This window comes from Trichosurus vulpecula, chromosome 9 (assembly GCF_011100635.1).
Source record: "Trichosurus vulpecula isolate mTriVul1 chromosome 9, mTriVul1.pri, whole genome shotgun sequence".
Taxonomy (NCBI): Eukaryota; Metazoa; Chordata; class Mammalia; order Diprotodontia; family Phalangeridae; genus Trichosurus; species Trichosurus vulpecula.
The window spans coordinates 71,598,349-71,738,212 of NC_050581.1; the positions used below are offsets into that span (position 1 = coordinate 71,598,349).

At 44.1% G+C, this 139,864-nt stretch overlaps 3 protein-coding genes across 4 annotated transcripts; 1 reads left to right on the forward strand and 2 right to left on the reverse strand.

Annotated features, from left to right (window-relative positions):
• Positions 1–5,509: 5,509 nt before the first annotated feature.
• On the reverse strand, positions 5,510–27,829 carry RPUSD1 (RNA pseudouridine synthase domain containing 1). Of its 2 annotated transcripts, XM_036738073.1 has the most exons (8): positions 27,711–27,816; positions 24,009–24,071; positions 23,530–23,697; positions 18,587–18,782; positions 17,672–17,795; positions 15,635–15,737; positions 14,711–14,812; positions 10,799–11,688 (listed from the first exon to the last, which is right to left on the reverse strand). In XM_036738073.1, the coding sequence occupies exons 4-8, from the start codon at positions 18,766–18,768 to the stop codon at positions 11,288–11,290; spliced, it is 912 nt and encodes a 303-aa protein (XP_036593968.1). In that variant the 5' UTR covers positions 18,769–18,782; positions 23,530–23,697; positions 24,009–24,071; positions 27,711–27,816; the 3' UTR covers positions 10,799–11,287. The 2 variants fall into 2 exon arrangements, with proteins under 2 accessions (XP_036593967.1, XP_036593968.1); XM_036738072.1 differs by lacking the exon at positions 24,009–24,071 and having other exon boundaries at positions 5,510–11,688; positions 27,711–27,829.
• A 240-nt stretch (positions 27,830–28,069) lies between these two features.
• Positions 28,070–83,571, forward strand: CHTF18 (chromosome transmission fidelity factor 18). The gene is made up of 22 exons (XM_036737533.1): positions 28,070–28,202; positions 30,687–30,941; positions 34,162–34,306; positions 35,732–35,933; positions 38,337–38,429; positions 39,265–39,317; positions 40,552–40,723; positions 42,019–42,237; positions 43,482–43,579; positions 44,295–44,418; positions 45,880–46,025; positions 47,549–47,642; positions 48,773–48,871; positions 51,328–51,458; positions 54,127–54,283; positions 57,772–57,996; positions 58,809–58,958; positions 65,854–65,984; positions 73,181–73,325; positions 78,076–78,213; positions 82,252–82,309; positions 83,325–83,571. The coding sequence occupies exons 1-22, from the start codon at positions 28,112–28,114 to the stop codon at positions 83,459–83,461; spliced, it is 3,063 nt and encodes a 1,020-aa protein (XP_036593428.1). The 5' UTR covers positions 28,070–28,111; the 3' UTR covers positions 83,462–83,571.
• A 622-nt stretch (positions 83,572–84,193) lies between these two features.
• Positions 84,194–99,690, reverse strand: GNG13 (G protein subunit gamma 13). The gene is made up of 3 exons (XM_036737534.1): positions 99,314–99,690; positions 87,198–87,328; positions 84,194–84,472 (listed from the first exon to the last, which is right to left on the reverse strand). Exons 2-3 carry the CDS (start codon positions 87,293–87,295, stop codon positions 84,367–84,369), a joined length of 204 nt encoding a protein of 67 aa, XP_036593429.1. The 5' UTR covers positions 87,296–87,328; positions 99,314–99,690; the 3' UTR covers positions 84,194–84,366.
• Between the last annotated feature and the right edge of the window lie 40,174 nt (positions 99,691–139,864).

Consider the following 139,864-nt stretch of genomic DNA (forward strand, 5'->3'; position numbering starts at 1 on the left):
TGTTCTCCGGAATGGCTGGATCGGTCCACAATTCCACCAACAGCGCATTAGTATGCCAGTTTTCCCACATATCCCCTCCAATGTGTCATTTTCCTTGAAGAAATATTATTAAGTGCCAAGCACTACTGATACAAAAAGAAAAATCTAGACAGTCCCTGTTCACACTCCACTTGTGGGAAAATACATAGAAGAGAACTCAGCTGAAAGGCAAATAGATGTTAAGATCTGCAAATCTTGAGGGTTCAACAAATGGTCAGATGGCAAGGTCCAGGGGTCTTTAGAAAGCATCAACAAATTTTTTTTTTTAATGCCCAAGTGGGACCGTAAGAGTAGGAAAAAAAGACATGAATGCAGAACTCTATTCCCTTCTATCCATATTAGCTGTGTGACCTTGGGCAAGTTACTTAACCCCAATTGCCTTGCCAAAAAAAAAATAAAATAAAAAAATAAAAAATGTGTCTGATTGCACCATTAGCAATAATAATAGTCAACATTTATATGTGCCAGGGATTGTGCTAAGCACTTTACAATGATTACCTCATTAACTTAATCCTCCCCCCCACCCCTCCCCCACCCGCTCTGGCAAGAATTGCTGTGCATCTGTGGGCTGATGTTCCTTAAAGCTCCATGAGAAGCTTCTACTGGCAGTCATAGACCTCGTGAGATCCCAAAAGACATATAAGAGCCACCCTATATTCAACAGTTAAGCCTGTAAAGGAACCAGCTTTAAGGGACAACCTTCATGATCCAGCCCGGCAGACTAACCTGAGAGCAGGATGCCATGTCCTACAAGGAAGAGGGTGATACCCTCAGCCAACCGTTCCACATTTGGAAGCGAACTTGAGAGAGCTTATGTCTTGTGGCAGCCATTTTAGGTTTGAGCCCACTCTCCCCAGGGACTAAGGCGGCAGGGGGGAGAGTGCACATCTAGTTCGAGGGGCTGTGTTTGCATTTCTGTTCTTGCAATTTTATTTCATTGAATACCCCTTTGCAGAAGGTAATGGTTATTAATTATCAGTGATACTGAGGAGAAAGCAAACAGTTAAATCAATATTAAGGCTCTAACCAGTGGGGAAATCAATTGTGTAATTGTATAAGATACAAATTGTGTCTAGTGATTGATACTGGAGAGAACACACTGGAGTGGGGGTTTGAGCTGACAGCAGTGGAAGCACCCCACTCACCCACGGGCAGTACCTCTAAAATCCTAAGGAAGAGATGCAGCTGACCTGACTTTCTGGTGCAAACGTGAGCTAGAATAAGGAATTCCAAGGTCTTGTTACATAAGCACGAAGAAACTGAAGCCCAGACTTGCCCTATGTTGCACAGTATCAGAGCCAGCACTTGAACAGGTCATTCTGCTCTTCCCATTGTATCATACTGGAGGAGGGTGGAAGAAGTATGACAGAAATAGGAGGGCAATGGAATGCAAGCAATTGAGGCCACTAAGTGGCGCCGTAGTCACAGAGCACTGGGCCTGCAGTCAGGATGACTCATTTTCATGAGTTCAAATCCAGCCTCAGACATTTACTAGCTGTTCGACGCTGGGCAAGTCACATAACCCTGTTTGCTTCAGCTTACTCATCCGTAAAACGAGATGGAGAAGGAAATGGCAAACTACGCTGGTATCTTTGCCAAGAAAACCCCAAATGGGGTCACGAAGAGTTGGACATGACTAAAATGACTGAAAACAACGAGAATCAAAACACTGATGTTTCTTTTCTCTGATCCCATCATCGGAGGAGTCTTCTATTTTGCATATTAGTAGGAGAGCACGTTTTGGTCTATTGACTCTTTTTTCTTTAATAGTCAATAAACAATAAGCAAACTGGGACCTTGTGTGCTCTATAGCTTTTACTCAGTTCTTTGATGGTAAAAATGTAGTCTACGGTGGAATATCACTCATGAAAGACTGTTCCATTTAATGACACCCTCAATGACATCAGACAATTGATAATTGACAGTTGAGCTCGACCCATATTGTCATAGAAATTTCAGACAGAAAAGTAGGCGTCTTGGTACATAATTGTTGATTTTTTTTTCTCAGTTGCTTTTTTATGGTAATGATGTCTGATTTTTTTCTTTTGTGTACATTAGTCATTTTTATTTTTGTGATTCTGACCTTGACAAACACCAAAAAACAAGAACATTTTCATAATACAAAGAACAGAAAAAGAGGATTATTTATGAAACCAGAGATTTTTATTATTATCCAGATTGATTTTTTTTAAAAAGTATTATATTCAACACAGTGGTTTCAAAAACAAACAAAAAAACCCAATGCTCAAGAGTCTACAGACTAGACGCAGAGCAAATAGTGTCAGAGGACCCTAGGATTCAGTGGCAAGGTAAGTTATAAGGTGGTTGTTTCCCACTTCAACAGAAAGATTTGTGACTCCCAGCTCATCTAAGCAGTATGATCATGATATTCTTCCTGCCCATGGGGTCTGGGTGGCCCAGGGCAAAGGGAAGAGTTGATGATAAGGAAAGTGCCTTCAAGAAGCTTATATCCAATTGGGGATAGAAGGATAATGGCCTCTTCATAGGTAAGCATGACGTAAGGTAAAAAATAATGGTGCAAAATAAAGACAAATGGATTTTTAAGTTAAGAGACCTGGGTTCAATTGTCAGCTTTGCCATCTTACTGATTGCTTTATTGAGGGAAAAAGATTAGAGACAGACAGGAATTTAGTGGTCATCTTATCCAACCCCCATAATGGTACAAATGAAGAGACTGAGGCCCAGAGAGGTTTAGCAAAGAGTGATTTACCCATAGTCACACAAGTGGCAACATCGAGATGTGAACCCAGGTCTTCTGACTTTAAATCTTATGCTCTTTCGACTAATTTTGAAAAATTTTTTTAAAGTCCTATTTTTTTTAATTCAGAAAAGGGACGTGAGAGAATGTTTCTCTTGAGAGCTGTAGAAGTAGCCAGTCATTATCCCATGTGGAAATGAACTTCTAGGCACTGCTGACAGGTACCCAGTCCCTTCATCAACCATAGATTAGGGAGAGATGGCACTTGGGGCCATATCCCTATTCCCAATAAGGGCAAGGCAAAAGGTATAGGGGCCATAATTTTTCATTCTTTTAAAAAAAATTTTTATTATCGTGGACCTGACAAACACCAGGAAGCATAATTGTACATGAAACCACAGATCTCTATTATAAATAGCTTGGTTCTTTTCTTTTTTTTAAGTACATAACAAATCCATCACAATAGTTTCAAAACTGTCCTGTTTACCTGTATTTCCCTTTGAATTTCCTTCAGCTCTTTTCACAACAATGCAGTGATAAAAATAATAAAGACAGCAAGCTACAGTGACCCCAGAGTCTGAAGTCTTGCTTCTAGTCTTGAAATAGCCGTTGACCCACAGGGTGACCCTGAGTCCTCTTCTCTGGGCCTTCAGTTATTTCTTCACCTGTGAAATGAGGAGGTCTGACAGAATACCACCTCTCCCTGCCATGCCCACCTTCCCGCTGCTGGAAACTATGCCTGTTATTTTTTAAGCATTAAAGGATTTGGCTTTTTCCCTGACTCAGCCTTGCCCTCTTCCCCATTCCTGAGGCCCCAGACAGGTGCCTGTGTCGAGAGTTTAGGTTTGAACTTGATCTCCCACATAAATAGCATCAGGCTGGTCCCTGATGCTGGAGAAACCTGTTTGTGGGGAAGTATTTCACACTCTCCATCACCCTCATTCATACTCTTGCCATCCATTAGTCAAAAAATCATAGATTCAGAGATCTGGAAGGGACCTTCAATGCTATAAAGTCCAACTCCCTTCATTAAAAAAAACAGATTAGGAAAATGAGACTCGGATTAAGTAACTCATCCAAGTTCACAGAAAAAGCACCAGAGATAAGATTTGAACTCAGGTCCTCTCTTTTCACTGCACCACACTGTCTCCCTCGGCATCCTTAATGATCACCTTCCAATCCCAGCCTTCCTTCCTTAGTCATCTCAGTCTCAATATATCCAAAACTGGGCTTGTAATCTTGTTTTTTCCAAGTCTCCTTCTGGTTCTGTTAATGGTGCCCTCATTTGCTGGATCTTCCAAATGTGAATCTTTGATTCTTCCTTCTTCCTCACTGTCACCTCTACCACTCTCATAAAGGTCCTCATTACCCTGCTGGACTACTACAACAAACCTTAGGGTTCTTAACCTCGTGTCCATGAACCTGCCCATTGATGGAGTTCAGAGGGTCCATGGACTAGCATGGGTTTTCCCTTGCATTTCACTTTTATGAGAAGGGGTCCATAGGTCTCACTAGATTGCCAAAGGGGGCCGGGACATAGAAAAAGTTAAGGACCCTAGCTCTAAGCGGTCTCACTACTTTCACTCTCTTTCTCTTCCAATCCATCCTTCGTACCACTGACAAACTAATTTTTCTTAGACATAGAACTAGTCATAATCACTCCTACACTCAAAAGTCTTAAGTGGCTCCCCATTTTCTACTGGGTGAAGTTCAAACCCCTTTGCCAAGCATTCAAGGCCCTCTGCAATCTGTCACCAGCCTAATCTCTCTACCTTTCATATCACTGTCCTTCATATACTCTACTGCTTACAACCTGCCCTTGGAACCTCAGCCGAATCTTGGTTCTCATCATTGGTGACGATGTACTTCTCTGATGCAGCTGTGCACACTGCCTCCACCAGTGAAGACTGCCATCCCTATATGCCTCTTCATCATGAGTAATCCTCATCTACATACTTCCAGAAGTCTTTAGAGAGATTCTTGACCCCAAGGAAGTCAATAGATAGATTTCAGAGCTGAGGAATTCTAAGCTAGGGTAGAGTTAAAGCTGACGGGGATCTACACAAAGTCTGGCAACCCCTGGGAGCATAGGACCACCTGGCCCCTACACTCCCAGGGGGCTACCAGACTGTATAAGGAGAGGTGATCCAGTACAGGACAGAAAAATAAAGCAGGTTAAAGCTTCCACACCAATTAGTATTGGGATTGGCTCCATGAGTAGCCACTGCACTTCTGGCCCGGGCAAGATTGGAAAGTCTCAAAAAAATCTCAATCTCCAAAAAAAAAAAAGATTTTAACTTGGGTCATAGGATCATGGACCTCAGAAACCAACCAGCTCGACCCCCTCATTTTATTGCATTTTTCAATTTTTATTAATTTTGAACTTAAATACAAAAAGACAAAAAAAAATTTCCATGTACACAGCATATCAAACTCCCTCATTTTAAGAGATGAGGAATCTGAGGCCCAAAGTCAAACAGGCAGTAAGCATCAAACTTCCCCTTCCCCTCACCCCAGCCAATACTCTTTTTACTTGTAGTACCCTGCTTCTGGGAAGCTAGGTGGTGCAGTGGATAGAGCACCAGGCCTGGAGTCAAAAGACTTGAATTCAAATCCAGGCTCAGAGGCTTACTAGCTATGTGACCCTGTTAAGTCATTGAACTTTGTTTACCCCAGTTTCCTCATAAAATGAGCTGGAAAAGGAAATGGCAAAATGCTCCAATCTTTGTCAAGAAAACCCCAAATGGGGTCATGAAGTCAGACACAACTGAAAAGACAGAACAACACTCTACCTCTGCCCTGAAACTGTGATGGAGGAAATTAAGTTAAATAAACAAAGATATGCCACTATTTCTGAACAACTTCATAGCAATCCAGATGATACTGGTAGCCTCTATTCATGCATGAAGTCAGTGAATCCATCTAAGACAAGTTCACTAACATACATTTATAATCACCGAGGGACTGAAGATGGTCTAGACTTTTATTTTGTGATGTTTCCAACACGGAACCCAAGTGTCCATTAAGAATGAGAAAGAAAAAAAAGGTGAAAGAGGTCATGGCAGAACAGGAGAAACAACTTACACCTGATGTTCAGATTGAATTTCATTATTCTTCTTGGCCCTTCTTCTGGTCTTATTCTGACTGTTTTTATACTTTGGGATTTCACTGGTTTTCCACTGCTTGATCAGCTACCCAGGAGTGGGGAACCTGCGGCCTCGAGGACCCATGTGGCTCTCTACATCCTCTGTGAAGTGTAGATTCAGTCCTAGAGAGCAAGGATTTGCTCCATGAGGTTTGGATTCAATCAAAAAGCTACACTTGAGGACCTAGAGGGCAAGGATTTGTTCTGTGGAGTCTGGATTCAGTCAAAAGGCTGCACTTGAGGACTTAAGAGGGCAAGGATTTGTTCTGGGGGTTTGGATTCAAAGGAGCACACTCGAGGACCTAGAGGGCAAGGATTTGTTCTGTGAGGTTTGGATTCAGTCAAAGGGCTGCATTTGGTGACCTTGAGGGCCACACCATATGTGGTCTTGAGACCGTAAGCTCTCCACTCCTGAGCTACACCATTTACTCATAGATTGGGAATTGGGAACACTTGAGGCCTGGTTTGACAAATGCCCAAGTTTCAAGGACAGACCTGTGATTTCAGTCCTTTTTTCTGAGGCTGTATAGGAAAGGATTTTGTTGTTGTTAACTTCAGACTGACTTGTCTGTTGGGTTGATGATCTGATTTTTGAGATGATGAGAATGAGGTCTTTAGGAGCACAGGTTTGGAGCTAGAAAGTACCCTGGATGTCATTTTAGCCTAACCCTCTATTACAGATAAAAAGGCTGAGGCCCAGAGAGATAATCTGATTTGCCCCAAGTAATTGAGATAAGTAGCAGAGGCAGGGATGTTGACTAGACACTAAGTCTAGTCATCTTTTCATTACACCATGCAAATACAGTTATCCCTCCAACACTGTGAGGCTTATGGGCACAGCACCACCCCTTCAATCTGGAAAATCCATGTCAAATTTTTTGGCCCTCCATACCAGAGAACAAGTCTGAATTTTTTCTTTTTTTTAAAATGGAGTGTTTACCTTATTGGAAAACTTGGGTTAAGTATTTGGTCATAGGCTATACTATACAATACTATGCATTTCTCAGTTTCTAAACTTCTTCTGTGTCATCTGCTGGCCTTCGCTGATACGAAATTCCCAAAAAATTCCCATTTAATTTCTCATGCTGAACCTCAATATATCGAAACCATAATGGAGAAAATCACCATATGAAAGTGATAACTGTATTCTCATTTTTATTTCCTAGTTTTTCCTTAGGCTGAGGAAGGGGAAGTTGGATAGTGATTATGTAGAAATGTAGGTGAGACATAAGGTTCCCTGGATGATTGATAACAAGGATTGTAGGATGGAATCAATGATGGGTCAGGGCACCAAGGTGAGTGGGAAAGGAGGAGAGAGGGGTGTCAAGAACCAGGCAGAGCAGATCTCGGACCCAAGGAACTACACAGACTTGCAGGCTAGAAGTGTTTAGGAGGCTGGGGCTCACAGTGATTGAGAAGTTAAAAATAATGAAAGGTGCTCATTGCCCTAGGATCAAGGACAAAATGCCAACCAAGAATGGTTCCTAGAAGGAGGTGGGGTGCCAGGGGAAACTGATGCAGTTTGACACATCTTTCAGGTCTGGAACCTTCAAAGACACCTGACCCTTTGGCACCACCTGGTTCATTTGTTTGGGTGATAAGCAAGTTCTGTTGAGACTCATCTGGTCCCAAGCATGTCTTCCCCAAGATAAGTCACTGCTTTGCACCCATAAAAGAAGGGAAATTTCTTCCCAATACAAACCGAAAAAGGAATTTGAAACCATACTCTCAAGCTACTCATGCCATCCATAATCACTGCTTGAAGATTCTTGTTCCAAATCAGAAAACCCCCACCCCCATCTATCTGGGCTGCAACCCACCAGGGAAAGTCACTCTGTTACTTGTAACCAGTCCCCTTATTACACACTGTCTCTCACCATTTCTAGCAATGGATTTAATTAGATAGCATAAGGTAGGGTAAAGAATTTTGGATTTAGAAGTCAGAAGACCTGGGTTTGAGTCCTGGCTCTGATGCCAGTCGGTTTCCTTAGCTGTAAAGGACAATAATGTTGGCACTACCTGCCTCACAAATTCTTGTAAAGTATTTTGCAAACCTTAAAAGTGCTATGCAAATGGGAGTTACTGTAGTGAACCCACGGTCTCATCAATGTGGTTACTCCCTCCAAGGGAGCAGACCACAACTGGACATGGCCCTGGCTTTCCAAATGCCTCCCAATTTGGATGCAGATACCCTGGTGCAGATCTGTGGCCATGAGCTATGTAGAGAAGCCACCATCCACAAAGTCCACTCACTAGTCTCCTCTCTTAAGTCATATGAGGAAAGGAAGGGGCCTTGCTAGAAAGAGGCCCCTCTGGGTGGTAGGAGCCGGCCCTGGGAGTAAGCCCAACGGGCTTTCTTTGGCATATACTGAAGTCTGTGGCTGGCTTTGTCAAATGTCACTGAAGGATAAGCTCATGCGCTTCTCCGAAATTTTCAAGTCATTTATTGAACACCCACCATATTCTCAGTCCTATGTGAAGTTATTTGAAGCAGGTGACAGAAGAAGAAGCCATCTCTGCTCTCAGAGAGTTCACAATCAAGTCAGGAAGAGAGGCCTGGCAGTACCCCCATAGAACACAAGTCAGGGAGACACATCCTGCTTTCAGAGGAAATTTCACTATGAGCTGCAGAGGTCAGAAAAAGTTTCCTGAAAAAAAGACTGCCAAACATAATAGCAAAAGTGCTGAATCTGGAGTTGGGGAACCTGGATTCAAATACCGACGCTGCTACATACTACCTGAGTGACCCTGGACGATCAATTAGCAACTAGTTATGAAGTACCTACTATGTGCCAGGTGCCATGCTAGTCACAGAAACTAAAAACTTCCCACCCACAAGGAGCTTATAATCTCAGGAAAAAAAAAACAGGTACGTCAATTAAATTAAGTACATACAGACTATATATACACCAATTACGAAGTAATTTGGAGAGGAAGGGCTAGTGCTAGGGGGGTGGAGTGGGAATCTGGAAAGGCTTCACTGAGAAGATGCTCAAGCTGAGTTTTGAAGGGAACAAAGAATTTGTGCGAGGAGGCAGAGAGATGGGGAGTGAGCCAATTCCAGGTGCGGGGAACAGCCAGGGCAAAGTGTCATGCTTGTGAAACAGCAGAAGGGCCTGTGTACAGGAAGGGGGCTGCTGTCTAATAAGTTTGGAGCCACTTTTTAATGCTACAGTTTATGTTTGACCCAAGAGACAGAGGGGACACTGCTGTTTTTGAGTCAGGAAATGACACGGTCACAGCTGATCTTTGGCAGAATCGTTTCAGCAGCCGTAAGGAGGATGGATTTGAGAAGAGAGGAACCTGAGTCAAGAAGAACAGCTAGGAGGCTATTTCATAGTCCCCGCAGGAGGTGATGAAGGTGCAGACTGGGACGCTGGCTGTGTGAGCAGTGGGGAGGAGCAAGTCACTTCAACCTGTCCGGGCCTCAGTTTTCTCATCTGTGAAATGATGCGATAGGACTAGATGAGCTCTAAGTTCCATCCTGTTCTAAATATCTAATCCATAGCATTTTGTTAAGACCTGAAGGATGGAAGGGATTTCAAAAGGGAGAGAAGGCAAGGGAATTTCCAAGCAGAGTACAAAGCCCAAGCAAGAGACTATGGGTGGGAATGATCCTGGCGTGGTTAAAAGAGTATACTGGCTGAAGCAGAGGATATAAGCAAGGGCAGATGGGAGATAAGGCTCAGAAGCTTACAGCCAGATCATGAAAGGCTGTGACTGCCAGGATCAGCAGTTTGGATTCCATCTCAGAGGCAAGAGGGAACCCCAGCAACATTCAACATAATGGGAGGTGTGCATGAGGACTGGAAGCGCTGGAAGGGAAAGAACGGAGGCAGGGAGTCCAGTTAGGAGGCTGTTTTAATAGTCTAGCCAAGAGATAATGAATGGCGGCATCAAGAATGGACCAGAAAGGATGGATCAGGTCACAGGGCAAGCCCTGAAAAGACTTGGTGAGTGATTAGATGTTGGGGGATGGGGAAGAGCTAACCAGAACACATTGTTCTATGTACAAGGGTCCTGGAGACTGAGCCTTCTCCAATCAGACAGAACTTGGGGGCCAGTGACAGTGGGCAGGGACCAGATGGTGATAAACAGCTGTAAAACCACCTCCAACACCTGAGCTGGGGGGTGCCAACTACCTGTGGACAGCCGGCGCCCTCTCCTGGTGAAAGAGAAGTCTGCAGTCTATCACATGGCTAACTCATCTGTCCTGTATGGGTGGGCAAGGGCAGGTGGGAAGGCTTCTAGTGCTGGCAAATACCTGAGACTGAGTGAAGCAGCATCTTAGATAAACCTCATCAACTCTCCCTCCCTCTTTCATCCCCATGGTGATAGATGGTCCAGGCACACCTGGAATGTGGCATCCATGCTCCATTACAATGAAAAATCACCCTCGTACCTGCCCCTTACCTCCCACCCCATCTTGATTAAAAAAAAAAAAACTTCCCCAAATACAGGCACTGTAGAGGCATCAAGAAAGATGGCTAAGAAACTGGGTGACTTTGAAAGTAACCTCGCTGGGCCTCAGTTTTCTCATCTATAAGATGGAAATGATTGCAAGCAGAGAGCCTAGTGATGGGCTCTGTCAGCCCGGCTTCTTTTCAACAAATGCGATTTTGTCCCCTAGGCCAGAAAAAAACTAAAAGTTCTGGTGGAGACATTTTTCCCCTCCCTCATTCAGGACAGCCTCCTGACACACAGTGACAATATCAGCAGTTGTACAGCTTTTATTATGTGCTGGGCACTGGACTAAGCACTTTACAAATATTACCTCATTTGACCCTCACAACAACCCTGGGAGGCAAGTGCTATTATTATCCCTAATTTACAGATGAAGAAACTGAGGCAGATTGAGGTTAAGTGACTTACCCAAGGTCATACAACTAGTAAGCATCTGAGACTGGATTTGAACTGAGGTCTTCCTGACTCCAGTCGCAGTGCTCTGTCCACTGCACTACTAGCTGCCTGTAGATGGTGACAAGGAAATGTCTGATCCCTACTCACTCTACCATTCTGGAAAGCGAATTCCCACCTGTCCCTGTACTGTAGGTGCCCAGGGGTGGGGAATCAGGGGTTAGCCATTTCCCTTATGGCACCAGCTTGAAACTAACTGCCCCAGTCCCAGCCCATTCCAACCCCCTGAGAATAGTGTTGAGGTTAAATTCCCTCAGCCTCGGACATACAGGCTACAGGAGGTGGAGAAGCTGGTGGGGGGGGAGAGAGGAAGGGGAAAGAAACCCCTCTCTTGCTGAGCCCCTATTCCATCATACTCAAGGTCTCGGGAAGAAAGAGATGATCTGTATCTGGGAACGGTTTGAGTTTCCTAAGGACAAGTCACTGACCCCCCTGCAAGGGTGGGCAGTGGTGTATCGGTGCACAGTTCAGTTCTCTGGTTCCACTGCCCACTCAGCCAACCATTGCTGGCACCTGGCCCGCTGCTCCTCCGATTCTCCAGCCCTGGCCTCCTGCGTGACCACATCCTGGCCCACCTTGGGCAGAGGCGAAGCTTCCCCAGGGGTCGGGTCCACTGTGGCCTTCAGGGCCTGGATGACTTGCTCCAAGGGATGGACCGATTGTTGGGGCTGCCAGTTAGCATCCAGCGTGGGCACGAAGGGGTCGGGCGTGCTCACCTCGATGAGCTCCCCGCAGGTGGGGATGCGGAGATAGAAGGCATGCAGCATCATGCGGAAGGGGCGGCTGTCCTTCTTGAAGCTATAGGTGAAGTCGCCCACAATGGGATGTCCTCTGCTGCTGCAGTGTACTCGAAGCTGATGGGTCCGGCCTTCAGGAGAACACAATGTCAAGAAGGCGCATGAGCCCAGGCTCAGCCCTCCCACCTGGGACCCTGGCACGGAAGCGTCTAGGGAAAGCCTCGGCCGCCCCTTCTGAAATCATCCTCCAAAAGACACCTCTCCCTGTCTTAGGGTCACAGAAGCCCCTGGAAGAGGGCCTTAGAGGGGATCTAGTCCCATCCCCTGACTTTACAGAAAATCAAACTGAAACCTACTCAGGGGAACAAAGTCACTAAAGCCTATGATTTTCCCCAAAATCTCCTTCAGATTTCACTGAGGCTCCTCATTTTAATCTGCGGGCTTTGGCAGATGAGGGCCATCATCTCTCCTCATCCCTTGACTGAGATGTCAACCTCTCTTCCCATACTGGAGAAGCCTTGTAGTCTAACTCATAGAATCCTAGATTTCAAGCTGGAGAAGACCTCAGGGCCCCATCGAGTCTAAGCCCCTTCATTTTACAGATGAGCAAACAAACTGAGTAATCTTTGCCCAGGGTCACACAGCAGGACTTGAATTTCCTGACTCCACTTCCGTGGCCCCTATCCATCACACCACTTACCTGCCTCTAAATGAAAGACTGCATTTCCATAGTACTTAACATTTAAAGAACTATTCTGACAACAACCTTGGGGGGCAGGGAGTTGAAGTATCATTGCTCGCATTTACAGGTGAGCGAGCTTGGTCTTAGAAGAGCAAGGCATACACCTGCTAGGCGGGTGGAGCCAGATCTGGGGAAAGGCCAGGGCTTTATCCTAAGGCTTCTCACAGCTCAAGTTTCCTGGGGTTTGGGGTCAATGATGGGCACTTGAGACTCTTCTTCCCCAACCTCTGGCTAAATAGGATGGGCAGTGATCATTCACAGACCAAAAGAATCCTTCACTCTTCTTCCTCTTCTCTCACTCCCTCTTCCCATATCTTCCAGGACACCTCCCACGCCCTCATCCCTCTGTAAGCAGCAGGCTCCAAACTTTCTGATCATATACCCCATCAGCAAAAAAAAAAAAAAGATTGAGCACACATCCCCAATATGTCTGTTCATTCATAAATTATATACATGTGCTACTATACTAACGATAACGTACATTGTAAAACTTACGCAAAAAAGGACTTTTTAAAAGGATGTGATAAAGATGAGATAATATTTGATCCTAAAATCAATAGGAAACCATCAGAATTTATTTAGTAGGGGAATAATATGATCAGACGATGCTTTTAGGAGTATCATTTTCAATTTGGCAGCTAAATGGAGAAGGGTTTGGAGAGGGAAGGGACTTGAGACAGGAAGACCAATTAGGAAGCTATTTTCCATAGCCCAAGGGAGAGGTAATGAAGGCCTGCATGAGTCTGGTGGCTGTGTAAGGGGATAGGGGCCAAGAGATAGAAAAGGCAAAATCTGTCAAGTGACTGGCTTTCTAGGATGACCCCAAGGTTGTGAACCTAAGTGACTGCAAGGATTGTGGTACCCCTGACTGGAAGAGGGGTATGGGGAAAGTTAATGTAAGGGAGGGGCAAGGCTCTGACTGCTCAGAGCTCAGAGCTTGGAGTATACACCACAGCCACAATGTCTGCTGGAAAGAGAAGGGGGCCAGGGTGTGGCAATGTTGGGGTGGGGAGGGAGCTGCTCTAGGTACCTGGGTCATGATTAGGTCATAAGCCCACCCCATCTCCCCACCCCCAGATACCCAATGTAGCCACAGGAGGCCATGGGGGAAGGGTAGGACTGAGGCATTGAACAAGTCAGATAAAAGGAGAGGTAGTATTATACTGGAATCAAGCATAGTGGCTATTGAATGAGGGTAAGATGCGACCCATTTTTCTACTCTCTGATTGGTTAATTTCATACCCTAGTGGGGTTCTACCCAGTTTCCACTCTGGAGACCACTACTCTACAGAAAGCCCACGACTAAAAGGCGGCTGCCTCAGATAACTACTAGCTATGTGCCAAAAGAACTCAACTCCCTCGACCCCTACCCTTTGGGGTTAAGTGGACTGGGCTATTGAAAGACTTGGAGTCAAGCGACTCCTTAATTCAGATCCTCCCTTTAACACGACTAGCGTTTGTAAGCATGGACAAGTCACTCTGAGCCTCAGACTCCTCATCTGTGAAATGAGTGTAAATAATATATACAATAACCTCCTCCCACAGGATTGCTGTAGGGATCAAATGAAAATAATGAATGAAAACCATTTCATCAACCTTAAAAAGTGCTATAAAAGTAAGTACTTCAGTAGTTTAAACAGCATTAAGATTTTTGGGACCCCTTGTATAAACATCAATTAATAACAATATGATAAGAGTTAAATCTGGGTTTGAATCCTAGCCCTGTCACATACTGGGCAAGCCACTTACCCACTTTGTATACCTCACTCAAAATACTAATCTAGTCTACAATATGTCTCATTCAAGACTCAATAAGATGATTAAAAAAAACCAAAAATGCTACAACTCACATCCTGGCAGAGAGCTGAGGGGTTCAGGTAAAGAATGAAATATATTTTTTGGATATAACCAATAAGGGAATTTATTTTGCTTGACTATGCCTATTTCTTACATGGGCTTTTTTTCCTTCGTTTTGCTCCTTTTTTTCCCCAATGGGGGGAAGAGGTGGAAGAGAAAATAAATTTTTCATATTTTTTAAAAAATTAAATTAAAAAATAAATTAAAATGAGAAGACCTAAGGAACCTTTAAGCATGAATATCAAACTCTGAAGCCACCAAGTCTCACTGAGCTTCAATTTCCCTATCTGAAAAGCAGGTATAATATAATTCCTATTCTGGCATAAGGGCTAAATGAGAGGATATTTGAGAGAGTACTTTAAAAACCTTTCAGGGTTGTGCAGATATTAAACCTTTCTGAATGAGGAGCATGCCTGGTTCACCATCCAGGCTTGGGGTGGCCCAACGCACAAAGCCGATTCCTCCAGAAGCACCACCTGTCTCACCTGATCACCACAAGACATTCAGACCCCTCCTCAGACAGGTGAGCTGTGAGGTGGTGGCAGCTACCTTACCTGTGAGGGGCTGGAGGAGGACTTTGGAGACGGGATCACCATCATACAACCCACGCTCCAGGACTGTCAGTTCTGTCAGGCACGGTTTGGCATTCTCACAGCCTAGGGGGTAGGAATAGGAGAAGAGAGATTATGAGATGCTCCCCTCCCCCTGCAGTAAATCCTGGCTTGAAGAACTGCCATCTGTAGGAAAACCTTCCTGGATTGACCCCCGTGTCCGTCTCTCCACAGGCCCAGGTAAATCCCTGGGCTGTCTCTTTCCTTTCCGCAGCCACGTTTCCTTAGACAAGATGTCTATCTGTTGTACCCTTAGACCATGGGTTCCCTGAGAGTTTATTCCTGCCTCGGAAGCACAAAGCTGTTCCTGGTGGTTCAATATTGGCCTTGTGATAAAGTACGACTCCTAAAATGAAATTCATTCATATAGAACAAAAGCTTGCCCTACTCAGACCCTGGTCCTGCCCCCTGGAAATTTACATGCCAAGGCTATGCAACAAAAGCATTGTTGTTGTTCATCCTTCGTTCTAGAAGACCAATGACATCAGGAGGGTAATGTCTTGACTTGCAAGTGAACTGGATTTAAATGAGGCAGGGATGTGCAAAGTCATCAGCCCCATTCTCTGCTCCAGAGTCACTGGAGCCCAGTGGCAAAAACACAGGTCAGGACTATTGGTGATAGCCATGGATGCAGTGGGAGACCTTGGCCTTTTTGAGCCAAGGTCTTTCCCAGATTCAGTTTGTCCGAGGCAACACCCATTCAGTAGTCAAGGTTAGGTAAAAACTGAGGTTAAAAGATGGCCTAGTTTGCCTTCACAAAAGAATCAGTCAAGGAGGGGAAGACATTTAGAGTTTCTCTTAACCAGAGAGTTAAGACCACACCGGGCAGTTGGATGAGAGGAAGGTGAGCAGGTCCGGGCTCCCTACCTTCTGTCCCTTCAATACACATCATGTGGGTCAGGCCTTCTGTCGTATTCTTCCCAATGGCATGGTCGATGGTCATCCTGCTCTCTTGCACATGGCCTCGAACCTTTTGAATATAAAGAAATCATGCCACTCTGAGAATATTTCAAAACAATTCAACAAACACCAATTTAGTACCTGCCATAAAAGAGAACCTGCCCACTTGGAGTCGGGAGACCTGGGTTCTAATTCTTTACTAGATACTTATTGTGTGACCTTGAGGAAGTCACCTGATTTCTCTAAACATAAGTTTGCTCATCTGTAAAGTGGGGATAATACTTATACTAACCAATTTACAGGGCTTGTAGGAGGAAACGTTTTTAAGCCCAAAAGTACCATAGAAATGTGTACCATCATCATTATGGGCCCAGCTTAAGCCTTACCTCCCCTAAGGGGCCTTCCCTGACCATTCTAGCCTACACCAGTCTCTCCAAACTCCTACAGCAATTAATTATTATTATTATTATTTTGGAGGGGGGAAGGCAGGGCAATTGGGGTTAAGTGACTTGCCCAAGGTCACACAGCTAGTAAGTGTGTCAAGTGTCTGAGGCCGGATTTGAACTCAGGTCCTCCTGACTCCAGGGCTGGTGCTCTACTCACTGCACCACCTTGCTGCCCCCAGCAATTAATTATTGCCACACAAATCAATACCTGATCACAAACGATCTCTTGTGGTGTGCTCTATTTCAAATCAGACAATATTTGCAAAGTGCTTAGCACAGTGCCTAGCACATAGTAGGTGCTATATAAATGCTATCTATTCCCCTCCATCTTGTAGCACCCTCTATTTCTCTATATTTCTGTCTTGTCCCACAATGCCTGGTTAACACCAGCTGCACAGTAGGCAGAACAGGCTTGGTGAATGAATAACTGACTCTTCCAAAATAAACAGGGAATGTGTCCCTTCCTGGGTGATCTCCAGAGGAGGACTCTGTCTGTCCCAAGGGCACTTTACCATCTTCCTTACCTCATATCTGAGCACCTACTATGTACAAAGCCTCTTGCTAGGCGCCGGGGGAAGAGCGGGGTTAGGGGAAGAAGGGAGGGAGGAAAAAGGACAAAGAGAACCTTCTCCAAAGGAGCTCAGAGAGAAGACACTTGCAAATTATCTGATATGAAATACAGCACATCCGTGACAAGAGAGTTTGTGGTTAGGTTTTGATTTGTGTGGCAATCATTAACTGCTGTAGGAGTTTGGAGAGACTGGTGTGGGCTAGAGTGGTCAGGAAAGGCCCCTTAGAGGAAGCAAGGCTTATGATGGGCCCATAATAATGACAATAATGAAAATGCATTATCTGTATTTTATCTGCATGCAGATATAAGTAATAGAGAACCTTGCAGAGGTACTATGTGTTATAAACTCAGATGAGGGGGAAAAAATCACTTCCTGCTGGGGGAAGGGTGGGGATCAGGGAACACTTCATGAAAAAAGCAGCATTTTATACAAGGCCTTAAAGGACAGGTAGGCAGTCAACCAATGGAGGGAACAGAAAGAGAAACATGCCAGCTGTGGGGTGTCAAAGAGGCTGGAAAGTAGAGATTAATAAGTTACTCATTTTGGCTGCAATGTGGAGTCTGTGAAGGGGGTAATGCAAGAAAGGAAGGAGCACACCAGTTTGGGGAGGGCCTTGAATGCCAGAATAAGGTACCATGGATTGGGAGCCACATGAAGGTGTGGGTGAGGAGCCAAGTGAAGGCGTGGATGGGGAGCCATTTAAAGGCTTTTGAGCAAAGAAGTCATGTGACTAGTTTAGGGATTTCCCCCCCCCCCCCAAACATCCCAAGTTTTCTTTCATGATAATCTACCAAAGCTCTGTTAGCCTGGGGGTTGGCTAAAGCTCTTTTTTAAGGGCATCACTGGTAATGAATGGCCATCAAGGGCACCACAAGCTACGCCAACCCCACCTCCCATGCATTTCTCACTCTCCCTCCTGAAAAAAAAACCCTCAAAACTGAACGAGATATGAGTCGCTCCCATAGCCCCCAGCTGGGGTTACATACCAGGGCAAGGTAGGCTTTAGTGACCTGCCGCTCCTTGAAGCACTTGTAGGCCCTGCCAGCCGCTGCCTTGTTCAAAGCTACACAGAGCGCTCCACTGGTGGAGAAATCCAGCTGGTGACAGAACCTGGGGGCAGACATAAGACCCACAGACATAGCTTTCCTCTGGGCAAGGAGAGCAAGGTCAAACAGGGGCTCCTGCTCCTGCAGGCCATGCACAGCAGGGGGCAGTATGGTGCAACAGAAATGACCACACTGCAGGGGCAGGAGACCTGCGTCCATACCTCCCAACTCTGCTGGTGACTTCACTTGTTGAGAGAACCTGAACAAATGACACTTTTTTTTTTGAACCACAGATCTGGAGCTACAACAGACCTCAGAGGTCAGGCAGGTCAAACCCTTCAGGCAGGTCAAACCCTGAGGCCTAGCCCAAGGTCATACAGGTACTAAGTGGTAGAGCAGGGATTGAAACTCAAATCCTCTGACTCCAAAATCCAGAACTTTTTCCACTGCATCAGGCTTCTCTGAGCCTCAGTTTCCTCACCTGTAAGTACTTGAGCTAGCTCCTTCATAAGGCTGTTTGTTTGGGATCTCAGCTGAGATGACGTGTACAAAAGAGATATACAAACTATAAAATGATGTATTAAAGTGTAAGTTGCTATGATTTTTATTAGGCTTGAAACCCACAAATATTAAGCTGGAAGGAACTCTGTAGAAGAACTTCCTCTTTATGGAACGAAAAAGTCCAGGAAAAGAGGTTAAGTGACTTACCCAGGACCACTGGGCCACATATCTGCCATATAGCAAATTAGTGACAGCATCAAGACTAGAGAACCCAGGTTTCCTGACTCCCAACCCAAGACCCTGCTTTTATCAGCACCTCCATTCCTGATGCTCAGAGAATCCCAGGCCCCACACCTGAAGCCATAGTAGGTGTCAGGATCAGCCAGCTCTGGGAACCGGTGCTTCAGCTGACTCTGCAGGGTCAGGGTCTCGTACCACATCTTGCTGTCAATGCGGAGGTCCCAATGCTTGTTGACCACGATGAAGTCTGAGCTATGGTAGAGAATGGAGAGGTTCTCCATGCACCCTGGCTCCATGGTGGGCTCGAAGCCTGTCAAACAATAAGATAAGGACCATGTTTCTCTCAAATACGTTGATTATCTTCCTTCCACCAAGAGAGGTAATCTTGAGCTGATCCTGTCAATCATCAAAGCTTTATTAAGCACCTACTATATGCCAGACCCTATGATGCTAAGTTTGCAGAAGCAGAGAGAGTGGGAGAAGTCCCAGACTAACTAAGATGAATTTGTCAAATGGCTTAGGGGGATTTAATACAACCAATGACCCAGAAAGAGACTTTTTCTCACACAAAACTCCCTGATCCTGAAGGAATCAGAATAACTCTCAATTTCCAATTACACAGTGATGAATGTGAAGAAGTGTTGGACACCAGGCCAGTTCCTCTCTTTCAGGCATCTTTAGTCACTGCCCCTCCCTAAGGAGAACAAGTGTGCCCCCAGAAGCCCCCCCTCATTTTAGATGAATGCAGGAGAGCATCTGAAAGGACTCTAATTTGATACACCCTGACAGTTACAAGTATACATGTCTTAAGACACCACCTCACTCCTGGCTCAACAACCATCAGATCATACCTTGGATTCAGAGTTAGAAAATCAAGACGTTCAAAGCCTGTCTCTGCCATTCATTAGCGGTGTAACCTGGGCAAGTCCACTTCTACCTCTCAGAGGGCAATAACACTTGCATTACGTATCTCAAAGGGTTGTTTTTGAGGAAAGCAATTTGTAAGCCTTCAAGTGATGGGAGTTATGATTATAGACTGTAACCTCCCTGAGGGCAGACATTCAATTCCCCCCAATCATGTCCGTCTAACTCCCACCCTAGAGTCCTGCACACAGCAGGTACTCGATAATGCTGCTTAAGTTGCAGAGACGGGGCTAGGGGGCGGGGCAGAGACAAGATGGCGCCTGGAAAGCAGGGATTTGCCTAAGCTCTCCCCCAAATCCCTCCAAAAAACCTGTAAAAAATGGCTCTGAACAAATTCTAGAGCTGTGGAACCCACGAGATAGCAGAGGGAAACAGGTCTCCAGCACAGGAGAGCCTGGACGTTTGCCAGGAAGGGTCTATCACATGGTGCTGAGAGTGGAGGGCAGCCCAGCATGGGCCACGCCGGGACAGATCAGATCCTGAGTCAGCCAGCCAGAAGAGGCCTTGGGGCCATGAAACAGTAAGATGTGGCAGTTACCGGACTTCTCAATCCACAGACGCCAAAGAGCAGGTTAGGGGGAAACTGTGGGACTGAGTTCAGAGCAGTTTGGCAGCCAGCTCTGGGGGTGGAGGAGGTGGTGCAGCGGTGGCGGAGGTAGCAGCAGCAGGAAGCACCTGAGGCTGCTTCCAGAGTTACAGCGTCAGCTGCTTCCCAAGTCCCTGGCTCACACAGTGGGAGGAATCTAGCAGCAGATCAGAACGGGAGTACAAGGAGTGCCTTGTGGGCACAAAAGCAGATTCTCTTGCTGTACCCTGCTTGGATCTGTATTGCGGTGCTGGTTGGCGGTTCTTGGGGGAGGAGGAGCGCTGGTGTGACAAAGCCTGGGGTAAAGGTGGAGTAGAAGTAGCTCTGAAAACAGCAATGCTTGGACCCTAAAGCTTGGGACAAAGTACTCTCTACTCTACAACAAGTAGTTGGCTGGGAACATGAACAGGCAGCAAAAACGAACTCAGACTCAAACTCAAACTCTAGATTCCTTTTTTGGTGACAAAGAAGATCAAATCATACAGCCAGAAGAAATCAACAAAGTCAAAGAGCCTACATCAAAAGACTCCAAGAAAAATATGAATTGGGCTCAGGCCATGGAAGAGCTCAAAAAGGATTTGGAAGAGCGAGTAGAAGTAGAGGAAAAACTGGGAAGAGAAATGAGAGTGATGCAAGAAAACCATGAAAAACAAGTCAACAACTTGCTAAAGGAGACCCAAAAAATACTGAAGAAAATAACACCTTAAAAAATAGACTAACCCAAATGTCAAAAGAGCTCCAAAAAGCCAATGAGAAGAATGCCTTGAAAGGCAGAAATACCCAAATGGAAAAGGAGGTCCAAAAGACCACTGAAGAAAATACTACTTTAAAAATTAGATTGGAGCAAGTGGAAGCTAGTGATTTTATGAGAAACCAAGATATTATGAAACAGAACCAGGGGAATGAAAAAATGGAAGACAATGTGAAATATCTCATTGGCAAAACCACTGACCTGGAAAATAGATCCAGGAGAGATAATTTAAAAATTATTGGACTACCTGAAAGCCATGATCAAAAAAAGAGCCTAGACATCATCTTTCAAGAAATTATCAAGGAAAACTGCCCTGATATTCTAGAACCAGAGGGTAAAATAGAAACTGAAAGAACCCACAGATCACCTCTTGAAAAAGATCCCAAAAAGAAAATTCCTAGGAATATTGTCACCAAATTCCAGAGTTTCCAGGTCAAGGAGAAAATACTATAAGCAGCCAGAAAGAAACGATTTGAATATTGTGGAAATACAATCAGAATAACACAAGATCTAGCAGCTTCTACATTAAGGGATTGAAGGGCTTAGAATATGATATTCCAGAGATCAAAGGAGCTAGGATTAAAACCAAGAATCACCTACCCAGCAAAACTGAGTATCATGCTCCAAGGCAAAATATGGATTTTCAATAAAATAGAGGACTTTCAAGCTGTCTCAATGAAAAGACCAGAGCTCAATGGAAAATCTGACTGTCAAATACAAGAATCAAGAGAAGCATGAAAAGGCAAACAAGAAAGACAATTCATAAGGGACTTACTAAAGTTGAACTGTTATGTTTACATTCCTACATAGAAAGATGATGTGTGTAATTCAGGAGGCCCTTCTCAGTATTAGGGGAGTTGAAGGGAATATAGACAGAAGGCACAGGATGAGTTGAATATGAAGGGATGATATCTAAAAAAATGAAATAAATTTAAGGGGTAAGAGAGGAATATATTGAGAGAGGGAGAAAGGGAGAGATAGAATGGGGTAAATTATATCACATCAGAGTAGAAAGAAAAAGCAGTTCTATTGGAAGGGAAGTGGGGGCAGGTGAGGGGGAATGAGTGAATCTTACTCTCATCAGATTTGACTTGAGGAGGGAATAACATACACACTCAATTGGGTATCTTATTCCACAGGAAAGTAAGGGGAAGGGGATAAAAAAAGGGGGGATGATAGAAGGGAGGGCAGATGGGGGAGGAGGTAAGCAAAAGCAAACACTTTTGAAAAGAGACATGGTCAAGGGAGAAAATTGAATAAAGGGGGACAGGATAGGATGGAAGAAAATATAGTTAGCCTTTCACAACATGAGTATCATGGAAGTGTTTTACATAATGATACACGGGTGATCTATGTTGAACCGCTTGCCTTCCTAGGGAGGGCGGGTGGAAAGGGAATAGGGGAGAGAATTCGGAACTCAAAGTTCTAAAAGAAGATGCTTAAAAAATTTTTTTAAAAAGTTGTTTTTTGCATGCAGCTGGAAAACAAGATACATAGGGAATGGGGCATAGAAATCTATCCTGCCCTACAAGAAAGTAAGGAGAAATGGGATGGGGGGGAGTGGGGTGAAAGAGGGGAGGGCTGACTGGGGAACAAGGCAATCAGAATATACACCATCTTGGAAACAGGGAGGAGGGTAGACATGGGGAGAAAATTTGTAACTCAAAATCTCGTGGAAATCAATGTGGAAAACTAAAATATTAAATAAAATCACTAATAATACATAAAAAAAAGTTGCAAAGATGAATGACCAAGAGAAAGCTAAATTTGCAGGAAGCTACCAGGGGAGGGACTTAACCAGGAAGAATCTACCTTAAGTAAATATGATTTAAACAAATTTCCAAACTTACAAAAAAAAAAAAAAGGAGGCACCAATCCCTTACAACCAAAAGAACTCTCTATAGGGTTTCCAGTAGGATTCCTTAAGATGGCTTGATCACCCAGGAGTACTAAAAATAGAACTTGAGTTAGATAAATTCACCTCATACCTACTTTCTGGGAAATGTGTCTATCTTACAAAACAAATACATCCGATTTCACTGGTATGGAACTAGGAGGATTTGAACCCACGTCTTCCTGACTCCACATTAACATTCTATCCACTGTACCATTTTCTTCTCTGTTAAAACAAAGTGATGACGATGACAATAACAACAGCTCACTTTTCCAGGAGATAGAGCACTGGTGTTGGAATCAGAAACACTCATCTTTATGGGTTCAAATCCAGCCTCAGACACTTACTAGCTGTGTGACCCTGGGCAAGTCACTTAACCCTGTTTGCTTCAGTTTCTCATGTGTAAAATGAGCTGGAGAAGGAAATGACAAACCACTCCAGGATCTTTGCCAAGAAAACCCTAAATAGGGTCATGAATACTTTTCCATAGTGATTTCTAGTTTAGAAGATGTTTTTCCCACATCAACCCTATGAGGCAAGCATGACCCCTCCATTGTACATGGAAGGAAAACAAGTCTGGGTAGGATAAATAATTTGTCCAGGATTAGATGGCTAATAAGACGAAAAAAGAGAATTTGAATCCAGGCCTTCTGAAAATAAATCAAGGACTCCTTCCACTACACCACATGGCTATTTCTGTACTACATTATAAAGCCAAGTTGAAATGACGTGGGAATTGCTTGCAACACTGGGAATTTAGAGTGGCCTTCATAGGCCTATTTACATCCTTAAGTACCTTTCACTTCCTAAGAATGATAGCCTTAGAATGGTTCAGTCACATAGGGTAGGTGTACTGATCTGTAGACAGAGACACTAAGGCCCAGGAAGGTCACAGAACTTACCCCAAATCACCCAGGGAGTCAGTAGCAGAGACGGAAATGGAGTCCAAGTGTTGGGCCTTGGAGTCCCATGGGCTGTTCAGTAAATCATGGTCTTTCCATGGCTCCTCTCACTTTGGGGCTGCTGGAAGGGACAGGGCCACTGGAAGAGATTCCAGGCAGCATCTCTGACTGTGGAAACAGAAGACAGTGCTGACATCAGAACTCTCTGGGGGAGAAACCCAGTATACTGGCTAGAAGCTATTATCTTAGATAATGGGGTCACTGAATGTTGAGTTAATAAGGGACCTTAGTGATCATAGAGGAGGAAATGGTAGTACCAATGCTTTCTAGAAAGGGTGTGGTAATCAACTGCCCTATGGTGCCGCTCAGCATCATTGTGACTCCCCCATCAATCCACAAGTTTCTATTCAGTGTTTACAATGTTTCAGGCACTGGGCTCAGCTCTGGGGAGGCAGAGAAGAAGCAAAGACAGTCCTTACCCTCAAGGAGCTTATATTCAAGGGAAGAGACAATTATATATCAACTGGAACATGCAGGATAATCTGGAATAGATAGAAGGTGACTTTAGAGGGAATGGCACTAGCACTGGGGCGTAGGAGGGGAAGCAGGGAGGGAATAGCCAGGAAAGGCTTCCTGAAGAAGGTGGCTTTTAACTGGGTCTCAAAGGATGCTATAGATTCTAAAAGTCAGAGGCTGGGAAGGAAGAGCACTCCAGGCATGAGGAACAGCTATCATAAAGGCGGAGAGGTGGGAGGTAGAGTACATAGAGACGAAAGAAAGGAGCTCAAAATAAAGCAAATAGGCCAGGCTATATGGATCTCAGAGTACTCAGAAAGGTGTAGAATGTAAGAAGATTGGAAAGGTTGGAGGGGCCCAGGTTGGATTCTGTATATGATTCAAAACTCCCTTGCCTGGACACCACTTCCCTAAATGTGTTGTCTCTCCCATTAGAATGTAAGTTCCTTGAGGGCAGAAACTGTCTTTTTTTTCTGCTTGTATTGTATTTCCAGAGCACAGCACAGTACCTGGCACACAGTAGGTGCTTAATAAATGCTTGTTGACTTGTTGACTTTTCCCAATCTATAAAACAGGAATTATACTCAGTACCTTGCTAAATACTGCAAGAGAGTGGGCTGAGGGGTACTAAAGACAGAGAGGAGTAGGGAGAGACAAGGGTAGGGTAGGGGGCTAGGCTTGCTTTTGGTCTCAGGAAGGTAATCTGCCAGGACTGATGGCCTGGAAGTCAGGAGACCTGTTCCCAATTGGGTCACTATATTTCTGTGCAACTTGGGGCAAGTCACTTAATCTTGGAAAAATGAAGGGTTGACAGCCTTTTATATCCCTTTGACACGATCAGATTTAGAGCTGGATAGGATCTCAGTGGTCACCTAAATAAGGAAACTGAGGCACACAGCTAGTAAGTGGCATAACCAAGATTCAAACCCAGGTCCCAGGTCCCCACAATAAGTTGTCACGACAAATCATTGACACAAATTTATATAGCTACAACATACCTACTCTTCCTCCCTCACCTCCCCACCTCCATCTCCCCTATCCTCCTCCCTTAAAGTCTCTTCCCAGAAATCAAAGAAAAAGACATTTGAGAAATGAAAAACAAAGGGTAAGACCTTAAGAACATTAGCTAGATTTGTAGACTGCCTGGAGGAAAAGGCAAATGGCTTTCCACAATCTACTTAATGGAATAAATGAAGACCTTAATCGAGGCTGATGGGAAATGAGGACCCTAATGGAAGCTGGGAGGAGTCAGGGCTCCTGGGTCAAAACATCCTGGGATTTTCAGAAACCTGGCCAAGTCTCTAAGCAATCTAACTCAAGTTTGGGGAATGAGGCTCTTCACAGAGAAAGAGCACTGTGCTAGGAGATGGGAGGGACAGAAAGTTATATCCTCATGGAGCTCATGTACAGTCTAAGACAAAGATGAAGCACAAATACAGATAACTCTAAGCAGCGACATACCACGGTAAGGACATTTGGAAAATGATGTGTGAGGGGGAAAAGCTGGGACCAGTCAAAGGGATGAACAAATGTTTCATGGAGGATGTAGAAATCTAGTTCAGCTGTGTCTTGTGGAGGAGAAACGATGCTATAGATGTGGAATCGTTAAATAAAGCATCTTGGGAGAGGTGGTGACTGAATGGAGCCTACTCAGGAGATGAGAAATGCACCTCTCTACCTTTTTCAAAAAGTACAGTGGAAAAAGCATTTATCTGGGAATCAAGAGGCCCTAGGGACCCCTGAAGCTTAGCACCTATGTGACTTTGTGCAAATTACTTAACTTTCCTAGGCCTCTATATCCTTATTTGTACAATGAAAGAGTTAGATAAGATGGCTTTTGAAATTGCTCCTAACTCAAAAATCTATGATATTATGATGACTGGCCCATCCATACCTAGTACCAGAAACAGATCTGTCTCTAACAACATAGGGGAATGTGAAGCTCATTTTACATCAATAGACTATTTCCTCATGGAACTCAAAAAGGTCTGTGGTAGGACCCAGACTCTTTTGAACATAGATTTGCTGAGGGGGGCTCAGGGACAACCCCCCCATCAGACATTGTGCCTGGACATATACATGTACACGTGTATGTATATAATAAATAGGCTGTCTTTAATATACATAGATGAGAATTCTCCAGTCAAGACAGCAGAATAAGGGGTTCAAAGTGTATGAGTGCTTCACAAAATAACAGAAATCACCAAGGAAAAAAAATTAAAAACATTCAAGAAAATAAGTCATCCCAAATAATAAAAAAGTGAAGAGTACTAATATGATTTTTAAAAATACAGAACTGAAAAAGCTAAAACAAGAAAGTCATAAAAACCATATAAATCGACAGCTTAGAGGAAGTAAAAAAAATCTTAGGAACTCAAGATAGAGTTAAAAAATGCTTTTAAAAATGGAGGGGAAAAGAAAAAATGGTTAACAAGCTAATAATGGAAACAACGAATATAATTAACAACGGCCAATCTATAGTGGCAAACAGATATACAGACAATGCAAGTTAACCGGAGATATACTTGGTAAAAAAGTCACTGAATTATCCTAAGAAGTTTAGAACATGCAAAATCAAGTCGAGATGAGTAGAAATGCAGTGCTACCAGGATCAGACATGCTAGAAATTTAAAAACAGCACCAGAAGAACCTGGATGGGATATTCCAGGAAATAGTGAAATAAAACTCAGAATTAGGCTCCCAAGGCACCAGCATTCAAACAGATTGCACAAGACCCTGTCGAAGAATACAACAATATTCAAACTCCACATAAAAAGAGGATATATCTGTCAACATCCCCGACCCAAAAGGAAACAGGCTCTGAATTTTGGACCAGCAATGGGGAGGAGTCACCAAGAGCCATCCACATTCTCTCCAATGATCTCTCCAGTGGTCCATAAATTTTGGGAGAGAGGGTGAGATTAGGACTCAACCTGAGGCCAGCAGGATCAGGAAAACCAAAATTCTTTCCCCAGGGAAGCTACAAGGCTAAAAACAAGGTTCTTAACTTTCCCGGCCTCATTAACACCTTTTGAAAGAACTCAAGATAGAGATTCACAGAATGTCTGAGGGGAAGGAACCAAGAGGCCATGTAGTCCAATCTCCTCACTTTATAAATTAGGAAACGATCTACGGAGTGGAAGAGACTTGCCCGAGGTCAGTGAACTAGTTAATCCCGGGGTTGGGACACAGCGAGGACGTATTTTGCACATATCCTCCTGTTCCCCGGGGTCGGCAGGACTAAAACCCTCGGCCGCTCTTCCCATCAAGGGTCATACAAAATCATACGGATTCCATCTGCACCACCAAGGGTGACGACCTGAACGGCCTGGGTACAGCAGCCCTAGGAGGGCAGAGAGCCCGCCCTCGAGCCACTCTATCCTCGGGGGCACAGGGCCGCCACTAGCAACACGGCCCCGGAGGCCAAGGCCCAGATCCTATCTCCCCCTCCCAAATAAAGATGCATTTGCAAGCTGGGCTGCTGAGCTTTCCTGCCAATCCGGGTGGGAAGAGGGGAGGGACTGCTTCCTCCTACACAGCTAGATCTGCACTTCCCAGGCTGCACGCAAACGTCCCAAGAGGCAGCTTTCCCTACCGGCTAGAATCTACCCCAAGAAGCCCCCTGCCCCCAGCCTCCCGCTCTGGCCCTTTGACTCACGAGTTACCTAAGAATCACCTCTGTTCAGCCTTTCTGCAGTCGAGAAAGCGTGCACCACTCCACTCCCAGGGCCACAGCAGCTCGCAACACTGTAACCTCCAGTTCTTGCATTGCCTTTTCCACCCCGCCTCCATGGCCCGATTGAAAGGCACGCCGGCCAATGGGAGAGGATGTAACGCCCCCAGCCGAGCCCGGAACCCTGGTTGGCTGGAGCTGGATGGAACGTTCCCGGAATTCGCCGAGGGAAGGGGTGCGCGCGCACTGCGTCACTCCGCCAGCGCGGGTCTTTCGGACCAGCTGCTGGGCTTCCGGGCAGCCCCAGGTGTTCGGGCTCTCGGCCCGCGCCCCCGGGGCACCTGTGGCCCCTGCAGCTCCCAAAGCTGAGTCCGCTGCACGTTCGGAGTCACGATGGAGGACTACGAGCAGGAGCTCTACGGAGTCGAAGATGAGTTCGAAGACCAGTTCGCATCCGAGTTGGAAGTCTTGGCGGAGCTAGAAGGTGAGCGAGATGGAGAAGCTCCCTCGGCTGCGGCTGGGGGGGCCAGGGTCGGGCTGGGGAGCCTGGCGAGTTAGCACCCTGCTGCACCTCGGGTGCCGTGCTGAGTGAGGAGAGCAGAGCCTTTTAGGGGTCGGCGCCACGGTACTGTACTGTGGCCGCTTTCTTGGGACCGGCTTCTGGCCCCTGTGAGCAATGAGCATCCCTGGAAGATGTAGCGGTTATCCTGGTGGACTTGGAATCAGGACGGCCTGAGTTCGAATCCTCTCCTACATACTTCCTAGCTCTGTGTCCCTGGGCAAGTCACCTGGCCTCTGTCAGCCTCAGTTTCCATCTGTAAAATGGGGATAATAATAGTACTTTCTTCACAAGGTTGTTGTGACGCCCTTTACAAACCGTAAAACAACAAATTCGTATCATTTTCGTCCAGGCAGTGTGGCGTGATAGGATACTGGCCCAGGGAGTCAGTTCGAGCCGTGTCTCAGGGACTAGTGGTGTGACCCGGACAAATGACCCCTCTGAACCTCAGTTTCCTCCTCTGTAAAAGCGGGGATAATAATAGCACCTACTTCACAAGGTTGTTGCCAGCGTAAAGTAAACGGTGTAAGCTTAAAGCCCGCTGTAAACGTGAATTGTTGTTTTGTGTAGGGACCCTGTCATACTGTCTGTGTGATGCATGGAAAGCACAGACACCAAGGAGCGAGACTTAAGCTCTGCAAACTCTTCATTCCTCTCACCTTTTGGAGTCCTTCCTCACCCTGTGACATGGTCACTTTTCCAGGGTAGTGCAGGACAAGGAACTCCGGCCTAGGAGTTGAAGGAGGCCCTGGGTCTGGACCCCCACTACCCTGTATAACTCAACCTCAGTTTCCTCGTCTGTCAAATAGGGATTATAATAAGAGTCTGCACTACCTCCGCCTCAGGGTATTCTGTGAGGAAAGCACTTTGCATACTGAAAAATGCTAAAGAAAAGTGTGCTGAGATTACTCCTGGAATCCATTTCCAGCTTTGCTACCTGAACCCAGACAAAGCAGGTCCCTTCTCTGCTGCCCATTTTCCTCATCTGAAAAATAATCGATGATAATTCTTGTACTTCCCGTCTCACAGACCTATGGTACACTTCATATACAGGATCTTATCGAAGCAGACTATTTATTTTTGTTTTGTTTTATGTTTTTTCTTTCTCATGGTTACTCCCATGCGTTCTAATTCTTCTATACAACATGACTAATGTGAAAATATGTTTAATAGGAATGTATATGTAGAGCCTATATTGGATTGCAGGCTGTATCGGGGAGGGGGAGAAAATTTAAAACTTATGGAAGTGAATGTTGAAAACTAAAAATAAATTTATTAAAAAATATGGGGAGAATCTTAGATGTATAGTATAAGGGACTTTAGAGGTCATTGAGCCCAGCTCATCATTTTACAGATGAGAAAACTCAGACACAAAGATTAAGTGACTTGCCTAAGGTCACACAGAAATACCATAAACTAAACCATAAAAGCGCTTTAGAAACAGAAGCTGTTACTGTTGTCATAACTGTTATAGTGGTTAATATAGAAGCTCCCATCATAGAATTACAGATTTAGAATTGAAAGGAACCATAGTTACATGCTATCTTGTACGATCTTTTCATTTTACTGGAGGGAGAAGAGCTTGTAAAGCTAAGTGTTTTACAAGTAATAATTGCTAACATTTATAGAGCACCTGCTATGTGCCAGGCATTTGGTCGTCAACAATTTATCTCATCATTAGATTGTAACTTCCTTGAGAGTAAGGATTGTCTTTCTCTTTCTTTGTGGTATCCCTGGCTCCTAGCACGGTGCTCGATACATTGTTGTTCAGCTCGATACACTGTTGTTCAGCTGTGTCTGACTCTTGCAGATGCTGTGGAACATGATGTTCATGGGCCTTTCTTGGCAAAGATATCAGCGTGGTTTGCCATTTCCTTCTCCAGTAGATTAAGACAGAGGTTCAGTGGCTTGCCCAGGGTCACACAGCTAACAAGTGTTTGAGACTGACTCCAGGCCCAGCACTCTATCCACTGAGCTACCTAGCTGTCTCACCTGTCATGTAGTACGCACTTAATAAATGTTTATCGTCTGCCGACTATTTGATCCTCCCAATAATTCTGTGAGATGGGTGTTATCCCCATTTTGTAGTTGAGAAAAGTGAGGCCAACAGAGATTAAATGACTTTCCCAGGGTCACACAGCTAATGAGTGTCCGAAGACAGCTTTGAACTGAGATCTTCTTCACTTCAGGCCCAGGGTTCTAATTGCTGCCTCCACTGATAAGGAAAATAAGGCCCATATAGATGAAGTGGTCATACTGGTAGTGAATGACAGAGGCAGGATTTGAATCCATGTCCTTTGACCCTAAAGTCACAGTATGATGACTATACTGCTATGAGTTTTGTTGTCCCTTGTGCCTAGAAATGTCTCCTTCACTTCTAGCCTATGACAATGTTGTTCTTTCCTCCAGGAGATCGCTCTGTCCCGCCATCCAAAGCCACACAACCCCAGAAGAACAAGCTGACATTTGAAGAAGCCATCACTTCTGGGGATGTCATTCCCTCCTCCATTGGCATCCAACACCAACAGAATGGTGTGTCCCCCCACAAAAACCACAGGGAAGTTGGGGACAGCAGCTCCAAGAAGAGGGTCCTGAATGTTAACCTTGAGAGAGAAGAGGAGGAGAAAGACTCTGAGTTTTTATTCTCAGAGGACCTCACAATCAGTAAGTTGGCCGAACCACCCTGCTGCCAGAGAAGGGATCAGAGCCTGTTCAGTCACCAAACCTAAGGACATAATAGCCCTACCTTGAAACCTATATATAATAAGTCATAGAAGAGATCTCAGAAGTCCTCTAGATTAACTCCCCACATGAAGCATAACATCCCTGATAAGTAGCCATCGGCCCCCATGCACACTTCTCCAGGAGCTATAAATTCTCTGAGGCGGCTCATTCTGCTTCCGTATTGAGGAAGAGTTGGAAAACTGTAGGGCCAATATGCCAAATATTTTTATGTAGTCCATAAGCTAAGACTGCTTTTTACATCTTTAAATACAATAGAACTTTTATTTTAAAAAATATAGGAACCATGGCAGGCCATTCCCGTTGGTTGCCGACCCTTGATATAGACAGCTGTAATCATAGGCAGCTAGATGGCCCAATGGATAGTGTGCTGGGACGGATGCTGGGAAAACCCAAATTCAAATCTAGTCTCGGATATTTACTAGCTGTGTGAGCCTGGGCAAGTCACTTAACCCTCTTTGCCTCAGTTTCCTCATCTGTAAAAAGAGATGGCAAGCCACTCTAGCATCTTTGCCAGGAAAACCTCAAGACTGGACACAATTGAAAATGACTAAACAACAACAATCATTAAAAAAAATTTTCTTGTACTGCATCAAAATTTTTCTTGTCATAACTTCTGCCCATTAGTTCTAGTTCTGCCCTGTTCCTGCCCACAGGGGAAAAAAATCAAATCCTTCCAAGCCAATAAGCATATTTTTTATTTTTTAAAATTTATTTATTTATTTTTAGTTTACAACATTCAGTTCCACAAGCTTTTGAGTTCTAAATTTTCCCCCCTTCCTCCCCTCCCCCCTTCCCAAGACAGCATGCAATCTGACACAGGGTCTACATTTATATTAAGCTTATCATCCCATTAGTCATGTTGTAAAGAATTGTAGTTAATGGAATGAACCATGAGAAGGAAGAAACAAAACTAAAAAGAAAGAGAAAGAGCAAATAATACGCTTTGATCTGCATTCAGACTCCGTAATTCTTTCTCTGGATGTAGATAGTATTTTCTATCATGAGCCTTTTGGAGTTGTCTTAGAACCTTGCATTGCTGAGAAGAGACAAGTCTATCAAAGTCAGTCATCACACAGTGTGGCTGTAACTGTGTACAATGTTCTCCTAGTTCTGCTCCCTTCACCCAGCGTCAGTTCATATAAGTCTTTCCAGGTTTTTCTGAAGTCTTCCTGCTCATCATTTCTTATAGCACAATAGTATTCCATTACATTTATGTAGCACAACTTGTTCAGCCAATCCCCAATTGATCGGCATCCTCTCAATTTCCATTTCTTTGCCACCACAAAAAGAGCCGCTATAAATATTTTTGTGCATATGGGTCCTTTTCCCATTTGTGTGATCTCTTTGGGATACAGCCCTAGAAGTGGTATTGCTGGGTCAAAGGGTATGCACATTTTTATAGCTTTTTGGGTATAGTTCCAAATTGCTCTCCAAAATGGTTGGATCAGTTCACAACTCCACCAACAATGCATTAGTGTTCCAATTTTCCCACATCTCCAGCACTTGTAGTTTTCCTGTTTTGTCATGTTAGCCAATTTGACAGGTGTGATGTGTTACCTAAGAGTTATTTTGACTTGCATTTCTCTAATCAGTACTGATTTAGAGCATTTTTTTCATATGGCTATGGATATCTTTAGTTTCTTCCTCAGAAAACTGCCTCTTCATATCCTTTGACCATTTATCGATTAGGGAATGACTTGTATTCTTATAAATTTGACACAGTTCTCTATATATTTTAAAAATGAGGCCTTTATCAGAGACACTGGTTGTAAAAGTTCTTTCCCCCTTTTTCTGTTTCCCTCCTAATCTTGGTTGCATTGGCTTTGTTTGTACAAAAGCTTTTCAATTTAACATAATCAAAATTATCCATTTTGCATTTCATAATGTTTTCTATCTTTTGTTTGGTTGCATATTTTTTATCTTAATTGATATCATTTATTTTAATATCACCTGCATTTCCCATTGTATCTCTTGTTCTTCTACTCCCAGAGAATCATCTGTAACAAGTATAGCATCCATATAATACTTAAAGGTTTGCAAAGTGCTTTACACATACTTCGTATTATCCCTAAAACAACCCGGAGAGGTATGTGCTATTACTATTTTCATTTTATAGATGAAGAAACTGAGGCACAGTAAGGTCACGTGATTTGCATGCAGGTTTGAACTCAGTTCTTCCTGGTCCAGGAATAAAAATTAAGAGGAATGAACAGTTCAGCCCAGCTAACCAATAGATCAGAAAAAGTCTGACATGATATGCTGTGTTCTATACCCACTGTCCCCCACCTCGGCCTTCTTATCTTTCTTCTTTGGGGCCAAGCTCCAGCAAGCTTTTATTATAAATATCTTCCTGGGAATACAAAGACAAAATGATGTTTTGTCCCTGCCAAGTCTACACACCCCCCAATTCCTTCAACTAATCCATAGCATGGTTTAGAAACCAACCTCATCGCTCTCCTCTGGACACGCTTGTCCACATCCTTCCTAAAATGCGGCGAGGAGGCTGATACAATCATGATTATGAGACCGAATATGTGTCAAGTACCAGATATGGATCACCCTGGCCTTCTGGACTCCGAATATCTGTGGTGAACTGGGCCTTCTAAAGTCTCGTTAGCTTTTTTTGGCTTTCTCATCTTAGGACAAATCACAAACTGCCTCAGATTTACCCTTGAACAGTAGTATCAGACAAAAAAACTAGGTTGGCTGCATGTCAGTTTAGAAAATCACCTAGCATCATCATCTGCTCCTGTTGTGTTTTTATTTATTTTGTTAAATATTTCACAGTTAGATTTTAATCTAATTCCAGTTGCACCCAGGAGGATTGAACTTCAGGAACTTGGTGCCCTGAGAGGTGGTTTCAGCTTTGGAAAGAGGTTCCATAAGGGTTTAGGTCTCCTCCAGGTGACAGAGATGAAGCAGTTTAATAGCTGAGGGTGTTTGGGTGTGATAATCCTAAGCTTTGGAGGATGACATTTTCGATGAATGAGTTTAAGAAGTCCTTGGATCCTGGTTCCGCCCCTTACCCCAAGGCATTATAGGAGACTGGAAATTAGGGGGCAGGCCTAGAGAAATTAAAGGACCTAGAAACTCTGTACTACATCTGGCTCCTCATTACTTCTGCTTGGTGTCCTGACAGCTCCTAAGTCCAAGAGGCAGAAGCTAGAGGTAGTCAAGAAACTGACCTTTGGACTAGAGGAAGAACCGATCTATCCGGACTCCCCTCCCAGAGATATCACTCCACCCCTTTCACCTGAGGACATCCAAGAGGGGTGGAGCAACAGGTAGGTGTGAATATACCTACTGTGCAAAAGCAGAAAGGTATTTATTCAGCACCTGCTACATGCTGGGCACTGTGGCAAGCACTGGGAATGCTGGTTGGTTGCTTGGTTGGTTAGTGGTTGGCTTTTGTCCTTCATTCTCAAAGAGAACCAAAATGACATCGCTATGTTGGAGTCAAGGTACAGTGTTTCCAACTGTGGTTCATCAGACCAATACAAACTTGGAAGGCTGTACCACAGATGAGGCACAAATAGTCCATTTGGAGTGGAGATGTCTCTAAATTTGCACGTCTCCTTTGAGCTACTGCAGTTCTGCTTTGCTCATAGAGCGCAGCTCTGGGGAAGCAAAAAGAAGCAAAAGACAATCCCTGTCTTTACAAAGCTTACAGTCTAGTGGAAAAGGCAACAGGCAACTAAATATATACAAAACAAGCTATATATAGGATAAAATAGGGAATAATTTAACAGAGGGGAGGCATTGGAATTAAGAGAGGTTGGTAAGATGGGAAAAGCACAAGACCGACAAGTCAGCAGCTCTGAGTTACAGCCTTTCTGTGCTTGAGTTTCCTAATGAAAGGGGCCATCCCTTGATTCACTTCTTAAAGAGGCCTATTCACTGAATGGGCATTACCGCACTCTAAATGAGTACCTGGAAAGGCCTTCGCCTAAAAGGGCCAGGATCCTCCAGTCATTGTGATAAATATTTGGTCACTGGACCCAGATGGCTCTGGAGGAGAAAGTGAGGCTGGTGACCTTGCACAGCCCTCCCTTGCTCAAATCAAAGTCAACTGCAAGTCACATCATCATTTCCATGGTGCTGTGGTCCTCTTCGAAAACGAAGGACAAACACAACAACCTATAGAGTGGAGATAATGGTATTTGCCCTATTCGTGGAAAAGTCAGAGGAGATGATGAGTGTGAACAGTAGGCAGCATCGTTGTACAGTGGTTACAGCTGGGGTCTGGGAGTCAAAAGCCCTGAGTTCAAATCACTGCTCCAGCACCTAGTAGCTGTGTAACCCTGGGCATATCACCATTACCTCTCTTGAAACCATTTCCTGATTTTAAAAATGGGAACAGTAATGCTTGCCCTGCTGAGCTCATGAGATTCTTGGGACAGAAGCTCTTTGTAAATCTTAAAGCATTGTAGAAGTGAATGATTGATAATATTAAATACATTATTAATAAATATGCCATTCTCATTTCTTAGGTGAGGAAAGTAGAACCCAGAGTGGACAAGTGACTTGCCTGGTCACACAGCAAATTAGTAACAGAACTTAGGTTGGAATCCTAAGCAATTCCTAGCCCAGTGCTCTTTTCACTGTACAGAACTGGGAGGTTGGTGACCGATATGGGAACAGGAAATTTTGTCTCTGGATCCTCAGACCTGCTCATCGGTATTTGTGTTTGTCCCCTGTGGATGCTGTAGAGACTTAGACAAGCTACTGGACCAAGGGCCCCTGGACATCAGTGATGTGGATTTCCTGCAGATGACACCACCTGCTTACAGGGACAAGAAGCTAGTTCTGAAACGCCCCCCAGTCCTGGAGGAATATGTCAACGTGACGTCCACTGATGGCACCCGGGTCTTCATGGTGGTAAAAGATGACCCCTTGGGAGTAGGAGTGAAGGTAGGAGGAACTGGAGGATTGGCTGAGCCTTCAGCGTTCTACGTTGTACCCCAGGTGATATAGGCCCTGCCTTCAAGCAGCTTACAGTCCAATATGGGGAAAAGACAAGTACATAAATAACTGTGATAAAAGGGGGAATTGGATGAGTGTGCAAAGGAATAATCCAAGCAGAATGTGGAAAAATGATGAAATTTCAAGGGTGAGATGATGCTAATTATACATAAATTTATGTAATGACTTAAGATTAGAAAACCACTTTACATATAGTATCTCCTCCAGTCTTCACAACAGTCCTGTTAGGTAGGGACTACAAATATCCCTATTTTTAGATAAGGAAACTGAGCCTTATACAGGCAAAGGGACTTGTCCGTACTCATACAGCTAGTAAGTGTCAGAGGTGGGATCTTTCTGGTCTTTCTGACTCCAAATTCAGTGTTTTTCCTTCTGTATCATGTTGTTTCTCTTCCCAGCTGCAATGGCCAGAGGCAGGGCAAGGGAACTGTGTGCCAGGCACGGTGGAGGTGAATGTCAGGGGTGCCTGAGTTGAAGGGAGGGACTGGAAAAAACAGATGGGAGGAAAGGAAGAGCAGGCTATTCTAGGCCATGGCATGAGCAAAGGCTTAGAGATTGGAAATGGCAGGATGAAATTGTATGAGCTAAGGCTAGAAAGGTAAGTTGGAAAGTGATGAAGAAGAAGAAGAACCCACATAGCACTTTAAAGTTTGTAAAGCATTCTCCTCACAGCAACTCTATGAGATGGATCATGGAAAGCCTTGAATGCCAGGATCAGGACCATCTCATATGTTCAACAGACAGTGAGAACTATTGAAGGTTTTCTGATAGAGGAGTGATGCGATGGTGCCCATTAGAAAGTAGTTCCAGTGTTGGGTTGGAAAGGGAGTGATAGTGCAAATTGAAGTGAGCAGAACCAGGAGAACTTTGTACACAGTAACATCAAGAATATGTAATTATCAACCAGGCATGACTTAGTTCTTCTCAGCAAGAGACAGCTCCAGAGGACTCGTGATGAAAAATGCTCTCTGTCTCCAGACAAAGTCTGAGTGCAGATCAAAATACACTTTTTTGCTTTATTATTCTTGGGGTTTTGGGTCTGCATTTTCTTTTGTAACATGGCTAATACGGAAATGTTTTGCGTGACTGCACACGTACGATGTATATCAAATTGCTTGCCTTCTCAAAGATGGGGGAGGGAAGGGACAGAGGGAGAGAATGTGGAGCTCTATAAGAAAGGAATGTTAAAAATTTAGTTGAATGTGAGCGAGAAGCAATAGAATTTAGCATCTGACTAGAAGTGACCGAATGATGTAGAGACTGAAAGGCAAGGGACACGCCAACAAAGATGCTGATCTTTCAAGCGCTGGTGGCTGGAAGATACTTGTGTTCTCAACAGGAAGAGAAATCAGGGAGAGAGGCGAGTTTGGGGGTAAGATGATGAATTCAGTTTTGTACGTGGTGAGTTTGAGGTGCCATTGGGACCTTAAAAAGAAGAAGCAGTTGGAGATGAATTACCTAATTCTTAGCCCAGTGTTCTTTTCACAAATGAACAGCAACAGCAGTCCACTGCTGAATCACTTTGTGAGCTGGGGCAAATTATTTTTTACCTCTGGGGCTCATTTTCCTCAGCTGTGAAATGGGGATCATTTGCATTTACCTGCTTCACAAAGTTATTGTGGGGAAAAAAAATAGTAAAACACTAGAGGAATGTGAATTGTTATTATTCATTAATTCAGTTCATTTGGTACTTAAGGCTTTGTATGTGCCCAGCACTGTGCTGGCTACTCCATTCAAGGATGCCTCCCCTTATATAACAGGTCAGGTTTTTCTGAAGAGTTATATATAAATTGAAACCTAATTTAAATTAACCAGGGTGGCTCATAATTTAAAAGATTCTTGTTTTACGAACAGAAGGATTCTTGTATAAAATTAAGTACTTTCTTCACGCCAATTTATCTTCTTAGTAAGTTTGGATTTTTGCCCAACTGTATGGCCTAATTAATTCCAGGATAAGAAAAGAATTTGAGTGTCCCCTGGAAGGTGTTCAAATAGATTTGACCTGTGTTCTCATTCGTCCTAGAGACTGCCCCTGTTCCAGTTCTTACCCATCACAGTGGCCCCCAAAATTCCACCATTAAGAGCCTTGTTCCTTTGGCCCTGTTAAAATACAAATGGTCAGAAGCATTGTTCATTAAAATATTGTTTTCATTCCCATCCATGTACATATGGATCTGTCGCTCATTCTCTCTTTACACGACCAGGGTATGATAATGGAAAGTGGGGTCGGGGGGCGTCCATAAAAGGAAAGACACAGAGAGGAGGCCTGGAGTTTGACCTGGGAATGGGGTTTTATAAAAGTACCATGTCTACACGTCTTGTCTCCTCCAGCTCTCCCATTGTGATGCTGCCTGGCGTGGACATGGGCAGCTCCATTTGCTGGGCGTGCCCTTTTCTTACCTGAAGGAGCAAGTTGCTGATGAGGTAAGGCTCCATGTCCAGTAGTCTTCCTGCTTGGGGACTCCTGGTGGGAGGAGGGAGAAGGATTGGTGAAGCCAGGTGGAGAGATTGGCACAGCGGTATTTAAAGAAACAAAAACAAAATAACTACACTGAGAGTCCAAAGACCTGAATTCACATTCCATTTCTGACATTGGCACGTCAATCTCTCTGCACCTCAGTTTTCTCATTTGTATGATGGGGATAATATTACTTTACCCCATTAAGTTATTATTACTTCAAAGGGCTTTTCTTAGATCACTGAACTGGGATGAAAAGAGCACCTTGTAAATACTTATAAGGGCTATAGAAATGGAAATTTAGTTGTTACTTTGGCATACATGCCCCTCTCTTACTCTCCCTCCATGGGCTTGAAAAGCACAAGAAGGAAAGGGTTTTGGGTTTTTTTTTTGTCTGAGGTCACACACATGGAATCAGAGGAAAGATCAGAGTCCAGGTTTCCTAATTCCCAGCCAGATCCATGCTCTATAAAATAGTCTGTATTCAAGGCAACTTTGAAAAATCTAGCCTGAAATCCCATTTTTGAATTTTTTGTTAAATCTACAAAATGTGTTTTCTCTTGTGGGTCATGAAGCTTAGTGTGATCCTGATTTGGTGTAGCAGAAAGACCACTAGATACATCATCAAAGGGACTGGGTTCAAATCTTTACTCCACCGCTTAATTGTCTATCTAACTTTGGGCAAATCGTTTCACCTCTATGGACCTCAGTCTATCTATAAAATGAGAGGATTAGATCAGATGATGTATAAGATCTCTTCCAGCTTTGACTCTGTGATTCCTCTTGTGTGTTTGCTTGCAGCGTAGGCGGCGGGTTCTGGAAGCATCCCAGAAACTGACTGAGATTTTGAACAGGTGAGTTTATTTGCTTTTCCGCCTGGTCTATCTAGGGCAGCTAGGTGGCACAGCGGATAGAGCACTGGGCCTGGCATCAGGAAGATCTGAGTTCAAATCCAATCTCATTAGCTCTGTGACCCTAGGCAAGTCACTTAACCCTGTTTGCCTTAGTTTCTCATCTGTAAAATGAGCTGGAGAAGGAAATGGCAAATCGCTGCAGGATCTCTGCCAAGAAAACCCCAACTGGGGTCACAAAGAGTCAGACATGACTGAAATGGCTGAATAGTAATAATAACTGGTCTATCTAAGAAAGACTGCCTCTCAGCCCCTTGGCCTTCTGTTGATTCTACCTGGCTGACTGGTTCCAGAGTCCCCTTTGTTGGTTTCTTCTCCAGAAGAAAGTGACCTCCTGTTCGTGTGAGAGTCCTAGCCCAAGGCTGAGCCTCTATATCTAGCCAACCCCCACCCCAACTAGCCAGAGTTCATGCTGTGGCCAGTAAGTGAGAGAGTGTGGATAGCTCAGTATACTACATTAGAAACACAGCTTCTGACCCTCATGCTACTGTGGGTCAGTTGAGTCATGAAAGATTTTAGAGAAAACTGTCTAGTCCAATTTCCTCATTTTATGGATAAGAAGACTGAGACCCAGAGAGGGTCATCGATTTGCTCTAAGTCACACAGACAGTAAATATCAAAAGTGAGATTTGAATTCAGGTCCTCTGACTCAAAATCCAGCACTTTTCTTCTGAACTATACCAGAATTCTCTATTTGCAAACAATATGATGACTTACTTTAAAGAATCCTAGAGAGTCAGTGAACAAATTAATCAAAACTATAGATTCAGTGAAATAGAAAGATAAAAAATAAAACACAAAAATCCTCAAACTTTCTCTCTATTCTTAACAAGACCAATCAGGAAGAGATTTTTTAAAAAATTTCATGCACAATAAGTAACTGGAAATTGACCTATCTCAGAGACTCTTGGGACTTCATGAATACAGTTAGAAAACACCCTGCACAGCAAAATAGGAAAGCTTAAATAATCGGAGTGATGTTCATTGTTCATGGTTGGGTTGTGATGAAAATGAAAATGTTACCTGTGCTAGCATACAGCTCTAGTGACACACCAGAAGTTACCAAAGAGGAAAAACCTGCATCCCTGTGCCCAAGGTAGGAGGAGGGTGGTGTGGAGCTGGGAATATGGATGGTTGGTGGTTCGATTCTCACCTGTTGGTGTTCTATTGGTTTTAGGCATCTAGAGGCCAGTGAACCTGCAGGGGAGATGCCAGAGATGGGGGACAGTGTCAGCAGAGCCAAAGAGGGGGAGGAAGAAGAGGGCAAAGAAGATCAAGACTCTTCCCAGCACAGCCTCTGGGTAGATTTATTCACCCCCAGGAACTACAGGGAGTTGCTCAGTGATGATGTGAGTCTGCATTCTAAGAAGCATGATTGGTTTTCTCATCACAAAAATTGTGTGCATGTTGGGCGGTTGGGGGTGGGAATAGAAAATAAATTCGATATCCTGCCAATTCTGGAAAGATTGTCTAATGGTTGGGGAACCCACAAGGACACACATGTCCTCGAGGCCGCAGGCTCCCCACCCCTGGTCTAGCAGAATGATGGCCACTTGGCTTGGAGGGAATTGAGGAGTGGGTGTTTTGCAGGTTAAAGGAAAAGCTATAGAAAAATCCAGATAACCAAAGGGAGCTTGATTGTAGGTTCATAGATCTAGAGTTGGAGAGGATCTTGTTCAAGGATCTTGTTCAAACTCCTCATTTTTTTGTTGAAACTCAGGCCCAGAGAGGTTGAGGAACTTGTCTGTGGTCACACAGGAAGTCAGTGTCCAAGCCAGAAGTTTAAAGCAATCCAGTTATCCGGTGGTGGTGGTCGACATTTCCTTGGGGTTTGGAGATTGACCAGTGCCAGCGCACTACGGGTGAGCTGCCCTGATTGGAGGAACCAGCATTTGGAGCCATTTGTGAAGTTTAATCTTTCTCTTGGCAGCCAAGAGCAGGAGAATCAAACGGGGACCCCTCTGGAAGCAGAGAATGGCAATGCTCAAAACATCTGGCTTGGAAAGAGCCCTGGAAAGAGAGTCTGAATTCACCTTTGCCATTCACTGGCTGTGTGACCTCTCTAGGCTTTAATTTTCCACATCTGTAAAATCAAGGGTTAGATTAGGTGACTTCTAACAGCAGCTGGGTGGTGCCATAGTGCACAGAGCACTGGGCCTGGAGTCCGGAAGACTCATCTCCCTGAGTTCAAATCTGGTCTCAGGTACTTCCTGGTTTAAAGACCCTGGGCAATTCTCTTAACCCTGTTTGCCTCAGTTTCCTTATCTGTAAGATGAGCTGGAGAAGGAAATGGCAAACCACTCCAGTAGCTTTGCCAAGAAAATCCCAGGGGCAGCTAGGTGGCGCAGTGAATACAGCACCAGCCCTAAAGTTAGGAAGGTCTGAGTTCAAATCCGGCCTCAGACATTTGACACTTAACTAACTGTGTGACCTTGGGCAAGTCACTTAACCCCGATTGCCTCACTTCCTCCCTCCAAACACCCCCTCCCCAACCCCCCCAAAAAAAGAAAATCCCAAATGGGGTCACACAGCTGAAAATGACTGAGCAACAAAACAGTCTACAGTTTGTCCATGAACTGACAACTTTTCCTACCAGTCCCTCTTTCTCTGCCACTCATGAAGGTGTCCACTCTCCTCCCCACAGTACACCAACCGCTGTCTTCTGAAGTGGCTGAAGCTATGGGATGTGGTGGTGTTCGGCAGAGAGAAGCTTGCCAAGAAACCAAAACTGAATGCTGAGCAGCCGCCAGCCCGGGCTCCCTCCAAGTTTGGCAAAGAACCCCAGAAGTGGAAAACCAAAGAGCAGATAATGGAGGAGATCCTGGAGGCTGAACTGGATCAGAACAATAGGCCCAAATATAAGGCAAGGGCTCAGACTCCAGGGGCTGGCCAGGAGGCTAATCTGGTCCCTCTATGAAGACAGATGTAGTGCAGAGAGATGGCCAATTATCAAAGGGCATTCTCCACTCTCCCCAAGACCCTCACTCCTAGGGGTCTAGCCTAGAGAAATGGAAAGAACCATATTTCTTTGAGTCAGGAGACCGGGTTCAAATTTCACTGTATGACTGTCAGCATCAGTTTCCTCTTCTGTGAAGTGGGGATGATAGAATTTGCATTGCCTAAACTCCCAGGATTGTTAGCACTTTGCAAACCTTAAAGCAGTTTATAAATGAGTTACTTCATTCCGAAGTCCCCAGGAATTCCTTATTAGCATTGTAGACTTAGAGCCGGAAGGGGACCTCAGAGGCTACCTAGTCCAACCTTCAGATACATAATAGCTGTGTGACCCTGGGCAAGTCACTTAACCCTGTTTGCCTCAGTTTCCTCATCTATAAAATGAGCTGGAGAAGGAATGGCAAACCACTCAGCGTCTTTGCCAAGAAAACCCCAAATGGGGGCATGGAGAGTTGAACAGGACTGGATAACAACAATAGTCCAACTCCCTCATTTTAAAGGTGATCAGACTGAGGGCAGAAAGATGAAGTGATTTTTCCCAAGGTCACACAGGTGGTAAGCAGCAGGCCTGAGATTCAGCCTCTCATCCCATTAATTCCTCATCCGAATCTGTGGTCTTTTGGACAGAAGCTGAGGGGAAGTCCATCTTCTACATGAGAAGGGGGGGAAGCTTTAAACAAGCAATATAGTAATGCAGATAACTCAATTCCCTCATGCTTGTAAAGGACTTTGCTCATCACAGCCAGGAAGGCTGTGCAGGTCTCATCATCCTGGATTTAGAGGTGAGCAAAGTCAGACTTAGAGAAGTATGTTCAGTTGCCCCAGAGCTTAAATGGCAGAGCCAGTGCTAGAGGCCAGGCTTCCCAGTACCCCATCCTCTGCCCTTTCCAGTTCCAAGTCCATCTTGCTCTTGGAACTTTAATAGGGAGGACAAAATTCACAGATAAAACCCAAACAGAAAACAGTGCTCTGTGGTATTTTATCAAATTTTGAGCTTGTGTTTGACTCCTTAGGAGTAAAAAAGACAGGAAGGAAGGAAGGGGTTGGATGAATCAAGGAAGACTTCATGGAGTAGGAGGTGGGAGGGTGATGCTGGTCCTTGGGAGCCTTCATAGGGTTTCAGTACATTTTTCTGTCCCCTCTTGACTACAGGTGGCCCTTCTGTGTGGCCCGCCTGGGCTGGGGAAAACCACCCTGGCACACGTGATTGCCAAGCATGCTGGGTACAGTGTGGTGGAGATGAATGCCAGGTGAGTGGAGGAACGTCAGGAGATTTCAAGGGAGGAACTCTGTAGGGTAGGACTTCAGAGATAAGAACATGTTCTTTAAGAAGAAAAAGGAAGTTTGCATGATTGACAGCACGTGGTGCTGGACAGAGTGTTGGACTCTGAGTCAGGACCCCTGAGTTCAAATCCTGCCTAGGACTCTTATTAGCTGTATGAAATAGGATAGATCACTGAGCCTCAGCCTCATCTTACTCACCTGTGAAGTGGGGATACTCATGGTATCTACCTCCTAGGGCTGTTGCGAGGATCAGATGAAATAACATATATAAAGGACTTTGCAAACCTTAAAGTGTTATGTGAATGCTGGCTGTTATTACTATTACTCACAACAAGCCTATGAAATGGGTTTTGTGCAAGTATTATTATATGTATTTCAGAGCTAAGGAAACTGAGGCTCACAATGCCTTGCTACTGATAAGTAATAGAATCTTGATCTGAAACTAGACCTTTCATCTCCCAAGTCTAGTGGGTTTTTTTTCCCATTACCTGGGTCATCAACGGGAGAGATTTATGTTGGATACAAGAAGGACTTAATGTCCACCCTGGTATGGTATGGTATGGTATGGTATGGTCATCTGTTGGCCTCAAGGCAGGGGACTGCTCCGTATAACCTTCCGAGGTCTCCTCCCAACCCATGATTCTTTGCTGCTCTGATGGCTCTGGGCTGATTCTGTTTCAGTGACGACCGCAGTCCTGAGGTCTTCAAGACTCGCATTGAAGCAGCCACACAGATGGAGTCGGTGCTGGGAGCCAAGGGGAAGCCCAACTGCTTGATCATTGATGAAATAGATGGTGCGCCCACGGTATGCCTGGTTTTGGAAGAGCTTTTAGCCTGCTGTGTGACCAAATTCTTGACTCTCCACAGGGCCCCCAGTAGGGTGTGTGGGTACAGACTCTCTCGCTCAGTTACCTGGTACTTACATTACTATGCTCATGGGACCGAAGTCATGGATTCCATCCTCATGTAGGCCGGTGAACTTCAGTCAGAGACAACAGCTTAGTCCCCTGGCAGCAGCTTGACCCATTGTCCCCATCAGCTGTCTAAAAGACATGAGATGTCTGAGAGAGGGAATGTGTGAATGACTTATGAGATAATCTGGAATGTATTTTCCCCTAAGTTCCAAGACAGCTAAATGGTGCAGTAGACAGAGTGCCAGAATCAGGAAGATATCTTACTGAATTCAAATCTGGCCCTACACACTTACAAGCTGTGTGATCCTGGGCTTAACCCCGTTTGCCTCAGTTTCCTCACCTGTAAAATGATCTGGAGAAGGAAATGGCAAACCACTCCAATATCTTTTCCCAAGAAAACCCCAAATGGAGTCACAAAGAGGACTGAAAAACGACTGAACAACAATAAAAAAGTGCCAGGTGCTCTTCCCACATAAAGTGTAACAGGATTTTTTAAAGGAAGAGGCCACATTTGTCTTTCCATCTGATCTGTGGTTCTTCTTGGGCCAAAAGCCTCTGCCTTCTCTTGTCTCCCAAGGCCCATAGGTTAAGATTCCATCCCTCCTTCCAGAACACAGCCAAGCCAAGCATGGGACTTGTGCACCTGGGCATACTGAACCATTCTGTAATCCCAGGCACATGCCTAGTCAGTCAGGAAGTCTCTTGGTTGAATGTTGAGTTGGTTGGGACTCTCTTGTATCACCGAATTTTCAGTCTGCCAGCTCACCTTCACTTTCCTCTCTCTGCTGTGAGACAAACACTGTCAAGTAAAAGTCACAGTTTTCCCATCATTTCAAGATGCAGACAAATCAACACTCAGACTACCTGCAGAGTTCGCAAGGGGGAAATGAACATGGCTCAGATTTAGGCCTAAAGAGGCCCAGATATGCATCCTTTACAAGTGTTTTTTTGTTGCTATATTTCTTCTTTCCCCTTTCCCAGCCTTTGGCGGTGTTCTGGTAAGTGGGATAGGAGTGGCGTACAAGCAAGGGTATGCTGTAGCCAGCTCATCCTGACTCTCTTGAACTGATTGTTAAATTTTCATTGTGAGCATTAATAGCTCAGAAATTGGCAAATCCTACAAATCCCGGCTTGACTTACTATTTTATTGATTGGAGAAAAATGTTAACAATGCAGATTAAATTTAAAAGTGTGTCCTTCATACATTCTCTCCCCCAGAGCTGGTTGTTAAATATTTACCAGTACACCTGTAAGTATAGGTATTATTCCAGAGAAATGTGTTCTGTTTTATATCAATTCCCTGTGTGCTGGAGTCCAGCCACTCACTCATATACTTCCCTGCCACCTTCCAGCCCTCCATCAATGTGCTACTTAGCATCATTAATCGTAAGGATGTGGGAGAGACAGAGACAACAGGAGGGGCAGCTGGGGGTGTCAAGAAACGAAAGAAAGAAGGGGGCCTCTTGCTGCGGCCCATTATCTGCATCTGCAATGACCAGTGAGTATCTGTGATGCCTCTCTTTTCCGCATCTTTCTCTGTAAAATAGGGAAGTTGGACTTGATTTCCAAGGCCTCTTCCAGCTGCAGTGTTCCATTCAAAATGGTGGCACTAGAACTGTTCTAAGTTCTCTTAGTGAAGAACTATGAGTACAGAATGTCACATACATGGTCAAATGTGGTCACCACCTTGGTTTTAGCTTGACTCTTTCTTTGTTATAAGAGAGTGTTCAATGCCAAGATTTGGGGAGGAAGATATAGAACATAGAGAATCATAAATGGAAGAGACATTAGAAATTATCTAGTCCAAGGCTCTTTCCACTACACATAATTGACTACTGATTTAAGTCATTAGTTCGTGAATAGGGGGACACTCCCTGCATTATCTAAATGGCCTGCATTATCTAAAAATGCCAATGAAATATGATGTCATCAGTGTAGGTCCTCCCTCCTGGATTAACCTTAACCCATCCACCCCTTCTCATCCCATGGGATTCTTGCCTCAGTCTTTGCATAAGTCTTCCATAGAAGATCTGCCTGAGATACTGAAGGCCTTCTCACTTTCCTGACACGACTGGCCCACCTCCTTTCCCAGTCATAAATGTCCTTCATAATTAATGTCCTCTACTCCTGTTGCCTAAGTCCTTGTTAGAAATAATGCTGCATCTTTCTTACACCTGCCTGTGGGTCTTTCCAATGAATTTTTTGTGTCACCTTCAGATTTGGTCCTTCCAAGACCAAGCTTTCCATGATTTATGGAGATATAATGCCATTTGAGAGAGGATCACTATTAACAAGATAGGCTTCTACATTAGCAAGAAGTTTGGGATCATCGAAAAGTGCTTTGTGATTATTTAATAGTGCATAATGCATACAAAGCTAGTCCACTTGCAACTTTTTACTTAATGAGAGTCCCCTGTCCAAGATCTCAGTTATCACAGATCTTTGATGGTTGGGGTTGGTGTTGTTGAGGATTAGCTGCCCTCTTCATTCAGACATGTGGTACGGTGGAAAGAGGACCTGGTTTCACCACTGTGTGACTTTTGTAGGCCCTCATCTGTAAAATGAGAGGGTTAGACTATATGACCTCAGAGGTCACTTCTATCTATGATGCTGTCATCTTATGATTTACTGTATGTCATCAGAGCATTCTTAAATAGAGCCTCTGTTTTGAATCAACATTTCCTTTTCCACCTCCCCATACTCCCTAATGTCGGGACATATCAGATTGTTGGTTTATCTTTTTTTTTTTTTTAACATTCTCATTAAACCCATGCCACACTTCTCATTTGGAGGGAGCACCTTTATTTCAAAGACCAAATCTGGGCTCTCTAGTTCACATCCTATTTTGGGTTTTCTAAACCCTAGGGCAGATAATCCTTTATTCTCTACCTCCATGGTGATGGCTTTTTCTGTGGTTCTGGCTCTTCTTTCTTGAGGGGAGGGGAAGGCATATATTAAATACCTACTATGTGCTAGGCCTGGTGCTAAGAGCTTACAAATATTTCATTTGATGCTGGATAGATACACGCCTTCTCTGAGACAACTGAAGCAGCAGGCATTCCTCCTACAGTTCCCGCAGACTCTACCTTCCCGACTGGTCCAGAGATTGAATGAGGTCAGTATCTTGATTAAGGTAAAGGCAGAAGAGCCAGGCCTGAGGTTGATGCTGCCGCTGATCCTGGAAATTAGACACAAAGCCCCTGCCCAGGTTCGCCCCTGGAGCTTCCTGGCTCTCTGGGGTTGTTGGCCAGTGGTCAGAGCTGCCTCCATTATACTGACAGCCTGATTACCTTCTCAGTGGGTTATCTGCCTTAGAATGAAGGAAATCATAACTGGGGAGGCCCATCTCCAACCTAGAGCATGTTCCAAGGCTGCACAGATTTGGATTACCTGTGCTTAAAGTCTAAGACGTTGTTATTGATGTCTGCCATCTTGCCCTGAGCGAGTAGGTAACCTTTCTATCTCTCCCCAGCCCCCACTTACCAACTCCTCCTCTATGTGTTGTCTTCCCCCAGAAGAATGTACATTTTTTGAGGGTAGAGACTGTCTTTTTTTTTTTTGGCTTATATTTGTATTCTCGAGTTTGGCACGGTGCCTGGCACAAAATAACAGTTTAATAAACGCTCTATTTATACATGCCACCCCATTGAATGGCTTATCATGTCTTGGTTTTCTCAGTGAAGGTGCTGCTACCCAAGGACACTTTAGCTGCTATGGGGTAGAGGGCTTGAAGAGAGAGAATACGGCAATGGGGAATAACCTGTGGGTTGTTTCAGGGGAAGAAATGAGGCAAGAGGGTGGTTGATGAAGAGACAAAGGTGGTGTAGGCAAGTCAGAAAAAGGAAGTGGGATGGTTTTAGGAAAGCTTTCTGAAGAAGAGGAGGTTAGCCTCCCCTTAGCGCTCTCCCATTTCTGACTTACAGACACAAACTTGGTCCTTTGTTGTTGTTGTGTCCAACTCTTCCTGACCCTATTTGGGGTTTTCTTGGCAAAGATGTTGGAGTGATTTGCCTTTTTCAGCTCATTTTACAGATGAGCAAATTGAGGTGAACAGGGTTAAGTGACTTGCTCAAGGTCACACAGCTAGTAAGTGTCTGAGGCCAGATTTGAATTCAGGAAGATGAGTCTTTCTGATTCCAGGCCTGGCTCTCTGTGCACTATATGCCCCCTAGCTGCCCCAGACCTGATCCTGGGAGAGCATAAATCCAGTGGGGAAGTTTAACACCCAATATCATCTTGTCTTAGATCTCCTTGCGTCAGGGAATGAAAGCAGATACTGGTACCCTCATGATGCTGTGTGAGAAGACAGAGAATGATATCCGCTCCTGCATAAACACCCTGCAGGTATAAGCCCCAAATAGAGAACTTTGGCAGTGACTTCCAGGGTTGGGGGTGGGTAGGGAGTTTTCACTGAACCGAAGTAGCCCCCTCCCTCTATAGGTGATGGCAACACTGGATAGCTCTTGTCCTTGGCCAGCTTCTGGTTGGCATCTTCAAAGCATCTCTGGATTTGCCACCGTCCACCAGAATATGGCAGCCTTCTTCCCTTCTCTATAATCGGCCTTACAGATTCTGTTTCTGATGAGGGGGACCCAAAGGAGGTCTGCCCTACAGTATGCCCTACATGCCTCAGGCATCCCCTCCATCCTTTAATAACCCATCATAAGTCTAACGGGATTTTCTCCAAACCCATCTAGAAAGCTAGGAGAGACCCATGGCAAAATGAAAAGGACCCTTGACTTGGGGTGGGAGGCCTGAGTTTATGTACTAGCCAAGTTGTTATCACACCATGGGATCTTTTCTTCATCTATAAAACAAAGGGGTCTGTCTCTCTTCTCCAAGGTTGCTTCTAGCTTCAAAATAACTGGGATTTCCAGGTCATCTCATCATATAATAAAAGTGGGACAAAGAGTACACCAAAAGAAAACTGAACCCTGAGTGATTTAACTGCCAGTCTGGGTTCCAGAGAGCAGAGAGTGAAACATGCCTCCCTTCTCTTGATAGAAGAGTGGGAGACTGCAGGTGCTGAATGGTGTGAACCATGGCGACTATGGTTACTTCATTGGTTGATTTTGCTTAATTGTTTTTGATTCATTAAAGGGACACAGGGGAGGGGGAGAGGATGTGTATTGCCAAAATGACTGATTAAAAAAAAGAAAAAAACATCAGTTAAACATAACATGCGTATATTCACAGGGTGTCCCATAAGTCATAGTGCAGTTTTAAGGTATTAAAGCATCTAAGACTTAAGAGATTCTGTGTACACATATGGATATGTTTTTACACATATTTATATACATATATGTTGTAAAGCTATCATAGATAGTTTTGAGTTAAGAACCTCGAATGTTATCTGGTACAAATTCCTAATGGTTAAAAAATGCTTAATTTATTTTTTAACATTCATTTTTAAAAATTTTTGATTTCTAAATTCTCTTTGCCCCTCCCCCACTTGTTGAGAGGGCAAGCAGTATAATATCAATTATGCATGTGAAGTCATTCAAAACATATAGCCATGTTAGCCATGTTGCCAAAAAAAAAGCCAATAAAAAGCAAGAAACACAAAAAGAGCGTCAAAATTATACATCAATTTGCACTTTGAGTTCATCAGAGAGAGCTGATGAGAGAGAGCGCTTTCTCTGAAGAGGGATAGCATTTTTCATCGTGAGTCCTTTGGAATTGTCTTGGATATTGATCCGAATAGCTGAGTCTTTCACAGTTGATCGTCGTTATGGTATTGCTGTTACTGTGCACAGTGATCTCCTGGTTCTGCTCACTTCATTCTATATCAATTCATATAGGTCTTCCTAGGTTTTTCTGAAACTGTCCCCCTCATCATTTCTTATAGCACAATAATATTCCATCACAATCATAAACTACTTGTTCAGCCATTCCCCAATCCTTTCAATTTCCAATTCTTTGCCACCACAGAAACCTGCTATAAATATTTTTGTACGTAGGAATTCTTTTCCCCTTTCTTTGATCTCTTTGGGATACAGACCTAGCACTGGCATTGCTGGGTCAAAGGGTATGTAGTTTTATTGCCCTTTGGGTATAGTTCCAAATTGTTCTCTAGAATGGCAACCTCTTAATTTTACACACGTGCAAACTGAGACCCTCAGAGATTAAGCAACTTGCTTAAGGCCACTTGAGTCGCAAACAGAGCTTATCCAGATCTTCTGACTTCAGGTTGATAGCTCTTGACTTTCCCCATTCAAAGCTGAAGAGTCCTTCATTTTGGTCTGCCTCATAGGGCCATCCTTTGACACCCATTAGATTCTTTGAATGTATTCCAAGGCTCTCCACCCTTCTTTGTATCATTTTTATACCTTGGGTTGAGACATTTTATACAGTTCTCTGTGTCAGAACTGGACCTTCTTGATTATGTAGCCCCAACCTCTTTATTCTATAGATGGAGAAAATGAGTTCTAGAGATGGGAAGATATTTGTTTAAGGTCACACCACGTTCTCTAGCAGAACCAGTGTCTCACTCCCATCTCTAAACTTCATCCATGTTTATGTAGTAGGGGAATAAAACCTTAGGTTTGAAATCAGATCTGGTTTCAAATCCTGGCTCATTTACTTAATTATTTTCTCCTCTGTAAAATGAGGTAGAGCCCAAGGTTCCTTCCACCTTGATGTTCTGTGAGCTTTAAGAATAATGGAACAGGAAACCGAGTTACTGAAATTAGTGCCCTAAAATATCAAATTTCAAGTTTGCGTTCTGCCCCCAACTAAATCATGCCTTCTTCATGTTCTGTATGTGTTTTTCCCCCCTCCTCTGGCTGGTGGATACCTAGTTCCTGTATGGCCAGGGCCAGAAGGAGCTGAGTTCGAGGATGGTACAGACCATGAGCATCGGGTTGAAGGATCAGAAGAAGGGACTGTTTTCTATTTGGCAAGAAATATTTCAGCTGCCCAAGATTCAGAGGTAATACCGCGTCTCTGGGCCGGGAGTGTTGGAGTATGTGGGGATGGGAACACAGAGATCCTGGAGGGCTTCAGGAACCCAGCACTGGGAATTGCCATGGGAACGTTCCTTTGGTCTCCTTACCTGGTCAGGTGCTATAACATAACCCACAGTCGAATCCAGCAGGAAACCAGTAGCTTAGAATCAAGCACAGAACTTGGGTGTAAATCATAGGATGATAGAGCCAAAAGGAGACATAGGTCAATGAGCCCATCCTTTTCATTTAACAGATGAGGAAACCAAACCCAGGAGGGGTTAAGTGATTTGGCCAAGGTCACCTAGTATCTGAGGTGGGATTAGAACCCAGGTCTTTCAGACTCTATCCTCGATCCCTCTTTGTTATAATAAAGCCCTCAAGTGTGGGTTCTTAAGCTGGAGTCCACAAACTTGGTTGTTGTTGGTTTTATTTAATATTTCGATATAATTGGTTTCCTTTGTAATTTTGTTTTATTTTATGCCATTATTTTGAGAAGTTTTTGCTAGAGCAGACTAAAAGATCCATGGCCTCCCAAAAAGGCTAAGAACTACTGCTCTAGGGAATGCGTGGCATTCCTGGCTACCAGAAGAAGATTTTCATTTCTGAGCAAGGAAACAAATGGAGATGGGGAGGGAGTATTTGGGGGCCCTGTGGGCCCCAAATACCTGCTATTAGGAGTGATTACATCTCCTGTGCTCTTGACTTCACATGCCTGGTATGTGCAGACCATTAACCATACAACCACCAGGTGTCGCCCTTTACAACAACCACCAAGTCCCATCTCCATCCTGGCTGTGCACAGCATTCGTCTAACACTAAGTAAGATAGCAAGGCCTCATTCATCCTACCACGTGGTTAGGCATTTGCACCTGAGTTCCACATTAGTTAACTAGAAAATTCACTTAATATTACCCCTGTAGGTTCCACAAGTGTTTTTTTAATTTTCACCATTTTGGATGGAAACCTTTCTAAAATATATTACCAGCCTCTTTTTCTCTTCCTTTGTTGTCTTTTCCTCCCTTTCTTTCCTGTGTCTTCTTTCTTCCCTCCTTTTGTACTTTCCATTCTCTTCTTCCTTTTTTCCTCTGTCTTTTCTTTCTTTCTCTCTTTTCTCCCTCCTTTCTGTTCATTTCCTCTTTTCCTTCCTTCCTCACTTCCTTCTTCCTCCCTCCTTTCCTTTATCCCTTCCTCTGCCTCCCTCCCTTTTTGCTTCCTTCCATCTTTCCTTTACTTCCTCTTTTTTTCCTTCCTTCCACAAACAGGATACAAACAAAATATAACTTTTTCTCAGGTCGTCATATTCATTTAAATAGATGTCCTGTAGGAGGCAGGTGATCTGGGTTCTAGTCCTCTCACCTTCCCTTCACTTTGTCCTTGGTCAAGTCATTTTAGCCTCAGATGAGGAGCAGGACCAAATTGTCATTTTGAGGTCATGGTCCACCTATGAAACAGTGATGATAATAGTTAACATTTACATAGTGCTGTAAGGTTTGCAAAGCACTTGGTAGCTGGAGTAGCTGTTACCTAAATTCTCCTGAATTTTAATCCAGTGATACCTTCAGGAACCGCTGAGGCCTATGGTAGAGTTGTTTCTCCCTTGAGATAAACCTGTGGTTGGCTCAATGAATTTCCTATCACAGTTCTTCTGTTTACATTTAATTCTATAATTCTGTTGCCTCCCTCCATCCCTGTCATTTCTCACTGTTGGTATTTTGTTAATGTTTCTCATCTCACATATACATAGAATTGCAGCATGTCAGAGATGGAACCGTAGAAAATAGAACATAGGAAGTCAGAACTGAAAGAGACTGCAGACTGTATAGTCCAGAAATTTTTAGCCTGGGGTCCAAAAACTTGGTTTTTTGGGGGTTTGTGTATTGTTTTAATATTTTGATCATTGTATTTCAATATAATTGATTTCCTCTGTAGTCCTATCTGTTTTATTTAATGCATTTAAAAACTTTCTGAGAAGGGGTCTAGACTGTCCAAGGGTTCTTTGACACAAAAAAAGGCTAAAAAACCCTGATGTAGCAACATCTCCTTGTGTTATAAGTAGAGAAACTGAGGTCCTTACAGGAGAGAGGGCTTCCCCAAGGCTGCATAGGGTCCCAGGCAGCACAGCCGTGACAGAAACCATATTCTGACTCCAAATCTAAGGCTCTTTCCAGTACTCCCCAACTGTGTGTGTATACTACACCACAGCTGTGCTTTTATAATTATTATATTTTGCCTTTGTTGGTGTTCCTTCTTTGTGCTGCTGTCAGTATCCTAGATGCTTCTTGACTCACATCCACAAGAGAGCTGTAGAATGTCAGAAGAGAAAGATACCTTAGGTGATGGAATGTAACTTCTCAGACCTAGCAGAGGCCTCTGAGACCATTGGGTCCCACTGCCTTGTCCTGCAGAGCCCCAGAAAGAAGGGCCAGGTTCATGGCTTATACAGATAATGCCGGACGTGGAATCCAGACCTCTGGACTTGCAATCCAGGCCTCTTGCTAGGATAGCATCACAACAAAGGTGGGGAGAACTTAAGTAGAATAGGAGATAATTTTGCCTAGAGGGTTTTGTGAGGATAGCATCTGGAAGCAGGTGAAAGTGGCTCAGAGGGCCTGGTGGGAGTCTATGTTCCATCTCTCTCTTTGGCTTCCCCAGGCAACGCATCGGCCAGGATGTCTTTCTGCCAGACCAGAGGCTCCTCGACGGTGACAACGGCCCTCTGGGCAGGGGTCCTCTCCACACCTTATCCCAGAGGTTCCACCACATCCTGCACATCACCACCTCCACAGGGGATCATGAGAAGGTGGCCCAGGTAAAGCCACCTTCCACATTGTCCCACTGTTTTTGCCTCTGAGATGCCAGAGCTTCTCCGGTGTAAGCCAGTCTTCCTAAGCTGTAGGAAGCAATCCCCTGCTGCTTGTTTATCCAGAAACAAGTACAGTGAGCAAAAAGCCAGGCAAGTGTCATGACCCTTATTCTACAGAGAAACTGAGGCCAGCAGAGGTGAACTTGCCTCAGGTCATATTGGTAGTAGCACTGCTGGGGTTCAAACTCAAGTCTCTTGACTCCCAAGTTCAGCACCCTTTTCATTCCCCCCACAATGCTTCTGTGTGAAGGGTTAATTGGTTTGGTGTTTCTGTTCCCCCCTAGTTTCATCAGTAACCATGTCCTTGGTGAACTAGGGATTCTCTCCCCTAAAGCGGCTTTAGATTAACAAGCCAGCATGTGTGGGTCTGTACAGGAAACTGTCCCTCTGGGCTTCCAGGAAACCTCTGGATTGAACCCTGGGTTTGTTTTGGAGGATTAATTTTGGGACTTGATAATGCAGGTGAGCTAAGGCCAGGATTTGGGTAATGATGCGAAAGCACACGTGGAATCCCAGTTTGTTTTTTTGCTTTTAAAATTTTTGTTAAACTCTTCTTCCTGGAAAGATGAGCAGGTGTTAAGCCCTCTTCCCCCGGGTAGGGCGAGATGCTCTCACCGGGGTGAATGTGCAACAGCCTTAGGGAATATTCACCCCATCCTACCTCTGTCACCTTGGACAGAATTAAAACAGATTTTAAGCACTTTAGTGAATGAAAAGTGGTCGTGTTCAGCTGGGGGACTCATGAGTTATTTGAGGCTTACTGAAGAGAGGCTGCTTTGTATAGTAGGAAGGAGGATGACCTTGACCTTGGCTTCAGAAAACCTTAATATAAATCCCAGTTTCAACCTTTATTATTTCTTCTTTCTCTGAGCCTCAGTTTCTTCATCTACAAACTGGGGAACTATAATGCCCACAGGGTTATCGTGAGGAAGATAAATGAATATAAAGTTTGTAAAAGAAGTTTTAAAATGCTCTTTGATTACTCATTGCTGTTATGAATGTCCCATGCAGTTTTAATAATGACGATGATAGCTCACATTTAAATAGTGCTTTCTGTGTGCCAAGCACTGTGCTAAGCGCTCCACAGTTAACTGCTTTACTCGATCCTCACAACAACCCTGGGTGGCTGTTGTTCGTTTGCTTCAGTCCTCCGTGACCCCATTTGGGGTTTTCTTGGCAGAGGTATTAGAGCGGTTTGCCGTTTCCTTCTCCAGTTCATTTTACAGTTGAGGAGACAGAGGTAGACAGGGTGACTCAGATAATAAGTATCTGAGGCTGAATTTGAACTCAGGTCTTCCTGATTCCTGGTCCAATATTGCATCCACCGTACCACCTAGTTGCTGATCATCCCAGGCTGGCAGTGTGATGGAAACATGCTGCAAATCACATAGAAAAGTGAATTTCTTACGGTTCAGGCCAAGCTCCCATCAGTTATACGCAAGGTATTCTTAGTGCCTGTCCGACAGCAAAGGAAAAATGGTGGAAGACAACATCGATGTACTTGTTAGCTGTGGATAAGCAGATCCGGCTGCTTTTAAATGTCCCTCTCAGATGGCTTCTGTGTGGACCATATCATGTCAATACCGTCCGTGGGATTTTCTTGGCACAGATACTGGTGTGGTTTGCCATTTCTTTCTCCAGCTCATTTTACAGATGAGGAAACTGAGGCAGACAGAGTCAAGTGACTTGCCCAGGGTCACACAGCTAGTAAGTGTCTGAGGTCGCATTTGAACTCAGGTCATCCTGACTCTAGGCCCAGCACTCTATCCACTGAGTCACCTAGCTGTCTCCCAGGCAGATGGGTTAAATGACTTGCCCAAGGTCACACAGCTAGTAAGTATCTGAGGCCAGATTTGAATTCAGGTCTTCCTAACTCCAGGATGCATAGCTGCCTCCTGCTTCTGTCTTACCTGTAAACCTTAGCCATGTGCAGCTTAGAAGGGCACTAGGGCTTTGCAAAGAATCTAGGCTTAAGATCATATATTCTGCTTTTATAATAACTTTCTTCACCAGTGACAGAACCTAAACTCTGGGCTGTTTCTAGTTGTAGAGATGGCCTACACTAAGCCCTACCATATTTACTTGCTGGGTTCTCCCATGTGACCACCTACAGAACATTTATGAAACAACTAGCTATTGTTGGTCTGGGACCTGGGCAAGGGGTGCGTTTGTAAATGAGGCTGAAAGGGTAGGGTGGAGTACACTTGTAAAGGCCTTGAATGCCAGTCCAGAGAATTTGGCTTGTATCCTCCAGGCCAGTGGTTTTCAATCTTTCTTAATCACATACTCCCATCAAAAAAATTTATTTTCAAGCATTTGTCGCTTGAGCAAAATTTTTGATCCCCAATACGCATATATTTTATATAAATAATTGTGTATGCTAGGAAACAACACAAAAATAGATATTTTTAAAAGATGAGAGAAGCATGAAATAATATTTGATCCTCAGTCAGGAGCTAATAGAGTAGAAAGTCACATTGGCAGCTTTGTGGAAGGTGGATTGGACCTAGGAGAGACTTGAGTCAGGGTTCGATTGGCATTAAATAGAAGGCTGTTGTGACGTTCTCCTGAGCTAGAGCAGAGGAGACAGATACAAACGATGTTGCTGAGGGAGAAGTGACAAGATTGGGTGGCTGATTGGATAAATGGATGAGAGATAACGAGGAGCTGAAGATGATGCTTAGGTTGTAAACCTGGCTAGTTGGAATCACCATTTGGTGGTTCATTGTTTAGAATAGGGGGAGGTTTGGGTGGAAAGAGAATGTAAAGAAGTCTCCAGGGGCAGATTGCAGTTCAATCATGCCTACTTGTCCTGTGGGACTCCCAAGATGCAAAGACTGGAGTCAGGCTGACACTAGTCATTGCCCATGGGATCCTGCCATGGCCACTGGGCAGTCTGAGGATGGACAGAGGGCAATCTGGAGGACAGGGAGCAGGGGGATTTCCCCATTGTACCTATGCAGCTGCTACTGTGGGTTCCCAGGTAGCAGTTAGGTTACACCAGCTCTAAGGAGCCAATTCAACCTCAGAATTAGTGAGGTTGGGAATTTGTATAGCAAGAAGAGGCCAACTTGGGGAATGTTGGGGGGGGGGGTAGGTGTGGTGTTGGAGATAAATTCCTATAATTGGTTGATTATCCGTGTTGTGGCCCCCACTTTGGAAGCCACTGCTCTGGGCAGTAGAGAACAATGAAGGTATTCCAATAGGGAAGAAGTGTGAGGTGGTCCAGGCTGTGTTTGAGGAATGTTATCTGCTAGTTGTGAAGGATGGGGAGACTTCTATTACAGTAGTCCTGGGTAAAATGATGCTTGAGGGTCTGGAATGGGAGGGGACGAAGAGAAGAAAGTCACTATAATATGCCACTCCCTCTGACCTCCAACCCCCACACCTTGCCCTTTGGCTCAGACTTTTTCCTTTGACCTCATCCATTGCAGGGCCTCTTTGACAACTTCCTGAACATGAAGCTCAAAGATCCTACCTTGAACTCTGTGTGCACTGCCATGGATTGGTTGATATTTGAAGACATCCTGGACCAGACTGTACGACATGGGCAGAACTTCCAGCTCATGAGATACTTACCTTTCCTCCCTGTCGCCTTCCACCTCCTCTTTGCAGCCAACAGCATCCCTAGGATCTCTTACCCCAACAGCCAGCATGAGGCAAGTGCAGGCCCCTTAGGATGGAGGGGAGGTAAGGGGACTATTCATAACCCAAATTCATCAGAGGCAAGGTTTTCTCTTTTTTTTTCTAATATTAGAGTTAACATCTATTTGACTCCAAGTCCAAGACTTTTTTCCTCTGTAAATTTTTCTGATTTCATTCTGCTGTACTCCCTAGTTAAGGGGGTACAACTAGATGTAACCTTTCTCCTTCCCCCAATCCAATACCCTGTGCCTTCTATCCACATAAAAATAAAAAAGTTAACCATAGCCTATCTGCCTCTTAGCCTAGTAACAGATTCATGGGCTGAGGATGAATCAAGAAGGGGTTAGGGGTCTTGGAAATAGAGAAGAGGTATCTGTATCCTTTCCCTGTGTAGTTTGCTCCTGATACCACCAAACAGCTCTTGGGAACTCTGCTTTCTGGAGCCCTTTAGGATCTCCCCAGTGGTCTCCTTCCTAGAGTGAATCCTGACCATCCTTTTCACACATTCCCCTTTCCTTCCCCCTCTCACCAGCCAATTTTAAGAATCGGCTTAAAAAAAAACTAATTTGAGAATCTCTCCCCACTGCACTACGCTGACAACATAACAATTGCCCCCATCTTTACCAGAGTGCACATGTTTGACACTCCCACCTCCCTCCAGTCCCCCAACCCTATGGTCCCTAGTGTTTTCTCAACCTGTTGTACCATTAGTCTTTTTCCCTAGCTCTAGGGCCCAGATGGTCCTGTTTGTTGGTGGGGAGGTGGGAAAGAATTACCTATCAGACCACCAGTTCAAAACAGATTTTTTTTTTAAACCAATCTCCAGGCACTGAATAAGATGAACCAGACACAGAACCTGATTATGTCTCTGGTATCAGGGGTCACTCCAGCTGCCCGAAGCCGCGCTGCCCCACAGTCTCTCATCCTTGAAGCCCTCTGTCTCCTCCTGGACATCATCTCCCCTAAGCTTCGTCCTGTGAGTCACCGTCTGGGTTTAGGGTTTGTGAAGTGAATCAATCAAAGCTTGGGAGGTAGAAGTATAGTCACCCCAAATAACCTCATGGGGTAGTGGTAGGTACACTCTGAATCCCCAGGAGTTGGGAAGGGCGCAGAATCAGGGCTCACTTCTTCAGACTTGGGGCATAGGGACCATCTTCCTCATTAAATCAAAGTGTGCCGTTATGGTGGGGGCCATCTCCAGTCGTCCTGGTGAACATCAGGCCACTGGTCCCAGATGGCTCCAGAAGAGAAAGTGAGACTGGTGACTCTGCATGGCCCTCCCTCACTTAAATCTAATTGACTTGCAAGTCATGGCATCGCTTTCCTGATGTCATGGTCCTCTTTGAGAACAAAGGACAAACAGCAACCCAGGGTGGTACAGTTCATGTCTCTTCTATTGGGTCCTCTAAGAACAGGGACTCTCATTTCCCAATTAAGACCAGGATATCATTTCCCTCGTCGTATGGGGCAAGAAGGGAACAGAAGATAAGGAGAACCATGAGCACTTCATTATTGATTGTGTCTCCTTTAAGACCATAAGGTCTTCCACCACATTCTCCTCCCCTCCATCTATCATAGAATCTTAGAACCATAGCATCTCAGAGCCAGAAGGGGGTATTAGAACCATCTGGTCAGAGGTGTCATATGCACAGGAGACTGTGCCCTAGTGTGGCTGAACCAGATTAAAATGTAATTGGGAAATGTTTAACAAAATAAATAAAAAATACAATGCAATATAGATAATCTTAATTGGTGGTTCTCTAAATCAATATGTGGCCTGCAGGGATCCATTTCCATTTGAGTTTGACACCGCTGATCATTGTCCAAATCATCTCATTTTACAGAGGAAGAAACTGATGTGAAAGCCCAAAAGTAAGAAAGGAAAAGATGGAGAGAGAGAGATTGGGGGAGGGGGGAAATCTTTTTAGAAAAATAATGCAATTTTCCAAAAACTTTTCCAGGGTCTTTACATGTTGCCTGAAGAGAATGTAAGCTCCTTCAGGGCAGGGATAGTTGGCTTTTTTTTTTTTTTGGTAGCCCTAATGTGGCAGTTTCCTTCACATAATAGGTGCTTAGTGAATAAATGTTTGTTCACCTGAATTCAATCCCAATGCCAAATGTGATTATGTTAATGTTCCTAAGCTAAAAATGTGACTTTAGGTCTATAAGGAGTTCTAGCCTGAGAAGTATTACATATTTTTCCATTTTCCCAAAAATTTGTTTTCTCTCTCGTTCCTTCCCTCTGAACACAGTGATGTTCACAAAGTTCTTCTCTGTTGCCTCATCATGGTGCAGAGATGATGTTTGGTTCTCAAAGCCTATACTAGCGGAGCATAAGCTCTGTCAAGTCAACAACTCAGCGAGCATTTATTAAGCACTTACTGTTTGCAGTAATGCTGTGTGGATTCTACCAGCATTTATTAGGTACTTACTGTGTGTGATAATACTGTGTACGTTCTGCCACGATGGAAAGACCTCTGATATGATCCTAGTGAAGACTGAATCTGCTGTCTAAAAGCAAACCTAGTTAAGAACAGAATACTTCAGTAAATTGATCTCTAGTTGATCAATTTTTTGGCAACTCTTGAAAGAGAGAAAAATTAAAAATGGCCTTTGGTCTTGTGTAGTCCCTCTTCTGCATCCACATTGTTGGTGACAGGATAACAGACAAGGGACCAGAGAGTGGTTAGTTAGAATCCATTTTTTAGAGCATCCATAAACATTAACTTAACTGGCAGCTAGGTGGTACAATTGATAGAATGCTGGACTTGGAATCATGTAGAGCCAAGTTCAAATCCTGCCTCTGGCACTTAACTATCATTTAATGTCTCAACCTCAGTTTCCTCATCTGTAAAATGGAGGTGATAATAGCTCCTAACTCACAAGGTTGTTATGAGGATGAAATGAGTTGACATGTATAGCATTTTGCAAACCTCAAACCACTATATAAATGCTAGCTATCATCATTAACTACTCCAAAGGTGAGATACTTGCCAATAATCAACCTAAACCAATAAAAAGACTAAACCATACCATATCAGTACTCTAGTGAGGTTTTTTGTTTTTGTTTTTTTTAAAAAACCAGATAGAAGACAAAAGGAAATTTTAGCTAAATGGAAGAATAGCCCTCTTAGGCAGACAAAGGAGCTGGCAGAGTTGGTTTCATTGGGTACCCCAAAGGCATCAAGAAATATTTCATGGGGGACAACTCCAGGGGACTCACGATGGAGAATGCTATCTTCATCCAGAGAAAGACTGTGAAGTTTGAATACAGATTGAGGCGCACTACATGCTTGCCTTTTTTCTTCTCTTTTGTTTTTGTTTTGGGGTTTTTTTTTTTTTGGTTCTGTCTCTTCTTTCTCATGATTCATTCCATTGGTCATAATTCTTCTCCACAACTTGACTAGTATATAAATTAATTCAATGCGAAGTTATACATGGTAGTTATATGAGATTCCATGCCATCTTGGGAAGGGAGGGAGAAGGGAGGGGAGAAAATCTAGAACTCAAAATTATGTATAATCGTGTGTGGTAAACTAAAAATAAATGAAAAAGAAAAGCAAAAAAAAAAAAAGAAATATTTCATGGGATATGATCTTGCCTTGCAATGTTAATGAGTACTGTAAGTAAAAAGACCACCATGAAAAGAACTGCAGCCTCCAGGTGTTACAGAGAATGAAAAGGGAAAAAAATTCTATGAAGAATGTAACGAGATCCTTTCAACTAAGTCAAACATACTTTGATGCTTGGTGGCTTGAGTGCAGAGGTAGGCACTGAGAAGGAAAATATGGTTCAAGTTTAAGAAACAAGAGAGACAAAGCTTGCAGATTATTCAGGAGCCCCATACTTCTAGAATGTCAATCCTTTCAGAAAAGAGTTGGAAGGTGCTAGACATAAAGAACACTGAATAGTATCACGAAAAATGAGCATAGGATCATAGATCCAGAGTTGAAAGGGACCTCAGAAACCATCTAGTCCAACCCCTTCATTATACAGGTAAGGAAACTGAGGGGAAAAAATTGGCACACCCAAGGTCATGCAGGTAATAAGCATCAGAGATAAGATTTGAACCCAGGTCCTCTGACTCCAAAGCCAGTGTTCTTTCTACTGCCTTGAATGAAATTGGTTATAACTTAATAGACAAGAAACAACTGTGACATCATAAGTCAGAATCCGCTTCTAGATGCCGTCAAGCTATTAACTAATTAGAGCAAAAGTGAAAATCAACAACAAACTAGAAGAAAAGCTAAAGATAAAAGGAAGTCACTATGAACAATTGCAACAGCTCCTACCTGGCATATTCAAATGAGCCACCAGTGAAGAAAATCATTCTTGTTCACTTGTTTCAGACATGACTGACCTGAATTCAATTCCCATGCCAAACATGGTTATGTTACTGTTCCTAAGCTAAAAAAAAAGTGACTCTGGCTCTGTAAAGAGTGCTAGCCTGAGAAGTATTCGTGACTTGGGGCTTTCTTGGCAAAGATGCTGGAATGGTTTGCCTTTTCCTTCTCCAGCTCATCTTACAGGTGAGGCACTGAGGCAGACAGGGTTAAGTGACTTGCCCAGGGTCACACGGCTAGTAAGTGTCTGAGGCTAGATTGGAACTCAGGAAGATGAGTCTTCCTGACTCCAGACCCAGCGCTCTGTGCACTATGGTACCACCTGCCTGCCCCAGGAAATTGGGAAATGGCAAAGATATCTATCTACCTGGATTACCCACCATTTTCTTCTAAAGTTTAACTAACATAAAGCAATTACGACAATGTCAAATTCAAAAGAGCCTACTAACTTACTTAAGCCACCAAATATTTCATCTCCTTGCCAAATACAGAAGAACGACAGTCAAGGGCATCACCGGTTTAGAAATACAAACTCATTTATGAAACACTGTGAAAAAAGAAGATAATGGAATGTTCTGAGCAACGTCTGCTTCTACAACAAAAAGGCGGAATCTACAGATAGCTTGGCATGAGACCTAAATGAGCCATATCCTCCCAAGAGCATTAATGGATGAAACTGACAAGAAAACAAATTGAAAGTGGAACAGATTTGTCACTGTTTCTATGGCGATCTATTTTTCATCCATCAGCGAGAGGAACCGCCACCATTTGGACCCTAGCACCTCAGTTCCTTGATGTGGTATCTAAAGAAGTAGAAATGGCACTTAGGAAGATGTAGCTGGGAAGGATGATTGGACCAGACCAAATTCACCTTGAGGAAGTCCATCCTGGAGACCACAGAATCCTGAAGGCATTGAGACATTACTTTACAAGATAGCTCAGGAAGAGGGGAAGATAATAAAAGATTGGGAAGAAAAAATCTTGATGTTAATTCCCCAAAAGACAACTAAGAAAACATCATCCGTAACAGCTCACCCATGTGCTTACTTTCTCATCTTCAGTCGAGATCTATGTAACTAACAAAGTTATCCTTGGTGGAAATAGGAGGAAACAGGCAAGCTTTTGCAAACAGTTCTTCAATTAATTACTCATCATTTGGGAAACATTGTGCCAGTCACTGCTTGGTGCTGGGGATGCAAAGATAAAAATGAAACTGCCCTTTTTGTCCAGACTTTTCTCTCCATCAGATCACATCTTTACAATTGCACAGCTAACTAAAAAGTGCAGAGAACACAAGATTCCATTATATTTGTTGATTATCAAAGGTGAGAAAAAAAAATCATTTGGATCAGTGGGCAAAAAAGACCCACAGCCTAAAGGGTTATTCTACAACCTGCACATATTAAGGTTGTAAAAGATTCTTGGACAAATGCAACTAGAGAGATCACTGTTCGATGACCCTTTGATTGGTAACATCAAGAAAAGTATGGAACAAAGAGATCACTAGAGGTGTTCACCACTGTCCTGGAGGATTTTTTATGCAAGTTGCAGGTAGAAGAGATTCCCTCCAGATAGTGAAGAGCTCCCAAGTGCTTTTGTTTGAGGTGGATGTTGTACTAATTGCATCAAGCCCCCAGGATGTTAGAGGACCTTGTCAAGGAGATTCACAATTATTCAAAAGAAATTGACTTAATAATCCATATTCAGAAAAGTAAAAGGAAAATGTCTTTTGGCCAGACTGTCTATATCATGCAATTAAATGACTGGCCCATTGAGTTATTACATCAGTAAATATATTTTAGGTACGCATTAATGATACAGTAAGGTGGGTCCATGACTAAATAAGAAAACAAGGCTGGGTTGTATTTAAGAAACTTTACAATATTCTTAATAGTACCAGGCTATTCCCCTTTTCAGTGACCCTTTTTTTCCCATACAATTACTCTCCTGTTGATACCATATGGTTATGAATTTTTTATTTACATATTCATCAAGGAATCACAGGTACAGGTAGCCCAAAGGCTGTTGAGAGAGAATGCACAGGAAGCTTCAGCAAGTGACAACCTATTTCTAATATGACCTATACTCAAGTGCTGATATAGTAGAGATATTGAAAAAAAAATATATCATCAGAAAAGGAGGTGGGCTGGTCACATAGTAAGAGCAAGGAAGGGATAACAGATAAATAACCAGAGGGCTCCTCTGATGTCCCTCAAATAGAAAAGGACCCTAGCGGAAGGACTCTAGTACATTGAGTGGGGCCTCTGTGGAAAATTGATGGAAGATCATGGGCAAGAACCACATGGGAGGAGAAGGCATGGATGGGTCACTATCTGGTCCAGTGGAGGAAATGGTAAGACCAGAGATATGTTTGAACTAAGTCTAAAACAAGGAAGGTGATGGTTGTGCTATTGAGTAGTGTTGTGTTTGTTTCTGGGTACCACAGGTTTTGAGAAGATGTTGACCAGCTGGAGCTCATCCACTGGAAATGATTGATCTGGAAACCATGCTAGTAGAGGGTCAGTTGAAGTAATGGGGGATGTTTACCATGGAGAAGAGAAGACTTTGGAGAATGGGCACAATGGCTCTCTCCAGATAGTCAGTGTTTTCATGTGGAGGATGAATTAGCTTTGTCTTGCTTGTCCCTGTAAGGCAGAATTTAAGACTCATGAGTTGCAGAAAGGCAGCATTCAGTTCAACGTAAGGAAAATCTTCCTAACAATTAAGAGTTATCCTAGAATGGAATGGACTGCCTTGGAAAGTAGTAAGTTTCCTATCATTAGACCAAGTGAAGCCTCAGTCACTTGAGGTCTCTTCCAGCATTGAGATTCCATGACCCTAGCCTTTCTCACATTTCTTTGGCCTCTATAGAAGTGTTAAATCTCTAGACTAGGTGAGCAGCAGCTGACTCTTACTAGCTCTGTGGCCATGGGCAAAGCTCATCATCTCTCTGGGCTGCCGTTTTCTTGTCTATCTAGATCTATGATCTCCTTTGAAGTTTTGAGGAAAGGACTGTTGTATATGGTCAGCCACATTATAATGATGGTAAACCACATTTCTGTAGTGGATTCCTCATACCAGTCCTATGAGGTGGGTAATGTTAGGACTCAGAGAGGGAGATAGTAACTTGCCCAAGGTTTCAAAGTTGGTAATTACCTGAACATGGAATTTGAGTCCATATCTTCTCCCCTTCCGTTTTTCTTCTGCACCAACCTGCCTGTCATGGAAGCCTTCGTGAGCCACCATGTTAGAATATTGTTTCTTTGGGAGACTGTGGAAGGGAATGTAGCAGTAACCGAGGGAACACTTCTTGATCTCCTGGGCTCTAGTAAAAGGCTTGACCCTGGTGTGCAGGGCAAGCTAGCTTTCTCTTTGTGTACCAGTAGTTTACAATTTGGGGTGTATTTGTATTATACGGTGGTTGGCTTTTTTGGCCATATGGAGGCCTCTTAGGTGGTGATCTCCCTGGGTCCCTGGAAGCTTTCCCTAGTGACTAAACCTCTCTCCCTCTTAAATGTTTCTTTCCAGGTGAGCACCCAGTTATACAGCAACAAAGAGAAACAGCAGTTGGCCAACCTCATTAATATCATGCTGGCTTATAATCTCACCTACCACCAGGAGCGGATGCCTGATGGGATGTATACATATAAGCTGGATCCGTAAGTCTCAGTAATATTAATGATAATGCTAATAGCTCACAGCTCTCTGGCATTTTGTGTGTGTAACAAAGGTGGGTTCTAGACCTGTGATTCCATCAGTGGAGGCAAACTCTCATTGTGGACATTTTCCACTAAGGCACATCGGCAACTTCTCCATATCTTATAGTCTCAGAGAATGACCTGGAATCCCAAGAGAATAAGTGACTAGGGTTATACATTATGTGCCAGAAGTAGCACTTGAACCCAGATCCTCCTGACTCCAAGGTCAAACCTTTATCCCCTTTATCTCCTTTCCACCAGTGCAATTGCTGTTCACAAAGTTTTTCCCTCACAGGGAAAGTTGAGATAATAAGCATTATTATCCACAGTTTGTAACTGAGGAAACTGCAGTTCAGATGTTGAATAGCTTAATAGTACTTAGGACAGTGCCAGGCACATAGGTGCTTAATAAATGCTTATTAATTGACTGGAATGACTTTCTCAGTGTCACACAGTAATTGTCAGGTCAAAAAGCCAAGCCTTTTGGTTCTTGAGTTCAGAGATCTCCATGAACCTCTATTCTCCCAAAGATGAAGATGGTCACTTTTTTTTCTGTCTTGGGATCATAGACTTAATTTCTGAGGGGTTTCTAACATGGTGATTTATAAGCCCAATGACAGTATCTCTCACTGTCTCCCAGATATGCTAAGACCCAACCTCTTGAAAGAACCTTTGAAACTATAGAATGTTGCAGTTGGGTCTCACTCAGGGATAGCCAGTGGTAATTGTAGGCTACTTCGAACGTTCCCCCCTTTTTGCTTCTCTTTCTTCTCCCACCCCCCTCCCTAGTTCTGACTAGGATAGTGTGCAACCTCAGTTTAAACAAAAATAGAAGAAGAAATTTCTGTTCTTGTCATTGACGATGGCCCTAGTATTATGTGCAATGCTGGATTAGCTGGGGATAATGCTCCTTAGGTTGGGTTCCTGACCATAGTAGGATGCCCAAGACATCAGGTTGGCATGGTGGGATTAAGGCAGAAAGACTTTTATTTGTAGTGTTTGCTTCAAGATATTCACAAAGTATAAATTTGCCTTGGCAAACCTTCACCTCATATTAGCCTCATGAAACTAAAATAAGTCTTCTCTGAAAAGAAACTTGTCCCTGAGGAAGACAATCATAAGCACCTTTTAGATTGTTGAGCTGTTACTGATTTGACCTCACATCCAAGTTAATAGTTGTTCCCTTGGTCCACATTTTATCATTCCTTGTGCATATCTTTGATGTAAACTCTGATGCAGGTCACTTCATGTGACAGGTAAGGCTAAGAGCTAACTTCTATAGAGAATTGACTTGATAATATGGCAGTACAGTACATGGATGGTTGACAGTCTCATCAGCTGTACAGTTTAGTGCTATGAAGCATCAGATCTATATAGGGTACCTAAAGGTCATTTCCAGCATCTAAAAAAGCTGACTACCAGAATTTCTCTACTAAGCCTGGCAAGAAAGATTTTATTAAATGAGTGTTACATCTTGCCATTCTAGAAGGAATATTTATTGAACCCAAGCCTTAGGAACCAGTTTTTTTTTCTTAACCTACTGTTTTACCCCCAATGTCATGGGGCTAAGTTACTCAACCTTGAGTTGCAAAAAAGTTTGCATTTACAATCTATAAATCTATTAATTTACATAATATTTTTTAGTCTGATTAATTTATGTAAAATTTTTTATCGTTACTCAGTCATATCCAACTCTTCGTGAATCCATTTAGGGTTTTCCTGGTAAAGATACTGGAGTGTTTTACCATTTCCTTTTCCAGCTCATTTTACAGATGAGGAAACTGAGGCAAACAAGGTGAAGTGACTTGACCAGGGTCACACAGCTCATAAGTGTCTGAGGCCGGATTTAAGCTCGGGAAGGTGAGCACTGTGCCACCTAGTTATTCCCATCTTTGGAGTTAGGTATAGCCAAAAAAAAGTGGGCAGTGAGTCTGGGTGAAGAGGGAAGAAGTATGCGGTCTCTGATCACATAGGATATAAAAGGGAGCTTCAGGCTATATTTAAAGGAGTGGGGAGAATTAAGCATCAAAAAGGATGTGGTTGGAGGTAGGAGAGAGTGTTACATAGTAGAAAGAGCTTTGGACTTAGAGACCAGGGCTCATGCCCTGACTCTGTCTTTAATTCTCTGCCTGACCCTGGACAAGTTACATCCTCTGTCTGGCCTCCATGTTGTTCTTTGAACAATGAGTGGAGGATAGAGCACTGGGCCTGAAGTCAGGAAAGACCTGAGTTCAGATCCAGCCTCAGATACTTACCAGTTGTGTGACCCTGGGCAAGTCACTTAACCCAGTTGCCTCAAAAAAAAAAAAAAAAGAATGGATGGAGGTCTTCTTTTTCACTAATATTCTATGGTGGAGGTTGGGGGTCAGGAGCTGTGTTGGAAAAGTTGTTTTTGACTGAACCTGTGACTTCATTACTGTGGGAAGCTCCCAGTGAGGAATTTTCTCTACCAGTTCAAACCATTACTTGCTTTATAATGTCAAGTCTTTGAGAGGGACCTGGGGTACTAAGGGGTTAAACGACTTGCCCACAGCCAGACTCTGCCAGTATATGGCAGGGCTGGGACTAGAAGACCCAGATCTTTTTGACTCTGAGGCCAGTTTTCTATCCACTTGGCAACACTGCCTCTCTATTCTAACTTTTAAGAGTCTTTTGGGGTTTGGTTCCTGGCCCTCTGAGAAGTCATGTGAGAAACTTTCATTGTGCCTATAAATTATCACATTGAGAACTTCCCAGAAACCAATACTCAAGAACATAGATCTTTTGTATGTTATTTTAAAAAATTCTTTTCAGAAGCCCAAGTATCTTGTTGGCATTATGGCCGGCATGCTGCTCAGGATTCAAGCATTTACCTCATTCCTTTCTTTTTCACACTATCCTTAAAATGATCTTTGTGCTGGAGTGGGAGTTAGCCTGGCTCTCCCCTTCTCGTGCCCAGAGGGCTCAGGATGCTAATGGAAGAGAGACTTGGCCGTGGCTGGGATCCACGGGCCTCTCGCATTCACTGCTGAGCAGTGCTCATGTAATAATAAGCCTTTCTGCCATGTCCTCTGGTCAGGTCAGAAGGCCAAGGACTTCTGGCACTCCATAGGTGGAGCAGATGGCCAGCTAAGCCCCAGCATCCCACTTATCTTCATTCACGTGGGTTTAAAACAGTTTTAAACGTTGCCTCATGCCTTCTCCCCTTGAGCTAATCTCCTTATTCCTGTACTCTGTACTTTAATTCCAAGGGCTCCCTCCACCTATCTTGCTTCTCTGTTTCCTATGGAAAAAGGATCCCTTTTCCTCTTCATTTCCTTCCTATGACTTCCTTTCTCCCTCTTTTTCTTATATCCCCTCCCTTCTCCTTCTCTCTCCCTTTCTTTCCCAGCTACTGAATTCTGATCTTCCCTACCTCTCAATATCCCTAAAAACACACAATCTCAGCTGGAAGGAACATCAGAGATCATGTGGCCCAACCCTCTGATTTTATAAAGGAAAGAAACTGAGACCCAGAAGAGGGAAACATCTCACCTACTGGAATATATTTAAGGTGATGGCAGAACCAGGACTAGAACCCAGGACCCTTAACTCTGAACAGTTTTCTTTCCCCTGTATCATGAATGCCTAAAACCTCACTGGACTTTGAACCTTTTGGTCCTGCAAAGACAGAGGCAAGGGGTCGTGCTAAGGGGAAACACGGTAGTCCCCAGGCTGGAGGGAAACTCTCTCATCTTGGATAATAGATCCTACAATTAGATTATAGAATCTTAGCATTGAAGGAGACCTGTGGAGGCCATGGAGCCCTGACCCTCCTATTTTATAGTGAGCAAACTGAGCTTCACTGAAGCCATACAGCCAATGTCAGTACCAGGATTTGAATCCGGTTCTCTTGACTCCAAGTCAGGCATTTTTCAACCACATCACACTTTTTTTTTTCTTAAAATTCTAAAGACTTGGAAAAATAGTGACAATTACAGGCTTAGGGGAGGTGAAACTTTTCATTTGGGCAGGCAGTGGAAAGAGAAGAGAGCCATTAGTCAGAAAAGCATCCTCTCCTGATGTTGGTATGGACAGGATGTAGTCACCTCGAAAATGACTTTTCCAAGCTATGCTTTAGGAATGAACTCTTCTTCCAAATCCCTCCACCCCACCTCCCACCCCAGATTCCACTAAGGGGCTTAGTGACAGTTCCCACCAGAAAAGTGATTGGCTCTTAGGGCTTGGAGCTTTCTGGTTTGGAGTGGGCAGTGGGTGGCCCAGACTGTCATTGAACTCTAGAAATCTGCTGTACTAAAAGTTACCCATTCAGGCTCAGTCAGGAGCTCCAACTGCCCATCTCAGGTCTAGGCAGGTATCTGTGGAGCTGGCCATAACGTGCTTTTGAAGTGGAGAGAGCAGAGCTTTAAGAAGTTGTCATGGTTTTCTCTTCCAAGTGAAGGGATATTGGGAGTGTTAGCAGCCAAGACCCGTGTGCAGAAGTCGGGGAGTTGATACCAGGGGCACTGCTGCCCTGTTTCTCTGGATGCTGGCTGGGGAGCTGCTGGCACTGTACCCCAAATGTTCCAGGCCCGGTGCCACGAAACTCTGCTCATCACTGACTGGGGTTTGCCCCTGGCTATTGCCCTGATGCTTCTAGGACTCATCTACCTCTGTATCTACCTTCCTGCCATTCTGCAGCATCACTCAGATGTAGTTATGGAGACAGCCCAGAATGTCACAGAGGAACTCCCTGCTGGAGCCCTGGGATTTGCCAGGGAGTAGAGGGCATTCTATCCCCCTCTAGGCACGGGCCAGTAAGGGAGGAAGGGTGAGTGGCCTGGACGTCCATCCAGTCACAGGAGTCCATCTGGAGGATGCTCCAGCAGCCTGGGGTAGAAGGTGCCCCAGACCGCAGCCACGTGAGTGACTAACCCTGTTTCAGTTTCTGCTTCGCCTTGGAAGTAGTGCCTGGTTGTCAGGACTAGATGGGATGCTGCCTGAACTTTCGAAGCAGTTATACAATCAGGCCTTGTTACTTCAGACCACATTAATTAGGAATGGGTGATCATTCAGGCGGAGCAGGACTGAATCATATCTTTGCAATTACATCTCTGAAAGAAGGGTGTGCTGAGCAGGTTAATATTACAAACAGGATTGCAGGGGCCTGTTTTAAATACTTTGGGGAACAAACTTTTCAAATACCTTTGCATCCAAGTGCTGTATTCATTACAGATAAGCTTTATTTATCAAAACAACTCTGGCTCTGGGATCTCAGACTGCGCTCTGTGAGCCAGCAGTTTGCATTACTGTGTGTAGTAAAACCAAGCAGTAACTCTGACTGGTCCCTAAACTCCCTCTGCCCCAGTCAGTCTATACTAATAAGATTGTACTATAGAGTTGACTCTTGCTTATTCATGTTGAAGTGGAGGGAGGGGATCCAAAAATATGTCTCTTTGGCTCAGTAATTTAGAAACCACCCCCTACCACCTCCAGATGTTTTCCTCCGTAGCTGTTCATGGGTTACCCACCATCACTTGCAGCTGCTAGTAAGTTAGATGCCAAAGTAGGGTAGTCCTTCTTTTCCGTCTTCCTTTCCATCTTTTCTTCCCTTTTCCCTATTTTTTGTCCATTTTTCTGTCCTCTCCTTCCTTTTTTCCCTTTCCTTCTCTCCATCCTTTCCTTTTTTCCTTCATTCCTTCTTTTCTTCCCCTTTTTTCTTATTTCCCTTCCTTTTTCTTTCCTTTCTTGCCTTTTTCCTTCTTTCCTTCCCTTCTTTTTCTCTTCTCCCTCTCCTTTCCTTCTTCCCTCCTATCTTCCCTTCATTTCTTGCTTTCCCTTGGCCATCCCACCCCATTTCTATTCAGCGCTCTGCTTAGAAAACACCTCTTTGTCCTCCTCTGCCCTTCACCTGCAAACCTTCATCTACCTACCCATCTTGTCCATACCTTCCTTCTTACTGGGTGTATGATATCTATAAATGCTGGCAAAGCTGAGCGGTTTTCCAACTGTGTGGCTGTGGCTTCCAGCCTAACTTTGGTGTCTCTCCTCGAGGCTGCCCAGGACTTTCTAAGGAGAATCTCGAGTCCTGGCACCTTAACTGATGCTGAGTCTGGTTCTGGCTCTCTCACATCTGATTCACTGCAGCCTTGAAGCTGTTTCTGGGAATGTTTGCAAGGGATCTATTTTTCAATTGCAGAGGCACCACGATGTATTATTTAGGCTGTGTGTATGCGGTTATGTGTGCTGATGTGCATATTTTTAAAACAGCTCATTTGCAAAGCCATTGCAGTCTGCCCCCAAGTACAGAAAGAAGTTTCACTCTGGGGCTTAAAACAAAATGAAATTAATTTTTCAAAATTCTCCTTTAGTTGGAAGACAGACTGACTTTCAGAATCTTGCTTGTACTCCCTCTTTCCTTAGTGTGGGTCCTTCCTGCTTCCACTGATGCATATCACGACCCTCCTATGCCTTAAGTATGGTGGGTCTGAAGCCAGAAGGACCCCATGGCATCGATCTTCTGGAGATTTGAGCTTTTCTGAGAGATGAGCCTTTCTAAATTCAGCTAGCCTGGTCCTCAAAAGTTAAGCCTCCATGCCACACCATAATACACTGAGCCTCTCCAGCTAGGTAGCACCCACCAGAGCCATCATTCTGCTGGCATAGCTTTCAAAAACTTAGAATCATCACCATGCCACAGTGAGGCACAGGAAGAAGGAACTTCAGTTCAGTAATGGTCTACTCTGCCAGAACAAAGTAAAAAATTAAATAGGCCTTTCCCTCCAAAAGCTCACCTTCTACTGATGTGTAGGCAAATAAGTAAATACAAGATAATTTGAAGAGGGAGAGAATGAGCCCTTGGGAGTAAAGGTTGCTTCATTTATTTGCTTGCATCGCTGGCACCTAGCATGGTGCCTGGCACAAAGTAGTTAGTTACTCACCAAATGCTTATGAATTCACAGAGGAAGTGGCATGTGAGCTGAGCCAAAAGAAGAAGAATATGGAGAGGTGGAGATGGGGAGAAGTCAGCTTGTTCGAGTGACTGGAGATACAGCATTGAATTCAGAGGATAGTTAGTCTAGTTTAGCTGCTTATGAAAACCCCACAAAGGGGAGAAGAAAAAGACTGGGCTGCCCATTGTGAGAGTTGGGTCTTAGTTCTGCTTTCCCTCCCTTCCACCCTTCCCCACAAATCATCAGGAACATAGAGGATGTCTGCCGGTTCCCCGATCTCCCCGCCCGTAAGCAGCTGACCTATCAGACCAAGCAGCTCATTGCTCGGGAAATTGAGATGGAGAAGATGAGGAGAGCCGAAGCTTCCATTCAGACTCGATATGGTGGCCAGGTGAGCAGAACGTGGGCACCACGAATCAGAGTTCTCACCCTTGTTGGAAGGGTAGGGGGAACTGTGGATTGGCCAAGCTGCAGGGGTGGGGAACCTGCAGCTTCAAGGCCAAGTGTGGCTCTGTAGGTCCTCAAGTGCAGCCCTTTGATGGAATCCAGACTTCACAGAACAAATTCCCTTAATAAAAGGATTTGTTCTGAAAACTTGGACTCAGTCAAATGGCCACACCCAAGGACTTAAAGGGCTGCTTGTGGCCTTGAAGCTGCAGGTTCCCCACTCCTGGGCCAGGAGGTGGGAGGATGGAGATGGGGATCTCCACCCAGTGCCTGACTGATAGAGCTTCTGCATGCCCCATGGACCTAGAATCATCTCTTAGTGATTCTTTTGTCTGTTTTTCTATCTCAAGGACCACTGACCCAGGAGAGGACAGTGATGAACGGTTCACTGTCTTTCCCTTTCTTTGGCACTGACTCCTTGAAAGGGAGCTCAGAAGACTACCTCCCAACATCCCGGCTTGTTTTGTGTGCAGTTGATTTAAAATGATGTCCAGAATCTGGGCATTTTCGTTTCTGTCCCTGCAGAACACCAACTTGGGTTTCCTGGAAGTGGCATTGGGGAAATTCTGGCAAGTGAAGCCTCCTGCCTTTACGACCCCAGACCATGGGGGCAAATATTTCAGTACCAGAATCAAGAACTGACCTTCAGGGAGGCTGGAGCCAAGATAGCCCAGGCCTTAAAATTATTTAGAAATAGAAAAGACTCCAGAGATTATCTAGTCCACTCTCCATTAGAGCAGGAATTCCTTCTGTAACAGCACCAATACGAAGTCATCCAGCCTTTCCTGAAAGATCTTTGGTAATGAGAATCTCACCAACTCCCACCCCTTCTTATTGTCAGTATATTCCTTTTTCATGAATCAAAATCTGCCTCCCCATACCTTCATCTCCTCTTCACCCCACCCCTACCCGCACCATTGGTCCTAGTCCTGCTAGGTCAGACCAAGCCTTTCCTTGTGTACAGTGCCTGGCACTTAGTAAGCACTTAATAAATGTGACTGACACCCTGCTCCCCATGACAACCCTTTAGATATCAGAAGACATCTCCCATGTTCCCCTAAAATCTTTGCTAGCAGGAAAGCTTCCCTAGTTCCTTTAGTGAGCACTCATGATATAATTTCTATTTCTCTCATTATCCTAGATGCCTTGTCAATCCTGTGCTTGTTTGTCAGTGATCTTCCTGAGATGGGATTTCCCCAAATTCAATATAATTCTTACAGGTGACATCTGACTGGCAGATCGCCTCCTCCCCCGGCCCCTTTTTTTAAACCATTACGTCTTATCGAGCCTTGGGCTCCCTACGTTTTTAGTCTCTCCCAATACTATACCCTTCCCCCACCCCTCAGCCCCCTTTACAATCACAGAATTTCCATCTCAGCCCTGCAGCGGGGATTCCAGATAAGCAATCTGGCTAACAAGACAGGATTTCCCAAGTAGGACTGCCTAGAAGGCGGTCCCAGTATGAACACCTAAGGTAGATTAGAAATTACTTAATTTCTACTACTCCCTGGATTTTTTTTCTCTCCTCTTTAATAACTCACAGCAGAAATTTCTTCCCTGGTGCATCCAAGGCCAAGATAATTAGTCCTTCCGAGGCAGCATCAGAGCATGCTTGTCAGCAAAAACCAGCATGGAAGGCTGCCAGGCTAGAGCCCTGAGGAATTTTTGTTTGCATCATGTCTTTGGGGAGACATAGGGGCCTCCTCGGACCGCTGCCTCCAGTGGTTGGCCTGAGTGGGTGGTTGAGTTTAAAGCTGTTCATCCCGCATCATCTGAGATTGGAAGAGATTAGCTGGACCAAAAGAATTGGCAAGACATTAGCCTAGGGAAGGCAGGGTTAAAAAGAATGCCTGTTGTGTCCCAGCTAAAATAAGAAACAACTTTTAGCTCTCACAAGGGTGTAAGAGTAATGTAGCAGCAGATAGAGCCCCAGTTCGGGAGTTAGAAAACTTGGATTCTGAACCCATCTCTTTTCCTGGCTAGCTTCATAACCTTAGACAAAGCTACTGCTCTTGTCATCCACTTCCCTCATTTGTAAGATTGCAGGGTTGGGCGAGGTGGTCTCTAAGGCTCCTTCCAGCTCTGACATTTTGTATTTCTATGAGCTAAGCTCCTGATAGTTCTCAGTTTAATGGTGCATCGATTTAACTGGCAGCTTCTGTCCTCCATGGGGAGTTATTAGTGTGCCAAAGCAGATATGGAGCCTAGCAAGGTAGTTTTATGTTTATATTTATTGTTTTGTATCTAAGGTTAATGAAATGGATTTTTTTTTTTAACACATGGTTGATGTGCTTAGAGTCCCTAATGAGGACAGCTACATAAACAGATTATTACCGTGGGTGCAGTGCACTAATTTGCTGGTCCTTGATGGGCATTAAGTAAGACCATTTGCCATACCAGAAACATAGGATGCCTAGAACTGGATGCCATGATCAAGACGGGCATAGCTGACCACCATATAAGTCAGTGAGGCCAGTTATCATATCACTTCTGTGTCTTTTCTTCTCTGGGCTAACCATGCCCACTTCCGTAACCAATGGAGACCTCAGGGCCCACCTAATTCAGCTATCTTCTCCCTTGATTTACTGGACTTGTGTGTGTGCTGATGATTTGGGGTCCTTTCTGTATTCTTTTTGGAAGCTGGAACAATACTATTAGCTCTGTAGGAAAGTATATACCATAGTATAGACCCCTTGGACTGGTATCAGTGGGATCTTGGGCAAATCTCTGCTTCTTGGGCCAAAGGGTTCACATTCCTAAGGTATAGTTATTGAACAGAATTATCTGGAAGCTCTAAAAGTATATACTTAAGTTGGGGAGGGGACAGGGAAAACCAACAGGAAGGAGCTTCTAGCTGTTGGTATCTCCAAGTGCTCATTAGAATACCTTGTATCAAGGGTCCAAGGCTAGGTCCCTCTTTCCCAGGGTTTGATGCCCTGAGACAGTTTATTGAAAGCATATGCTCTATCCAGTTTAGTCCCCTCCATGTGGAGGTAGGGAAATAAAACACCCACCCCAATAAATGTTATGCAAAGTAGAACTTTATTTGTTTTGGCATACTGCTATTTGAGGGCCGAGAGAAAAAAAGATCACTCCTTGTTGAGGTGGTGGTGGTAGGGAAAAATCAGGATAGGCTTCCTGGGGGAGGTGGTACCTGAGCTGGGCCTTGAAGGATGGAGTCAAGGATTTCAGCAGGGGTGAAGCATGGGGTGGGGGACCAGTCTGAGCAGTCTGTGTTTAAGTACCAGCAGAAGGATATAAACAGCAATCTTTCAGGACTGAACCCTGTTCAGCCATCTGTCACCAGCAGTCAGGCATGGGGGAGAGGTGGTGGGGGAACCATTAGGACAGCCTGAGAGGAGCTGAACTGAAAGGGACCAGCCGCAGGCTTCTGTGGGAAATGTAAGGGGAAAACCACAGCTGCTGGGAGGTGAGCAGACCCTGCCAGGAAGGTGGCATATTCTCCATCCCTGTTTCTTCCAGCCTGACTCTTCACCAAAGAACCTTGCCTTCTTCCATCTTGTCGTCTCGGTCAAATCTTTTTTCCCCACATTTCGATGTATTGGAGTGGGAAGAAATATTGGCTCTAGAGTTGGTGGAGTGAGCTGGGTTCAGATTCCAGCCTTGCCACGTACAACTTGTGTAACCTAGAACAGGCCTCAACTTTTCCTGGACCTTGGTTTTTTCCGGCTACAAAAGAAGGGGATCGGGCAGCTCTCCAGGTCCCCTTACTAGATCTGTCCTGTGCTCCAGTGACCTCTTTCTCACTTACGCAGTTCTGTTTTGCTTGGAAGTTGCTTGTGTAGGCCTTGAGCTGCCTTTCTGATTCCACTCCATTTTTCTCTCTCAAGCACAGCGTCATGGATAATTGGAAAATGCTCCATGCGACCTCCCTCCTCTGGCTGTTAGATCTCCTGTATATACAGTGATTGAAAGTGTTTAATTCTATACCGTTTTGTGTCTTGATTTGGTTGTCCCATTTGGGAGTCATATCTCCCTTTCTCTAGACATCAGGGTCCTGGATGGCAAGAAACCTACCTCAATTCCATTCACTGAGTCCTTGTTAGTGGCGTAGTTATAGTCAATAGAGACTTAGGCTTGGAGTCGGAAAGACCTAGGTTCCAATCATGCCTCTGCTTGTGGTTGCACATAGTGGTTATGCGACCATAGGCAAGTCACTTCATGCTCCCAGGGTCTCCCCACACTGCGCCCCCCACCCCACCCCGTCTCTAAGACTTAATCATTACAAATTACAGAAAAGCTGTTGGTTTATATCAGTGGAAGGAATCTCTTTCCTTATCAGAAATTCCCGTACCTATGAAATCATACATCTTCCTAAATTTTTTTGGCACCTACTGTATACAGAAGACCATTTGCTGCTAGAAGAGATATGAGTATCTTCTTGGAGCTCAGAGCATAATAAATAAATTTTTCTATCCCCTAAAGCCTAACATACAGAAGTTTTCTGAATACTGATTGGCTGGTCATCAGGAAATAGAACCAGAGACCTAAGCCTCAAGCCAAAAGTCTCCATCTGGTAACCCACACGTGCATAACTTCATCTGTACAGAGGTCAAGAGTCCATAGAAGGGGCCAAAGCAGTGCTTGGTGATGGAGACTTCAGAATGGAGTGAATGCTTAAGTATCAGTGTGTTCCTAAAACATCTCTTGTACATCTCTCCCCACTTTAACAGGATGACGAGGGAAGCCCTTCAGCAACAGAGAACCCACAGGCATGCAGTGGGGAGAAAACAACGGCGGTTGCTCCCATCCGGAACCATGAGCAACGCCTGGAACACATCATGAAAAGAAAAGCTATCTTTGATGAGAAGGTGAGTTTTGGAGGGATGGAGGAGAGCCTCCTTCATCACAGGGAAAGAGAGAGTCCTAGGTTTGGGAGACAGAAGATGTGAATACTCTTCCTGGTTCTGCCACTGACCTCGGCTTAGTTCTTACCCTTCTCCGGGCTTCACTTTCTTCCTCTGTAGAACAGGGATCATGATGTGTACTTCAAAAAGGCTATTAGAAGGATAACATTTTTAAAAATAATAATATCTAGCATTTAGATAGTGTCTACTGGGTGCCTGGTACTGTGAAGCACTTTACAAATATTACCTCACTTGAGTGTCTCAACAACCTTAGACAGTGGTGTTATCTTTTTCCTCATTTTATAGAAGAGGAAACAGGCAGACCGAGGTTAAGTGACTTACCCAGGGTCACACAGCTAATCAGTGTCTGAGACTGGATTTGAACTCAGATTTTCCTGAGTCCACTAAGCCACCCAGCTGCCTGCTGAACATCTCTACCTGGGTTGTCTTGGATGCCCCATGGACATTCCAAAGTCTACATGTCCATCACTGAACTTATTATCTTTCCCTGCTATGCCCCCCACCCCTCCAATTTTCCCTATTTTTGTCCAACCACACAACCTAAGAGTCATCCTCAGATCATCTTGTTGCAACAATTCAGCTAGCAGCTGTTGTGGGGGTGAAAGACCAACACAAGCCCAACAGCAAGGATGCTGCCAGCACAGCTTCTTTGACCTGCTTTACTAAGGAAAGTAATGTTAAGGGGTTAACAATCTTACTTTAATCCAATATATACATATATCATTCACTTAGTTCAGAGGAAAAAGCCAACAACCTGAACTTCAGAGCAAATACAAACAAATTACAAAGATACATTATAAACAGACCAAATACAATTCATAGTTACTAAGAAACCAATATTTGACTTCAGGAGCCGGGGAGCTCATAACAACGGCTGGCCCAGAATCACAGGCCATTCCTCCTATGGCTCACAGCCCCTAAGCAAATAGCTCTGTTCTCTCTTTTTATACACTCTTCAGTCCTCATCAGACATCATCTGAGCAGCCAGAACTTAGGTGCACTCTATTGGCTCTTGTCTTAGCAACTCCCCTTAGAGCCCTGGGGGCTTCACACCCACATAGCCCTAGCTCCTAGTAGATAGGGGTTTGGGCCTGGGACTTTGTACGTCCCAAGGCTCAATCAAAGACACTTAATTGAGCATTCTAAAACAGTAAAAAAATCCCAACTATTACACATCTCCACTCTCTCTTATCTCCCCCCTCAACCCTTTTCCAAACACTTGTCAATCCTACTTCCTCAACGTCTCTCCAGTCTCTTCCTGTTCTCTCTCCCAACAACCACCATAGTCTAGGCCATTACTATCCTTCATCTGGACTGTCGTATTAGGGTCCCAAATGGTCCCTTTGTCTGTAACATCTCTCTTCACTTAGATGCCGGGTTGATCCTAAAGTGTAGGCCTGGCCATGTTACTCCCCAGCTCAAGAAATATCAGTTCACCGTCTTGCCTTTAGGTTAAGAGGCAGGCTCCTGACCTTTAAAACCCTTCATGAGGCCAGGGACACATGAGTCTTCCTATGTATGAGACATTCAATCTTCTGCCTCCTGCCTTGGCACAGGCCATCTCTCATACCTGAAATGCTCTCCCCCCATCTGTAACTCTTAGAAACTCTTCATTCCCTTCAGGCTCAGCTCAAAAGCCACCTTCTCCAAGAGGCCTTTGTTGTTTTGTTAATATACTCACCCCATCTCCCCCCATCCCTCCACCCCATCACTGTGTATTTTTTTTATCCTGTATTTACTTTTTTTCTGAACACTATCCTCCTCAGTAGAATGTAAAGTAATTGGGGACAAGTACAAGTACTGCATCATCTTTGTATTTGTATACAAATTCAAAGCCTGAATGCTAGGCTAAGGAATTTAGACTTTATCCTTAAGATAATGGGGAGCCATTGAAGATTTTTGACCTGGGTAGAGACAGGGTCAGAGCTGTTTCCTTGATGTGAGGGAAGGGCTGTGAAAGCGCCATAAGCTTAAGGTGTTTTCCTGGATTTACCCTTCTTGGCCCTGGTTTGTTGGAAGCCTGATTTTATTTATGTCAAATACTCTGGATCCTAATCCTGTTTCGGCATAGATGCAGAGTGGAGGCCATTCCCTAGCCCAAGAGGAAGGCTAGGCCATGGGGTAGGAACATTGTTCAGGGCCCCTGTCCCCTGCTATCCGTCATCACTAGAAAAGAGCAGGGCTCCCCACTGACTCATCTACCCAGATGGAAGAATTTCTACCCTCTAGGGAAGTAGGAAGCGAAGACTCGATGTACTGTTTCTAAGGGACTCTCTCAGCCTCCATCTTTCCTTTCCTTAGGAGAGGGGTCAGAGAAACTAGGAGACCCAAACCTTGAGTGAGCCCTGAGCCAAGAACAAACAGTGCTTCCTAAAACCTGCACACTAACTCATTCCAGCTTCCCAGAGTGCAGAGGGGGTAGTCCTGGAATCTGTGGCAATTGTGTATGTTCCAAAGATCCGCTGGACTAGTGGAGGGAGGTGCGCAGGGGTTGGACGTGAGAGGATTTGCAAAGGATCCCTCCTCCACCAAGAGTTAATGAACCTCATCCTTTTGATTTTATAACCTAGTAAGAATGTACGGGGGCAGCGAGGTGGTGCAATAGATAGAACACCAGCCCTAGAGTCAAGAGAACCTGAGTTCAAATCCAGCCTTAAATCCAGTTTACCAGCTATATGACCCTGGGGAAGTCACTTAACCCTGATTGCCCTCCCCGCTCCCCCTGCAAAATAAATGAATGAATAGGATGAGGTAAGAGAGTTCATACCCTTTAGAAAACAGAATGACCTTTTTAGAAATATCATTGACACTTGGGATTTTGTTGCCCTGAATTCTCCTCCAGGGCCCTTAACCCCACCTGTGTGGAATAAGCCCTACAGTAGAAAGATAACAGATACTTTGATGAAGAAGGGAGGGAACAAACATTTATTAAGTGCCAACTGTATGCCAGACACTGTGCTAAGAGTTTCAGATAGTCAGTTGATAGACTGGGTTTGGGTCCTGTCTTTGTCACTTAGCATAACCTTGAACCAGTGACTTAACCTGTTTCCTCTCCTGTGAAAATAAAAACTAATCCCTACCCTGGTTCCTTCAGGGTATGAAGCTTTCTGGTGAAGAGGGATGGGAACCCTTGGTAAACAGTGAAGTACTGGAGATATGTGAAGGACGGCGATTACTCTTAAGACTGACATGAGATCGGGAGGCCCCATCTGCCCTGCCTGCTATACCCGTCTGTGTCTCCAGGCCCAGATAATAATGATAATCATAAGCTTCTATTTGGGTGCTCAGTGATTACCAAGTGCTTTCACCTCCATTGTCCCATTTAATCCTCCTGTGAGGTGGGCAGCATGGCCACAGGCCTTCCCAATTTTACAAAGATGAGAACTGAGGCTCGAATTAAGAGACCTGCCCCAGGCTGCATCAGTGACATCAGCCTGCTATTTGCCACCTTCCCCAAAGATGGAGCGGTATAGAGAAAGAGGGGAGGGGGCACCAAGCTAACAGATGTTGCCTTTGATTTCTGTTAGGCCAAACACAGTTAATCTGGGCTAGGGGGTTGATCAGTTAGAAGTGGGGGAGGGGAGAACAAGCAGACACTCATTCATATAATCCCCCAAAATGGTGGTAAGCAGAATTCTGGCCCAGGATGTAAGATTTGAAAACTTTCGGCTTACACGAAATGTGATGTTCTTGATTCAGGGCATTAGGGTAGGAGGGGGTGTGTGTGTGTGAAAATAAAAAGGGTGGGGAAGGGGGGAGAAGAGAGAAGGATTTAAGGGGTGACTTTCAGAGATGGAGAGAGAGAGAAAGACTCTAATCCCTAGAGAAATGAATTTGCCTTCAGACCATTTGTTCACTTAGGCAGCCAGGAGGATAATGATATTAATGTCAGTTCTCTGGCTGGTCTGGGTGGGTTTTTCAGACAAGGGAATGCTGGGCTGCACTGGAAAATGACTGAACCCCTCTGTTTTTAATCCTTAGCCGGAAAGAGATTTCTTTGGGCGTGAGATAGTGAGAAAAGTTGTCACTCCAAGTCAAGGTAGGTGGAATGAATGGGATGAAATGGGACCTCCCTATGGGGGGAGAAGATGGGAGTAGAGAAGGGAGGTGGGGAAGGCCAGATGGGAGCCAGGCATAAATGTTAACAGGGTTTTCTTTCAGTTGAAAGGGCAGAAGTGTCCATTTTAGGGAAGAGGAGAAGGGGACATTGGGAGCAGGGAGGGCTTTTTTATGTGCAGAGAGATCACTGACATTGAAGGAGAGGGAATTTAGTGTTCAGATTAGACTTCAGGGATAGGAGAAAGGATTGTTGAGGGCTATCCAAGTGAGCAGTCCAGGAGGGGTTGTTGGCTAACATTAGCCCCTTCCATCTCAGTGTATGTTGGTCCTCTTCTCCCTGAGATAGGAATGGAAGCCACCAGCTTCTTCGCTTAAAACTTGGGGACCTCAGGAATCTCTCTTAGCCTTGAGTCTTAGAAAATGACCCACATCTTCCTCTTATTCACAGCAAGGGTTCCGTGATACTCATGTCCACCTTGGGGAGTGGGAGCTGTCCAAATCAGAGTCCATTTTTCCTTTAGGGAGTCACTGTCACATAGAGGGGAAAGATCTCAGAAGACTTAGCTCCCTATCCTCCCACTTCCTAGCATCATGACCTGGGGGCTAGTCACTTCTTACTGATTTTTTTAATCTGTAAAATGAGGGTGATAATCTTTGGTCTCCCTCACTGGATGGTTGTAAGAGAACAGCTGTGAAACCCCTTTGGAAATCGTAAAGTGGGTATTATAATAGGTGATTATTGTCATCATCACGACTTCTTCGTTTTCTTTTGGTTGGCCATTGGAATTCAGGACCCTCCAAGTCCCTGGTTTAATCCAAGTCCCACTTTAGGATAATTTCCCTCATAGGATCTTAGTCATCAAACCCAACCCAATCCTTGTACAGAGGAGGAAGCTGAGGGGAACAGATCATCGATGACTGTTCCATTCGTGGCTCTGGTGGTCCCTCTCAGTCCCACCTGGTCATTCCATTGTCCCCTTGTCTTCCCACCATAGAAACCTCAGGACCTGAAAGAGATTCATTGGAGAGGCGGATGGGAAAAGCAGTGGGGAAGAGCGATGTGTGGTTTCGATTTAACGAGGGTGTTTCCAATGCTGTCCGGCGAAACCTTTATATTAAAGACTTACTCTGAACCCTTGAACCCTGGCCCCAAGCTGTTCTCCCTGCTCAGGATTTGGGTGCCTCCTTAAGAGGAAAGAGAGAGACACACACGCTGCCCCCTTCCCCCACCCTATGGGTGTGTGTGTGTGTGTGTGTGTGTGTGTGTGTGTGTGTAGGTTAGATGTCAAGTGCTATGCATTTGAGTGTGTTGGCCATGTTTTGTCTCCAGACCTCTTTGTAATAAATAAATCAGTGAATAAATTGCAACGTTGAGAGACTGAAGTATTGCTTTGTTTTTATTTATGTATAAACCTTAGTTTCCTGCATGATTGGCCTGTTGACTGTAAAATTGTATATTCTACAATATACAAAAGTATTGAAAACCATTGAAAAGTCTTTTTTTTTTTTACAAAAGTTGTTCGTTTACAAGTTCCCCTCTGCCCCCTCCCCCGAAAAAAAAAAGGTCTGAATGGTTTTACACAAGTGTCAGCATCAGTCAGCATCATTAAATGAAAGCCCCCTTACCAAGAATTATAAGACTAGCTGGAGTAATTCTCCCTCCTTTCCTACTCTGCCATTATAACTTTAGATGGTGGTTCTGGCCCCATATGTCATTGGGACCCCACTGCCCAGACTCTTCCCTGGGTGAGTTTACCTTTCCCCAAACCCTAATTGCTCCCTTATCCCCATCCTTTAGGATTTGAAATCCTGCTTCCACCCACCCCTCTCCCCCACCCCCACCCCCCACCCCCCCATACAAATGAGAAGCCAAGGCAATATAGTAAGGTTGCTTTAGTGTGCCATGAACCTAACTGAAAACCAGAGAGAAGAGATTGAGTCGGTGGGAGAGAGTGGCGTGTTTGGGGAAGAATTCACTGTCCCGGTTGGTAGCTGCTGCTCCAGGGCGGATCTGGGAGGGAGAGCTGGAGCCCCTCACTACAGGATGGTACATTTTCCCTTCTCCACCCAGGGGTTGTTCTTCATCAGATCAGGATTCAGAAATGGGTCATTGGGGATTCCATCTTCAATCCACTTGAGCAGTCTACAGGAAGAGGGAAAGGAGTTAGAGTGTCCCTGGGAGGCCAGTGTGTGCCGAACAGAACCCTGGACCTGGGACATGGACAAGCTACTACGAGGCTGTGGTCAAGTCACTTAACTTCTATGTCAGTTTCCTTTTTAAAATGGGGGTGATAATACTTGACTCACAGGGTTCATTTATATTTAGTGAACATTTATTAAACACCTTCTGTGTGCCAGACATCGGTGATACAAAGACAAAAATGAATGTCCCTACCCTCAAAGGGACATATGTGGGGTTCTACAGGGTCATGGGCCCAGGTCTTTCTGACTCCTATAAATGTGGTATTAGAATTAATTCCAAATACTTTAGGGACTTAATGATTTTCCCTCCATTTGCCATGGTGGGAGGGTCAGCTAGGTAGTGCACTAAACAGGGCACTTGCCCTGGAGTCAGAAGGACCAGAGTTCAAATCTGGCTTCAGACACCAGCTGTGTGACCCCGCACAAGTCACTTAACCCCGCTTGCCTCCAAAAAAAACAAGTATGATAGAAAGAGCCCCCAGGTACTAAAGTCTAGTTTTACATACACGGCCTTGAGTTGTTTCCTTTCCTCTGGGATGCCTTCCCCCATGTATAAAATAAGGATAATGGGTCACAGATTTAGAGCTGGAAGGATCCTGAGAGGAAATCGAGCCAAATCCCCCCATTTTACAGATAAGAAACTAGAGCCCAAAGAGGCTGGGACTTTCCTCAGGTCACACCAGTTGCAGGAACAGGATTTTAATTCAGTGCCTCTGACTTAAAATCCAATATGCTTTCCCCTTACCAGCTGCCTAACAGGACCCAGCCTCAGTCCCTTGAAGTTAAAAAGATGATAGGAAGTGTTAATGATATTAGTAACATCATAACAGCATTGAGCCAAACAACTCAGAATTCTTTCAGGTCTTTCATCCAAGGTCAGAGGCTGGGCTCGGGTCTGCCAGGCAAGCTAGGTTCTAGAAGGGTTCACAGTCTCAAGACTTGCCTGGGGCTAAGCCTGGCATATGGCCTTGGAGAGTCAGAATGGCCAGGAACTGAAAGTGGTCACCTAGGACCCCTAGATCAGTGCCTAACATCAGTTGATCACTCCACAGCCAAGTGGCACTTGTCAGGCCAACAACTCACACCCAGCCAGAGCCTGTCAATTCTATCTCCATGCCACCACCTGAGCCCCTCTTGGATTAAGGCCTAGTTTGTTGAGAACAGATGGCACACTGCATTGGCATATACAAATGACATACAAATACACAGTGGTGCATTACAGCATATATGCAAAAACTGATGTATGCAAACGAATCCATGGTCTTCCTTGAAGAGTGGGAGGAAGGAATTCTTCAGATAGGGCTGTGTTGGGCCAATAGGCAGGAGGACTGATGTCCCAGACCTAGACTACAGGTATCCCAAGGAGAGGAAGACCCCACGGCAGGGGAAGTTAGTGGGTCCAAGGCAGCTTCCACCACCCCCTCCTCTGCCTCCAAAGAGCACAAAAATGAGCCCCAAACCAGGCTAAGACCCCTCTCTCATAAGAGATGCCCCCTCCCATTCCACCCCACCCTATTCCTTCCAAACATCCTTGAAGAAGAACCCTGCCCCTGGATCATTGAGCCACACCCTTGTCGCCACCCTCAAATGTGTATGCGTATCCATGTACACACACATATGTGTGTATATGTGTATGTATATGTAATCTATGTATAGTGTGTGTACATACACGTGTGTGCATATACATGTGTCTGTATGTACACATAGATATATACATGTACACATATACATACATACGTGTGTGTGTGTGTATCTGCACCTTCCTCAGGCTTCTCCCAAGTCAGTCCCAGCCATGCTGCCTTTCCCCTCCTATCTCTGTCCATCAGTAACCCCTGCCTTGAACCCTTCCCAAGGCACGGGTCCCAGGAAATATCCACATCAAGAAGTCAGAGAGTCCAGGTTATACCTTGGGTTTCCAAAGGCCTGATGTCTCTCCTCTGTCCACTTTCCCTGATTTCTTTGAAATCTCTGGGCGTCCTGTTCCAGATCCAGCATTCCTTCCATGCCCCCACCCTACTTCTCAGTGAGTCACCAGCATAAAGGTGATAGCTGAAGCCCTGGCAAATGACCCATAGTCTCTGCTGCTCTCTTGGGCTTGGATAACAATTGGTCTTAACAAAATTCTCCCTCTCGCCTCCCCCAGTGTATATTTTGTGTTTCACCCACCTGAAGGGGGTGCTTCCTGTTTGTATCCTCAGCACTTGGCACAGAGCCTGGCACTTAGTAGGTGCCTAATAAATGCTCGCCAAAATAATTTTCTGCATTATTTGGCCTTGGACGGAACTAAAAAGCCAGAAAAGAGAGAGTGGGGGCATGGAGGTACCCGAATGGAAGGGTGTTCCTAAAGGAACTCTGGCTCCCAGCATCACCCCCACTTAACAGGCAACTCTGGGACCCTGCCTTATCCTCAGAGCTCTTTCTTAGATTAAATAAACACCAGAGACCCTCAAGGGCCAAGCCAGAGGCAGCTGTTTGGAATAGTTTGTTTGCATAATATTTGAATGTGATTTGCATACTTGGGCCAAAGCTCACACACCATCAAAATATGATTGCTTCTCCCAACAACGGCCCCTCTCTCCACTTTTGACCCTGTCCTACAAGGGAGTGAGGAGTCAAAAGAAAGGAGGTTCATTGGAGGGCACATGCCAGGTCCAATGACGACTCACTCAGGTATTGTTTTTGAAGACATCTCCCTCTTGAAAGCCAGTTGGTATTTCAGACTCTCTACTTCTTTTTTCATCTGAGGTACATCCCACTCTTCCATGATGCCTGGAGGGCTGGCAGTTCCAGGAACAGGCTGGCAGTGGAGAAAGAGAAAAAGGAATTTAGGGACAAAGACCATCCATCCCAGCAACCAAAAAGCCACTTCTCTTCTGACAATGGACCATGGACAATGATGGACCCCAGTCCTTATTCTGCTAAGGGACCCATGTCACAAATACATCAGGCTATCAATCTCTATGAACTTGTTCTCCTGGGAGAGAGGCCAACCTCGCTTTCCTCCAGCTGAATGCAGATGGAAGGGGAGAGAATGAGTTGGCAGCTGAGAGCTCCCAGGTTGCAGCTGAGGCCTGGGGCCTCTGCTGGTAATGCTTTATAATAATTTTTAAAGCCCCTTACCATCCATCATTGCATTGAATCCTCACAATACTCTTTTGAGTCAAGCAGAACAAAGATTATTTTCCTTATCTTACAAACGAGTAAACTGAGGCACAGACCTCAGTGACCAACAGCAGCTACACTCTACTCTTTACCTTCATCACCGTCAGTTAAAACTATCACTAACATACCACCAGGAGCAGCAGCAGCAGCAGAATAGTACTTTAGGGGATAGAGTGTTAGGCTTCAAAGTCAGGAAGGCCTAGCGGGGAGTAGTTGGGGGCGGGGAAGAGGTGTTGCCAGAACCAGCTCAAACTGATGTGAGAGCCACTTGTTAAACCCAGCATGAGCATTGGCAAATGCCACCTCAGTTTATCTTTTTGTCAGTTTCTGGACTTAAGAAAGTAAAGGGGAAATGTTAATGATGCAGATTAAACTTAAAAATGTATATTGTTAAACATTTACCAAAACATACGTCACCTTGAGCAAGTCATTTAAGCAAGTCTTAGTGCCACAGGTGTCACTCTAAGACCATAAATTGCAGGTAAGATGCTGTTCAGCATCCATGGAATAAATTCATCATAAGGAACTTCCTACATCAATGAAATGACGTCATACACACAAAACCCATTCATTTCACCATCATCAGCACCACCCAGATCACCCTAGGAGGATCCAGCTGCCCTCCTGGATTTCTCTTGTTCTCCTTCTCAATTCTTCTTCTCTCGACCCGGACTCTTTCCTCTCCTCTTCTCTTCCTTTCCTTGATGATCCTGTTATGGGTTCAGTGATCATCTTTACCCAGATAACTTCCACATCCACGTATACAATCCTAATGTCTCTCCAGAGCTCAAGTCCTGTGTTGCCAGCTTCCTGCTGGATTGTTCAGTTGTTTCAGTCATGTCTGACTCTTCATAAACCCATCTGGGGTTTTCCTGGCAGAGATACTGGCTCGGTTTGCCATTTCCTTCTCCAGCTCATTTTACAGATGAGGAAACAGAGGCCAATAAGGTTAAGTGACTTGGCCGGGGCCACATAGCTAGTAAGTATCTGAGGCCAGATTTGAACTCAGAAAGATGAGTCTTCCCCTGACTCCAGGCCCAGGAACCTGTACTTCAACACCTAGCAGCACCTGCTGGATACTTACATTTAAATGTCCCTTTGATGTATCAAACTCAGCACCTCCAAGACAACTCATCCTCTTTTCTTCTCATCTAAACTTCTGGCCACCTTCCTCCCACCCCGTTTCCCTGCCCAGGTTCATAACCTGGAGTCATCTTAGACTCTTTTATACCTCCCTTGCCCCTCCCCCCTCCATATTCAATTGATTGCCTAGCCTCATTCATTCCACCTCCACAATATCTTGTATCTATCCACTTCTATCAGTTCACATGGCTGTCACCCTAGTTAACTTTATTCAACCAAGAAAGCAAGTCTTTGTCACCTCTTGCCTGGACAGTCACTGTAATACCTCTTAGTTAGGCTTCCTGCTTCCAGCATATCCTTTTTCTAATCCATCTTATGCACAGATGCCAAGATAATCTTCCTAAGGTACCACTTCGCTCCATTGCTTTGGAAACCTTCTGTAGCTCCCTACTGCCTCTTCTATAAAATACCAACTTAATAGCCTGGCGTTTAAGGCCTATCCACAATCTAGTTTCAAGCTTTCCTTCCCTTATCTCTTCCTTTATTCCGCACTACTCCCATCCTTATGTAGTGTCCCAGAAAAAAAAAAGGAACCAACACAGTTCTCTGAATTTGACATTCTATTTCCATGTTTTTCCTGAGGCCATCTCACCTTGCAATATCCTTCTGTTTTGCCAATCCTCCTCTCCCATTGGTGAATTCCATTTTGGTGGGCTTCCATTTTGTGGAGGGGCCCATTTCAACTAATCTTCATTCCTCTCCCTGCTATGCTTCTGACTTTCTGAACTTCAACACCAATATCCCAGCACAAGGTACTCTTTCAACCCTCCCCCACCCCTGTCCAATTCCCTTTGTGTGTTATTTACCCCATTGGATAGTCAACTCCTTGAGGGCAGGGACTGTCTTTCTTTTTCCTTCTATATGAATCCCTAGAGCTGAGAACAGTACCTGGCATATAGTAAATGCTTAATAAATGCCTTTTTCCTTGTGTCCATAAGTTTATACATTCTGTTTCCCATGCCTGGAACACACTTCTTCCCCACCTCTACATTTCAGATTTCCTATTGTCTTCCAAGCTAAGCTCAGGTACCATCTCTACTGTGACGTTTTCGCTGACCATCAGCTCACAGCTTCTGTCTGTATCTCACTGATTTATACACATATGAAAAATGTTAACCATGTTAGCCTCTGTAAGTAGATTTGAAGATCCTTGAGGGTGGGAATTATTTCTGATCTATCTTTGCATTCTCCAAAATCCAGCACAGGTAGGTAAGCAAGCTACTTGGGTGTAGGGATTAATCCATTTATTATGTTTATATCCCCAGTGCCTAGCACAACACTTTGGAGCGTAGTAGGTCCTGTCAACCTCTTTTGGTCTAAGAAAACAAACTAAATATGGCTGTGTTCCATATTTTTGTTTCTCTCACAAACTGGATTGACATGCATTGCGTGGGAGTTACAGTCCAGAACTAGGGCCGCTCCCCAAGGGGGCCAGTCCAGACCTGGCTCAATTTGGGGGTTAGGGTACAGAGTATATGCCCTCCAAAGAGTGTGTGTTCTCAAGGGGTCCCAATCAACTCTGACTGGGCAACATACTGGGAGGTGGACTATATTAAAATGAGGGTCTTGAGGTACGGACTTAGGTCATTTAATCTTGGCCAAAGAGACATCAATTTCCTTATCACCTGTCTTGACCATAGGGAGGAATCAACATTCACCCAGACCTGTCTGGGCAACTCAAGGAGCAGGAATAGACCCATTTAGATTAGATCTTAAGGCCCTCATGAAGAAGAAACTAAACTTACTAAGAAAGGGGGATAGGAGAAGCTCTGAGTCTCCAAGATAATGATTACTAAGGAAAATCATTTTTCACAATCCATAATGAATGTTTATTGACTGATTTTACATATGTTCAATAACGGTCTATTGATTCATTAATCAATATTAATTGATTAATTAATTAATCAATTAATATTGAGTAGACTTCTATTAAAGCAGAAAGCACCAAGGTTAGACATTGGAAAGAACTTTGCCAATAGTGGGATGGAGAGTCTGGAACAAGGCAGAGTTCTTTTGGGGATAAGAAACTTGGTACAATGATCTCAGGTTTATTGAACAGTCCTCTCCGCCTCACCTACCTTGGACAGGCTCTCAGGATTCTAGAGGCCCCCCCCCACATCTCCTTCCCCCCAGAACCAGGACTTCAGCGTTCTAGAACAGGGCTTCTTAAACTTTCTCAGTAGCATTCGTTGGCATTTCCTGGCCTGAAGGCATGTGCAGTACAAAGTGCGCATGCTTTGTGTTCAGAACCAAGGCTGCGGTGAGGTTGCATGATACAACATGGGCAAGCGCTGCCGGCAACACTTTGGATTCTTTATACGTTTGATTTTTAATTAAGTTTTGGTCATTGCATGCTCAGAAACCTCTTACTGTTGCCAAATTTTTCTGGGGTCTTGACCCACAGTTTGAGAAGTGCCATCCAGAACATCTTCTTCCCTTCCCCCCAAAGACCTCTAGAATCTGACCCATACTCTAGAACTCCTTGGGTGAGACAAATAGGCCTTTTGGTGAGAGGCTTTGTAAGTATTCCTCTTTGCCTTCTGTTGTTGTTGAAACCAGAGAAGAGGGGGGGGGGCATTTGATTAACAAATTTGAGAGTTGCCAGGGGGATCAGCAAGGATCTGCTTCCTTTTTAAGGAAGAGGGGAGAATCTGCAGCCTCGATTCCCCAAGCAAGCCAAGGGATCTGAACTCCACTGTCACATAAATATGAGATCTCCCCCTCTGGAAGAAATCTTACACTTGCCCTCAGTTTCTCCTACGTAAAATGAGACAATCCCTAAGGGTCCTTCCAACACTGACATTTTTTGATAGAGAACCTATGTATTCTCCGCAGAATAGGTTAGAGAATGAAATTTATCTGAGGAGACTATCAGTGACAATTGCTCAGCCACATTATCCTTCAAGGTTCTCTGCCCAGAGTCTAGGCTGGGGGGTTCAGTGGTCAGAACTCAGGACTAATGAAGCCAACTTATGGGATCCCCATTGAGACCAGTTAATTTTGCACACTTACTCTCTGAGCCTCAGTTTCCACATTTGTTAAATGGTAAATGCCTGACTTGATTCCTTCATGGAGTGGTTTTCAGTATCGTAAAGCTCAGTATAAGACTTTAATACTATTAACTCCTAAACCAGATTGATCCCTAATTGTGGCCCCAGACTGAGCCATCCCTCCAGAATGACCCCTAACCTTGGCTCCATACTGATCATACCTCAACCTCAAACTAACAACTAACCCACCCTGGCCCTTAATTTTGTTCAGACCGAGGCTACGGACTGACCCTGAAATCCCCACCTAGCTCCCTCCACTCACATGTACATTGGGTAAGGGAGATTATGGATGGCTCAGTGCGGTCCATCCCCACATGACTCTGAATCCATAGCCTGCTGCCACATAATAAAAGAATATGCACGTAGATCCCATTCTAAGGAAGCCCTATCTCATCCAATCTTGATTAGGGAGTACACCAGGAATAGCGTAATCCACTATACAAAAGCATTTGGCCCAGGGGCTAGACATCCTATTGACAGTCTGACTAAATGTGGCAAGGTGACAGAAAGAGAGCTGTCGTTCTCCTCACCATACCTCCCCTATGCCCAGCTTCAGCATCACAGCGGGCAGGGTTGTTGTGTCCCCTCAGCTCCTGACCAGGAACTAGATGGAATCTCAAATCCACCTGGGCACCACCCATTCAATCTGTCGCCAAGATGTGGTGTGCCATCCTATGCCAATCTACATTCTCCTCTCTGTTCTAGTTCTATGTGGGACCAAGAGATCCTGGGCCCTGGTCATCTCTATCATGGGACTACTAGAGATGCCTCTAATCCATTCCTTCCCCCCATCCTCCATTGCCCTGGGTTCTGGGATATAGGAAGACTCTAAATAACTTATCTTTTTTTGACCCTAAATAATTTAAATCCACTGGAGATCTCCAAGTGTCCCAGGGATTCTTAACTCCCATGAACAGCAGGAAGAGCAGTAGATCTGAAATCAGAGGCCGTGGGTTTAAATGCCACCTCTTACTATCTTTCCACCTGTGGGCCGGTCACTCTTGACTTCCTTGAACCTGAGTTTTCTCATCTCTAAAATGAAGGGATTGGGCTAGATGTCATGTAAATTCCCATCTAGCTCTAAATCTGTGTTCCTATGATCTTCTTGCACTAATCTTCTCCCAGAGGTTTTAACAAAATAAGGGGGCCATTTTGAATTTTTCTCTTCTGTCTGCTCTGGTTCTAATAAAAAGCTAAAGGGACCAGAGGGAGAAAACAAAACACACAAGAGTGTAATCATTCCACACCTTCCTGGCCCATGGTGCATCGGAAAGGGAGCTAGGTCTGAGGTCAAGAAACCTGAAAGACCCGAGTGTGAATCTCAGCTCTTCTGCTGACTACTCATCTGAGTGACTCTGGGCTAGTCATTTAAGCTCTTCCTTTTCCTAGCTCTAAAATGAGGTCGTAAGGATAGATAACTCACTGTTAGAAGGACCTTCGGAGGTAGCTATGTGGCAGTGTGGATAGAGTGCCCAGCTTGGAGTCAGGAAGACTTCCTCAGTTTAAATATGGCCCCAGACACTTACTGACTGTATGACCCTGGGCAAGTCACTTCACCCTGTTTGCCTCAGTTTCCTCATTTGTAAAATGAGCTGGAGAAGGAAATGGCAAACCACTCCAGTATCTTTGCCAAAAAAAAACCCAAATGGGGTCACAAAGAGTCAGACAAAACTCAAAATGAATCTTGGTTAAGTCTCATTTTAATATGATTTGGGTGTGCTCAGGCATTGTCCTGATTCCTCACTGACCCTAGCAAAAGAAGTCCCAGGGTGTCAATGGTATCTCCTTAACAAGGTAAGAGTTTGAAGGATGATTGGTTGATTCAAGTTCAGACATGGTGCTATCCCTTTGAACTCGGCCTTTGAAAGGGAGCTTGGAGAAGGAGCCCGAGGAGGACAACCAGAACTGGGTAACTGGTCAGAGAGAAGCCCATGGGACACATCTAAATTTGGTTTCCTCCAAGGAAAGCTGCCTGCCCTAGCCACATGGCACCTCCAGGGAACTGTGAACACCAGGAAACCATTTGGCCCCGGGATGGCCAATTATGGGCCTTGGCAGATGGATAAGGAGTTCCTGGGCCAAGTAGGGAGCAATGGGAATGACAGCCGGCCTCGATGTGCTGATGGCAACAGTCAAAAGATGAGCCACCACAGGAGGAAGGGGAGGCCAGGACAGATTAAGTGACTTACCCAAAGTCAAAGAGATAATAGGTAGCGGATCCAGGATTTGTATCAAGGTTCCTGAGAGCCAAATCCAAGCCTCCTTTAACCACCCCTATGCTGCTTCTCCCTAAAGTGCCTCCCAGCTAAAAGAGATCCTGTGATCCAGTGATGCCACCTTGCCCCTCCCCTTCCTCCAGCTCATTGGCCCCCTGGCTAATTAAAAGCGGGCCATGTCATGCTCTTGACACTACCCTCACTCCGAACAAGTGTCACTCATTCATCCCAGCTGCCCACTGTCAATGCTGGCCTTCGGCGCTCCACTTTACGTTGGCACCCTTGGGGCCAGAGGGCCAGTCACTTTGCATGGGCTGAATCAGAAGGATTTCACACACAAAACCCACATCTGGTGAATCAGGACTGATTTGACTGCGATTTGAATCACTGGCTGAGTCAGGTTCCAACGGCAGAGGAAGACTGAGTTGAAGGACTAAGAGTGGGATTGGGGCTGGACAAGGGGCACATGCCCCCGGACTCAGGGGTGGGGGGAGGGGAACAGGCTCCGGACCTGGGTCATTGGCAGAAAGGCCAGTGGTGTACAGCAATGGTATCCAGATAGCGCTTTAAGGTTTTCGGAACGCTTTACAGATATCTCATTGACTCTCACAATAATCTTGGGAGGTGGGTACTATTATTATCTCCACTTTACAGCAGGGGAAACTGAGGTAGATGGCAGTTAAGTGACTTGCCCAAGTACATGGAGATAAGGAAGGATTTGAACTCAGGTCTTCTGGACTCCAAGTCCAGTGCTCTATCCACTGTGCTACCTGGCTACTAGTAGAAATAATTTATAACCAGGAAAAGTGGGTTCTAATCCTGGCTCTGCCACAAATCTGCTTTGTGATCCTGAGCATGACACCTCTCCCTGGGTCAAGGAGTAGATTTGAAAAGAATGGTTTCTAGTATCCCTCCCAGCTCTAATGTTCTCTCTCTCTCTCTCTCTATGTATATATATATATATATATATATATATATATATATATATATATATATATATATATATATATATATATATATATATATATATATTTATTTGCAGGAGGGAAGGCAAGGCAGTTAGGGTTAAGTGACTTGCCCAAGGTCACACAGCTAGTAAGTGTGTCAAGTGTCTGAGGCTGGATTTGAACTCAGGTCCTCCTGACTCCAGGGTCGGTGCTCTACTCACTGAGCCATCTAGCTGCCCCGATAGCTACTATAATAATAATAATAATATATTATTATTACTTATGCCATTCATTTCACAAGATTTGTATGAGTAAAACTCACAATGTAGAATTCTCTTATTCTAGAACTACTGCTTTATTCAAATGCCTCTTATTAGGACCAGTTTCCCTTAAAAAAATCTGCATCCCACAGCTTTCAATATTTAAATGATTTCCTAAATCTAAGAACCTATAATGGAAGAGTAAAAATTCAGGACACCTCTCCTCCTTCCCCCAAAGTGAGGTCCTAGCCATGTGAGGAAAGTGCCTTGTCAACCTTAAAACACTGTAGAAATGGGGAATAATATTGCTGAGTATCATCATCTCTGTCTGGTCTGGCTAAAGAAATCTGCTACCCCAAGGAAAGGCTGGGGGCAGAGAAAAATGGGTGCTGTTCCTGTTATTGGAGCTAGCTGGCCCCAGAGAACACTTATTCAAAGAGGTCAGAGGTGGTGAGTGTGGACCGTTGAATATGCTGTTGGATGTAGGTGCCTGGCTTATAGTGACCTTAGATAATGCTGCTGATTAACTGATGTGATTAATTTTGCTCAACCATTTCTCTCTGTGTCTCTCTGTCACTGTCTTTTGGTCTCTCTGTCTCTCTGTAGCTCTATCTCTGTCTTTCTGTCTCTCTGTCTGTGTCTCTGTCTTTTCACCTTTTGTGACAAAGGATGTGGGGAGAGGATATTCAGAAATTAAGGTAAGATATGGAAGTGAGGTAGTAATAAAACTTTTAAAATATGACTATTATAGCTAGAAGAGAATTTAAGGATTATCTTAGACTGGGTTCTTAACACAGGGGTATCCTTAGACTGATTTCAGGGGCTCTGGGAATTTGGATTAGAAAAAAATTACATCTTTATTTCAACATAATTGGTTTCCTTTGTAATCCTATGGATAGGTGTTCCGAAAGTCTTGACACTCCTAAAGCTTACTGCTGTACTGAGCCTTTGGGAATGCCCTGCACTTTATTTTATGCATTTAAAAATCATCCCAAGCACATTCACCAAACTCCCAAAGGTGTCCATGACACTAACAAGGTTAAGAACCCTTGAATTCTTGACCAACCACCTTATCTTAGATGTGCCTTCACAGAGACCCAGAATGGGCTATATGTTGACTTGATGGCTGATTCAGGGATAGAAGCTAAGTCTCCTGATACCCAATCCCCAGTTCTTTCTACACCATGCCTGCCAAGGGGTTACCGTTAGGGTATAGAGACTGGGTATAGAATCGTTTGTGGGGCTGCACTACCAAAAGGTAGGTGGGGATAAAGGAAACCACGGCAAGTGCTCGAATAGAACTGGTGTCCAGGAAGTATTTAATGAATTAAGGAACGGTACAAAGAATGGAAACAAAAGAAGGTCCCCAGAGAGGAGGTAATTTGGATCTTTTCTAGGGGAGAGAAGAGTATCTGTGGCCAGAGCCCCCAGGGCAGTTGGAGCTATGACCCAGCCACTTGGTGAGGACCAACTAGGTTGGCTCAGGGAAGGGCGCTTGTAGACTCTGGGGCCTAGGGAGAATTTATCTTACCCCCCTGAGCCTAGCTCTTGGCCCTCACCCCCAGTGACTCAATCACTGCATAGCAACAGAGTCCTGGGACCTGCAAGACTCCGCACCTTACCCTGGACTCCAGGTTCCCAGAGGCCTTCTGTAGCCAAGGTTCTATGGAAGATAAAGATAGGATTTGGAGGGAAGAAGGCAGAGCAGGCAGAGTACTAAGAGGTGAGATTGGGCGGGTAGGATGTTAGGATTTGGGGGAACAGATATCACAGGCAGAATTTAGTGGGCAGGATATTAGGACAAATATGACAAACAGAATTGAGGTGGGGCAAAATTTTGAGGGGCCTGGATATTGGGATGTGAAAGGAAGGAAGGCCAACTGTTGGGGGCAAAAGGTTGGGATTTTAGGAACCAAGGAACAAAGATGTTCAAAGACATGGCTTGGGGGAAGGATGTTAGGATTTTTGAGAGAGAGAGGACCAGCCATTAGAAGACCTAGTATCAGGATTTTAGGGGAGGAGAGGAAATTTGGTAGACAAGGTTTTGGGACTTTGCAGGTAGAGTAGGATTGGGAGGGGTGTGTGATATAGGGTGTTGGGGGATTAGCATACAGAGAGTGCCTAGAAGGCAGCCTGAGTAGGAATTTGGGGGGCTGTAAGGCAATTTGGTTTTACTCTCTCCAGGACCCGAGATAATTCTGGCTCAGATGTAAAGAGAGGGGGTAAGCATGTCTGCCCTCTTAGGCCTGGCTGAAATTTTTATTTTTAGCTTAAGCAAGTGTGTGAGGCGGGCGAAGGGAGAGTAATTGGGCCCAGTGCCCTCTCTGCCTGTCACAGTGCGAGTCTAGGGGAGCCAGTAGCTTTGGCTTTAACCATGTGAAGCCTGGAAATCCTTCCAGGGTCATCAGTGGAAGGGGAGGGAAAGAGGGTTTGTAAGGGTATGTGGGGTGTAATTCCTTCTTACTTTTTGCCTAAAGAGAGAAAGGCTGGATGCCTTTCTCAGCTTCACTGAGATGGGTATTTTTCCATCTGTCTGCAAAGCACACTGCCTCCTGGTGCTGTTTTGGTTTGATTGGGTGTGTACATGCACGCACACACACACACACAAACACACACAACACATATATAGACGCAAATATAATCTCACACTAACTTACACAGTGATAAACAAAGATACACATTCATGAGCATAGCTGTACATACAGACATATATACATAAGGACACACACACATACACACACCCCTAGTTGTAGGGGTTTCTTCTATCTGATCGCTGTCAGATTGGTCACAGAGGGACAAAAGCTCTGTGGGGTCAAGGTCTTGGGCATTGCTCAGAGGGTGACTCCATCTCTTTGACCACAGATGGGGGTATCTATAAGCAAGTATAGGCTGGATGGTAATACACCTATACCTTTGCCAATGTACTCATGGGTATACATATGGCAACATACACATAAATGCACACATGTAAGCACAGTCATACTCAGACACAAATGCTTTCAGAGACTCAGGCACTCAGGTAGACACAGCTTTACAAATACACAAATATCCAGACTCATAAACACAGGCACAAATAGACAAATTCGCACATGCACACAAGCAGCTGTCTGACCTTTGCTCCAGTCAGTCCTTACCAAAATCTCCCCTCTCTTCTTAGATGAGGTGAGAACAGTCATCAAAAATTGATCTTATGGTCAAAATGACTTGGAAGGCCAATGGCTGCACTGCTAATCTCCTTCTCTTGATCCTTCCCTTCTTCCCACCTCATTCCTCTCTCTTCCTTCCTCCCCCAAACTCTCCAGTCATTTCCCCCCTCTCCTTACAGGATCCCACAAGGGCCTCCAAGAATAGGACTGGAGGGTCTTGATGGGGGAGGTGAGGGAGGAAGCCGAGGACCATTGACCTCCAAATTCTTGGGCCCAGCTTCTGCACCCTTCCCATCTCCACCACCAAGGAGGCAGACTGATCAACCAACGTCTTCTTTCTATTATCCCTTTTCTGCCGCATCCCAATAAAACCTAGTCTAGCCTAGCCCTACTATAGATGCCCCCATCTCTGGTCAGAAGGATGGGGCCATCCTCTGGGTGCTGTCCAAGACCTTGGCCCCAGAGCGCCAGTGTCCCTCTGTGAGCAACCTGACAGAAGACCAGATAGGAGAAACCCCTATAAATCTGGTCCTGAACCCCCAAACCCAGATCACATCCTTATGGGGGACCAAGAGCCAGCCTGCCCTCTCAGACTGCCCTCTCTAACCCAGATGCTTTGCCCTGCATCTTTCATCCTCTGGCCTTAACTATGCTTGAAACACTCCCAAGCAGCCCGGCAGCCTGCCCCAAAGCTTTTTTCTCCTCTGGCTGAGGAGTCACAGTCTGTCCTTCCTCTAGCCTAGGTGGCCTGGAGCCAGCCACCACGAAGGGAAACAAGCCTTGTTGAGAAGGCAGTACGGGGACCGGGAAAAGCGGGAGATCCCAGGTCCAATCCCATCTGCACCCCCAAGACCCTACCTGGAAAGCGAGCTCCTACGAGCGCAGACCCTGGCCCTTGTCAGCCGGGCGTTCCCCAGAGCCTGGCAGACTCTCCTTGCTGCTTCCAGATGCGCCTCCGCTCCGCTCCGCTCCTAAAGGCGATCTCGAGCGAGCTGGGGACGGTTCCGCAGTCCCAGCGGGAGAGAAGAGAGGAAAGCCGGCGCACTGGCGCGTACAATGGGGACGCCCCCCAGCTCACCCGCTGGATCCTGGGCTGCCCCGAAGGGGAGGAGGTGGGGCAGGCTGAGCGAGTGTGAGAGGAAGACCCAGACAGACTGAGCTAGAGCTAGAACGGGGGCGCGACGAGCCAGTCAGACGGAGCGAGCCCCGGGCCCTGCGTCCTGCGTCCTGCGTCCTGTTCCAATCCCTCCCAGTGCCCTCTGTGCTTAATAGCAGGTTCTGCAGAAACAGGAGCGGATTAAGCAGTAGCTGCTGGGTGTCTCATTAGCTCCTGGGTAATTTCCATTGGTAGCTGACGCTGGGTGACAGGGGATGTTTGGGTACCACTGCTGGCTCCCCTTGAGAGCGAGCCTTTAATTGTATCCCTGAGGGGTAAAGGAGACCCAGAACAGAACCCAGCACACACACGGGGGCACACACACGTATTCAGCACGCATAGACACAACACACAAGTACACACAATACAAAAAGATGCACAGTCACAACACACACACCCACACACCTGATACACAAGCACACACATTTAACACAGCAGTCATGCAGTATAGACATTTCCACACATTCAACACAGCAGTCATGCAATACAGACACTTCCACACATTCAACACAGCAGTCGTGCAATAGAGACACTTCCACCATAAGCAAAGGTACCAAAAATGCATACATACAGTTCCATGAGAGACAGACATACACAGAACACAGAATACTCCCATGTCACACAAACCCAGCAACATAGATACAAAATACTTAAGGGTAACAGCTCAAGACTTAAGTATTATGCCCGTTTTAGAGGTGAGGAAAGAGAAAGGCTAAAGGGTCAAGGGTCCTGCCTGAGATCCCCCAGTCAGTCCACATAGGAGCATGGCAGAATGGCTAGAGTGTGGATTGGAGCCAGGGAGACCTGGTTCCAAAATCTCCTTAAAGGCACTTTCTCACCCTGGCCAAATCACCACCTATAAGTCACAATCTTCTCATGTAGGAAGTGGGGATGATACTAATAGCACCTACTTCACAGGGATAAAGGATAAGGATAAAATGAAATAATATATGTAAAGTACCTTAAAGTGATAAATATATCAGTTATTATTATGGAGACATGCCTGTGCACAAAACATAGGTGAACACATATGCACAGATTCCATATAGACATGCAAGCACACGCTCACACACACAAGGGGAGGGATAGACTATAATATAACTCCTACTCAAGATCCCTCAATGACTTCTGAGGTGACTCAGAAGCACCCTAAAGGATATTTGCTGTGACTCTGGCTGCCCATTTAATTTCCCTTTCCCTTGAGGTCAGTGTGTGACCAGGACGTGGAAGGAGGAGGTCCCATCCTGGGAAGAAAGAAGCATCTAATTAACACCTCCCAACAGTAGCTGTTCTGTGACCTCATGAGACAGGGACAAAGACTGTATCTTAGGGGGCAGCTAGGTGGCACAGTGAGTAGAGCACCAGTCCTGCAGTCAGGAGGACCTGAGTTCAAGTCTGGCCTCAGACATTTGACACATTAACTGTGTGACCTTGGGCAGGTCACTTGACCCCAATTGCCCTGTCTTCCCCCCTGCAACCAAATAAAAATATTTTTTTAAATTAAAAAAACAAAAAATATTGTATCTTACTCTCATTCACTATGGTCCTGCTTGCCATAAAAGATCCAGGAGAGACAATAGGACCCCAACTCACTAGATGTAGTCCCTGAATGCCCACGCTAGCTGACCCAAAGGATGGAATGTTTCAAGCACATAAGGGGAAGATGAGGTTAAAGGCCCTTCATGAAGCACCCTGGTGTGGATGTGGGGAGGTTCTGCCCTGGGACAGCTATGACGCAGAGAGAAAGAGGGACAGAGACAAGGAGATAGAGACAGAGAAGTAGTTCAGAAAAAAACTAACCCACACATTAATAGAATCTGTATTCGCAGGATATGCAAGGTTCCCTATCCATAGACATTCACCTCTGCAGAGAAGGGAGAGATGCGTTTTCTCACCTCCTTTTTGGGACCAAGCTTAGTCAAAGTGCTACAGTTGTCATTCACTTTTGGGTTTTGGGTGACTTTTTTCTTTCAGTGACTCCATTGTTGAAATCAGTGTGTATCTTGTCTTCCTAGTTCTATTTATTTCGCTCTTCCAGACTTCTCTCAATTCTTCACATTCATCATTTCTTACAGTGTAGTAATATTCCATTTCATTCCCATGCCCTGGTTTGTTTAACCATCTTGTAATCGATGGGTATCTTCTTTGTTTCCAGTTCTTTGCTACCACAAACAGTGTCAGTAGGAATATTGTGGTGAACAGGAGACCCTTCTGCTCTGGATTTCTTTGGGATGTAGACCTACCAGTGGGATCTTAGGGTCAAAGGACAAGGACATTTTTGTCTGTTCAGCTCTTGGAATGCCCTAATTGTACTTTCCTTTTCTGTCCAGCTAAAACCCGTCTTTCTTCCACTTCCTCCCAGAGCCCTTAGTTCTGCCCTCTGGGACCATGAAGAACAAGCCTAATCCATCTTCCCCACAGCCCTTTAAATTCTTGAAGATAGCCACCCATTCCCCCTTAAACCTTCCCTTCCAGAGGCTGAATATCCTTAGTTCCTTCAGCCAGTCCTCACATAGCATGGCTTCCTGGAGCTAGAGAGGCCTGGGTTCAAATTCTGATGAAGATACTTCTTAACTGTATGACCGTGGGTCATTTATTTAACCTTTCTCAGCCTCAGTATCTTCATCTATAAAATGGAGGTGATAATAATAGTAACTGTCACCGGTGTTCTAATCCCCTCACCATCCTCTTTACTTTCCTACCTAACCTGTTCTGTCATAGTTAATTGGCTTGCTTCTCGGTGTGAGTATATTCCCTGCCAAGGTCTGGGATTCAGCAGATTTGGGTTATAGCCTTGGCTCCATCACTAACTCGACTTGTGAGGCTTAGGTTAGTGAATTGCTTCCCTTCTCTGGGCCTCATTTTTGGTATCTGTGGTATGGGCTTCTACAAAGCTTGAGGACAAATGTGAGAATACTTTGAAATGCTTAACACAAGCATTTTACACACACACACACACACACACACACACACACATCCTTGTGATTTTGCTGTTAGGTTGGACTGCGTAGGAGTTAGTATATGAGACACCCTCTCTATATGAAACCGGTTCTCTCCCCACAGCCCATCTCTGTATCACTGAGTGATTTAGGAGAAAGAGTCTTTCATTGGCTAATCTCTTCCGTTGGGTCTCATCTTTGCCCCAGAAGATCTTATTTCAAAAAAGACATTAATCTCTTTGGCTTCACTCTTTACGGTAGTATAGAAAGATTTCAACTAATTAAGTTGAATTCTCTACCTACAATACTTGCCCTGGTAGTTTATGACATGTGCTCGCAGATGCCTCCCCCCCGCCTCAGCATACATTCTTCACTGTCCAGGGAATTTACCAGGGACCGTTTCTCACTGCTTTTTCACAAGTTTGGGTTGTTTTAGGAGATAAAGGGAAAACTATGACTTCTATCCAGCTTGGAGGCAAGGGAACAAACTAGATAATCTCTGAGAGTTATGGTGACCTAGTGGTTTCCAGCTCTACAATCCTAGGATCTCCAGCCCTACAGACAACCTGTGACTGATATTTAAGTGTTTGTTTTTATAACTGTGCTCATTAGTTATTCTGGGAGGTGACTGAACCCAGTTATCCCCATTCTACCCCTGGGGAAATTGAGGCCCATATAAGGAATAGCACTTGCTTAAAACCACTGGAGTCAGCATCAATCTCTGCTTGTCCCGACTCTGTGGAACTTTTCCAAAGGTGGGCAACACACTGACGATCAGAATACCACCTGTCACGTAACAAGGAAATAGCTACATTCATGAGGTTGACAACTTTGAGGGTCTCAGCTCTTAGTGTGAAGGTGATGCTCTTGGCCCATCGGCAATGAGACGAGGATTATAACCTAGAAACAGGGATGGGCTGTACTGAGCCATCCATACTGGCTCCATGGCTACTCTTCATGCCTGGGATACACTCCCTCTACCTCTTAGAACCCGTAGATTCCTTCAAGGCTCAGATCAAGTGCCATGTTCTGCAAGAGGCCTTTCCTGATCCCCTTAGTCTCATATGCAATTGAGTTGACCAGGGTGTTAGACTGGGGCTGAATTAAGGGTCAGACAATGAACAGAGTTAGAGGTTGTCTGAGGACTAGATTAGGGGTCATTTTGAGGCTAGGAATCATTCCATAGCTAGAATTTGGAGTTGACTTGGGGCATAAGGGATCAGTCTTGGGCCTGAATTTCAAGGCAATCTAGGGTGAAGATTAGGGTTTGATTTTAGGCCAGGGTTAGGGGTCAGTCAGTTTAGGGCATAAATTTGGGATAGGTCTAGGTGCAGGCTTAAGTGGTCAGTCTGATGTTAGAATTAGGACTCACTCTGTGGCCAGCTCATACCCTTCTTATTAGAGGAGTATGTAAATACCAGGAGGGTAAGAACCACCCCTTATAAATGGTTTTTGAGTGAATAGATTATGCCTGCTGTTATATAAAAGAGGGATTAGATTTGTTCTGTTTGGCTCCAGAAGACAGAACCAGGAGCAATGGGTAGAAGAAAGAATTCAATTCAGGGGGCAGCAGGTGGCACAGTGGATGGAGCACTGTCCCTAGAGTTAGGAGGACCTGAGTTCAAATCCAGCCTCAGACACTTACCCTGGGCAAGTCACTTCACCCTGATAGCCTCAAAAAAAAATAACTCAATTTAGGTTTGACCTCAGGAGAAACTTCCTAACAATTAGAGCTGTCCAAAAGAAGAAAGGGATGTTTCAGGAGAGATAGCTTATTCCCTCTCCTTGGCCATCTTCAAGTGGAGACTGCATGACCCGTGGTCAAGTATGTTTCAATTGGAATTGTTGTATGGGTTAGACTAGAATAGATGCTGAGGTCCCTTCTTACTCCCATTCTGTGCACGTTGAACTGTGTACCATTTATGTGCTCAGGGAGGATTTATGTGTTTGTGGGAGTTTCGGAGCATGTGTGACCTTTGTACAACTTTAGGTGTGACTGCAAGTACATGGAACAGAGACTGAGCCGTCTCTAGCTCTGGTCAGGTTTTTACACATTCTTGACACAAAAGAGACTCTGTCCTAGATCTCAAGCACTCCCAGCCACATTGATCCTAATGGCAAAGGAGGATAAAATCTGTGCTCTATTAAGAGTTTATTTTCTAGATAAAGAACCTTCATTTTCCCTGGGACCATTTGAGCCATATGTGCCATGAGATCATTCCTGGGGGGTGCCTTGATAGGCACATTGACTCTTCACCTTCCCTGAAGATTGAGATTCCCACCGATATAAACATGGCCCCTCTGAATAGTGGGCAGAATTTACCTGGTTGATTCCACTGGGCAGTTAATCAAACCCCTTTAATCAACCAATCGGTCAATTCATTCACAAGCATTTATTAAATGCATATTATGTGCTAGGCTCTGTATGAGGTGCAGGGGACACAAAGACAAAACTGAAACAATCCCTGACCTCAAGAAGCTTATATTCTGATGGAGGAGAGAATATATACCCATGTAGTTATATACAAAACAGATACAAGAGAATTTGATATTAGGGGAGCAGACACCAACAGCTAAAGGGGATCAGGAAAGGCTTCCTGCAGAAGACAGCACTTGATCCGAGCCTTGAAGGAAGCTGGGGTTCTAAGAGGTGGAAGGAGTGCCTTCCAGGCATGGAGAGTAGTCTTTGCAAAAACACAATGATGGGAAATGGAGTGCGATGTGTAAGGAACAGGAAGAAGGAGAATTGGACATGCACGTAGAGAGTATCCATGAATAAAACTGGAAAGTTAGGTCAGAGCCAGGAGGTGAAGGGTTTAAAATGTCAAATAGAAGAGTTTTTATTTGAAACTAGAGGCAAAAAGGATTCACCATAGTTTACTGACTAGGGGAGTGACATGGGCAGACCTGTGCTCTAGGAGTGTTTCTTTGGTAGCTGTGTGTAGGTAGGGGGATCATAGTCCAGCAAGAGATGATGAAGGCCTGAACCAGGGCCCAGTCAATCAAGGGAACATCAGGTAAGGCCCTCGGATCCCCAAATGTCAATCCTGCTGACTGTCATTCTATCATATAACTTTATTCCTTTAGATCTTGAAAGTTTTGCAGTTTCCCAGAGTCCTCTCTTCAAATACAAGTACTGCTGTGAGCTAACACTGTAATTTTCCCCTAGTGGTTATTGTTATGGAATCCCAAAATCTCAGAGCTGGAAGGGACCTTAGGGGGTCATCTAATTTACCTTTCTACATGCTTTAGGAATCTCTTCTATAGTATTCCGAACAGGGAATCATTCAGTCTCTTCTTCTTTCTGAAAGTATTCACTTCCAGCTAGGGGAGGTCAAGATTGCTGGACAGCTCTGACAAGAAGTTGTTAAACTGTATTGAGCAGAAGTATGTCTCCCTATAACTTATTTCCCATTGGTCAGTGCCTGGCACTATAAGAGCCTAATAAATGCTTTTTTCCTTCTTTTCTTCCTAACTTCCTTCCTTCCTTCTTTCCTTCCTTCCTTCCTCCTTTTTTCTTTCCTTCCTTCCTTTCTTCCTTCCTTCTGTCCTTCCTTCCTATTACCTTCCTTTTTTCCTTCCATCCTTCCTTTCTTCCATTCTTCCATTCTTCCTTCCTTCCTTCCTTCCTATTCCCTCCCTCCTTCCTTCCTTCCTTCCTTCCTTCCTTTTCTGCCTCCCGGCGGGCTTGGCTCCTTCTTTCCCTCCCTCCTTCTTTCCCTCCTTTCTTCCTCCTTCTTTCCTTCCTTCTTTTCTTCCTCTCTCTTTCCTTCCCTCCCTTCTTCATCTGTGTCCTATCTTCTGGTGCCATACAGAACAAGGGACTCTAATCAGGTTTCCCAAGCCAAAAAGGACAGGGCAAGGCGCTAGCTTCCTATTTGACTGTGGTAATAGAAAGCCCATTGGCTTAGGGGTCAGGTGATCTGGTTTGTAGTTTTGTTTCTATGTGTTCGGGCATGTTTCTAGGCCTTGGTTTCTTCCTCTGTCAAATGAGAATGTTAGACTAGGTGATCTTACAGAATCACAGAAGCTCAGAACCAGAGTCAGAAAGTTAGAAGGGGTCTCAGTGGTTGTCCAGTCCAACCCCGATTTGAACAAGAATCTCTTTGACAGCATTCCTACAAGGGATCATCTAATCTTTACTTAAAAGACCTCAAGAGAGAAGAAACCTACTACATCTTCTGAGGTGGCCTGTTGTACGTCTAGACAGCTCCTATGGTTAGGAAGCTTTTTCTTACATTGAGCTGAGATCTTCATCCCAATCCTTCCACCCAGTACACCTAATTTTGCCCAGTGTGGCCAAGCAGAATGAGTCTAATTCATCTTTCACATGACAGGCATTCAAAGACTTGCAGAAAGCTGTCACATCCCAAGTCTTTCCCTCAAGATAAATGTTTCCAGTTCCTTCAAGCAATCCTCATCTTCACCATCCTGACTGCCTTCATCAGGACACTGAATCTTTTTATTGTTGTTCCTAAGTTACGGTACCCAGAACTGATCACAATGCCCTGGATATAGTATAAATTGAGCAGAATATGGAAAAAGTATAACCTCCCTAGTCCTGGATGCCATTTCTTTCAATATAACTTAAGATTAGATTAAATTTCTAGCTACACATTATTGATTAATATTGTGTTTGTAGAACATTAAAATCTCAGCTTTTTGAGGGGAGTGGCAATCAGAGTCAAGCAACTTGCCCAGGGTCACACAGCTAGTAAGTAACTGAGGCCAGATTTGAACTAAGGTCCTCCTAACTCCAGGGCCATTGCTGTGTTTGCTGTGCCACCTAGCTGCCCCTAGCTCTTTTTCAAACAAACTGTCTAGGCTCATCTCCTCCATCTAGTATTTGTGAAGTTAATTTTTTGGACCCAAGTGGGTTAAATTTCAACCTATTAGTCTCTTAAGATCTTGTTGGATCCTGATTTTATTATACAATGTGTTAGCAGTATCTCCTAGGTCACTTGTAAATTTAATAAACATGTCATCTTTGCTTTTATCTAAGTTATTAATAAATAATAGAAACCTATTTTCCAGGTGACATTGAACCATTAGTGACCCTTCTTGGGTCTGACCATTCAGCCAGTTCTGCCTCCCCTCAGTTGTACTTTTCTCGAACCCACACCTCTTCATCTTGTGCACCAGAATAGTATGAGAACCTTTGCCAAATGCTTTGCTAGAAAACAAGGCAAATATATCTATGGCAGTTCCCTGATCTACCAGCCTAGTAACCCCATCAAAAAAAGGAAACTGGGTCAGTCTTATGATCTGTCCTTGATGAAATCATAATTAAAATTGCTATTTGTGCAGTGCTTTAAGATTTATAAAGTACTTTACATACATCATTTCGAGCCTCATTCGTGACGTTCCTCTGCTCAACACTTCCTTCTCTAGATGCTCAACAACTGCTACTTCCACAATACATTCTTGAGTTTTACTAGGAGTGGCAATCCAATTCACTTCCCTCTAACATGAATACTCCACTCTCTTCCTTTTTTTTTTCTTTTAAGTTGTGACAACATCTGCCTTTGTCCAGACTTACAGAACCTTTCCCATTCTCCACAGTCTTTCAAAATCTCTTTTACCAACTCTCTTAACACCCTGGGATGTAGTTCACCTGGGCCTGGACTCCTGAATTCACTAACAGCTGCTAAATGCCCTTTATTCCTCCTAGTAATATATCCCTACTTACTGTGGGTTTCAACTTCATAAACCAAAACACGCCTACATTGGCGACTATTCCCTTACATCTATTGTCTCTTCCTAGACTTCTTGAAGGCAGGGACTGTTTTACGTTTGTATCTCAGCCTTTGGCACATAGTAAGTGATTAATAAATGATTTTCATTCATGTATTCATTCATTTGAATGAATGAATCACCTTCAATTCCAACACTAAGATTTCAAAAGTCTATAATCCTTTGACCTGTTGCTATTCTTTGCCAGGTCCTGGGATAAGGGCTCCCTCCCCATGACTTCTAGGGGTATGTTGTTGTCGTTGTTCGTCTTTCATTCTCAAAGGGACCATGACATCAGGAAGGTGATGCCGTGACTTGCAAGCAAATCGGATTTAAGTGAGGGAGTGCTGTGTAAAGTCACCAGCCTCACCTTCTCCTCAGAGCCATCTGGGTCCAATGGCCAGATACAGGTCAGGACGACTGGAGGTAGCCACGGATGCAGTGGGAGACCTTGGCCTTTTTTAAGCTAAGGTCTGAGTTCTCATTCTGTTATTTCTAGGGGTATGAATAAATAAGTGAAAAGGCATTTATTAAGTACATACTATGTTTCAGGCACTGTGCTAAACACCAAATACAAGTGTCTGCCTCAGGAAACATATTCTAATAGGGGAAAACAACTTGGAAAGAGCTTTTCTTCATAAGTCTTTCTTCTTCATCTATACCTCCTCATGACTCAGTCGTGTCACCCTTACTAGAGCCTCATCTTTGAGAAGAAGAATATTACAGGGTAAAAAAAATAAACATAAACAAACAAGCAACAAACCCTTAGGCACAGAGTCTGGAGATCCAAGTTACTCTGATACTTATTAGCTGTGTGACCTTGGGAAAGCCGTGAAGATCTATGAGCCTCAGTTTTTCTTTTGTTTCTTCATATATTCCAATTAATTTGTAATCTCATCAATGCAGGTACTACCATTGACACATATTTCAACCCATTCATCCCTGCCCATTGTGGGCAACTCTTGTCCACGTCCCTGCCCATAAATCTTCCATAGGGGTCAGACCACCATGCCAGGGGCCATCTTCTAGTTCTCTTAATGTTTTGAATATATTGGGCTAGAGGGAAGTGTGATCAGGGCCCGGTCCTGTCTGGCAATTCAGATCGATCACTTATGCCCACCCATGATATGTGCCATTCAGGACCAGAGGATAATGGTATCCTCCATTCTCTCTGTACTTCTCTCAGGCTCTCAAAATAGCTGCCTGCCTCTCAAGCCTCGGTTTGCCCATTTGTGAGAAGTATCAATATTCTCGCCTAGTCTATAGATTGGGTCTACACTATCCAATCAAATCTCATGTCTTGGGCCCCAGTTCTACTTCGGAAAACTCTGCTTCAACCCCAACTTCCAGGAATTCATTCAAGGTCACCTCTAAGCCTTAATTAAAAATCAATGCAGATTGGTGTTGACGTTAGCATGGATAGGAGCTGGAAAAGATCTTAGCATTTATTTGAGTATTCTTAACCACAGCCCCTTGAACATGGGTTTAAAAATATTTTTTTGGTAACTGTATTTCAATGTAATTATTTTCTTTTGCAATCCTATGTATTTTATTTTATGCATTTAAAAGCATTATTCTGAGAAGGGATCCATCAGTTTCACCATTTGTCATTCTCAAAACAAAACAAAAATCTCTTCTTCCTGTTTTTGGTAGTCATGAATGTTAGATCAAGGGAATCCATGATGCAAATAAAGATAAAAATCTAGTCCAACCCTTTTTTATAGGTAATGAAACTGATGCCCAGGGAGGTTAAGTAACTTGCCCAAGGTCACACAGGTAATGAGCATCAGAGGTAGAATTGACACCAAGGTCTTCTACCTCCAGAGTCAATACTTTTTTTAAAAAAAATTAATTAGTTTAAATTTTCAACATTCACTTTCATAAGATTTTGAATCTAAATTTTTCCTTCTCCCTTCCCTTTTCCCTCCCCAAGATGGCATGCAATCTGATATAAGCTATACATGTGCAATCACATTAAACAGATTTCCACATTAGTCATGTTGTAAAAGAACTATCAGAACAAAAGGGAAAAACCGCAAGAAAGAGAAAAAAGAAAATAGCATGCTTCGATCTGCATTCAGACTCCAGGGTTCTTTCTATGGATGTGGATAGCAGTTTCTATCATGAGTCTTTTGGAGTTGTCTTAGATCCTTGCATTGATGAGAAGAAAAGAGCTAAGTCTATCAAAGCTGGTCATCACACAGTGTTGCTGTTACTGTGTACAATGTTCCACTGGTTCTTCTCACTTCACTCAGCATCAGTTCATGCAAGTCTGTCCAGCTTTTTCTGAAATCCGCCTGCTCATCATTTCTTATGAAACGATAATATTCCATTACATTCATATACCACAACTTGTTCAGCCATTCCCCAATTGATGGGCATCCCTTCAATTTCCAATTTTTTACTGTCACAAAAAGAGCTGCTATAAAATATTTTTTTGTACATGTGGGTCCTTTTCCATTTTTTATTATCTCTTTGGGATATAGACCTAGTAGTAGTATTGCTGGGTCAAAAGGTATGCAGTTTTTATAGTCCTGTGGGCATAGTTCCAAATTGCTCTCCAAAATGGTTGGATCAGTTCACAACTCCACCAACAATGCATTAGTGTTCCAATTTTCCCACACCTTCTCCAACATTTATCAATTTCCTGTTTTGTCATGGTAGCCAATCAGATAGTTGTAATGTGGTATCTCAGAGTTGTTTTAATTTGTATTTCTTTAATCAATGTGATTTAGAACATTTTTTTCATATGACTACAGATAGCTTTAATTTCTTCCTCTGAAAACTGCCTGTTCATGTCATTTGACCACTTATCAACTGGGGAATGACTTTTATTCTTATAAATTTGATTCAAGTCTCTATAGATTTTAGAAATGAGGCCTTTATCAGAGATACTGACTGTAAAAATTGTTTCCCAGCTTTCTGCTTCCCTCCTAATCTTGGTTGTATTGGCTTTATTTGTACAAACACTTTTCAAATTAATGTAATCAAAATTATCCATTTTGCATTTCATAATGTTCTCTATCTCTTGTTTAGTCATAAATTCTTTTGTTCTCCATAGATCTGACAGGCAAACTATTCCTTGCTCTCCTAATTTGCTTATAGTATCAGCCTTTATGTCCAAATTGTGTACCCATTTTGATCTTATTTTGGCATATGGTACAGAGTCAATATTCTTTCCATTGTATCAAGGTTGATATCTGTACATAAATCTGTACATTTAAACCATCCTACTGGGGCATCAACTACCCTAGCAGCATAAAGGACAAAATCCTGTAAATTAAGACATTTTTGCTTTTGGCCAAGAACTAGGTTTTCCCAATATACCCCAGGACTTTTAACTGATGTCTTCCCCAATCCTCTCTGGAGCCCCTTGTCAATGATGCCTATAGAAGACAGATGTTACTTGACTAATAGTTATCCAGACTCTGCTTGAAGACCTCCAAGGAAGGTCTTCTTCAAGGTCACCTCTTGAGAAGAAGGTCCTTTGTTGGCAGTTAAGAGGACACTCTTACGGAGGGCATTAAAACTCCCAAAATTCCACTGGTCTTCCCTTACCTCATCCTCTGTCTGAGATTAAAAATCAAAGTGGCAGAGTGGCACCCCAGGGAATGACAAAGTATAAATGAAGAGGCCAGTAGGTATATCACAAGAGGGAAAAGTAGTGTTGCAAGAAGGAATGATGGAATAGGAAATAAAAGAATTTTAAACTATCACCAAAGCCATGGGAAAGTATTACCAAAGGGACCCCAGATAACAGATTATCTCTAGTGGGCATATAGTAGAGTATTTCCAAAGGAAAAGTGGGAGAACGTAAATTACTTGAGACTGTTCCATTTTTGTCTTTGTAACCCTAGCACCTAGTACAGTGCCTGGCACATGCAGGTGATTAATAAATGGTTATGCAAAAAAAAGAAGACATGTTCTGTCTCTCTCTTCCAAAGTAGCATGAACTTTACAAACAGTGGCATATACATATGGTATTACCAGCAGCTCCCAAACCATTGAGTCTTTACTTCTTATAGGGCTATCAGGTACATAATTGCACTGTTGTGTCTTAAATACCAGTTGAGTCTGAAGGGATTTTCCACCTTAAGAAGTAAATCCCCTGGCTATTACAGTACCACCTCAGGACTGAAATAATAACGTTTGGTTTCAATAGTTACTAGTCTTACTAGATTAGACTCGGCTTCCACTAGTCTAAGAGAAGATCATGGTTTGTATATTCTCTGTCTCTCTGTCTGTTTCCCCATGGTTTGTACGCTGTCTATCTCTGTCTCTCCATCTCTGCCTCTGTCTCTCTTTTTTCTCTTCCTTTCATACAGTGATTTCTTTCCTCAGCCCATTGTCTCTGCTCACCTCAATGTGTACCGATATAATGTCTCGGGTATCTTTAAAGGGGATAAATATCTTCCCAAATCTTACTCTGAACTGTTGCCATTAAATCATGCCAGTAAGCCCACTTTTCTTATTTTTGATCAAACAAATAGAGCATCAGAATTGAAAAGGTGATAGTCAAAAATAACAAAGTGTGGACACTGGCCAGTTTTAGCGGGCATCCAGGCAAGACAGAATATGCTTCTCTCCCCTTACTCTTCCTCCCCATGCTGGGAAGAAAATGAGCCTGGGAAGAGATTGGCCAATAGTCCATCAGGGATAGAAACTTTAACTAAGTCCCTTTTAATAAGCAAAGGATGGGGGCGGGGCAAAAGCTCCCACTGGCTGTGCCAACGGCTCTCCTTGGCAGCATTCCCATTGGTTCACAGCAGGAAGGGGGTGGGATTGTTTCTCATATGGAAGCACCAACCTGTAGGAGTCCTGGTGCACAGAGGCTGGTGCTGGGGGTGGGGAGGAAGATGTGCCAAGGCTGCTCCTCCAACACCCCAACTCAGCACTGTAATTCTGCACAGCTCAGCAGGATGGCTCTTCTCTGTTTCTATGGTGTCCCCCTTCTTCCAGGCTTCTCAGTGCCAAGTTCTTAAGTCACTGTAGCAGTAACCTCTGGGTAAAAGTCTCCTCTGTGACAACTCTCACTAATTGTCAGACCAGGGGGCCACTCAGAGAAGAAAGGGAAAAAAATTTTAGGAGGGCAAAAAAAGAAACAAATAGGGCAAATTTGTATATATAAAATTTAATATACACTTAAAATTATATGTAAGACAAGTTCATGATTTCATAGATAATCCTCTTTTTTGCTTTTTATATACTCAAAGGTTCATATTTGTTGATGATTATTACATCCATATTAAAAAAGGAAAAAAAAATTAAATGCCCTGTACTGAGGCATGGGCACACTGTGGTCTAGATCAGCATGGGGAGTCCCCACAGCCATGACATCATGGGTCTCAGGAGCATTAAAATATTCTCCTCCTCGCAGGGTTGTTGTGAGAAAGACACTTTGTTACCGTTCAAGCTTTAGCTGTGATTTTTCTTGCCTTTTTGATCCATTTGGTTTTTTCCTTGGGTGTATTCATGTTTAAAAGCCCTGGGCCTGCTGTTGCTTTTTTCTGTTCAGTACCACATGGTGTTTCATAACATGGGCTACTCGTCTCCAAGGCCTGTTTTGCATACACTCACCATGTGGTGGCTGAGTTTAGACACTCAGCTGCATGTTTAAATAGAAACCTCCCAGGCTGTATTTGAACACACGGCGCAACTCCCACTGGCTGTCTCTGGGCACCCACTTCCTTTTCCCTCCTGTCACAGTCACACATAGGGACACCCTGGGAATAGGACAGGCAGGCCTATACTACACAGTGCAGTGTATATTAGGAGGCTTCTAAGGATCTATTCTAAGCAGATGCACTTATGGCGGGGGCAGAACCTATGGTCTGACGTCTCTCTTCAGAGACGAGGGAGGTATGTGTCATTGCCAGATTTCTGGAGTAGAGGACCACCATCAGCATTCTGATGTCTTTCAAGGTTGTTTTCCTTTACACTCTGGTCACTGGGTCAGTTCTTCTTGTCTCTTGATTCTCTTCACTTTGCTCTGCATCAGTTCCTACAAGTCTTCCTAAGTTTTTCTGAATTCCTCCTGTGACTTCTTGTAGTGCAATAGTATTCCATTCTGGCATATGTTGCAGAAGCAGTAGGTATATCATTAGGTTTTGTGGAACTGCTTTTTTCTTTTTAACCTGGGAAAACTTATTGGGCAAGAGTGGAGAGAAGGGTACGTTCAGAAATGAATGATGTGAAAACAAAAGGCCTCAATTAAAAAAAAAAAAAGGAAAAATGTTCAGCCATTCCCTGGTTGATGGATATTTAACTTTGTTCCAGGTTTTTTTTGTTGTTGTTGTTGTTACCACAACAAGGGGCAACACTTTCTGAAATCCATCTGCACCCAGGGGTACCAACCACAGATTGGTACATGGGGAAGAATGTTGGACTTGCATCAGCAAACCTGGATTCAGGGGTGTGCTGGAGCCTGGTTATGTTGGCTCTGGTTCTCAAGACAGGCAACTGTTAGATTTTCAATATGAGGACTCACACCCCCAAAACAGGCAAATACTACAAATCAGGACTTGATTTATTATTTTGTTAATTGTCCAGACTTAAGAAAGTGATTGGCAGCTGCTGCTTGCTATTTGTCCTTCATTCTGGAAGAGGACCATGACATCGGGGAGGTGACATACAAGTGAATTGGATCTAAGTGAGGGAGGGCTGTGCAAAGTCCCCCAGCCTCACTTTCTCCTCCAGTGCCTTCTGGGTCCAGTGGCCAGATACGGATCAGGATGCCTGGAGATGGACCAGGAGGCAGTGGGTGACCTTGGCCTCTTCAAGGTAAGGTCTTTAACCAGGTCTCAGTTTGACTGAGGCAGTGCCTGTTCAGTGATTAAGTCTTAATAAAAAAAAAATATGTGGCCAAGACTGGCCTCTAAAAAAGATAGATCTGGGAGAAGAAGGCCCTCAGGGTTTCTGGCCAAAATAGAAACAATTGTTATTTACATTCATTTTGAGCCAATCAGGACCCAAACAGAGACCAGGCAGGGCGTGGTCTGGGACCAGAGTATTTGAAGTGAGCGTTGCTGGCCTCAGGCACTTACTAGCTGTGTGAGCTTGGGCAAGTCATGCCCAGTTTGCTTCAGATTCCTCATCGGTAAAATGAGCTGGAGAAGGAAATGGCAAATCACTGCAGTATCTTTGCCAAAAAACAAAACCTAAATGAGGTCATGAAGCTAGGTGGCACAGTGGATAGAGCACTGGCCCTAGAATCAGGATGGCATGAGTTCAAATCTAACCTAGCTGTATGATCCTGGGCAAGTCACTTAACTTTGATTGCCTTAAAAAAAAAGCTGGACGGGACTGAAAAAAAAAGTGATGAGAAAATCTTAATAATGCAGGTTGAAGTTAAAAGTGGGCTATGCATACATTTTTTTTTGGAGAATTGGTTGTTTATTTACTAGCACACCTTTGCCTAGATTGGAATCCCAGTTCTAGAAGTCATGTGACCTAAGCCACATGTGCTTTATTCTCTACCACTCCCAGTATGGCAATTCCTTCCTCACTAGAAGGACAGTTCCTACCTGTTGGCTCTACCTGTCTCTGAAGCTCAGCCCAACCTGTCCCTGGGGGAGCCTTATCCCGGAAAGGCCCCTCAACATGGTAGAAAGAGTAATGACTAGCTCCGGAGACAGGAGGTCTAGCCTTTAAATTCAACACGAACTAGCTCTATGACTCTGGGCAAGTTACTGAGAGAGCTATTGAATTGTAGTAGCATGGCGCAGGGTGTAAGGAGCACTGGATATGGCCTCAGAGGAGCTGGGTTCAAATCCTGACTCTGCCACTTACTGCTTGTGTAAGTGTCCTTGGGCAAGTCACTTAATCTCTTCAGGCCTGAAGAGGGTAGCCAGAGGGAGCATCAGAAATGCTCCTCTTTTGTGTTGGACTAGTGGACCTTTACAATCCCTTTTGAGTCTAAATCTATGAGCAGGTAGGGCTGGGGAAACTGTTGTGTTCTTTTCCCTCTTCCTATCCCATTCTGAGGCCAAGGTCTTGGTCTCCCTGGATATTTATGTATGTATATATACATGCATCCTCCCACTTCTCAATAGCTGCAAATTGCTCTGAGTCTCAGAGCCCCATGGACTTGTGAGTGACGCACATAGACTCCCAATAGCCTAGGCAGGGTCCCTAGACACCAGGGCAGGAAAAGGAAAAAAGAAGACAAGTGACAGTCAAAGTGGAAGGAGGGCAGGGCCTGGCAGAGTTGATCATCCTAAAATGCTAGAAAATTCTTCCTTTAATAAGATAGACGGGGCTAGCATTTGGCTGGGAAAATGAGGGCTGCTATTCCTCATGTTATTATTTCTATACTACCCAGACAGGTGATTTCATTGGTGTGGGTGCTCCCTCTTGCCGAGGTAATCTGCCAGATTACCAGTCCTCTGCAGATCACTAGCTGGTTTAACAAATCGTTGTGGCCAAAGAATGTCATTGCCTGCTGGCCAACCTTCTCTGATGATGAGCATTTCTGAACTTAGCTGGGCTGGGCCACAGAAGATAGACACATAGTGCATCCCCTGTCCTCTATACTCTGCTATCTGAAGTCACTTTATTTGGCTCAGTAGAAGAACCTGTATCACTGGCAAGGCCTTTCAGAACCCAAGGTCTTCTTCACACCACAATGAAGCATCAGAGGGCATTATTAAGTTGATGGGGTGCTTGTGCTTGGACCCTAATTCTAACATTTCTCCTTAGCCTCTGCTTGGGTGCCTGTGCCTGGACCCCAGTTCCAAAATCACATCCAATTCTAAAATCACATCTCTCCCTAGCTTCAAAACATTGGCCCTAGCAGTTTCTCTCTAGTTCAAGGGCAGCATGCCTTAGCAAAACACTTATCTCTCCTCCTGATACTGCAGCCAGCTTCACCTGTAGAATTTATTAGTTTGGACTCCCCGTGTATGTGCTAATTGACTGTGCACTGGGACATAACAACATTTACTACTTACTGACCTTCCTGATATGTATCCTAGACATAGTCAAATACATACTCCCTTACTTTCATCTTGTCTAACAAGACATTTGATGGAAGCCACCTGGCTATTTCCTGTCAACCCTGACCGATAGTTGACTTAGTGACATTTCACAGTCAAAACCACACCCCCAGGTAGCATCCCTTTGGGCTATTTCCCAGTGAACTCTGGGTAAAATACCTGCACAATAGATACAGAAAGTGCATGTCCCTTTAAGAACTGACCACCCCTTAACCACTCCCTAATCCCACCCCAAAACACCTAATTGACAGGTTTCACACCCAAATCTCATATTTAAACTTTCCCTGTAACCCTGTAAGGTTGCAGGTTCCCTAAGAACTCTTGCCTGCTGTAAAGTGTAATAAATCTTTGCCACCTTGACTTAAAGAATGCTTGAGATTGTGAATTCATTCCTGATGGCCCCAACCCTCTCCAGTACTTGGGTCCTTGAGGGGCACTTCCCCTCAACAACCTCATCTGGGAACTCCAGTCTTGGGGTTCCTGGACCTTGGCTCCCTCAACACTCAACAAAGTTATGAAATATAATTGGGAGACTCATCTCCATGAGTTCAAATCCAGCCTCAGACACCTACTAGCTGTGTGTCCCAGGGCAAGTCATTTAAACCTGGTTTGCATCTTGATCAAGAAAACCCCAAATGAGGTCATGGTGAGTCTGAAACAACTCCTCAACAACAACAACAACAAAGGGGGAAAATCCCCCAAAGTTTACAAACCTCAGTTAAGAACCCTTGATCTAATCTAACCCTCCACCTATTACAAGAATGTCTTCAGGAGGTGTTTCTCTAACTTCTGCTCTGTCTCCAGCTCCAGATCTTGGGCACTGTCCCCTTGCTTTGGAGAAGCACAAGAAGGCTAAACCAGCTGGAACCCCTTAGAGAATAGCACAGGCCAGGACACCATTGAGTGCAATGATGAGCAAATATTTGTGATGTGACTAAGGAATATCAGCTGATACACTGCATTGTAGAGACCAGGTGAACCCCTTTACTAATTATTGTTTTAACATCAGTAAACAGCAACTAATTAAGGTAATTAAGAGGATGCCTTTTTTTCCTTTCATTATTTTTTCTATTTTATTTTTAATTTATGGAATAAAACAAACATTTCCATAACATAGTATAATAAAAAAAGATGATTGCACATGGAACTGCAAATCAATATTATGTACAACTTGCTATTCCTTCTAAATATATAATAAAGTTATTATTTCCTTTTTTTCTTCCCTCCTCCCTCCCCCCACTCTACAGAGGGCCACCATTAGACACAAATAGATGTGTGTAAAATTATTCTATACCTTCTTCTATTTATTAGTTCTTTCTCTGGATGCAGATAGCATTTTTCTTCATGCATCCTTTATAGTTATGGGTATTCACAATAGGCAAAATAGCTTATTCATTCAAAGTTGTTTTAGAGGATAACTATTGCTGGAGGACATAAGATGTTATAACCTTAGGCTATGACCAGAGGGGAAAATTATTTTAGCAGCACAGAGAAACCTGACTCAAGTAAAGCTTCTGTGAACGGGGGAAAGGGTACAAGTACAACTGGAAGTTCTGCAGAGGGTAGCGGAAGGAGCCTGGGGCTTGGTATCAGAAAGGTCCAAGTGTGCCTCCTACCTCTAACACTTGGCACACTGGGTGACTCTGTCACTTCTTCTAAGTTTCCACATCTAAAAATGATGATAAGAATGTTGCCTCCTTGGATTTGTTTCGAGGGGAGAGTTGGGATTGGACTAATTTAATTAGTGTGTAGAGAATTAATATGTTTATATCTTCCATGGACCAGTCCAGCTAAGTTCAGAAATGCTCATCATCAGACTGGCCACCAGGCAATGTTTTTTTGGCCACAACAACTTGGTAAACCAGCTGCTGACCTGCAGAGGACTGGTAATCTGCCTTGGCACCGATGAAGTTACCTGTCTGAGTAGTCTGGGAATAACGACACTAAGAATAGCAGCAACACTCATTTTCACAGGCAAATGCTAGCCTATCCATCTTATTAAAGGGGGAATTTCCAGCATTTTAGGATATCAGATCTCCCAGGTGAAGAAATTCCCTCCACCAATGCAGTAGGCACCTTTTCTGTAACTTACAGCCTTAGAGAGCTTCCTAGAGTAAAGGTGTCAAACAACCAGCTCCAGGCCACTTGTAGTCCACAATTCTCCAGAGTATGACCTGAACCAGAATAAAATGTAGTTAAGAATTATTTAACAACATAAATAAAAATACCATAAAACATAGGTTATTTTACATTTTAAAACTAAGGCAATTTGCGGCCCTTGGGGATCCTTAAGTATAGTGACTGACCCGTGTTTCTATTTGACTTCAGCACCACTGAACTACAGAGAGCATTGAATTGTTAAGTGACCATATGAGAGTTCCATAGACAGTATGTGTCAGGAAAAGACCTGAATCCAGGTTTCTTTTTTTTTTTTTTTGGTGTCAGTGGGAGTTAAGTGACTTGCCCAGGGTCACACAGCCAGTAAGTGTCTGAAATCAGATTTGAACTCAGGTCCTCCCGATGCTGACGCTCTATAATCTGGGTCTTCTTTATGTTGAAATAGACTCTCTATTCCCTATACTTTCTAGACTATACGGCCACCTTGTCTGAGACTTCTATTCTTAGAAAGTTGCCTAGAGGGTGAGAGGTTAAATGACTTGCCCAGGGTCACACAACTAGGAAGTGTCAGGGGCAGGGTTTGAGCCCAGGTCTTCCTAGATCCTAGGTTGGCTCTCTATTTTGTAGGTGATTTCTCTGGTTTTCAAATCAGGCTAGGGGGAATCGGGAAAGGCAGGGAATAAACCAGGGGTGGGGAACCTGTGGCCTGGAGGCCCTTTGACTGAGGTCAAGTTTTACAGAACAAATCATTTTATTTAGGGGATTTGTTCTGTGAAGTTTGGATTCAAAGGGCTGTACTTGAGGACCCAGAGGGTCACATGTGGCCTCGAGGCCGCAGGTTTCCCACCCCTGGTAGAATCTCAGACTGCTAGATAGTCCAGGCTTTATCTGAATTTGCTTATCACCTTTCTGGTGAAACCAAGCACAGCCTAAAATAGAAAAAGAAAGGAAGGGGACACAAAAACATCACACCTGAGTTCTTCCTCCACTGCCTGCTCCCAAACCAGAGGGTGGCCAGTGAGGTGGAGCAGTGGATAGAGTGTTGCGCCTGGAGTCAGGAAGATATCAGACAAGTACTAGCTGTATGACCCTGGGTAAGTCACTTCATGCTACAGTTTCCCCATCTATAAAATGAGCTGGAGAAGGAAATGACAAACCACTCCAGTATCTTTGTGCCAAGAAAACCCCAAAATGGGGTCATGAAGAGTCACACATGACTGTAAACAAATGAACATACAGTAAGAGATGAATTGTAACCTGAACTTGGGTCTTCTGCTTGTTAGCCCAGTGCCCTTCATGCCCTCTTATATTGCCTCTCAGTTGTAAGATTCTAGGCAAAATGGGGGCTCTTCCTGGCCACTGCAATTGTACTCCATAGAGGACTTGCCTGGATCACAGGCTGGGTCTTCCTTTCTCTGGTCCAGGTCAGGGTTCATTCCCCAGAGGTGGGCAAAGCCCAGGCTGGAGATCCTTTCCAAATAGCAGCACGTATCCATGGAGGAGGTTGGAGGGGTTGGCTTCAGAAAGGCAAGATTATGGAGCTGATGACATCAAACATAATCTCTCCCTAACAACAACCAGAAGGGATTGGAGGGGGTGGGGCTGGAGGAGGGTTAGCAGCAAAATCACACTGAATCGGGGTTATTGGATTGTGTGTAAAAAACAGACCCCCCTCCAAAATATCCTACCATGAAGTAAAATCTGAGTGGCTGTCTCCACTCCTCCCCGTGTCCCAACAATTGCCTGGCCCATACAGGTTCCCTGTCCCCAGAACTTTCTAAAACTGGAGATAATGACATCCCTCTGATCTCACGGTCTGTCCCAGTGGTTCTCAAATGTAAACATTAATGCTGACCTTTCAAAAAAGCTTTTATTTAAGTGGGTTATCTACTAATATTAAACGTATTAGAAATTAAAGTGTTTTAGTATTATTATTATTGTGAAAATTGTTTTGACCTTGTAGACCCCTTAAAATGGTCTCACGACCCTTTAGGGGTCCTTGGTCCACATTTTGAGAACCCCTGGTCTATTCTTTCCCAATAGAATTTATAACTTAGCCTGGATGATCTTTTGTGGCAGATATGGAGCAGTTAAAAAGGCAGCGTGCTATAAGAGATGAATAGACAGCTGGTCTTCATGATAGGGAAACCTGAGTTCATGTCCCACTCCTGCCCCATACTGGCTGTGTGAACCTGGGTAAATCCCTCAATGTCTCAAAATTCTCTCAGAGTAGATGGTTGCAGACAAGGTGCCAACTATCATTGTTAGAAGGAACTCCCCTAGACACATGAAATCACAAGGTAGTCCTTCTCCCCTGTCCTGTTAATAATGGCTGACAACCATATAGCTTTTTGAGGGGGGAAGGCAAGGCAGCTGGGGTTAAGTGACTTGCCCAAGGTCACACAGCTAGTGTCAAGTGTCTGAGGCTGGATTTGAACTCAGGTCCTCCTGACTCGAGGGCCGGTGCTCTATTCACGGCACCACCTAGCTGTCCCCATGCAGCACTTTAAAGTCTGGAAAGGGCTTTACAGACATTATTTCATTTGATCTTCACATTGACCCTATGAGGCATCTGGGTGGTGCAGCAGATGGAGTCAGGAAGATCTGAGTTCAAATTCAGCCTTAGACACTTACTAGCTGTGTGACCCTGGGCAAGTCATTTTATTTCCATTTGCCTCATTTTCCTCTTCTGCAAAACGAGCTGGAGAAGGAAATGGCAAATCACTTTGGTATCTTTGCCAAATAAACGCCAAATGTGGTCACGAAGAGGCAGATGTGAGTGAACAACAAAAACAATGACCCTATGAGGTTGGTGCAACAGATATTTTCTCCATTTTATAGAAGAGAAAACTTGGAGGGAGAGAAAAAGCAAAAGGATTTGAATCCAGGCCTACCCTGACTCCAGGTCCAGGACTTTATCCATTCTACCAGAGGTATCAAACTCAAATAGAAACAGGAGCAATTAAACCATACATAAGCATCCCTGCAGGACACATGTTGACTTAGTTCTTAAATGTAATATTATCCGTTTCATTGTATTTTTATTTATTTTGTTAAATATGTCCTAATTACATTTTAATCTGGTTTAGGTCACACTCAGGAGTGCTTCGGTCTGCAAGTGGCCGACAGGACCCGTGTTTGACGCCTCTCTGTACCATGCCAGGTGGGATTCCTATTCAGGTATCAGTAGAACTGAAGGACCTCTGAGGCCCCTTCCAACTCTGCTCTTACTTAAAGCGAGGAGGGGACAGACCGAATAGAGAGATTTTCATGATCTCGTAGAGAGATTAGTTGACTGGAGGATAGCACAGCAGGGTTAGAGGAAGATCCTGTTAATGGCAGGGGTGCCAGAAGTGTCCTTGTCCATACCACCTCTCCCCTTTTTCTGATTTTATATAGCAGCTGTCTGAACTGTAGGACAAGGGATAAGGGTTAGGGCCCAGGAAGAACTGCCGGGGTTATAATGTTTCTATAGCTCTTTACGAAATAATTATAATAATAATATGATCTAATTATAATTTTGAATAATAATTTCTATACCTCTTTGCAAAACCTTCACAACTCTGGGAGGCAGATAAAATAAATACGAGTATTCCCATTCTGCAGGCTGGGAAATTGAGGCCCAGTGACATGAAATATCTTGCCCAAGGTTACACAGCTTGTAAGAGCTGGTATTAAAACTCACTTCTTCTGCTTGTCCAAATCTAACCCTTTTCCCACTACACCACTGCTTTCTGCCAGAGCAAGCTAACCACTAAGGTCATGGTATCTCTCCTGCTGGTGAGGTTTAAGGAAATGCTAAGGCAGAAGAAATGCTTTAAGAAAGGCATAGCCATCTTCCTCTCCTCATTGCTCCTCACCCCACATATCCAAATGATTGTCAAATCTTGCTGATTCTACCTTCATAATCTCTCTCACATCATCCCGTCTCTCCACACCCTTTCAGTGATGGTTGGAAGGCCGACCTTCATGGAGGCAGAGGGATAGACTGGTTGGCTTTTTGAAGGCATGAAATTTGGTCCTCCTAGAAGGAGGAGAGGGCAGCTCCAGTTAGGTAGCACAATGGATAAAGCACTGGGCTGGCAATCAGGAGGACTCGTTTTCCCGAGTTCAAATCTAGCCTCAGACACTAGCTGGGTGACCCTAGGCAAGTCACTTAACACTGTTTGCCATCTATAAAATGAGGTGGGATGGAAATGGCAAACTACTCCAGTATCTTTGGAAGAAAAAAAAAGCCCCAAAACCAAATGATGTCATGAAGAGTTGGATATGACTGAACAACAAAAGAATCAGAAGGGTACTTCTCCTTTGAGTCTTTGCTTTGGGCACCTGTTTCAAAGTGCCAGGTGACACTTGCCCTCTCCATCTCTGCACAGCTTAGTATGCTCAGAACCTACCTACCTGACTCTCCCAGATCCTCTTAGGATCAACATCCCCTGTGGGGTGGGAATGGGGATTCAGGGGATGAATGCCAAAGGATTGTCTCTCAGAGAAGGCCTGGCAGATTGCAGGGTTTCACCATTATCCATGCCACCTGGCTTTATAGATTAAGGAATTACAAACTCCTGAAGTGGGGGGGAGGTGGACAATATAAATGATCAAGAGCCATCTGTTAATCTGGCAGTGGCCACCACTCTCGTCCAGTTATTTGGGGTCCCATTACAAAAAAAAAAGGAATTTCTAGTGGCTCAAACAGAAGCTGCTGGTTAATGTGTGGTCCTTCTTGCTCGTAAAACAATTTCCTCAACCAATTTTTTTTTCTTGAGCTCCTTCTATAAGGCTATCGTTGTTGGGGAGAAAAAGATGCATGAGACGACGGTCCCTGACCTTATCTAGTTCTCAGCCTAGCAAGAGACCTCAGACATGTCTTCATGCAGCTGTAGGATGAGGCAGAGATATTTTAAGAAAGGGACAGTCATCCTCCACTTCTCAGTGTCCTTCACCTCACACATCCAAATGGGGGCCATCTCCAGTCATCCTGATCTGTATCTAGCCATTGGATCCAGATCACTCTGGAGGAGAAAGTGAGGCTGGTGAGGCACAACCCTACCTCACTTGAATCCAACTCACTCGCAAGTCATGGCATCACCTTCCTGATGTCATGGTTCTCTTCGAGAAGTGAAGGACAAACAACAACATATCCAAATAATTGCCAAATTTTGCTGGTCTCTTTCACACTCATCCCATCTCTCCACCCCCATCAATTATTCTGGCTTCAGACCGTGACTATTGCAAATAGCCTTCTAACTGGTCTCCCAGCCATATCTCTTTCCTTTCCAATCCATCCTTCACATAGCTGCCAAAGCTATATGCCCATAGTACAGTCTGAACATGTGACTTCCCTAGCGGTTCCCTCTAGGGTCAAATACAAACTCCTTTTTGGCATTTAAAGTCCTCCAGGTGGCCGAAGCCTACCTTTTTTAGGCTTATTACTTAATTCACTCTATAGTCTAGCCAAACTGCCCTTCCTGAGGCTCCTCACATTCTGTATCCATCTTTCTATCTATGGGCCTTTGCACAGGCTGTGTCCCCTGCCAGTAATGCCCTCCCTTCTCTTCACTTCTGCCTCTCAGAATTCTTCGTTTCCTTCAAAGCTCAGTTCATATTTCACCTCCTATACAAGACCTTTCCTAATCATCCTACAGTTTAGTGTCTCTCTACCAAAATTAACTTTGTATCCATTTTATTTATCTTCTGTAAATATTTATATGTGTACATATTGTCTCTCCCAAGAGAATGCATTTTCTTTCAGGGCAAAGAATAATTCATTTTTGTCTTTGTACCTCCTGCTCAGCATAGTACCCGGCACATCCAAGCACTTACAATTTGTTGATTGTTGATAGGATATAGGCCCTGTTCTCATGAAGCTTCTTCCTTCCTTTCTTCCTCTTTCTTTCTTCCTTTCTTCATTCTCTCTGTCTCCCTCTCCCTCTCTGCCCCCCCCTCTCTCTTCCCCCCCTCCCCCCATCTTCCCAACATGGTAATAAATTTAATCTTATTGGGGCAGAGTAGAGACTGTCCAAGGTTAGGCACTGGCCAACTTAGGGAAATTTTCAGTCACTCAACTCCCCTTTATTATCCTTCCTTCTTCTCCCCCACACAGCCCACAGTGATGCATACCATGCATTCTTCTTATTACAGAGAAAATGGATCCTTTTTAAAGCTTCTCACAAGGTAGAGAACCAGTGTAGCTCACTTGGAAAAGCTCCATCTGCTACATCACTGAGCCCCAGTCAGACCCTCCAGAAATCAAAGTTAACAATTCCTTCTGCCTACCTACCCAACGGTTTTGTTGTGAAGAGCCAATGAGATTGCTGGTATGAAAGGGTAAAGTATCTAAAACACACTAAAACAGGGTAAAGGGTAACGTATCTAAAACATACTAAAACAGCAGAGAGCATGTCTATAGTGCTTTACAAACATTTTCTCATTGGATCAAATATGAAGGATTTTTTTTATGATTTTAGCTGTCACCCATTTGCATTTTGCCTGATTTTCACCTAAAAATATGGTGTGTGATCTCTTATCCCTCCAAATCCCATCACCATCTGCTTGCTGACAGCTGGAATTCCTTTCTTAAAGGCCAAAGACTTTTCTTCTCCAAGGATCACTAAGACTTTTTATCCCCAAGGGTACATAATCTTAGAATGAAGATTCTTCCCTACCTCACTACCATCCTTTCCCGTCTTGCCAGAGGTGGGAGGGAGAATTCCTTCCCTTCAATGTTCTGTGCCCTTAGATCTCAAGAAAGGTAGGAAAGGGGAAAGCATTTAATCTTGTAGGCCAGTACAATACGGTGGCTTCTCCTACAAGAAACCATCGACCCAAGAATCCACCCCAACCAGTTTATCCTGGTGAAAGCCCCTGTCAGTTACCAATATTTAGTCCTGTATCATTAATTCTCTCAACAAGGTGCCAATGGGTGTGTGTGTGTGTATGCATACATATGTGTGTGTACATATAGAGATAGAGATACATAGCTAGATCTAGCTATGTATCTCTATCTTCATATCCTCCATGGGGAGATATTTTCAGAAGTCTAGGGCAAGGTTTAACACTGAGTAAACTCATCAAGCTGATTGAGTGGGGGGGTGGGGAGGGAGGAGGAGCTCCCCTAATCATTCCCCTACATAAATGCCTGGCAAAATTATTAAAAGCCAGGCCTCTCATTTTATAGATGAGGTAGGTGAAGCCCGGGAGGGGAGAAGTGATCTGTCCTAGGCTATACACCTTATAAATGGCAGAATCGGGACTAAGGATCCCTCACTCTGATACGCTGCTTCCAGAGGGGCTCAGCAAAGTCTAGAAGGAGAAACCAATAGCATAGGGCCCTGTGACCCACAGCAGAATTAACAAAGCCTGCACACTGATCTTGTGACATTTAGAATTCTCTGATCCCATCACAATTCAAATCCCATTATGGACACATTTATTTGCACAGTCTCTTCTAGTCTATAAATTTACCCCCATCAACCGATTCAAACCCAGTTGGCTTGCACCTTGGTACCCTAGCTAGAATCTTGACTAGCTGTGGATCAAGATGAGACAAAGACATTGTAGTATCTAGAGACACTTGTTTGAAGGGCTAGCTCACATCTCAGCTCTTGCTTCAGTCATTTTCAGTTATGTCTGACTCTTCATGACCCCACTTGGGGTTTTCTTGGCAAGGATACTGGAGTGGTTTGCCATTTCCTTCTCCAGATCATTTTACAGATGAGGAAACTGAGGCAAACAGAGTTAAGGGACTTGCCCAGGATCACATAGCTAGTAGGAAGAGGAGTCTTCCTGACTCCAGGCCTAGCATTCTATCCACTGTGCTTACCCTACCCTAAAATGACTTCTTCCTCTTCTAACTTCAATAGCACTTAGGAATATTTCTAATTGTACATGTTTAATTATCCTTCCTGGATTGTAAACGGAGTGCAGAGACCACTTCTTGTTTGTCCCCATTGCCCAGCATGGTACATCACATACAATGAACATTACATATAATAAACAAACATTGATTGAATCTCTTAGTGCTCCTTGGCTCACACAGGAACAGAAGGGACATGGGAAGTTGAGATTCAGTCCAATAGTGCCACCATGGCCCCACTACCATGAACACCCTCAAACCTCTGAAGTGACTCACTGACATTACAGATGGAACAGACCTATTAGGTCATCCTACACAAGAAGGCCAAGATAATATTATTCCTCAGAAACCCATTATTAGTTTTTCATCTGTCATTCTGGATATTCCAAACCTTGAGTCTTTGCAAAGCCAGTGTCCAACATACTCAGGATCAGTGCCTTGGTGAGTGTCTATCCCCTCTTAAGGGGGATATGTCTCCTGGCTCCTCAAATGTTTAATTTGGTGTTGCTACGGTATCATGCACTTTCTGACAGTTCGAGCTTTGGTTTATTTTAACCGTTCAATGCTGTGAGCCTGTTGGCTGGAGTTGGATTTATTAATAAGAATATAATCACTTAAAATGGCAACAGCTCAGCATTTGTGCATGAATCATCATTTGGCTGGTGACACACCAGCTGAATTTGCTTTAAGGAGCCTTCTCTAAGAAGGGGGTTATATAGGAACTATTATCTACCTCCAGAGCTTTGCACCAGCCAGACTTGGTCCTCGGAGTTTCTGGAAAGAACAACCCTGTGAAGACCTGTTGGGACAAATCCTTATAGGCTGGCTTGGAATGAAAGCCTGAGGATGCCAGGTTGGCAGTGATTTTTGCTTTTCTTTATATCCCCTGGTGCTTAGTACAGGAGCTGGCACATAGTAGGTGACTAATAAATGCTTGCTGACTGACTTCAGATGTAACCTTTAAACAGAAACTGTAAACAAGACCCACAACCCCATTCTGGTCTCATCTTGGGATTTGTTCCATGGAACTATTTCAATAGTCAGAGGAAAGACCAAGTTGGGCATTACAGGAGCCATTTTCTGTGTCTTCCTGGAACTGTGATGTCAGAAAGCAGAGGGCAGAAGCCTGAAGGCAAGGTCATTTATTGTATTGGAGTTGTCCTTGTCAATGCTGGGAAAAGATTGTAGAATTGAATTGGGACTTCTGAGGACATTAAGTCCATTTTAAAGATGAGGAAACTGAGGCCCAGAGAGGCTAAGTGACTCGCCCTAGGTTGCACAGAAGGTGAGCATCCGGTATAGGATTTGAACCCAAGTCCTCTGTCTTATCATATTGCCTTGTCAGCTTTCCAGAGCTTCTCTAAGTCAAAGGGCAGCCCCAATGAATTTCAAATAATCTTCATATTTCACTCAGTCCTATTTTATGCCTTTCTAGTTTCCCCTAGTATTTAATAACACTTATCTTGTGCCCATCTCAGTACTGAGCACTGTGGTAGACCCAGCATAGATAATCATAATAGCTAGCATTTATATAGTGTCTTCAGGTTTCGAAAGTGCTTCAATCCTCAGGACCCAGCAAGATGCAAGATTTCCATTGTATAGATGAAGAAACCCGGGCCCAGAGAGCTTAAGTCAGGTCTGCACTAACAAGCAGCCTGCCAAAAGATTGGCGGGGGGGCAGCGAAAAATGCAGAGTTGCCACTGCGCACGCTCCCGTTTTTCATGCGATCCACGGCAACCAACTTTCACCAGTGTGTCTCTAGTTTAATCTATCTGAGGCCTGAAGAAGTTTAGCCTCTTTTAATTCTGGCCCCTACCTACTGCCAAGTTGTGCAGGTCTGGCTTGAGGGATCTGTCCAGGGTTGTGGCTGCTGCTAAGTGTCTGAGGCAGAATTTGAACTCTGTGTTGACTCCAACTTCTCTGCTTTGCCACCAAGTGATACAACTCCTCCCTTTGGAACAGTCAGAGCAGGCAGCCTATGCTAAATATGGTAGTGTGGATTCTTGCTCAGGTATTGGGATTGGCTCAGAGCTTCCAAAGGTCTGTCACAGCTCAGAATTTTCTCCATAAAAATGCCCCCAGGCCACCTTGTGTATCTGACTGAGGAAAACACTGCTGTTTTTGTGTGCTTCTAAGTTTGGTTATGAAACCCAGGCCCAAGGGTGAGGATGTACTTTGGGATTCTTGGGCACCAAAAGCAGCCAAGACAAAGTGACCATTGTGGAGTTTAATAACATTTATACTCCCCTTATGTTGTGTGTGTGTGTGTGTGTGTGTGTGTGGGCACTAACATTTGTCCTTAGAAGGAATTGCAAATCTACTTCAGGGGCAAATACGCCAAAGGCTGATGAATGGAGGAGGAAGAGTTGGCCAGAGTTGGGCTCTGAGGACTTGAGACAAAGCTGGGTGGAGGGCACTCATTTAAGTGGACTATTCCACGAAGTTAGTTGGGGTGGGTTAAAGGGATTCCCCTAGCTTAGGAAGGAATTCCCTCTCCAACAATGGGAGGACAACTTTTCAAGAACTATGGCTTCCAGGACAATGACTTCCTGTTGTCCATTGTAAGGTTGAAATGAACTTATGTGGAAACAGTCCTTAAAACAATAGTTTATTGGAAAGAGGAAAAGAGGAGCTTCCAGAATATATACATGTATGTAGGCAATCCTTCTGGGACCACAAAGAAGGGACTGAAATTCAATTCCCTTTATACAGTTTCAAAAGGACCAGTTATACTATTCCAAAAAAAAAAATTGCTAACCATTACATTATGTCTCCTGTTGTAAAAACAGCTGGCCAATAGTTTATTTTTCTGTAATATGCGTTCTTAGCCAACAGGACATGAGCGGGAGCTCATGTGTTACTGAGGTTTAAGCAGTTTGCTTTCTGGTATATATCTAGTGATTAAGAGAGTAGAGGGAATGGTGGTGGGCCACCCATGCGTAGCAGTGCTCCCCATGTTGTGATGATGGCTATCCTTGTGTGTGGCTTCAAGGGAGGCAGAAAAGACATCTTTAGCCTCTTCTTCCTCCACCCTTTTCTAAAGGATTAGAATTTCATTCCTGCCAGGAGGGGAAGCAGAAAGTTGGGGCCCAGGCCACCACTCTGCTCTTCTCAGAGGGAGGGGGTACCTGGCTAGAAGTATATCTATCTGCTTCCTTGAATATTATTAGTCTAGGGGATATGACCTAATTTTTGATCACTTTGTCATATGTGGTGGGGAAGGAGGACCCCAAGCTCTATAGCTAAGGTTTAACTCCTTCCTCACCTAATCTCAGCTCCACAATAGAGAACAGAAAAGAGATTCATTTATCCAAATGATAGCAAAACAGAAATCAAAGAAGGTATACATAGGAGAATATATACATATATATACATATACATATATATTCATATATACATACATACACACACACACACACACCAGACAATATAAAATAAAGCAGCTCTCCCATTGAAAGGGAGATAACTGGGAGAGTGTGTCCTTGATCTTACCCAGAGGGAAACTCCCCAAAGTCTCTAGAGCAGAAACTGGGAATAGGGACATGATGGCGAAAGGAGCTCTACCTGCTCCAGGTATGTCTTCCCAGAGTCTTTTCCTTCAGCAGCCTGAAGTTGGGTTGGCCTATTCTAACTTCTACATTCAAAGAAGCCTCTCACTTGGAAAATTCCAAAGGAGAGCTCCTGCTTGTAGAGTCCAAAAAAGGGGGGCTGGCTGAGAACTGAAGCTCTTGTTCTCAATAACTCCATCCCACCCCTCACCCAGGGCAGGGACTTCGTCTTCACTAATAAGTGGGCTCTAGGACCAGGGCTACATAGTCATATAAAACTTTTTGTTTTTCCTGAATTTTCCAAAATATTTCCTACAGTCTTTTAGATGTGTAATTCTTATGTTCCCTTTCACCACCAAGGCAAGTCTTTAATAGCCCATTCTCATTTTCTAATTTGTCCCATGCCAAAGATCTTCAACGATGTTACATACTTAATTACCATGTGCAAGTTTGAGGATGCTAGTCTGGATTCTGGCCTTGCGGGTCAGCTAAGTGCAGAATTTAACTCCTTTCTTTCCCAAAAGTACAGGAAGAGGAACACAAAGAATTTCCACCCCAACTTCCAGAATAGCTTAGGATAAAAACATCTCCACAGGACCCTTAGTGAAGCGGGAACGAGCTCTTTACATGTGCAGTGTGAATTTTAAGAGCTGGTAGGTGGTGTGTTGGATAGCACATTGTTGCTGGAGTCAGGAAGACTTGAGTTCAGATTTAGCCTCAGATACTTACTACCTGTGTGACCCTGGGCAAGTGACTTAACTCTGTTTGCCTCAGTTCCTCACCTGCAAAACGAGCTGGAGAAGGAAACGGCAAATCACTCCCGTATCTTTGTGCCAGGGAAACCCCAAATGGGGTCACGAAGAGTCAGACACGACTGAAAAATGTGATTTATTAGAGAAATTCTAGGTTGCTGCTTGAGGCAGAGAGTGAGTGACTGTGGCCAGAATGGCCTTTGTTTTCTTTGAGTGACTCAGCTTATCTCATTGAGCCTCGCTGGGCGCTGGGGCTTCTCTTCCAGGGCAGGAAGCCCAGAAACCATGCCAGGAAGAAGAGAACTTCCTGTGTGATGAGTCATGGGGCTGGCTGAGGGGAGGTGTTAACTCCAGAGCCATGCCCTATTGGGTGTTAACCTAGTCTACACTAGGGGGAGGGGCCAACTCAAGAACCAATCGGCCCTGGTCATTCAGGCGGCACTTGATGATGTCAAAAACTCTATAAGAGGGGAGAGGACAGCTTGAAGAGCTCTCTCTTTCCTTTTCCGGTTGGCATGGGAGCAGTGGGGAGCGTGACTCTGGGCCAGCCCTTGCTCTCGGGCTGAGCCCAGATGTTGGTAACTATGAATTGTATTGGGTCTGTCTGTTGATATTTGTAATTTGTTTATATTTTGATTTTGAGGTTCAGGGTGCTGGTTTGTTTCCCCTGAACTAAATGAATGTTTTGAACCTCAGGGTGCTGGCTTTTTCCCCTGAAGTAAGTGAATGAATCTGTATTTGGTATGTCTCTGGATGCTTGTCTCTTTGCTCCCCTGAACTAACTGAATGCTGGCGTTTTTCCCCTGAACTAAATGAATGTTGTCTGTATGCTAACTGGATGCTGGATTAAAGTAAGCTGGTCAACCCCTTCACCGTGCTTTCCTTGTTTAAGCAGATAAAAAGAACCTGTGCTTTCCCGGTGTGCCAGCAGCCTCCTGGGTGCTGGCTGTGGGGGGGATCTTACGCCCCCACAGAAGCTGCTAGCCAGATTGTTAATACAGTGACTTACCTAGGCTTACACAGCTGGTAAAGGTCAAAGGCACGATTTGGATCATAGGGTCATCAATTTTGAGCTGGAAGACATCTTAGAAACTATCAACTCCAACTCCTTCATTTTACAAATGAGTAAACCGTGGCCCAGAAAGGTTAGGTTACTTGCCCAGGGTGACACAGTACGTGTTGGGGATCAGCATTTGAACTCAGAACTTCCTGATTCCAAATCTAGTGCTCTCTCCACTGTGCCCCCTAACCAGGTCTTCCTGGATCTCAGTCTCTCATTATCCACTAAGTCAGGATGCCTCTAGGAACTCCTTTGTGCCCAAACAAATTCCCCAAACAGGAAACAATAATTAAAGGCAGATAGGGAACTGTAGTGTAATTATACTTTTGTCTATTACAAGAAATAGGTAATTTTATGTGTACTTTTTTAAAAAAAAATTATTTATGTCTTTTTGGGTACCAGTTATTTCTTGACCCATCTCACCCTGGCGCTTGCCCCTCAACCTTCCTTACAACAGAGGTATACAGTGAAGAAAGACCAAGAAGTGCAGTGACTGTCACAGGATATGCACCATCCTAAATCCCAAGGCCCCTGCTTCTCTCAAAAGTGTGTCACATCAAAGTGTGTCATCACTCCAGCAGGGATTTAAAGAGAGTATTGGACCAAGACCAACTTTTTCTTTGCTTAGTTAAGTAAGTCAGCAGGTTTGAGTTACTGGTAGAACTTAACTTTTCTGATCACTTGCCTGATAAAACAAAAACTACTTAGAAATAAATGTAAATGTGATTTTTAAAATAAGAGTTAAGGGAGAGAACAGAATGTGGTGGGTTTTGGGGGAAACTTATTGGGTCCATTTACTTGGGAGCTTCTTTGGATTAGTGAATCACATGATTGATGCACTAAGGCCAAATTAAAACTTATTTTTTTAAATATAGCTCAAGAAATATTAATCAAGAACAGAAGTCAGCTGGAAAACTAGCTTGGTACTTTTTCAGATCTAGGCCAAGATTCCACAATGCAAAGTCAGTGCCATGAGGGATGATAACATTAAACTAGGAGAGTTGCGAGGCTCTTAGAAGATGCATCAGCTCTAGACCAGCTTCCCTGGCTTCCTACAAGTCTCAGAAGCCTTTTCCATTCCTCCTTCATCTTAATGCCTTCCTTCTCAGTTCATGTTGTCTATATTTTGTTTGTATGCAGGTGTCTGTATGTTGTTTCCCCATTCTCTGTGCTCCTTGAGGACAAGGACTGTTTTTTGCTTTTCTTTGTATCCCTGTGCTTAGCACAGTGCCTGGCACATAGTAGGTCTTAATAAATTCTAGTTGACCGAGTGACATAAACCCTGATATCTATGTCTATAGATATATATGTATAGCTATCTATCCATATTTTAAGGAAAAAAAGTTTGGCCTAAATCTCCTCACTGAGAATTAGATCAAAAGCTCTACCTATTCCTGGAGGTCAGGTTAAGAAAGGTAATGAATGCTTTCTGCAGGTATGATATTGATTAGAGTCCAGCCTCAGCGGCTGTCTTTGATAGGATAATTTACACAGGATTTAATGGAGTACGTAGGGGAGGAGAAGAGAACAGTAAGAATGGTTTTACTTTCCAAGAACTCTGGCCATAAACTCTCACCCACATGATGTGTGTGTGTATATACATATAATACACACACACACACATATCTATATCTATCTATCTATCTATATATATATATGGAGACAGAGGGGGAGAGAGGGAAAAAGGGGGTGGGGAGAGGGAGGGAGAGAGAGAGAGGGAGAGAGAGTGTGGAAGGAAGGAACAAGAGGAAAAGGCAGAGGCAGGAGCACGGTATGATAGGAAGGTCTGGGGTTATTTTTAGCCATTTAGAAATAGAGGACAGAAATAAAGAAGAGGTATTCCTCCAGAACCAATGCAGGAAGTTTTACTGCTGCATTACATGTAACAGTTCCTTATATTTCCATGGCAGGAAGCTGCTTCTTCTAAGAGCTGCTTGTTTTTACAAAACCCCTGTCAAGTAGGCAGTACATGTATTATTCTTAAAATTTTATATCAACAAGTATTTATCAAGTGTTTATCAAGTACTGATGTAGTCAAACATGAAAATAAAATGATTTGCTAATGGTTTCATTTATATAGACTTCCACACATTTTCAGGCTTAAAAAAAGTTTTGTGGATTTGAAAAAAAATCAAGTCACTTCCCAATATGCACCCCGTGCTGTACCCCCATCAAGGGAGAAAAAGTTAAACAACAAAACCACCACATTTGACAGTGTAGGGCATGTTCGCTGTTCTATTTCTAAGGCACAGAGGAAAAAGAATGTGAAGGTCACACGGGTAATGCCACCTGACTCCATGTTCAGCATTCTTCCTACCACCCCACACTTCTTCTGTCTTTGCTAAGTCAATTCCAGCCAACAATACACTCAGGGCCCACAGAGCATCATCAGAGAATGGGCAATGATGCAAAGTTTAGGGAACATATGGTCCCTGCTGCCCTCATTCTTACAACTTCCTAGGCATCTGAAGACCTCTGTGGCAGATTACCAACTTCAGCTACCATTTAACTGCTCATTTAAGCCAGAAGCCCATAGACATTTCTCTGCCTTCTCTCCACTGTTATGAAGAGGTGGCTGAGAATTTTCAAAGAGGCCAAGTTAACAAAGCATGAAGGTAAACAGGTTGGAAGCCTGATATTGTTTATAGTGTTGCCATCCTATCAAATCCAAGCTCCTATGTGGGAAGAGAGGTGAGTTGTCCAATCTGCTCGCTGCTCTATTAAAATGTGTATACACACATATTCTCTTCACTCTCAAAAACCCAAAACTGCCTCTCCCCAAAGCAACAAATGAATTTGGAGATATCCACATGAACTTCTTTTAAAACTGGGAAGCTGTTTTGACATTATAACTATCCTATGTCACTGTGCACATGGGGTTTTCAGATCAGTTTTTGTTTCTGAAGGACATCTGGAACCCTCTGAACCAGATAAGCAAACTAGGCTGACTCAGTAGCACTCTGTTACGATCCATGAAGAGGTCCAATCTCATTAATTCTTTAAATAATACCTAAGCATATGGCTCCAGATGGTCTGAAAATTTTTTTTAGTGATTCCTTTTAAATGGTTTTAATAAAAACCACGAGACTGAAAAGAAAATACGTGGTTCAAACGGGTAACCCTGATCTCACACTGAACTGGAAGCTTCAGGACTTCCTGATAATCTCTGTTCCTTGCAGGAACAACAGAATTTAGAGCCTTAGCTCCCATGCAAGCACTTAGGTTAACTTAATAGAAATATATCAGTTCCTTGGAAACAGGGATTATTTTATATTTATCTTGGTATCCTTAGCTCCTATCATTCTTTTTGACACAAAGCACAGGCCTAACAAATGTTTGTTGAATTTAATATGGGACAGGTTTTATTTAATCCACAAAAATTTTGTTGAATCATATTCAAGCCCATAAATAGTCAACATGCTTTCCCTTTCCTACGGGCTTTTGCCTTCCTTATGGACAACTTGGTGGTACAGTGGATACAACACTGGGCCTGGAGTCAGGAAGACTCATCTTCTTGAGTTCAAATCAGGCCTCAGAAACTATCTGTGTGACCCTGTTTAAGTCACTTAAGTCTGTTAGCCTCAGTTTCTTAATCTGTAAAATGAGTTGGAGAAGGTAATGGCAAACCGTTCCAGTGTCTTTGGCAAGAAAATCCCAAATGGGGTCATGAAAAGTCAGACACAACTGAAAAAGTACTGAACAACATTAACAAACCCCTGGAAGAGCCTCCCCACCCAGTAAGGGAAAAGAATCCAGGGTTGTTAGGGCTTCCGTTGAGGCCTACTGTCCAGGTACCACACGGGTGCGACAGTACACGCCCTCTGGCAAACGCTTGCAGGTGAGACCCATTCCTTTGGTCTTTGGACAGCACTAGGGAAGAGAGGGGAGAGGTCTGGCTTTGCCCTTCCACATCATGGCTCCATTGGCCCAGGAACTCCTTTATCACAACTGCTGCCTCCCTTTGCTGTCTATCCAGTCACTAGGGAACAAAGTATTTCTGTGTATTGTTCCTCTTCTCTCTAACCTTTCCCCTAGTCTCTCTCTCTCTCTCTGTCCGCCTACCCCCACCCTTCTTAAATGGCCAAGCTCATGTGTGTAGACAGGGTGTATGAACTGGAAGCTAGGTGGCGCCATAGTGCACAGGGTGCCGGGCCTGAAGTCGGGAAGACTAATCTTGAGTTCGAATTGAGTTCGGACACTTAGTAGGTGTGTGACCCTGTTTAAGTCACTCAAACCTGCTGGCCTCAATTTCCTCATCCGTAAAAGGAGTTGGAGAAGGAAACGGCAAAGTACTCCAGCATTTTTGTCTAGAAAACCCTAAATGGGGCATGAAGAGTCAGACAGGGATCGCCCACCTGGTGTCAATGGTGTACCAATTACCTGTAAAAGGCAGAAAATTCACACCTTGTGAGGAGATACTAGCAAAGACACAAGTCATCCCTGGAGCAACGTGAACCCAGGACAGACAGTACCTGGGCACACCACACCAGCTAGGAGGAAGGGTCATGTTTCCTACTCAACATGGAAAAGACTTAAGGTAAAATTTAAAAAATATGTACACTATGGATTCTTATACAGATAGTTCATCTTTTTAAAATGACTCTATCCACTGTTTACCTGCCTGTCAATATACTGGTTCCATATAAAACACATTAAGCCACTTATACTGTTCGATTCAAATTGCTAAAATGGTAAATTCTTTGGGAAAAAAAATAATCCTACATCATCCATTCATTGCCGCAAGCAGGTAACTTCTGTGGGAACTAGTCAAGTAAAAAGCAAATTCTTAGACTGAGGTGTGAAAGGGGCCAGAGAGATGATCTGGCCCAACCCCCTCATTTTACAGCTGTGGACACTGAGGCTCAGAAAGATTAAATGACTTCTTCAGAGTCGCACAGTTTGTAAGCAGCAGAGCTGGGATTTGGGCCCACGTTCTTTGATTCCAAATCCAGTAATAACCTTTCCACTCTGGTCCTAGATAATAGTCACAAACTCAGCTTTGGGTCAAGATGGCTCTGACCTCTTAAGTCCCTAACAGGAGGTCCCAAGACACCCTAGGTACTTGATACAACTGATGCAAACAATGAGAATTAACAAACTTTAAATATGCTAAAAGTGGTACTGAGGGCAAGGGAGGTCAACTAAGAAGAATCACTGTGGACAGGTATACTGTTGTGACCTACATTTATAGAGGGGTGTGTGTGTATGTGAGTAACTTTAGGGGAGAAGGAAACAGCGGCAGCTTTTTAAACTGGGTTTGGAAAGGAGGGCAGAAAGGAAAGTGCAAAGCAGAATGCGTTCAGAAAAAGAGGTGTAGAGGGAAGTTATTAGTGGGTTCAAATTTCATAGAGCATTAGTGTTCGACATTTCTCAGGTACTATTTAGACCTGCTGTTAACTGTTCCTGAAGCCATGTGTCCACAACTGCTTTGATCCAACTGGGTCTCTTGCCTTCCTCGCCAGCTTGTTGGTAGAACCATTGGTTGGCAGAAGGCAAGCAGTTTACAATGAAAATCGGGGTGGAAATAGTTTCAGATCATGCATCATGATCTGAGTGGGATTGGATTTGTTCCTTATGATCGTTTCTATAGAAGGGAGCTACAGGTAAGGAGGAAAAAATTTTTACTCATTAACCAGAACGACAGAAAAGCTTAGTTACTGTGTATGCAACTTTGCCCCAGAATGGAAGGGGAAAGAATATTTATAGACCCATAGAATCTCACAATGGAAAGGGAACTTTAAAGATCATTTAATCCAGGGATTCTTAACCATCTGTGGGGTGAATGTGCATGCAATGGAGCCCTTTGGCAGTCTAGTGAAGTCTATGGATCGATTCTCAGATTAATGTTTTTAAATGCTTAAAATACATAGAATTACAAAGAAACCAATTATATTGAAATAAGGATGCAATTTTTTTCCCCCATCCAAGTCCATTAGGCTTCTTAAAATATATCTATGGATTCTCTCTGGGGGTAGGGGGGAAGACTCTGGGCCCCAGGTTAAGAATCTCTGATTTAATTCAACCACCTCATTTTATAGATGAGACAACCAGTGGTTGAGAGACTTGCCCATACACAGTGCCCAAACACAGAAAAGTCAGAATCAGAGGTTAACTTTTCCTGACTCCCAGGCCAGGTTTTTTTCTATTCCATTCTATAGATTCAATTAAACTCAAAGGGTTCCATCAAATACCTAACCCTGTGGGATAGGTATGATCCAGTCCTATTTTAAAGAAAGATACCTTTCATGTATTTTGAGAATGATTCTATTATCTTTATTTCTTGTTTGCAGATCTCAAAGTAGCTTTTCCTCTGGCCTTCTTCCTTATGGCTAACCTTGGTTTCTCCTTTTAGTTGTCTCAAGGCGTTGTGGTCTGGTGTGAGTATACCAAACTTGGGGGTCACAGGCCCTGAGTTTGAATCCTCACCACTAACTTATCTTAGCCACTGCTTACCTTTGCCACTTCAGACAAATCATTTAACATTTTTGGTCCTCAGGCTTATCATTTATAGTGTTGGACTAGACAGAGGTTCTCCAAGACCCTCTTCAGATTCTAGGAAAGACATGGTTTTGAATCCCACCTCTGATAATTACTAGTAATGTGACCCTAAGTTTATCACGTAACATAAGCTTTGATGTCCTGGTAAAATAAGAATACCGATGTTTGCAGTACTGACATCACAGGGTTGTTGGATCAAATGGATTTAATGAATGAATGAAAAATCATCATTAAGCACTTGTTATGTGTCAAGTACTATGCTAAATGTTGAGGAAACACAGAGGAAAGTGAGACAGTATGTCTTCTCAAGCTCACTAGTTCTAACTAGGGGAGGGTTCAGCTGTAGAGACGGCTGGGAAAGGCCAGGATTCCTGAGAGCTTCTGTACTTCGGGAGGAAGGTAGAGGTCTGGTGGAAGTAGATGGCAGGGCACATGGCATGGCCTGGTAGTCTTCCTTCTTGGTGACCCCCTGCTCATCCAAGAGATGTGAACAGCCACTTCTACTCCTCAGGAGCAGGAATGAGTTGGAGGGGCCTGACTTAATACTTCCTTTATGTGTGTAAAGCACTTTATAATTCTTAAGGCACTATAATAGATTTCAAGGAATTATTAAGAAGCCCATTTCCTCTGACTGTTCATTACACCTGAGCTAACTGCACTTCGTCGTACACAAAGACTGATCTAAGCAGTAGGCGACAAGAATGCAGGATCAGCATTTGCCCAGTCAAAACTGATGTCCAGTTCCTCTTACTGTCC

Coding starts and splice junctions, on each gene's coding strand:
- CHTF18 (XM_036737533.1), top strand. CDS start 28,112: ATGGAGGACTACGAGCAGGAGCTCTACGGAGTCGAAGATGAGTTCGAA. Junction 48,872..51,327: donor CCTGCATAAACACCCTGCAG/GTATAAGCCCCA, acceptor GTGGATACCTAG/TTCCTGTATGGCCAGGGCCA. Junction 54,284..57,771: donor ATCATGAGAAGGTGGCCCAG/GTAAAGCCACCT, acceptor CATCCATTGCAG/GGCCTCTTTGACAACTTCCT.
- RPUSD1 (XM_036738072.1), bottom strand. CDS start 18,768: ATGGAGCCAGGGTGCATGGAGAACCTCTCCATTCTCTACCATAGCTCA. Junction 17,796..18,586: donor GACACCTACTATGGCTTCAG/GTGTGGGGCCTG, acceptor GTCTGCCCCCAG/GTTCTGTCACCAGCTGGATT. Junction 11,689..14,710: donor CCTCCTCCAGCCCCTCACAG/GTAAGGTAGCTG, acceptor GTTCTCCTGAAG/GCCGGACCCATCAGCTTCGA.
- GNG13 (XM_036737534.1), bottom strand. CDS start 87,295: ATGGAAGAGTGGGATGTACCTCAGATGAAAAAAGAAGTAGAGAGTCTG. Junction 84,473..87,197: donor TCTTCAAAAACAATACCTGA/GTGAGTCGTCAT, acceptor CTCTTCCTGTAG/ACTGCTCAAGTGGATTGAAG.